Source organism: Cibotium barometz, chromosome 15, assembly GCF_041138505.1.
Source record: "Cibotium barometz isolate CiBa-2024 chromosome 15, ASM4113850v1, whole genome shotgun sequence".
Lineage (NCBI taxonomy): Eukaryota > Viridiplantae > Streptophyta > Polypodiopsida > Cyatheales > Cibotiaceae > Cibotium > Cibotium barometz.
The window spans coordinates 34,354,188-34,498,366 of NC_141060.1; the positions used below are offsets into that span (position 1 = coordinate 34,354,188).

General features: G+C 43.1%; 5 protein-coding genes and 8 pseudogenes across 9 annotated transcripts; all 13 read left to right on the forward strand.

The window, feature by feature from the left end:
* The first annotated feature begins 10,927 nt into the window (after nt 1–10,927).
* On the forward strand, nt 10,928–14,234 carry LOC147631211 (pentatricopeptide repeat-containing protein At3g09040, mitochondrial-like). The gene has a single exon (XM_086809552.1). The coding sequence runs from the start codon at nt 11,060–11,062 to the stop codon at nt 13,577–13,579; it is 2,520 nt and encodes an 839-aa protein (XP_086665678.1). The 5' UTR covers nt 10,928–11,059; the 3' UTR covers nt 13,580–14,234.
* Nucleotides 14,235–26,841: 12,607 nt separating this feature from the next.
* Nucleotides 26,842–29,959, forward strand: LOC147631212 (pentatricopeptide repeat-containing protein At3g09040, mitochondrial-like). Its single transcript, XM_086809554.1, has one exon. It carries the CDS (start codon nt 26,949–26,951, stop codon nt 29,466–29,468), a length of 2,520 nt encoding a protein of 839 aa, XP_086665680.1. The 5' UTR covers nt 26,842–26,948; the 3' UTR covers nt 29,469–29,959.
* Nucleotides 29,960–32,173: 2,214 nt separating this feature from the next.
* On the forward strand, nt 32,174–35,316 carry LOC147631213 (pentatricopeptide repeat-containing protein At3g09040, mitochondrial-like). Its single transcript, XM_086809555.1, has one exon. The coding sequence runs from the start codon at nt 32,306–32,308 to the stop codon at nt 34,823–34,825; it is 2,520 nt and encodes an 839-aa protein (XP_086665681.1). The 5' UTR covers nt 32,174–32,305; the 3' UTR covers nt 34,826–35,316.
* Nucleotides 35,317–46,601: 11,285 nt separating this feature from the next.
* Nucleotides 46,602–50,280, forward strand: LOC147631214 (pentatricopeptide repeat-containing protein At3g09040, mitochondrial-like; annotated as a pseudogene).
* A 1,695-nt stretch (nt 50,281–51,975) lies between these two features.
* Nucleotides 51,976–54,769, forward strand: LOC147631215 (pentatricopeptide repeat-containing protein At3g09040, mitochondrial-like; annotated as a pseudogene). Its single transcript, XR_015267549.1, has one exon. The product of XR_015267549.1 is annotated as a pentatricopeptide repeat-containing protein At3g09040, mitochondrial-like (transcript).
* Nucleotides 54,770–65,309: 10,540 nt separating this feature from the next.
* Nucleotides 65,310–68,623, forward strand: LOC147631216 (pentatricopeptide repeat-containing protein At3g09040, mitochondrial-like). The gene has a single exon (XM_086809556.1). It carries the CDS (start codon nt 65,459–65,461, stop codon nt 67,976–67,978), a length of 2,520 nt encoding a protein of 839 aa, XP_086665682.1. The 5' UTR covers nt 65,310–65,458; the 3' UTR covers nt 67,979–68,623.
* An 11,400-nt stretch (nt 68,624–80,023) lies between these two features.
* Nucleotides 80,024–81,900, forward strand: LOC147631217 (pentatricopeptide repeat-containing protein At1g11290, chloroplastic-like; annotated as a pseudogene).
* Nucleotides 81,901–85,110: 3,210 nt separating this feature from the next.
* LOC147631218 (pentatricopeptide repeat-containing protein At3g09040, mitochondrial-like) lies at nt 85,111–87,927 on the forward strand (annotated as a pseudogene). Its single transcript, XR_015267550.1, has one exon. The product of XR_015267550.1 is annotated as a pentatricopeptide repeat-containing protein At3g09040, mitochondrial-like (transcript).
* Nucleotides 87,928–91,448: 3,521 nt separating this feature from the next.
* Nucleotides 91,449–94,478, forward strand: LOC147631219 (pentatricopeptide repeat-containing protein At3g09040, mitochondrial-like; annotated as a pseudogene).
* A 3,257-nt stretch (nt 94,479–97,735) lies between these two features.
* Nucleotides 97,736–100,722, forward strand: LOC147631220 (pentatricopeptide repeat-containing protein At3g09040, mitochondrial-like; annotated as a pseudogene). The gene has a single exon (XR_015267551.1). The product of XR_015267551.1 is annotated as a pentatricopeptide repeat-containing protein At3g09040, mitochondrial-like (transcript).
* A 6,755-nt stretch (nt 100,723–107,477) lies between these two features.
* Nucleotides 107,478–108,599, forward strand: LOC147631221 (pentatricopeptide repeat-containing protein At2g33680 pseudogene; annotated as a pseudogene).
* Nucleotides 108,600–120,930: 12,331 nt separating this feature from the next.
* On the forward strand, nt 120,931–124,050 carry LOC147631222 (pentatricopeptide repeat-containing protein At3g09040, mitochondrial-like). Its single transcript, XM_086809557.1, has one exon. It carries the CDS (start codon nt 121,035–121,037, stop codon nt 123,540–123,542), a length of 2,508 nt encoding a protein of 835 aa, XP_086665683.1. The 5' UTR covers nt 120,931–121,034; the 3' UTR covers nt 123,543–124,050.
* A 14,206-nt stretch (nt 124,051–138,256) lies between these two features.
* Nucleotides 138,257–140,874, forward strand: LOC147631223 (pentatricopeptide repeat-containing protein At3g09040, mitochondrial-like; annotated as a pseudogene). Its single transcript, XR_015267480.1, has one exon. The product of XR_015267480.1 is annotated as a pentatricopeptide repeat-containing protein At3g09040, mitochondrial-like (transcript).
* The last annotated feature ends 3,305 nt before the right edge of the window (nt 140,875–144,179 follow it).

The window sequence follows — 144,179 nt, forward strand, 5'->3', positions numbered from 1 at the left end:
CATATACCCACAAATGATCTAATGTCATAAGCAGTCTGAGGTACTTCCCAGTTAACAATCTCGGCCACTTTAGCCGGATCAAGTCGAATGCCTTCGGCACTGATTATATATCCCAAGTAATGCACCTGGAACAGATAAAATTCTGACTTCTTTTCATTGACATAGAGCTCGTTGCTTTCCAGCAACCTAAGGACTTTCTCCACATCAATGTCATGCTGCTCAACTGTAGCTGAAAATATGAGTATGTCGTCCAAAAATATGAACACACACACTCCAATCAACTCCCGGAAAATACGCATCATCATGCGGTTAAATGTAGCTGGGGCGTTCGTCAAACCAAATGGCATGACTACAAATTCATAGTGGGCCCGTTCTGTACGGAAAGCTGTCTTGGGGATGTCCCCCTCAACAATCCGAACCTGGTGGTACCCACTCTTTAAATCCAATTTAGAGAACACCTTAGCTCCATTCAGCCTCTCGAGAATATAGTCAATTCGAGGCATCGGGAATCTGCTCTTGATAGTCAGCTTGTTGAGTGCACGATAATCGACACACAACCGAGAAGACCCATCTTTCTTCTTGACAAATAAGATCGGTGCTGCAAACGGCGACACGCTGGGGCGAATGAAGCCAGCTTGCAACAATTCTTGGAGTTGGCGGTCCAACTCCGATTCCATTGCCTTAGAAAGGCGATACGGAAACTTGCTCGGGGGTTCCGAGCCTGGGAGGAGATCAATCTTGTGATCCTCCGGTCTGGACGGGGGAAGCTGGGGAGGGAGACTGTCCCGAAGAAAAATCTTCTGGAACTTTTCATGGAGAACCGAGTACTTCTCGGAAGCACTGGCCACCGTCTGGGCTGTCTGGACGTAAATCATCGCACACTGTGCGCCTTTCCTGACTGCTCGCTTAGCCTGCAAGTGGCTTATGAGCGGAAAGTTTGGAATACCTGGCTCACACTTAATGGTCACAGGGGTGTTTGACACATTCCGATCGATCTGGAACGTGTGCTTGTCCCACTTGACATCAGGAAGGAACTTGTGAAACCACTGGATACCCAAAATTATGTCTGCTCCTACAAGAGAGGCAACCATAAAGTCACGCACAAACTCTATGCCCTGAATTACTAACTTAGCACCTAGAGCTTCATACTTGACGCTCGTTGTCATACCTGTGCTAAATCCCTCAACTTGTTTGTCCACCGGAGTGAGCTCGAAGCGGGCACGCCTAGCGGCCTCTTCCGTGATCACATCCTCCGTGCTGCCGCTGTCAAACAAGACAACGACTCTCTGGCCACCTATGTAGCCAAAGGACTTGAGCAATTCGTTGCGCTCATACTCCTGGTCATGGGCGCCCTTCTGCTTATCTTCGAGCTCCCGGCTAATAATTGCTCCAACTGAAGCACCGGGGGTTGAAGAACTAGGGGTAGCCGCTGGGGTCTGTGTGGGAGCTGTGCTCACCACGGAAGCTGTGGAGGCGGCGGCGGCCTTTGGAGGTTTCTTCGGACAATCCCGAGAAGTATGTCCTTTTGTGTGACAAAAGTAACATCTACCCTCCTTCCTGTACTGAGCAAGCTCCTCAGCACTCAACTTGCCACCTGTCTTGCCTGCCTCCGCTTTCTGGTCTGGAGTAAGCTTAGACGCATTGTTCGAGTTCTTGGAGCCAGAGGCTCCTGGGTTCTGTCCTGGGGAAGACCCCGTCTGGTTCTGGCTTTTGCCCCCCGAGGTGTTAGCCTTGGGAGAAGCCGGCTGGGAAGTCTTGGGCTTGCCACCATTGTGTTTCATTTCTGCACTCTGCGCAAGCGAGAGTGCGTCCTCAAAGGTGGCTGGCCTAAACATACGCACCTCCCATTGGATTTGCGTGTCCAGGCCATACAAAAACTGCCCTTTCTTGTCCGCATCAGATAAGCCTAATTGTAGACACAAGGTCGAAATTCTATTGGCAAACTGAAGGACTGGTTGCGCATTCTGACGCGCACCCCTGAACTCGTCTTCGAGTCGCTCAAGGTAGTGGGGCGGTAAAAACCGCTACTTAAGGTCACGGACGAACTCGTCCCACCCATAAGCTGCCATACCTGATCTGGTGTGGGCATGAGCCCACTGAGTCCACCAAGGAATGGCCTCACCTTCCAAATACCAACTGGCTAAGATCACTTTGTCAATATCTGTTTTCCTAACTGCGGCAAAGTAAGCTTCAAATTGATGTAACCATGAATACAGAGTAGTGGGATCGAGTTTACCATTATACTTACTGAAGTTCATTTTCTCGGGAAAATGATTCGAGGGCGCCGCCGGTGTCAATCTGGCGTCCAAAGCTCGGAGGTAACGCTCGTGTTCCACTCGTCGCATGGCTTCGTCTTCTCGTTGTCGAATCTCCAATGCCCGTATCTGCATCTCAAGCAGGGAGCTTGACTGCGGCTGTGACCCCTCGAGAGGGTCCCTGTGACGAGGATCTGGTATCTGAGGTACGGAAGGAGAGGGAGGAGGAGATGGAAAACGCGACGCTGGAGAGCGAGAACGCTCCTCCAGAGCCAAAATCCGCGCCTTCTGCTCATCCAACTTGGTTGTCTGGTCAGCGATTGCTCGCATCATCTGCTGGAACATGTCTTGTACACTCAAGCCGGGTGCCCTAGCTGGGCTGCCTGGTGCACTCTGGTCCCATGGTTCTGGTTCTCTCTCGTCGCCAAAGCTCGCCATAGCGGGAATATGCAGTTCCTTTCCGGAACGCAATCTGACCATCCACTATCTGTGTGGGAGACTTCCGGAGGCTTCCGGAGGCTAAAAACCAACCGTCCTTCGAGGGACAGGAGTCACTCCGAAAAGGGTAGTCCACCGGCGTCTAAAAACCAACCACACGAGCGAAAAAATTTTCTGGTTTTCTTTGCTGAATCTTCGTCCTTGAAGTAGGCTCTGATACCACTGTAATGTGCGGAAGCTTCGGAGAAGGATCGGTACTTCAAAACTCAGAAAACAGCACTCTTTTCGCGACGGAATTAACGCACAAACTGTAAGACAATGTGCAGAAAATAGAGAGAGAAGGGGAAGATGGAGAGGACACAGTATTGGGTCCCAATTACCCTCTGTAGGGCCCCCACCACGGATGGTGTATTTGCTTTATTAGAATGATGTAAAACTGAAACAAATACAAAGTACTTGACCTTTTCTTGGCTGGAAAACCTGCCCTTGACCTTCAGTCCTTCACCCCTTAGCTTTAGCAAACCCTTGGCTGTCCTGGCCCTTGAATGCTTGAGGCTCTTGGTGAATTGTGAGATGCTTCTAATGAAACTATGGGCTGGGCTTTTATACTTCCCCAAAACATGCAGTCGGCTGGTTTACTGAAGACCCACGACTGAGTCTTGCAATTAAATGTGTTCACACTTTAATAAAGTGTTTTTCACACCTGTTTGGAGCCTGTCCAGCCTGCGCATGACCCCTGGACAGCCTCCTGGCTGCTGGGCATTCAACGCATAGGTGTGGGACTGCCCCCCACACCTGGCCGCCTTCTGTCCAGGGCTTATACCCTCTGTCGGCTGCCTGTCCAGAGGGTCTGGAGCTGGCCGACTGCCCCTCCAGCCCTTGCCTTGGCTGGTGGGCATAGTCTTGGGCCCTCCTGGCCCCTTGGGAGTGGTTCTATGCCTCCCCCATGCCCATACTAATTATGCCAATGCAAACACCTACACTGGGGTAGCCCTATGGGCTGGCCCCATCTCTACATGCAAACTACATGCCTACAGAGGCCTGGCATCCAGTTGCAAACCAGATACACAGCACATCTGACATCATTCCAGAGGGAGACTCACAGCGCGGACTGGCACTGCCTCATGTGCAGGACAATGCACACCTGACCTTGGACTCATGTGCAGGACAATGCACACCTGACCTCGGACGACTGAGATGGATCCCTGGCTGACTCGTCCCGGACTGGGCTCACATGGGACCAGTTCACCATCCCAGGTCCTGCACCTTCTGTACAGAATGTCTACGTGACATCCAAGTGCGGGATGCACGTGACAATTGGCTGATTATCAGCACAGCAGCAGCAGCAGAAGGCTGATTTGGAGCCAAAGGAGGCTCAACGAATTCAACATTGATACCAAATAATGGCATGAAGATGTAAGCACTGTGGACAACGTGCTGAGGCACAATTTCCAACATCAATGCATAAGCTGTCAAGGTCCACTAAATGCTAATGCATCAACAAAGGAACCTTAGTCAATGGTCAAGCCGACAAGGTGATAATAAGCAATGGAAATGGGATGATATAATAAATTTTCAGCTTTGTAAGTGGGCTGAAAATGCTAAAAATAAAGGGAGATAGTAATCCCAAATGAAAGAATCTAGCAAGTGGGGGCAGAAAAGCATACATCCAGTCATTACAATAAGAGTATAAGGCAATCTCTCACTAACACCATGCATGGTGGTGTGGCAAAATAAAAGAGATGTGTAATCCCACTCAAATTGATGTATAGAAACCCTTGAATTATGCATAGTGACAAGGCAACCAAGCTAAAGACAATGTAACATTCTGACACCATTAGCATCCATGCAAACAAGCTACAAAGGGGGTCCATCACTTCCAGGTGCACAAAAGCTGGAGTCTTCACGGTTGCTGCTGAGGATTCTCCACCCTTCTCAGTGCTCCGTTTGGGACACTGCCTCCAATAGTGGCCTTTCTCACCACAATCATTACAGGTCCTCTCTACCTTGAGTTTCTCGCGGTCGGACTTCTTCTCAAAAGACTTTTGTGGTGAAGCCTTCCATTTTCCCTTATTGTTACGGCCTTTCGATCGTTGGCCAGTTAAGGCCTCCGAACCTCCGCCCTGCGGAGGGTTTGTGAATCTTTCCTCCTGGTCCAAGACCATGGGCACAAGCTCCTCCCATGTGATGGTGCTGAGCCTGCCCTACTGGTAATCAAACAAGAGTAGAAAGCTGAGTATTCAGAGGGAAAATGCGACAGCAACGTGATGGCCATATCCTCCGATGATATCTCTTTCCCCTAGCCTGAAGAACTTCCTTCCTGAAGAGCCTGCAGCTTGTTAATGTGCTCCCGCATCATCGATGACTTTGCAGGATTCATAACCCGCATCTGTACTTCCAAGGAAATCTTCTTCATGGGCGATACCCTATTATAGAGAGAAGCCAAATGTTGCCATATACCTTTAGCATGTAACTTGAACAAGAATCTAGAAAAGAGAGTAATACATCTCAGCAAGTAAACAACACTACACAAAAGGTATGTCTCCAAGACATAGCACAATGGAGAGGTCAAATGCATAAGTGACCAAGGACATCACCAATAGAAATACACGACATGTGCCCCCCTCAAATGCAACAGCCATAGAGAAAGCTCGGTTGACAATTACTATAAAGCATAATAATCAGAGTATGAATCATGACCATAATCAATGTCTAGTAGAGCACCATCATGCAATGGAGATGTAGTGACTAAGGCACAATCATCATGAGACCAATTAGCCTCTTCCATTGCATCAGATGGACCAACAATAGCTGACAATTCTGCATTTGAATCAAAGTACCACTTTTTACGTTGTGTTGGTAGGGTTTTTTTTCCCCATGTATAAGATTGTTCACAGTAGGACTTCCTGGAGGCCAAAGGTTAACAAAACTATGGCTGGGCATGCATCGCCCAAAGTTTCTATTTGGCCTATTGCTTGTATATTGCTTCATCTCGTAATGCATTAAAACACTCGGGAGCACATCCTAGCTCACTACCCCATGCTCTTGGAGATCGGGAACATCACTAATTATCCATCAGACCTTTGAGGGCGCCCGTCCAAGTTTGAGATTTGGACACCATTGCTTCATGGCTTGTTTATACATGAGTTTGGTGTGTCCATCCTCAACATTTGATGTAGATTACTCATGCTTTGGCATATAATTGGGTGTGGCAAACCTTGTTAACCCTAAAATGGGTTAACATTCGCCCTTCCCGTCGATCGCGTCCTTATAATCGGATTGAATACTTTGTCCAGGGGTAGATCTTGGTGCTGATAAGTAGATGTTGTGTATGTCTTTGATCCTCCGAAAAGGGATGAAGAAGGTAGTTAGGAAAGGAAAATGTTAATACCAGATGTGATCCTAATTAGGGTGGGGGCCATTGAATGTGATTGCTTCTCTCTCACTTTTTTGTTTATTTATTTATTTGGTTGCACAATCACATGCAAGGTTACAATATTTATTGAGGTTAGCAAGGATTCTATGGCTATTAGCAATGGAGGAAGAGAGGTAGAGGTCCGGAGGAGCATTGATAAGAAATCCCTATGAGTACATCTTTGTGGTTTAATGTGTCGCTTAGCAAAGTGTTAGAGGATTTTATAGTGACCGAACCTGCTTTTACTTCCCATGTGCTTTTTCATCCATTAAGAAAAATTAGGTCCTTTTGACCATTGGTCAAATTGATATACCATGAAGTACAAAAGGGTGAGTCCTTAAATGTTTGTTGGAGCTATTGCAGTCAAAATATTTGGAGAGGACTGAAAGGATTTAGTCGACTTGTGAGGTTGTGGAGCCATTTGTTGTAAAAAGGCCATTTGGACAATATCATTGGGCTACTATTGGTGAGGCTGAAATTTAAGAAATTCCAAGTGATGGGTCATACCATGGGTCAAGCATGCACCCACCATGGTCCCCCCATCCAAGTGATGGGCCATACCATGGGTCAAGCATGCACCCACCATGGTCCCCCCATCCAAAGATGTACCTAGAAGGTGTCGATGACGAGGTTTCCACTAGTGGGTGAGTAAAGTGTACCCAATAATAGCAGCTGCTTCATTTGATTTTGCAGTAGACAAGGATGATGATTGGCTAGTTGAAGACTATTATTCTTTATGAATGAACCATAGGCGTGATTCTGAGAATCATGGTGGTGAAACTTCATAAAAGTGCAGAAGAATGGTTTCTTGGATTGGAAATATAATGAGAAAACAATGTGGCCATATTGTTGCACATTTGAGTGAGTTTCAGCCTACCTAATTTTGTAGGTGTTAGAAATCATGGCCGTGATTGTTGAAGAATCATGGTGATAAAAAGCACGTGTTTATACTAGATGATGCATTTAGGTCAAGGGAAAACACATGTTAGAGATGGTTCTAATGGAAGTGGAGATAGCCAAGTGAGTGTGATTATGCAGAGATAAGAATCATAGGCATGAATTTTGGAAGAATCACCGGTGATAATAATTCATGTCTATTGAGAAGAGATGACTTTAGTAGTTTAGACATGATGAGAGAATGCCAAAACATGATGCACTTGGACATTTTGATGAAGATTTGTTGGCATGATCCGGGTGTGATTTTTAGAAAAATCACGGTCATGAGAATTAATGCAACACAACAAATGATTGCAGAATATGCATGTGGAGTGCAATATGAAAGCAAGTGCCATGATTTGCTTCCATTTGGACACATGTTGGCAACCGTGATTTTTGATGACATGGCACGTGATTTTTTATGACATGGCACGAATCACAATGTTGAAAATCACAGCGGCTTAGCCTTATGGTTTTTCATGTGATGATGATGTGCATAGCATGTGCAACATCCTTGTAAGTGCAAATGACTGAGAGGGTGATTCTTTGTTGGCATGATTATTAATCACGGTTCGTGATTTCAAATTATAGTGTGATTCCTGTGTGGCGTGACTACAAAATCATGATGATCAAAGTTGATGTTTTTGGTGATGTTGACGATGATTTGCACTCCTTGATACTTATGCTTTATTGTTGACAGCATGCTTTAACTATTTGTTGAGCTTTGAATGGTGTAACTTTTGTTGATGTGGCAATTGTGATTGTGATTTTAATGAGGTTGCACACGACAGATGATGTAATAAAGTTCCTACTTTATTGGAATGAAGGGATGTAATGCATGAAAATTATGAGTAATCACCATGTAAACATGATGCCTAAGTGTGTTTAGTCTCTCACCAAGAGAATGGAAATAGCCTTCCACAAGCCAAGAGAGAAGCCATGAGCTCCAAGAAACATAAATTTCCATTTCTAAAAATGATCATCAAAAGTTACAACCATGGTCCAAGTCCCCTCTTTTATACATGGACTTGTCCCATTATTAACCCTATTGAATAAAGTTCCTACTTTATTACAAACCATCCCTTCCCAAAGATTTTGTCCTCAAAATCAATAACATGTACAATCTCAAAGTATGAGACTCTAATGTAATCAATGGGAAGTTGTTAAGAGTTCTCAAGTACATCCAAAGCACATATACAATGAAAATCCGGATGTATACAAGTCCACAAAGCTTCAAGCCCAAAGTGTATGAGTGGGACTGTTATGACAGCCCTTCTAGTCGATGAAGACCCTTGAAAATCCTTCATTTAGACTCCATATATTGGGCTGAAAATGATATGTACACTCAGCCATATGTAGCCCACATCATAATCTTTCATTAGGATACGCCATGAAGCTTGTTGGAGTAAAAAAATAGGCCCAATAGTAGACCTTCCCAAAGCTGTCCAGAAATTACAGCATTAAAGCTTGACCATTCACATGCCAATATTGCTTCTCCATGCATTATTAATGGCAATGGTGAAAGGAATTGATTCCACATGAGCTTGGCCAATTCATAGATCACATTTTGGGGGATTTTCTTCATTATGTCTCATTTGGCATGCCATTGATGGAATGGCAAGCTTATGCAATGTTTTGGAGTCCCTCATGCTCATCTTGATGCCATATGGACACTATGGATGCTATACATAGCCATGCCAATGCTATGTTTTACACATGGGCATAAGAGAGCATAAGTTTTGGAAGCATGCATTTGTCAATATGATGTGAAAGGGATTGTTGGAATGCAATTGCAAATGTCTTGATTGTGGTTAACAAATGCTTATGCAAATGCCATGGTGAGGGCATTGTGAATTGTTGGTTTGTGTTGGAGCTTTTGGATGATGGATTGAGGCATGAGTCCATGCTTTATTGATGAGTTCTAAATTGTAAAAGGGCATGAGTCATGCTCAATACTTGTAAGCCAACAAACTTGTTCTATCATTTGATATTATCCACATCATTTTGTACCTACACTCACCATTGCTACCACTTCAAGTTTCTATAGAATCTAGCAATGTGTGAGGGTACCTTGGCATTGGTTGGAGAGGCCAAGGGGAGAATGGCTTGAACTCTTTGTGCCGTGATTGCTTGGTAAAGCGGTACAAAGGGGGATTAGGTACACCGGTGTGAAGAAATGGCCTCAACCTTCACCTTGGAGGAAAACTCGGTGAAGGGGTGAGAAGAGCTTGGCCGGGAGATCGGCAAGCTTCAACGCGCGTCCTCAACAATTCTCACCATCGACTTTGTGGATGCATTTGGGCAATGGGGCCCCTTTTCCGTCATATTGTGTGGATATTGCAAATGCTTTGATGGACAAAGAGTGCATATGATCTTTCATGACATTGTGGGATACAAAGAGTATTGCATTGTGATTTGAGAAGTTGCATTTTCATTTGAGATTTGGTTCCAATTACAAAGGAGACTCTGGCGGAATTTTTCCAACAAGGGAGCCAAACAAGCTTATTGATTGGAGATTTACCCCATGGATACACTTGAAGAGTTATTCACAACTACCAAGGGGAGAAACACCAATCATTTGTAGTCGGATTGAGCTTTGGGACCGAATTTTGGGAATTTCTGGGATTTTACAAAACCCTAATTCAGTCCTAGGGTTTTTGGGATTAGGTCCGAGTGATTACACGACTCTATTCTACTCCTTGAGAGTTTTCAAATGAGCCATAGAACCCCTTAATCGGATATCACAATCTCGGTCAAAAGAGTCATGTTGACTTTCTGGTCAAAGTCAAACAGAATATACTTTCACTTTGACTGAATCAAAATGCTTTTAGGGGTAGGTTCTATCTTCCGTTAGCTTTCTATAGAGCCGTCCAAATCCTAATTCCGACATATATTTTGCGTTTTAGAGCCAAATTACTACTTTCAGCTGTCCCGCACAAACCCTAAAACAGAGAGTACTTGCCCACACCTAATTCTTACTGTGTTCATTTGGGAGGATAGTAGACACCATTACCTACCCATAGAACCTTCTTTTGTCCAATTCCGACATCATTTGGGCATTCTACCAACATCTTGCATTTCTTCACTATGCCGAAGGGAAGACCGCGCAAGGGTGGGGATGTTGTGCAAAAAATGATCATCAAAAGTTACAACCATGGTCCAAGTCTCCTCTTTTATACATGGACTTGTCCCATTATTAACCCTATTGAATAAAGTTCCTACTTTATTACAGATGATTTCTTGATGGTACCATGTTTTAAGCCTTTTTGATCATATAGAGTATGTATGTACCTTAAATGACCATTTTCTAGTGGTGCAATTTTGTAGAAGAAAGAATCACGACATGAAAATTGCTTGATCGTTGCCATTAGAAATGTATTTGCTTGCATTTGAGAGTAAAATTGTGCCTCTTCCTTGAAGCTGATTTCTTTTGCTGGTAGCACTTGTTGACTTACTCATTGTAGCCATCCCAAATGCTTCAAAGGTCGTTGATCGTAATAACTTATGAGCCAAAGTCTCACTTTTATAGGCCATTGGGCTTTATAATTAGCCCCCATGCTTTTATAAGCTTTTAATCCAATGCCTCCACTTATAAGCCTCTTCCCACATTAGGAATATCTCCCCACTAGGTGCCCCATGTCCGACCTCCAACCTGACCCTGTGCTAGCGTGCACTTCTCCTGGACGTAACATATGCTCTCGCATGGAGTATTCCAAGTGTGCATGGTACCAATATGCCGCGGGTGAGGCAGGGGAGCTCACTCGCTGGGGCTGCCTAGCTCTGTCTTGGTCCATCTGTCCTGGAGAGTCTTTTATGAGCTTTGAGTGAGAGAGAGAGAGAGAGAGAGAGAGAGAGAGAGAGAGAGGGGGAGGTGAGGGGGGATTTCAATTATGATTGTTTTTCAAGAAAAGCTGATTTGTTGATGGCTCTGAGAGTTTTTTCTTTATGAAGAGAGGTTGAGAGATTGCTTCGACATGTGTACGAACTTTGCAAAGATGGATGTTCAAATGAAGCCATGCAAGTGGTTGATGTTATGGTCCAGCAAGGGATACATGTATCGAGGGACATTCTGTATCGCCTCTTGCAACAGTGTATTACAAAGAAAGATTTGGCAGCTGGAAAGAAGGTGCATTCCATCATGGTTAGTAAAGGCCTTGATACAGTTGCCGTTTTTTCCAACCACTTTCTACGCCTCTATGCTGCATGTGGGAGTTTCTCAGAAGCAAATCAAGTGTTTGAAGCTTCCAAGCCTAGTGTATTTACATATAATGCAATCATGTCAGCACATGCAAAGCTTGGGGATGGCAACAAGACACTTGAATTGTTTGACAAACTGCAGGGTGACAGGTTGAAGCCGGATAATTGCACATTCCTATGTGTTTTGAATGCTTGTGGCAAGCTAGGTGCAGTGAGGCAGGGCAGACAAACACACAATCAAATCATTCAAGAGGGTTTAGAGTTAGATGTGGCAATGGCTAACACCATAATTGATATGTACGCTAAGTGTGCAAGTTTAGATGAGGCATGCAAAGTGTTTGATGGATTGTCAGCTCAAAATGTGGTGTCATGGGCTGCAATGATTGCAGGATACGCGCATCATGGACATGGACTTATTGTGTTGGAGCTTTTTGAAAAGATGCATTCTCATGGTGTGAAGCCGAATAATGTCATTTTTTCATGTGCCTTGAAAGCAAGCAGTGGACAAAGAGCATTATGCAATGGCAGACAGATACATGAAGAGATTATTAGAGCAGGATTAGAATCAGATGTAGTTGTTGGAACTGCTTTGGTTGACATGTATGCAAAATGTGAGAACCTAGAAGATGCTCGGAGGGTGTTTGATGAGATGGCAAGTCTGAATGTTGTCACATGGAATGCGATGATTGTAGGATATGCGCAGCATGGAAATGATGTATCAGCTTTGGTTCTCTTTGAAAAAATGCGACAGAAGGGCATAAAACCAGACAAGATCACATACTCGGGGGTTCTAAAATCATGTGGCAGTACACAGAATTTACAGCAGGGAAGGTTAGTACATCATCTTATAATCAAAAGTGGCCTTAGGTCTGATACTGCCCTGGGGAATTCACTCATTAACATGTATGCAAAGTGTGGTAGCCTACAGGATGCACAAACAATTTTTGACAAATTGCCCAATCCAGATGTTATATCATGGGGTGCGGTCATTGATGGATGTGCGGAGTATGGACACGGTCTTTTGGCTCTTGAGGTTTTTGAGGGGATGCAGCACCGTGTAAAGCCAAATGAAATAATTTTTGTGTCTACCTTGAAAGCATGTATAAGTATTGGGTCCATGGAAGAAGGTCGAAAGATACATGATCAAGTTGTCAAAGGTGCATTTGAACTCGGCATTCTTGTTGGGAGCACCATTGTTGACATGTATGCCAAGTATGGAAGCCTTGAAGAGGCCAGCAATTGTTTTGACAGACTGTTGGATCCAGATGTAGTGTCATGGGGAGCCATGATTTCTGGCTATGTCCAGATGGGGCATGGGGATCTTGCACTAGAAATGTTTGCAGAAATGCTACATGATGGAATAGAGCCAAGTGAAGCTATATTTGTGACCATCGTGCAAGCATGCCTGCATATGGGCGCCTTAGAGCCGGGCAGTCTTATACACGAATACATTATTAAAAGTGGATTTCAAACAGATGGGGCTGTTGGGACCACTCTTGTTGACATGTACGCCAGATTTGGGAGCTTAGAGGAAGCGCGGGTTGTTTTTGATGCTCACTCAAATAGAGATGTGGTAACGTGGGGTGCAATGATTGCAGGATATGTCCAGCATGGGCATTGTTTTCCTGCCCTTGAACTTTTTGAGAGAATGCAATCTCAGACTACAATGCCAAATCGACCAATTTTTTTGTGCATTTTGAAAGCATGTAGCAGTATTGGTATCATAGCACATGCCAGGAAGGTACACAAACAGATAATTGAAATTGGACTTGAATTGGATGTCACTGTTGGGAATGCCCTTGTTGATATGTACACGAAATGTGGAAGCCAAGAGGAGGCTAGTAAAGTCTTGGATAAACTTGGGAATAGGGATGTGGTATCATGGAGTGCCGTGATTGCAGGTCATGCATGGCATGGTGATTGCAGGCTTTCCATGCAATGTTTCGAGGCTATGAAACGCGAAGGGCTGAGGCCTGACGATGCTGTCTTTACCAGTATTTTAGCTGCTTGCAGTCATGCAGGATCATTGGAGAGAGGTCTTTGCTGTCTCAGATCAATGACAGAAGACCATAATATTGTGCCTGGTATTCAGCACTATAACTCCGTAGTTGATCTTCTTGGCCGTGCTGGTTTGTTTAAGGAAGCTGAAGATTTACTTTACAGTATGCCTAGTTCTGCAAATACAACTGGGTGGACTTCTCTGCTTGCTGGCTGCAGAACATATGGTAACGCTGAGGTAGGACAGAAATGCTTTGATGTTATTGTTGAGTTGGCACCCAATGATGCTTCTAGTTTTATGCTGATGTCAAATATCTACGGAGACACGAACATGTGGTAGCATGCTGAGAAAGTTCAAGAGCTGAGAAATTATGAAGATGCAATTATGAATGTAATGCGCAGGAGGTCACTGGGAGGAGAACCTGAGTAATGAAAAGCTTAGACTATTAAGCAAGCTACTGAAAGTCGAGGGTTTTGTTCCACAGCTTGAGCTTGTGTCAGAGTCTACTTCAAATGACACAAGGTGGGTCTTGTGAAATCTTCATTTGGGAAAATTTTCACAATATTCATGAACGTATCTTGGACGGAGACAAGTTGGTTGCTCAGCATCTTGCCTTACGTCTTGTCATGCTAGACACTACCTCCATCCAGGCGGTGAGACCAAGGCAGTGACCAAGCCTGCTATCTGCCACTTGGCATTAAAGCATGCATTTCTCACGCTTCTTTGATTCCAGCCTAAAGCATGCTCACAATTAAGTGGAGACATGCCTTCAATATGACTCTGGAAGTTGAACTTCATTTACACTAATTAAGGACACAGATTTAGGCTAATCACATGCATAATTACATGAACTAAGAGTACACAACAAGCAAGGCAAGATAGACCTAATCTATTGTGTAGTATGAAATTGATTATATACAACGATGGACACATTCAAATTCAAATCTGTAGTCTGTATGGTGTGCAAGACTCCTACAACGCCGCCGGCCTCCAACTGGAGCACTGGAGGTCTTGGTGCTATGTCTGCTGCTTGGAGAATTGCATTGCAAACCCTAACTCATATCTGCCTGTAAATGACGTGACCTGGCCTATAAATAGGCATCTGATGTGGCCATGTAGAACTGGTCCACGACTCCATACAATGAACAATGTGCTGTCCGTACTGTCCCCGAACGAATTAATGCTCGCTATGTATTAATTAATGCCTGCGCATAGCAATGAGCCAAGAAAAGAAAGATTCAATTGAAAGTGTTGAGTCAAAGTGTGGATTCCGTATTCCAAACATGTTTCAAAGAACAAGAAGGGACTCAATTCGGATGCTATATCCAAAACGTACAAAGTTTTGGGAATGTTAAAAGGCATAGCGGGTATTAATTAATATTACCTTAATGATAAACATTAAAGGCTCCTCCCTTCATCAGGCACCTTAACGTATAGTGCAGCAAAGCGAGAGACGCAATAAGATGGGGGTTGCTTGCGCTATTGGAAAGACAGAGGCGATGATTGCCTCACAGGGAAGGTTGTTTGCCTCATGCGAGTAGACTTGAAGAGAGAAAGAGAGGGGTGATGGTTGCTTGGAAAGACAGAGGCAATGAAGGAAGGTCGTGTGCCTAATGCGAGCAAACTTGAAGAGAGAGAGAGAGAGAGAGAGGGGGGCGATGGTTGTCCCTCGTGCTTTTTATACAATAGACAAAGAGAGGTTGCCTCTCTCTGCAAGCATATCAGGGAGAGACACACACAGACATTGGGAGGGCATAGACCTTGAGCGAAGAAGAGAGACAGAGAGAAAGGGTGCACTACGTAGAGAGAGGACATAATGCCCGCGCATAGCGGGCATTAATTAATACAACACTAATAAAAATCTCAATATACAACACTAACGTTTATCATCTGAATATACTCATTACCTTGTTAATATGTTACCTGCTCCGTTTAAGCCTGTTGTTCGTTAACATTGATTCTTTTGTGTGAAATTGTAAAATGCTAAGTCTAACAAGCATTGCCTCCATAATACCGTCTCCTACTCCTTGCAACACGAGTTTAATCCACAACACGTATGTGCATGCATGTGTGCTCGTGTCCATGTACACAATGCTCATGCACATGTGCATGCCTCAAGGGCTTCACTAAAAAAATGATATAATATCGCCTTAGTGTATCTATGCACACATGACAGTGGCCAGGGGCCTGCGAGCGGGGCTGGGGTAGCTCCTTATAGAGATTGCACATTTCATTGTAATCATCCCCAATTACATGATCCATATAACGACATCAAAGTGCAAGGGATGGAACTTGAATGCGGGATCTTTGATTGGGAGCCCTTGATGTGTAAACTGTTAGCTAGCACGCGAGCGAGAGAGAGAGAGAGAGAGAGAGAGAGAGAGAGAGAGAGAGAGAGAGTCATATTGGAATCTATTGATGTGATTCACCATGAGGGAAACCTGAAACTTCACCATCTCTAGTGTAGCAAGAGTGCATCTTATCAGGAGCTTATTTCTACCATCACGGGAAGTGATACATGTCACCTCTGGGAAAAATGTGCTTGTAAATTTCTTGTTTATTGTTTTCTAGTACCATACTCCTTATCAACATATGCTCACTCATACCTATTGCACCCATGTTAGCCAACACCGTGCGCAGAGAGGGTTTTTTAGATTAAATGTCCCCAATGATAAAGCAAGAGACTTATTCTCGTAGGATGAAGATTTAAGCGTAATTCACAATGCTTTGGTAAGATGGGTAATTTTGTTTCTTGATGCATGTTCAATGGCCAACTCTTTGCATACATTGGTGAAGATGCCTTTTGCTTATTCTGAAAACTAGATACATCATAATTCTATGTACATGTGCATGGCTTGAAGTCATTACCTTAGGAACAAACATAAGTTACTGGTAAAAGGCTTGCTATCTTTTAGTTCATGGACTATGCATCCCATTGAATGGGAATTCAATCCATGCACGCCTAGGTTCCCATCTTATCAGCATCCAATTTATGCAGAGAGAGAGAGAGAGAGAGAAATGAAATGAAATGAAATGATATATTAACGTCTTCAAAAGGCCAAAATGACCTATGAGACCAAAAAGGTTACAACAATTGGTGGATCTGATACAATGTCTGTGTAAGGAAAGCTAAAAACAACTAAACAACTAACTGAAACTGAAACAACTATGAGGAAAAGTACGGTACCAGGAACGCCTAATGGATAACATCTAGGAGGAAAACTCCAGCAACAAAGGTAAGCATCATACACATCACTATCCAAAGATGTCTCTCATCGGTCGATGGCGGATATCCTCAATGTCCTCCATGGTGAGTACTCTGACTGGACGTCTCCCATGCCGTGCTAGTATGATCCTGATCCTCTGTTGTAGTCTCCGCCGGTGTCGAGATGGGCCTCTCATCTTGGGGCGCCTGGACCGCCCCAGCTCTATAGCCCGATCAATCAGTGTACCTCTGGTGCGGCTGTACTCTGGGGCTAGCTGCAATGCCTGCTGACCTGACTGCTCAATCTCTGGTCGAAAGAAGTCTGTAATCTGCCTCTGTAGGTGTCTCTCCCTCTCTGGAGACCCTCTCTATGTCTACGCAGCTCCAGCAAGTACAATCCGAGGCATCTCTGATCCTGGTATCTCATGACTCTAGAAAGTGGTCCAAAGCCCTCTCTGAACAGGCAGTGAAAACGGCCTCGTATCTCATAATATACTGGACAGTGACATATGTAATGTAACTCTGTCTCTGGCTCCATCTGGCATAGCTGACAAATCCTGGCCTCAGCTGGTACTCCTCTGAATCTGCCAGTCTCAATCTCTAGCTGGTGTGAGGATGTGCGCATCTGACCAATAGCACACCGTACCCCATGAGAAAGATGAGTATCCATGTAGCTGGGTCTAATCACAAACCCATCCTCCGTGAGCTGGAGAAGATGATCTCTATAGAAAGCCATCTTCGTACCAAGCTCGTGTGTCGGCTGTATCCATGTCCTCCTAGTGTCCAGCTGAGTCAAGTCTTGCCTGATAAGTCTGGTAATCTCTGCCCGTGTGAGAGAGAGGGAGGGTGCATCCAGGGAGTACTGAAATGGAGGTAGCCTGTCCATACTAAAGCCATGCAGTTGGAACCAAGCTGTCATCTGTGCATACCAACATGATCCGTCTCCCTGTGATGCCAGCTGTCGTGAAGACTCCAGGGCTAAGCGAGCATATCTGTCTCTAGGGAGAGCCCAAGTGCTATGTATAAAGGAGACTGATCGAGTGAGTGCCTCTACTACCAATGGGGGGGCAGCCATCTCTGCACGGATAATATCATGTGGTACGGAGGCCTTGGCCCTAATCATCCGGGAAATCATAGAAACCAAGGACCTCTCCATACGTCTCCATCCATCAGTGCTACCAGCTCGGCTGTGGTGATCCACTGAGGGTCCCCATATCTCCACTCCATACAGCATGGCTGAAGTGACCAAAGTGTCAAAGAGCCACAGCTTTGTTCGAGGTTCCTGAAACTGAACCTGCGAACACATCCTCTCTAGTCTCCCCAATGCTGCATAAGCTCTGGTCAATCTGGTTTCCGCTGCTCTCCTCAAGGAAAATAGTGGGCCACTAAAAACCACACCAAGGTAAGTATATGCATCTGTATACTCCACTGTCTCCTGACCATATGTAAAGGTGGGCATTGACCTCCTAACCCACTGTGCTGTGGTGTTAAACACCATCACCTTGGTTTTACCAAGGTTAACAGACAATCCACTGTCCTCTGCAAACATGTGCAATGCATCCAAATGACGCTGCATCCCCTCTGGAGAATCTGAGATCAGCACAATATCATCAGCATACAATAACAGCGGAATCCATGTCCCTGCTAGCTGTGCTCCTCTGTCACCCTCCCGCTCTACATAGTCCGAAACCTCATCCACATACATCCCAAATAAGGTGGGGGAAAGGGGGCAGCCCTGTTTCACCCCAATAGTGGAGTGAACCATCTCAGATATACCCTGGGTAGTACGTACCTGCCCCACAACTGTCCTGTATAAAGCCATGATTCCCCAAATCAGCTCTGTGGGCACTCCCATCTCCTGTAGTCTGCGCATCAGTCTGGCTCTCGGTACCGTGTCAAAAGCTTTGCGGAAATCCACAAAGCAACAATAAATCCTCCTGCCATATAATCTGCCCTCCTCAATAATAGCTCTGAGTGTCAAGATATGGTCAAGAGTGGAGAAACCTCTCCTGAACCCTGCCTGCCCTGATGCACGTATGCCCTCTCTCTCTGCCCATCTACTCAACTCCTGCTCAAGAATAGATGCATATAATCTAGCCAATGTGTGACCAATCATGATGGTACGATAATTCCCAGGAAGCATGGGATCCCCTGACTTGAAGATAGGCACAATCGTGGACATATTCCAAGTCTCAGGAAAACCCTCACACATGGCTCGGTTAAACATCATAGCAATAAGCTCTGCAAGCATATCTCTGGCATGAATAAAGTGCTCTGCTACCAAACCATCATGATCATATGCTCTCCCAGTCCTCATCCTGTCAATAGCTTTCCTTACCATCTCAGCAGTAAAGAAAGCACACGTCTCTGGGCATGGCTCCGATGGGTCTGGCAGGGGCGGCTGTCCTGGTGCTGTGTACAGGGATGCTGCATACTCACCCCAAATCTCTGTGGAGGTAATGGCTGGTGATGGTGAATGCTCATGGAATAGTCTCCATGCCTCGCCTGAGTCCTGACTCATAAACAACTGGTACAAATCCCTCTCTAACTGAGCAAGATAAGCCCTCTTCTTCCGTCGCACTAGGTGCCGGAAGGTAATCCGTGACTGTCTGTGAGTGGTAACACCCATGAGCACCTCTCTCTGTAATCTGATCCTCATCTCTCTGCACTCCTCATCATACCAACTGTTCTGGGGCATGTTCCCAGATCGTCTCCGTGTAGGCTGACTATGGGGATATGCCTCTGATGCTGCAGCATGAAGCGTCTCTATCAATATCTGAGTGAGCTCATCTAATGGCCGTCCCGGCTCCTCGGCACATAGGCGTCTGTATATCTCATCCGTGTATACGGTGTCAGTCTCCCTCGTAAAGGTATAACGAGTGTGTGTGGAGACCTGTCCCAATGGAGCGGTGCTGAACTGAAATGTGAGAGTGAAGGACAAGATAGCATGATCCACTGCTATTCCAACCGGCCTAGTGCCTACCATAAAATCCTGAAAAGAGGGAATGAGACTGGGCTGAGCCATAACATAGTCCACTGTACTAGCACCATGCCGATGTGGAAAGCTAGTGAAACCGCCCGATGTTGGGAATCTCTGTAGGCCATTCAGGATGGCCAATCCATGTGCAGTCCCCATGTCTATCAAATACCGCCCATACACTGTATGTTCCTCATCCTGTGAGAGTCTAGATAGGCCCATATCCCTAACATCAAGCTCCCTCAACATCTCCTCTGAGGTATCATAAAATACTGTCTGGCTATGGGCGGTCCTGGCATTGAAGTCTCCCAAGAGAATGATGTCACCATCCCTGGAGAACTCCCAAATGTCATCATCCAAAATAGAAAAGGGAGACTGCCCGCTAGGTGATGCATACACTGATGTACTAGGAGCAAAATAGCATATAGCAATGTAGAGATATCTGCCGGTCTCTGCCCTCAGTCTAACCCACATGTACCTAGCCTGCTCATCTCTGCGGACTATATGTATCAGTGGCTGTAGCTCCTCTCTAAACAATACTGCCACTCCTCCTGAGCCCCGTCCTCTATGCTCTGAACGAGTCTCCTGTCTACAAGCTGTCTCCCATCGGTATCCACTAACATGTGGCATGGACTGTCCAGGAGCCTGATGCGTCTCACAGTAGAAGATGATGTCCCTCCCAGTGAAACTATCCTCAAAAGCCCCTACATCAAGGCGTAGAGATCCATTACAATTCCAAGTAGCAACTTTGAGTGTAGTCCCATAGGTCTCGCGCCGTCATGAAGAGCGCCTCTCCATAATCACCACTCTACCATCTCTATAGAAGGCCACTTTCCCTTTCTCTCGGGCTGCCCTTATCTCGGGCATAACTTCTTTCATGTGGGCAAGTTGCGAGAGTGTGAGGTCATCTCCAAGAAATATTCCCGTTTGCTTGAGTGTAGGACGTCTCTTCAAGAAGTCCTTCTTGGCTTCCATGGAGGGGAAACGAATGATAAGTGCTCTCTCCTTAGAAGAAGATTCGCCACTACCTTCCCTCTTCTTTCCCACTCTCCATGCCTTTGTGTGCGTGGCTTCAATGCCCATCATAGAGAAGAGCTCCTTGGTTTCCCCTTCCGCATTATCACGGTCTTTTAGACCGGACACTCGTACATGTAAGGCCCGGGTCTTCCTCCTTTGCTCCTCTTCAAGGGTCATGTTGATGATGGTGGGAGTGGGGATGGGTGGCGATTCTTTACCTTTCCCTTTCTTGGCGACCTCGATCCATTTCTCGGCCTCGTCCATCTTCTTTTGTGTCTTTGTGATCACCTCCACCCATGAAGATGTCTTTTCTTTATGTTGCTCCTCCTCCTCTCGAATGATCCTCATTTGTTCCTTGATGGTATTCAGCTCTTCAATCAAGGAGGGCTGAAATTCTCCATCCTCAAGCTTGCTTTTTGAAGTGGCTTCCAACTCCTTTTTGAGGGCTGAGATTTCAGCCGCTTGACTTTTAGCATGCAGTTTGGCCTCCACTAGTTCCTCCTTTAAGGCTGAAATCTCAGCCTCTTGCTTGGAAGATCTCTCTTCGAGCTCCTGGATTTTGTCAAATCCCTTCTCGAGTTTGGAGAGGCGGTTTATGATTGCGGTAACGGAAGAGTCAACCATCTTCTTGTTTTCTTTGATAATTGTGCCGAGCTTGTCTTCTACCTTCACGAGCTCCTCTTTAAACCCGGTCTTGGCCATGACTTTTTGCAGAACTTCCCACAGCCAATGGACTGAAAATTAATCCATGACAGCAGCACGAAACATCAGCAAAACAACAGAGAGGGGGGGTCAAGTCATGCAGGGGAAAGGGAAAGAGAGGAGATTCAGCAGAGAGAGAGAGTTATGTTGCTGCCTTGGGGGCCTGACTAAGGGTGGGTGGGTGGGTGGGTGGGTCGGTGGGTGGGGAAAGGGCAATCATCATGAGACCAATTAGCCTCTTCCATTGCATCAGATGGACCAACAATAGCTGACAATTCTGCATTTGAATCAAAGTACCACTTTTTACGTTGTGTTGGTAGGGTTTTTTTTCCCCATGTATAAGATTGTTCACAGTAGGACTTCCTGGAGGCCAAAGGTTAACAAAACTATGGCTGGGCATGCATCGCCCAAAGTTTCTATTTGGCCTATTGCTTGTATATTGCTTCATCTCGTAATGCATTAAAACACTCGGGAGCACATCCTAGCTCACTACCCCATGCTCTTGGAGATCGGGAACATCACTAATTATCCATCAGACCTTTGAGGGCGCCCGTCCAAGTTTGAGATTTGGACACCATTGCTTCATGGCTTGTTTATACATGAGTTTGGTGTGTCCATCCTCAACATTTGATGTAGATTACTCATGCTTTGGCATATAATTGGGTGTGGCAAACCTTGTTAACCCTAAAATGGGTTAACATTCGCCCTTCCCGTCGATCGCGTCCTTATAATCGGATTGAATACTTTGTCCAGGGGTAGATCTTGGTGCTGATAAGTAGATGTTGTGTATGTCTTTGATCCTCCGAAAAGGGATGAAGAAGGTAGTTAGGAAAGGAAAATGTTAATACCAGATGTGATCCTAATTAGGGTGGGGGCCATTGAATGTGATTGCTTCTCTCTCACTTTTTTGTTTATTTATTTATTTGGTTGCACAATCACATGCAAGGTTACAATATTTATTGAGGTTAGCAAGGATTCTATGGCTATTAGCAATGGAGGAAGAGAGGTAGAGGTCCGGAGGAGCATTGATAAGAAATCCCTATGAGTACATCTTTGTGGTTTAATGTGTCGCTTAGCAAAGTGTTAGAGGATTTTATAGTGACCGAACCTGCTTTTACTTCCCATGTGCTTTTTCATCCATTAAGAAAAATTAGGTCCTTTTGACCATTGGTCAAATTGATATACCATGAAGTACAAAAGGGTGAGTCCTTAAATGTTTGTTGGAGCTATTGCAGTCAAAATATTTGGAGAGGACTGAAAGGATTTAGTCGACTTGTGAGGTTGTGGAGCCATTTGTTGTAAAAAGGCCATTTGGACAATATCATTGGGCTACTATTGGTGAGGCTGAAATTTAAGAAATTCCAAGTGATGGGTCATACCATGGGTCAAGCATGCACCCACCATGGTCCCCCCATCCAAGTGATGGGCCATACCATGGGTCAAGCATGCACCCACCATGGTCCCCCCATCCAAAGATGTACCTAGAAGGTGTCGATGACGAGGTTTCCACTAGTGGGTGAGTAAAGTGTACTCAATAATAGCAGCTGCTTCATTTGATTTTGCAGTAGACAAGGATGATGATTGGCTAGTTGAAGACTATTATTCTTTATGAATGAACCATAGGCGTGATTCGGAGAATCATGGTGGTGAAACTTCATAAAAGTGCAGAAGAATGGTTTCTTGGATTGGAAATATAATGAGAAAACAATGTGGCCATATTGTTGCACATTTGAGTGAGTTTCAGCCTACCTAATTTTGTAGGTGTTAGAAATCATGGCCGTGATTGTTGAAGAATCATGGTGATAAAAAGCACGTGTTTATACTAGATGATGCATTTAGGTCAAGGGAAAACACATGTTAGAGATGGTTCTAATGGAAGTGGAGATAGCCAAGTGAGTGTGATTATGCAGAGATAAGAATCATAGGCATGAATTTTGGAAGAATCACCGGTGATAATAATTCATGTCTATTGAGAAGAGATGACTTTAGTAGTTTAGACATGATGAGAGAATGCCAAAACATGATGCACTTGGACATTTTGATGAAGATTTGTTGGCATGATCCGGGTGTGATTTTTAGAAAAATCACGGTCATGAGAATTAATGCAACACAACAAATGATTGCAGAATATGCATGTGGAGTGCAATATGAAAGCAAGTGCCATGATTTGCTTCCATTTGGACACATGTTGGCAACCGTGATTTTTGATGACATGGCACGTGATTTTTTATGACATGGCACGAATCACAATGTTGAAAATCACAGCGGCTTAGCGTTATGGTTTTTCATGTGATGATGATGTGCATAGCATGTGCAACATCCTTGTAAGTGCAAATGACTGAGAGGGTGATTCTTTGTTGGCATGATTATTAATCACGGTTCGTGATTTCAAATTATAGTGTGATTCCTGTGTGGCGTGACTACAAAATCATGATGATCAAAGTTGATGTTTTTGGTGATGTTGACGATGATTTGCACTCCTTGATACTTATGCTTTATTGTTGACAGCATGCTTTAACTATTTGTTGAGCTTTGAATGGTGTAACTTTTGTTGATGTGGCAATTGTGATTGTGATTTTAATGAGGTTGCACACGACAGATGATGTAATAAAGTTCCTACTTTATTGGAATGAAGGGATGTAATGCATGAAAATTATGAGTAATCACCATGTAAACATGATGCCTAAGTGTGTTTAGTCTCTCACCAAGAGAATGGAAATAGCCTTCCACAAGCCAAGAGAGAAGCCATGAGCTCCAAGAAACATAAATTTCCATTTCTAAAAATGATCATCAAAAGTTACAACCATGGTCCAAGTCCCCTCTTTTATACATGGACTTGTCCCATTATTAACCCTATTGAATAAAGTTCCTACTTTATTACAAATCATCCCTTCCCAAAGATTTTGTCCTCAAAATCAATAACATGTACAATCTCAAAGTATGAGACTCTAATGTAATCAATGGGAAGTTGTTAAGAGTTCTCAAGTACATCCAAAGCACATATACAATGAAAATCCGGATGTATACAAGTCCACAAAGCTTCAAGCCCAAAGTGTATGAGTGGGACTGTTATGACAGCCCTTCTAGTCGATGAAGACCCTTGAAAATCCTTCATTTAGACTCCATATATTGGGCTGAAAATGATATGTACACTCAGCCATATGTAGCCCACATCATAATCTTTCATTAGGATACGCCATGAAGCTTGTTGGAGTAAAAAAATAGGCCCAATAGTAGACCTTCCCAAAGCTGTCCAGAAATTACAGCATTAAAGCTTGACCATTCACATGCCAATATTGCTTCTCCATGCATTATTAATGGCAATGGTGAAAGGAATTGATTCCACATGAGCTTGGCCAATTCATAGATCACATTTTGGGGGATTTTCTTCATTATGTCTCATTTGGCATGCCATTGATGGAATGGCAAGCTTATGCAATGTTTTGGAGTCCCTCATGCTCATCTTGATGCCATATGGACACTATGGATGCTATACATAGCCATGCCAATGCTATGTTTTACACATGGGCATAAGAGAGCATAAGTTTTGGAAGCATGCATTTGTCAATATGATGTGAAAGGGATTGTTGGAATGCAATTGCAAATGCCTTGATTGTGGTTAACAAATGCTTATGCAAATGCCATGGTGAGGGCATTGTGAATTGTTGGTTTGTGTTGGAGCTTTTGGATGATGGATTGAGGCATGAGTCCATGCTTTATTGATGAGTTCTAAATTGTAAAAGGGCATGAGTCATGCTCAATACTTGTAAGCCAACAAACTTGTTCTATCATTTGATATTATCCACATCATTTTGTACCTACACTCACCATTGCTACCACTTCAAGTTTCTATAGAATCTAGCAATGTGTGAGGGTACCTTGGCATTGGTTGGAGAGGCCAAGGGGAGAATGGCTTGAACTCTTTGTGCCGTGATTGCTTGGTAAAGCGGTACAAAGGGGGATTAGGTACACCGGTGTGAAGAAATGGCCTCAACCTTCACCTTGGAGGAAAACTCGGTGAAGGGGTGAGAAGAGCTTGGCCGGGAGATCGGCAAGCTTCAACGCGCGTCCTCAACAATTCTCACCATCGACTTTGTGGATGCATTTGGGCAATGGGGCCCCTTTTCCGTCATATTGTGTGGATATTGCAAATGCTTTGATGGACAAAGAGTGCATATGATCTTTCATGACATTGTGGGATACAAAGAGTATTGCATTGTGATTTGAGAAGTTGCATTTTCATTTGAGATTTGGTTCCAATTACAAAGGAGACTCTGGCGGAATTTTTCCAACAAGGGAGCCAAACAAGCTTATTGATTGGAGATTTACCCCATGGATACACTTGAAGAGTTATTCACAACTACCAAGGGGAGAAACACCAATCATTTGTAGTCGGATTGAGCTTTGGGACCGAATTTTGGGAATTTCTGGGATTTTACAAAACCCTAATTCAGTCCTAGGGTTTTTGGGATTAGGTCCGAGTGATTACACGACTCTATTCTACTCCTTGAGAGTTTTCAAATGAGCCATAGAACTCCTTAATCGGATATCACAATCTCGGTCAAAAGAGTCATGTTGACTTTCTGGTCAAAGTCAAACAGAATATACTTTCACTTTGACTGAATCAAAATGCTTTTAGGGGTAGGTTCTATCTTCCGTTAGCTTTCTATAGAGCCGTCTAAATCCTAATTCCGACATATATTTTGCGTTTTAGAGCCAAATTACTACTTTCAGCTGTCCCGCACAAACCCTAAAACAGAGAGTACTTGCCCACACCTAATTCTTACTGTGTTCATTTGGGAGGATAGTAGACACCATTACCTACCCATAGAACCTTCTTTTGTCCAATTCCGACATCATTTGGGCATTCTACCAACATCTTGCATTTCTTCACTATGCCGAAGGGAAGACCGCGCAAGGGTGGGGATGTTGTGCAAAAAATGATCATCAAAAGTTACAACCATGGTCCAAGTCCCCTCTTTTATACATGGACTTGTCCCATTATTAACCCTATTGAATAAAGTTCCTACTTTATTACAGATGATTTCTTGATGGTACCATGTTTTAAGCCTTTTTGATCATATAGAGTATGTATGTACCTTAAATGACCATTTTCTAGTGGTGCAATTTTGTAGAAGAAAGAATCACGACATGAAAATTGCTTGATCGTTGCCATTAGAAATGTATTTGCTTGCATTTGAGAGTAAAATTGTGCCTCTTCCTTGAAGCTGATTTCTTTTGCTGGTAGCACTTGTTGACTTACTCATTGTAGCCATCCCAAATGCTTCAAAGGTCGTTGATCGTAATAACTTATGAGCCAAAGTCTCACTTTTATAGGCCATTGGGCTTTATAATTAGCCCCCATGCTTTTATAAGCTTTTAATCCAATGCCTCCACTTATAAGCCTCTTCCCACATTAGGAATATCTCCCCACTAGGTGCCCCATGTCCGACCTCCAACCTGACCCTGTGCTAGCGTGCACTTCTCCTGGACGTAACATATGCTCTCGCATGGAGTATTCCAAGTGTGCATGGTACCAATATGTCGCGGGTGAGGCAGGGGAGCTCACTCGCTGGGGCTGCCTAGCTCTGTCTTGGTCCATCTGTCCTGGAGAGTCTTTTATGAGCTTTGAGTGAGAGAGAGAGAGAGAGAGAGAGAGGGGGGTGAGGGGGGATTTCAATTATGATTGTTTTTCAAGAAAAGCTGATTTGTTGATGGCTGTGAGAGTTTTTTCTTTATGAAGAGAGGTTGAGAGATTGCTTCGACATGTGTACGAACTTTGCAAAGATGGATGTTCAAATGAAGCCATGCAAGTGGTTGATGTTATGGTCCAGCAAGGGATACATGTATCGAGGGACATTCTGTATCGCCTCTTGCAACAGTGTATTACAAAGAAAGATTTGGCAGCTGGAAAGAAGGTGCATTCCATCATGGTTAGTAAAGGCCTTGATACAGTTGCCGTTTTTTCCAACCACTTTCTACGCCTCTATGCTGCATGTGGGAGTTTCTCAGAAGCAAATCAAGTGTTTGAAGCTTCCAAGCCTAGTGTATTTACATATAATGCAATCATGTCAGCACATGCAAAGCTTGGGGATGGCAACAAGACACTTGAATTGTTTGACAAACTGCAGGGTGACAGGTTGAAGCCGGATAATTGCACATTCCTATGTGTTTTGAATGCTTGTGGCAAGCTAGGTGCAGTGAGGCAGGGCAGACAAACACACAATCAAATCATTCAAGAGGGTTTAGAGTTAGATGTGGCAATGGCTAACACCATAATTGATATGTACGCTAAGTGTGCAAGTTTAGATGAGGCATGCAAAGTGTTTGATGGATTGTCAGCTCAAAATGTGGTGTCATGGGCTGCAATGATTGCAGGATACGCGCATCATGGACATGGACTTATTGTGTTGGAGCTTTTTGAAAAGATGCATTCTCATGGTGTGAAGCCGAATAATGTCATTTTTTCATGTGCCTTGAAAGCAAGCAGTGGACAAAGAGCATTATGCAATGGCAGACAGATACATGAAGAGATTATTAGAGCAGGATTAGAATCAGATGTAGTTGTTGGAACTGCTTTGGTTGACATGTATGCAAAATGTGAGAACCTAGAAGATGCTCGGAGGGTGTTTGATGAGATGGCAAGTCTGAATGTTGTCACATGGAATGCGATGATTGTAGGATATGCGCAGCATGGAAATGATGTATCAGCTTTGGTTCTCTTTGAAAAAATGCGACAGAAGGGCATAAAACCAGACAAGATCACATACTCGGGGGTTCTAAAATCATGTGGCAGTACACAGAATTTACAGCAGGGAAGGTTAGTACATCATCTTATAATCAAAAGTGGCCTTAGGTCTGATACTGCCCTGGGGAATTCACTCATTAACATGTATGCAAAGTGTGGTAGCCTACAGGATGCACAAACAATTTTTGACAAATTGCCCAATCCAGATGTTATATCATGGGGTGCGGTCATTGATGGATGTGCGGAGTATGGACACGGTCTTTTGGCTCTTGAGGTTTTTGAGGGGATGCAGCACCGTGTAAAGCCAAATGAAATAATTTTTGTGTCTACCTTGAAAGCATGTATAAGTATTGGGTCCATGGAAGAAGGTCGAAAGATACATGATCAAGTTGTCAAAGGTGCATTTGAACTCGGCATTCTTGTTGGGAGCACCATTGTTGACATGTATGCCAAGTATGGAAGCCTTGAAGAGGCCAGCAATTGTTTTGACAGACTGTTGGATCCAGATGTAGTGTCATGGGGAGCCATGATTTCTGGCTATGTCCAGATGGGGCATGGGGATCTTGCACTAGAAATGTTTGCAGAAATGCTACATGATGGAATAGAGCCAAGTGAAGCTATATTTGTGACCATCCTGCAAGCATGCCTGCATATGGGCGCCTTAGAGCCGGGCAGTCTTATACACGAATACATTATTAAAAGTGGATTTCAAACAGATGGGGCTGTTGGGACCACTCTTGTTGACATGTACGCCAGATTTGGGAGCTTAGAGGAAGCGCGGGTTGTTTTTGATGCTCACTCAAATAGAGATGTGGTAACGTGGGGTGCAATGATTGCAGGATATGTCCAGCATGGGCATTGTTTTCCTGCCCTTGAACTTTTTGAGAGAATGCAATCTCAGACTACAATGCCAAATCGACCAATTTTTTTGTGCATTTTGAAAGCATGTAGCAGTATTGGTATCATAGCACATGCCAGGAAGGTACACAAACAGATAATTGAAATTGGACTTGAATTGGATGTCACTGTTGGGAATGCCCTTGTTGATATGTACACGAAATGTGGAAGCCAAGAGGAGGCTAGTAAAGTCTTGGATAAACTTGGGAATAGGGATGTGGTATCATGGAGTGCCGTGATTGCAGGTCATGCATGGCATGGTGATTGCAGGCTTTCCATGCAATGTTTCGAGGCTATGAAACGCGAAGGGCTGAGGCCTGACGATGCTGTCTTTACCAGTATTTTAGCTGCTTGCAGTCATGCAGGATCATTGGAGAGAGGTCTTTGCTGTCTCAGATCAATGACAGAAGACCATAATATTGTGCCTGGTATTCAGCACTATAACTCCGTAGTTGATCTTCTTGGCCGTGCTGGTTTGTTTAAGGAAGCTGAAGATTTACTTTACAGTATGCCTAGTTCTGCAAATACAACTGGGTGGACTTCTCTGCTTGCTGGCTGCAGAACATATGGTAACGCTGAGGTAGGACAGAAATGCTTTGATGTTATTGTTGAGTTGGCACCCAATGATGCTTCTAGTTTTATGCTGATGTCAAATATCTACGGAGACACGAACATGTGGTAGCATGCTGAGAAAGTTCAAGAGCTGAGAAATTATGAAGATGCAATTATGAATCTAATGCGCAGGAGGTCACTGGGAGGAGAACCTGAGTAATGAAAAGCTTAGACTATTAAGCAAGCTACTGAAAGTCGAGGGTTTTGTTCCACAGCTTGAGCTTGTGTCAGAGTCTACTTCAAATGACACAAGGTGGGTCTTGTGAAATCTTCATTTGGGAAAATTTTCACAATATTCATGAACGTATCTTGGGCGGAGACAAGTTGGTTGCTCAGCATCTTGCCTTACGTCTTGTCATGCTAGACACTACCTCCATCCAGGCGGTGAGACCAAGGCAGTGACCAAGCCTGCTATCTGCCACTTGGCATTAAAGCATGCATTTCTCACGCTTCTTTGATTCCAGCCTAAAGCATGCTCACAATTAAGTGGAGACATGCCTTCAATATGACTCTGGAAGTTGAACTTCATTTACACTAATTAAGGACACAGATTTAGGCTAATCACATGCATAATTACATGAACTAAGAGTACACAACAAGCAAGGCAAGATAGACCTAATCTATTGTGTAGTATGAAATTGATTATATACAACGATGGACACATTCAAATTCAAATCTGTAGTCTGTATGGTGTGCAAGACTCCTACAACGCCGCCGGCCTCCAACTGGAGCACTGGAGGTCTTGGTGCTATGTCTGCTGCTTGGAGAATTGCATTGCAAACCCTAACTCATATCTGCCTGTAAATGACGTGACCTGGCCTATAAATAGGCATCTGATGTGGCCATGTAGAACTGGTCCACGACTCCATACAATGAACAATGTGCTGTCCGTACTGTCCCCGAACGAATTAATGCTCGCTATGTATTAATTAATGCCTGCGCATAGCAATGAGCCAAGAAAAGAAAGATTCAATTGAAAGTGTTGAGTCAAAGTGTGGATTCCGTATTCCAAACATGTTTCAAAGAACAAGAAGGGACTCAATTCGGATGCTATATCCAAAACGTACAAAGTTTTGGGAATGTTAAAAGGCATAGCGGGTATTAATTAATATTACCTTAATGATAAACATTAAAGGCTCCTCCCTTCATCAGGCACCTTAACGTATAGTGCAGCAAAGCGAGAGACGCAATAAGATGGGGGTTGCTTGCGCTATTGGAAAGACAGAGGCGATGATTGCCTCACAGGGAAGGTTGTTTGCCTCATGCGAGTAGACTTGAAGAGAGAAAGAGAGGGGTGATGGTTGCTTGGAAAGACAGAGGCAATGAAGGAAGGTCGTGTGCCTAATGCGAGCAAACTTGAAGAGAGAGAGAGAGAGAGAGAGGGGGGCGATGGTTGTCCCTCGTGCTTTTTATACAATAGACAAAGAGAGGTTGCCTCTCTCTGCAAGCATATCAGGGAGAGACACACACAGACATTGGGAGGGCATAGACCTTGAGCGAAGAAGAGAGACAGAGAGAAAGGGTGCACTACGTAGAGAGAGGACATAATGCCCGCGCATAGCGGGCATTAATTAATACAACACTAATAAAAATCTCAATATACAACACTAACGTTTATCATCTGAATATACTCATTACCTTGTTAAGATGTTACCTGCTCCGTTTAAGCCTGTTGTTCGTTAACATTGATTCTTTTGTGTGAAATTGTAAAATGCTAAGTCTAACAAGCATTGCCTCCATAATACCGTCTCCTACTCCTTGCAACACGAGTTTAATCCACAACACGTATGTGCATGCATGTGTGCTCGTGTCCATGTACACAATGCTCATGCACATGTGCATGCCTCAAGGGCTTCACTAAAAAAATGATATAATATCGCCTTAGTGTATCTATGCACACATGACAGTGGCCAGGGGCCTGCGAGCGGGGCTGGGGTAGCTCCTTATAGAGATTGCACATTTCATTGTAATCATCCCCAATTACATGATCCATATAACGACATCAAAGTGCAAGGGATGGAACTTGAATGCGGGATCTTTGATTGGGAGCCCTTGATGTGTAAACTGTTAGCTAGCACGCGAGCGAGAGAGAGAGAGAGAGAGAGAGAGAGAGAGAGAGAGAGAGTCATATTGGAATCTATTGATGTGATTCACCATGAGGGAAACCTGAAACTTCACCATCTCTAGTGTAGCAAGAGTGCATCTTATCAGGAGCTTATTTCTACCATCACGGGAAGTGATACATGTCACCTCTGGGAAAAATGTGCTTGTAAATTTCTTGTTTATTGTTTTCTAGTACCATACTCCTTATCAACATATGCTCACTCATACCTATTGCACCCATGTTAGCCAACACCGTGCGCAGAGAGGGTTTTTTAGATTAAATGTCCCCAATGATAAAGCAAGAGACTTATTCTCGTAGGATGAAGATTTAAGCGTAATTCACAATGCTTTGGTAAGATGGGTAATTTTGTTTCTTGATGCATGTTCAATGGCCAACTCTTTGCATACATTGGTGAAGATGCCTTTTGCTTATTCTGAAAACTAGATACATCATAATTCTATGTACATGTGCATGGCTTGAAGTCATTACCTTAGGAACAAACATAAGTTACTGGTAAAAGGCTTGCTATCTTTTAGTTCATGGACTATGCATCCCATTGAATGGGAATTCAATCCATGCACGCCTAGGCTCCCATCTTATCAGCATCCAATTTATGCAGAGAGAGAGAGAGAGAGAGAGAGAGAGAGAGAGAGGGGGAGGTGAGGGGGGATTTCAATTATGATTGTTTTTCAAGAAAAGCTGATTTGTTGATGGCTCTGAGAGTTTTTTCTTTATGAAGAGAGGTTGAGAGATTGCTTCGACATGTGTACGAACTTTGCAAAGATGGATGTTCAAATGAAGCCATGCAAGTGGTTGATGTTATGGTCCAGCAAGGGATACATGTATCGAGGGACATTCTGTATCGCCTCTTGCAACAGTGTATTACAAAGAAAGATTTGGCAGCTGGAAAGAAGGTGCATTCCATCATGGTTAGTAAAGGCCTTGATACAGTTGCCGTTTTTTCCAACCACTTTCTACGCCTCTATGCTGCATGTGGGAGTTTCTCAGAAGCAAATCAAGTGTTTGAAGCTTCCAAGCCTAGTGTATTTACATATAATGCAATCATGTCAGCACATGCAAAGCTTGGGGATGGCAACAAGACACTTGAATTGTTTGACAAACTGCAGGGTGACAGGTTGAAGCCGGATAATTGCACATTCCTATGTGTTTTGAATGCTTGTGGCAAGCTAGGTGCAGTGAGGCAGGGCAGACAAACACACAATCAAATCATTCAAGAGGGTTTAGAGTTAGATGTGGCAATGGCTAACACCATAATTGATATGTACGCTAAGTGTGCAAGTTTAGATGAGGCATGCAAAGTGTTTGATGGATTGTCAGCTCAAAATGTGGTGTCATGGGCTGCAATGATTGCAGGATACGCGCATCATGGACATGGACTTATTGTGTTGGAGCTTTTTGAAAAGATGCATTCTCATGGTGTGAAGCCGAATAATGTCATTTTTTCATGTGCCTTGAAAGCAAGCAGTGGACAAAGAGCATTATGCAATGGCAGACAGATACATGAAGAGATTATTAGAGCAGGATTAGAATCAGATGTAGTTGTTGGAACTGCTTTGGTTGACATGTATGCAAAATGTGAGAACCTAGAAGATGCTCGGAGGGTGTTTGATGAGATGGCAAGTCTGAATGTTGTCACATGGAATGCGATGATTGTAGGATATGCGCAGCATGGAAATGATGTATCAGCTTTGGTTCTCTTTGAAAAAATGCGACAGAAGGGCATAAAACCAGACAAGATCACATACTCGGGGGTTCTAAAATCATGTGGCAGTACACAGAATTTACAGCAGGGAAGGTTAGTACATCATCTTATAATCAAAAGTGGCCTTAGGTCTGATACTGCCCTGGGGAATTCACTCATTAACATGTATGCAAAGTGTGGTAGCCTACAGGATGCACAAACAATTTTTGACAAATTGCCCAATCCAGATGTTATATCATGGGGTGCGGTCATTGATGGATGTGCGGAGTATGGACACGGTCTTTTGGCTCTTGAGGTTTTTGAGGGGATGCAGCACCGTGTAAAGCCAAATGAAATAATTTTTGTGTCTACCTTGAAAGCATGTATAAGTATTGGGTCCATGGAAGAAGGTCGAAAGATACATGATCAAGTTGTCAAAGGTGCATTTGAACTCGGCATTCTTGTTGGGAGTACCATTGTTGACATGTATGCCAAGTATGGAAGCCTTGAAGAGGCCAGCAATTGTTTTGACAGACTGTTGGATCCAGATGTAGTGTCATGGGGAGCCATGATTTCTGGCTATGTCCAGATGGGGCATGGGGATCTTGCACTAGAAATGTTTGCAGAAATGCTACATGATGGAATAGAGCCAAGTGAAGCTATATTTGTGACCATCCTGCAAGCATGCCTGCATATGGGCGCCTTAGAGCCGGGCAGTCTTATACACGAATACATTATTAAAAGTGGATTTCAAACAGATGGGGCTGTTGGGACCACTCTTGTTGACATGTACGCCAGATTTGGGAGCTTAGAGGAAGCGCGGGTTGTTTTTGATGCTCACTCAAATAGAGATGTGGTAACGTGGGGTGCAATGATTGCAGGATATGTCCAGCATGGGCATTGTTTTCCTGCCCTTGAACTTTTTGAGAGAATGCAATCTCAGACTACAATGCCAAATCGACCAATTTTTTTGTGCATTTTGAAAGCATGTAGCAGTATTGGTATCATAGCACATGCCAGGAAGGTACACAAACAGATAATTGAAATTGGACTTGAATTGGATGTCACTGTTGGGAATGCCCTTGTTGATATGTACACGAAATGTGGAAGCCAAGAGGAGGCTAGTAAAGTCTTGGATAAACTTGGGAATAGGGATGTGGTATCATGGAGTGCCGTGATTGCAGGTCATGCATGGCATGGTGATTGCAGGCTTTCCATGCAATGTTTCGAGGCTATGAAACGCGAAGGGCTGAGGCCTGACGATGCTGTCTTTACCAGTATTTTAGCTGCTTGCAGTCATGCAGGATCATTGGAGAGAGGTCTTTGCTGTCTCAGATCAATGACAGAAGACCATAATATTGTGCCTGGTATTCAGCACTATAACTCCGTAGTTGATCTTCTTGGCCGTGCTGGTTTGTTTAAGGAAGCTGAAGATTTACTTTACAGTATGCCTAGTTCTGCAAATACAACTGGGTGGACTTCTCTGCTTGCTGGCTGCAGAACATATGGTAACGCTGAGGTAGGACAGAAATGCTTTGATGTTATTGTTGAGTTGGCACCCAATGATGCTTCTAGTTTTATGCTGATGTCAAATATCTACGGAGACACGAACATGTGGTAGCATGCTGAGAAAGTTCAAGAGCTGAGAAATTATGAAGATGCAATTATGAATCTAATGCGCAGGAGGTCACTGGGAGGAGAACCTGAGTAATGAAAAGCTTAGACTATTAAGCAAGCTACTGAAAGTCGAGGGTTTTGTTCCACAGCTTGAGCTTGTGTCAGAGTCTACTTCAAATGACACAAGGTGGGTCTTGTGAAATCTTCATTTGGGAAAATTTTCACAATATTCATGAACGTATCTTGGGCGGAGACAAGTTGGTTGCTCAGCATCTTGCCTTACGTCTTGTCATGCTAGACACTACCTCCATCCAGGCGGTGAGACCAAGGCAGTGACCAAGCCTGCTATCTGCCACTTGGCATTAAAGCATGCATTTCTCACGCTTCTTTGATTCCAGCCTAAAGCATGCTCACAATTAAGTGGAGACATGCCTTCAATATGACTCTGGAAGTTGAACTTCATTTACACTAATTAAGGACACAGATTTAGGCTAATCACATGCATAATTACATGAACTAAGAGTACACAACAAGCAAGGCAAGATAGACCTAATCTATTGTGTAGTATGAAATTGATTATATACAACGATGGACACATTCAAATTCAAATCTGTAGTCTGTATGGTGTGCAAGACTCCTACAACGCCGCCGGCCTCCAACTGGAGCACTGGAGGTCTTGGTGCTATGTCTGCTGCTTGGAGAATTGCATTGCAAACCCTAACTCATATCTGCCTGTAAATGACGTGACCTGGCCTATAAATAGGCATCTGATGTGGCCATGTAGAACTGGTCCACGACTCCATACAATGAACAATGTGCTGTCCGTACTGTCCCCGAACGAATTAATGCTCGCTATGTATTAATTAATGCCTGCGCATAGCAATGAGCCAAGAAAAGAAAGATTCAATTGAAAGTGTTGAGTCAAAGTGTGGATTCCGTATTCCAAACATGTTTCAAAGAACAAGAAGGGACTCAATTCGGATGCTATATCCAAAACGTACAAAGTTTTGGGAATGTTAAAAGGCATAGCGGGTATTAATTAATATTACCTTAATGATAAACATTAAAGGCTCCTCCCTTCATCAGGCACCTTAACGTATAGTGCAGCAAAGCGAGAGACGCAATAAGATGGGGGTTGCTTGCGCTATTGGAAAGACAGAGGCGATGATTGCCTCACAGGGAAGGTTGTTTGCCTCATGCGAGTAGACTTGAAGAGAGAAAGAGAGGGGTGATGGTTGCTTGGAAAGACAGAGGCAATGAAGGAAGGTCGTGTGCCTAATGCGAGCAAACTTGAAGAGAGAGAGAGAGAGAGAGAGGGGGGCGATGGTTGTCCCTCGTGCTTTTTATACAATAGACAAAGAGAGGTTGCCTCTCTCTGCAAGCATATCAGGGAGAGACACACACAGACATTGGGAGGGCATAGACCTTGAGCGAAGAAGAGAGACAGAGAGAAAGGGTGCACTACGTAGAGAGAGGACATAATGCCCGCGCATAGCGGGCATTAATTAATACAACACTAATAAAAATCTCAATATACAACACTAACGTTTATCATCTGAATATACTCATTACCTTGTTAATATGTTACCTGCTCCGTTTAAGCCTGTTGTTCGTTAACATTGATTCTTTTGTGTGAAATTGTAAAATGCTAAGTCTAACAAGCATTGCCTCCATAATACCGTCTCCTACTCCTTGCAACAAGAGTTTAATCCACAACACGTATGTGCATGCATGTGTGCTCGTGTCCATGTACACAATGCTCATGCACATGTGCATGCCTCAAGGGCTTCACTAAAAAAATGATATAATATCGCCTTAGTGTATCTATGCACACATGACAGTGGCCAGGGGCCTGCGAGCGGGGCTGGGGTAGCTCCTTATAGAGATTGCACATTTGTTTGTAATCATCCCCAATTACATGATCCATATAACGACATCAAAGTGCAAGGGATGGAACTTGAATGCGGGATCTTTGATTGGGAGCCCTTGATGTGTAAACTGTTAGCTAGCGCGCGAGAGAGAGAGAGAGAGAGAGAGAGAGAGAGAGAGTCATATTGGAATCTATTGATGTGATTCACCATGAGGGAAACCTCAAACTTCACCATCTCTAGTAGCAAGAGTGCATCTTATCAGGAGCTTATTTCTACCATCCCGGGAAGTGATACATGTCACCTCTGGGAAAAATGTGCTTGTAAATTTCTTGTTTATTATTTTCTAGTACCATACTCCTTATCAACATATGTTCACTCATACCTATTGCACCCATGTTAGCCAACACCGTGCGGAGAGAGGGTTTTTTAGATTAAATGTCCCCAATGATAAAGCAAGAGACTTATACTCGTAGGATGAAGATTTAAGCATAATTCACAATGCTTTGGTAAGATGGGTAATTTTGTTTCTTGATGCATGTTCAATGGCCAACTCTTTGCATGCATTGGTGAAGATGCCTTTTGCAATTCTGAAAACTAGATACATCATAATTCTATGTACATGTGCATGGCTTGAAGTCATTACCTAAGGAACAAACATAAGCTACGGGTAAAAGGCTTGCTATCTTTTAGTTCATGGACTATGCATCCCATTGAAGTTGGGAATTCAATCCATGCAGGCCTAGGCTCCCATCTTATCAACATCCATTTATGCAGTTGTAAGGCTAAATTGATGACCTTATTAGTATGTTGGAGCACTGCAAAAGCAGGAATTGTCATTTCAAATTGACAATAAGTAGTTCTACTTATAGTTGCCACAATCATCTTCGTCTCAGGTTTTGCACATAAGAATAGTTGAAATTCAATTTTCCTACGAAGGGTAGATTGTGCCTCTACACTCAGTTGTGTCATGGTACCCAAAATTTACAAATTTAATTTTATTAGGTAATGAACAAAACATAATCAAAAACACAGAACAATACTTTCAACATCACTATTAACAGCATTGTAGGTTGAGAATACTAAGAATAGAGGACGAATAGATTGAATAATACTAAGAACATGCTATTAAGGCTAAGAGAGAGCTTCACGGGAACCACTCACCTCTATGTGTCCAGGGGATATTTCCAATTGACCAACCTCGTAACCCTTGAGGTCTCCAAGCTGAACACTGCCATGAGTAGCTTATCATTCGTGTTCTCACGCGAGCATTGTCACACTTCCGCGTTGCACTATGGGAACTACTCCCTCCTCTCACCTCAAATCACTCACACACACTCACTGCATGCATTAGAGAGAAGATTAAAGAGGTTTAGTAAGAGGGAAAGCTCCATTGCATAATGGGAGAGTGTCCTTGCATAATGGGAGAGTGTCCTTCCATTATGAGAGAAATTTCCTTATATACATGGCCATAAGTGTTCACACACTTAAACTTGTTGGATGAGGGAGTAAATGCTCTACACACACACACACACACACACACACACAGACACACACACATGCACACATAGTCACACACAGTTGTATCGAGCTCAGAGAGTGAGAGAGATGATATGTGATAGCTGGAAGTACTCAATACAATGATAAGAAATGAGTGGAGTATAAGGTATTTATAGTCCTAGGGCTGACGTGCCCAACACACTAGCGTGTGTTCACACGAGGAAAAAACCCTTGCTCACACAGGGTAAAAAGTGCATGTGTATAAGATTGTTCACATGAGGACTTCCTGGAGGCCAAAGGCTAACAAACCCCCTTGAAGTGAATGGTGTGAACGTGTACAGGGTGTAGCAGACTCGGTAAAATCATCTGCCACATTGGCAGGTGTAGGCACGTAAGTCAAGGCTATCTCTCCTACATGGAGCCTTTTCTTGACATAATTATAATGCACCTCAATTGCTATGTCAGCACATGAAAAACCGGAGTCCACGCGACTGCTAATCCACTTTGACTCTCAGTGAAAATGGTGGTAGAAGACGGCTGTCTAATACCAAGATCTACCAATAGATAGCGGAGTCATACACACTCTATGTGAATGTTGCCCTATACTTAGCCTCATGACTAGAAGTGGCCATTGTCGGCTGCCTCTTGTTGAGCCATAAAATACATGAACTTCTAAGAAGGAAATAGTTACCACTGGTTGGCACTCTAGTGTCATAACATCCTTCCTAGTCTCACTGTCAATGTAGGCGGTCAAGCATAAAGAAGACACATTGCTATAAAACAATGCAAAGTCCAGAGTGCCTTGAATGTAATGAAAGACACGGTTCAGTACTTGCCATTGCCAAGTGCCAGCACAATGCATACATATGCTCAACTGTGACACTGCATACTGAATATCAAGACGGGTAGTGCATAGATATATAAGGCATCCGACAGCTTGTTGAATAAATTGGATACCCAAATAATAATGCAAAAGTCCCATGTCTGTAACATCAAATGCATGCTCTAATTCAACAAGCAAATATGAAATTCGCTCCTCATCAAGGCCAGTCATCTCACGAGCAAATCAACCCAATTATCATCCTCCAATGCATCAAAAGGAGAAAGTGACTCCTCATTTAATGTGGAAGCAACAAGGGTTGTATCAACAAAATGAGATGCCGAGAGACAGTGTGTGTCTGACCTGACATAAGTGTAGTCAACTTGCTATCAGTGCAGCGGGGAACTCTCTGTGAGTCACGAATGGCTACATCCTCTTCAATTAATGCATCCTGATTCAAAGTGTGGCTTATCTAGAGCAATATGGGAAAATTGGGCTACTGAATTGGCTGATTATCAGCACAGCAGCAGCAGCAGAAGGCTGATTTGGAGCCAAAGGAGGCTCAACGAATTCAACATTGATACCAAATAATGGCATGAAGATGTAAGCACTGTGGACAACGTGCTGAGGCACAATTTCCAACATCAATGCATAAGCTGTCAAGGTCCACTAAATGCTAATGCATCAACAAAGGAACCTTAGTCAATGGTCAAGCCGACAAGGTGATAATAAGCAATGGAAATGGGATGATATAATAAATTTTCAGCTTTGTAAGTGGGCTGAAAATGCTAAAAATAAAGGGAGATAGTAATCCCAAATGAAAGAATCTAGCAAGTGGGGGCAGAAAAGCATACATCCAGTCATTACAATAAGAGTATAAGGCAATCTCTCACTAACACCATGCATGGTGGTGTGGCAAAATAAAAGAGATGTGTAATCCCACTCAAATTGATGTATAGAAACCCTTGAATTATGCATAGTGACCAGGCAACCAAGCTAAAGACAATGTAACATTCTGACACCATTAGCATCCATGCAAAGAAGCTACAAAGGGGGTCCATCACTTCCAGGTGCACAAAAGCTGGAGTCTTCACGGTTGCTGCTGAGGATTCTCCACCCTTCTCGGTGCTCCGTTTGGGACACTGCCTCCAATAGTGGCCTTTCTCACCACAATCATTACAGGTCCTCTCTACCTTGAGTTTCTCGCGGTCGGACTTCTTCTCAAAAGACTTTTGTGGTGAAGCCTTCCATTTTCCCTTATTGTTACGGCCTTTCGATCGTTGGCCAGTTAAGGCCTCCGAACCTCCGCCCTGCGGAGGGTTTGTGAATCTTTCCTCCTGGTCCAAGACCATGGGCACAAGCTCCTCCCATGTGATGGTGCTGAGCCTGCCCTACTGGTAATCAAACAAGAGTAGAAAGCTGAGTATTCAGAGGGAAAATGCGACAGCAACGTGATGGCCATATCCTCCGATGATATCTCTTTCCCCTAGCCTGAAGAACTTCCTTCCTGAAGAGCCTGCAGCTTGTTAATGTGCTCCCGCATCATCGATGACTTTGCAGGATTCATAACCCGCATCTGTACTTCCAAGGAAATCTTCTTCATGGGCGATACCCTATTATAGAGAGAAGCCAAATGTTGCCATATACCTTTAGCATGTAACTTGAACAAGAATCTAGAAAAGAGAGTAATACATCTCAGCAAGTAAACAACACTACACAAAAGGTATGTCTCCAAGACATAGCACAATGGAGAGGTCAAATGCATAAGTGACCAAGGACATCACCAATAGAAATACACGACATGTGCCCCCCTCAAATGCAACAGCCATAGAGAAAGCTCGGTTGACAATTACTATAAAGCATAATAATCAGAGTATGAATCATGACCATAATCAATGTCTAGCAGAGCACCATCATGCAATGGAGATGTAGTGACTAAGGCACAATCATCATGAGACCAATTAGCCTCTTCCATTGCATCAGATGGACCAACAATAGCTGACAATTCTGCATTTGAATCAAAGTACCACTTTTTACGTTGTGTTGGTAGGGTTTTTTTTCCCCATGTATAAGATTGTTCACAGTAGGACTTCCTGGAGGCCAAAGGTTAACAAAACTATGGCTGGGCATGCATCGCCCAAAGTTTCTATTTGGCCTATTGCTTGTATATTGCTTCATCTCGTAATGCATTAAAACACTCGGGAGCACATCCTAGCTCACTACCCCATGCTCTTGGAGATCGGGAACATCACTAATTATCCATCAGACCTTTGAGGGCGCCCGTCCAAGTTTGAGATTTGGACACCATTGCTTCATGGCTTGTTTATACATGAGTTTGGTGTGTCCATCCTCAACATTTGATGTAGATTACTCATGCTTTGCATTAAAACACTCGGGAGCACATCCTAGCTCACTACCCCATGCTCTTGGAGATCGGGAACATCACTAATTATCCATCAGACCTTTGAGGGCGCCCGTCCAAGTTTGAGATTTGGACACCATTGCTTCATGGCTTGTTTATACATGAGTTTGGTGTGTCCATCCTCAACATTTGATGTAGATTACTCATGCTTTGGCATATAATTGGGTGTGGCAAACCTTGTTAACCCTAAAATGGGTTAACATTCGCCCTTCCCGTCGATCGCGTCCTTATAATCGGATTGAATACTTTGTCCAGGGGTAGATCTTGGTGCTGATAAGTAGATGTTGTGTATGTCTTTGATCCTCCGAAAAGGGATGAAGAAGGTAGTTAGGAAAGGAAAATGTTAATACCAGATGTGATCCTAATTAGGGTGGGGGCCATTGAATGTGATTGCTTCTCTCTCACTTTTTTGTTTATTTATTTATTTGGTTGCACAATCACATGCAAGGTTACAATATTTATTGAGGTTAGCAAGGATTCTATGGCTATTAGCAATGGAGGAAGAGAGGTAGAGGTCCGGAGGAGCATTGATAAGAAATCCCTATGAGTACATCTTTGTGGTTTAATGTGTCGCTTAGCAAAGTGTTAGAGGATTTTATAGTGACCGAACCTGCTTTTACTTCCCATGTGCTTTTTCATCCATTAAGAAAAATTAGGTCCTTTTGACCATTGGTCAAATTGATATACCATGAAGTACAAAAGGGTGAGTCCTTAAATGTTTGTTGGAGCTATTGCAGTCAAAATATTTGGAGAGGACTGAAAGGATTTAGTCGACTTGTGAGGTTGTGGAGCCATTTGTTGTAAAAAGGCCATTTGGACAATATCATTGGGCTACTATTGGTGAGGCTGAAATTTAAGAAATTCCAAGTGATGGGTCATACCATGGGTCAAGCATGCACCCACCATGGTCCCCCCATCCAAGTGATGGGCCATACCATGGGTCAAGCATGCACCCACCATGGTCCCCCCATCCAAAGATGTACCTAGAAGGTGTCGATGACGAGGTTTCCACTAGTGGGTGAGTAAAGTGTACTCAATAATAGCAGCTGCTTCATTTGATTTTGCAGTAGACAAGGATGATGATTGGCTAGTTGAAGACTATTATTCTTTATGAATGAACCAAAGGCGTGATTCTGAGAATCATGGTGGTGAAACTTCATAAAAGTGCAGAAGAATGGTTTCTTGGATTGGAAATATAATGAGAAAACAATGTGGCCATATTGTTGCACATTTGAGTGAGTTTCAGCCTACCTAATTTTGTAGGTGTTAGAAATCATGGCCGTGATTGTTGAAGAATCATGGTGATAAAAAGCACGTGTTTATACTAGATGATGCATTTAGGTCAAGGGAAAACACATGTTAGAGATGGTTCTAATGGAAGTGGAGATAGCCAAGTGAGTGTGATTATGCAGAGATAAGAATCATAGGCATGAATTTTGGAAGAATCACCGGTGATAATAATTCATGTCTATTGAGAAGAGATGACTTTAGTAGTTTAGACATGATGAGAGAATGCCAAAACATGATGCACTTGGACATTTTGATGAAGATTTGTTGGCATGATCCGGGTGTGATTTTTAGAAAAATCACGGTCATGAGAATTAATGCAACACAACAAATGATTGCAGAATATGCATGTGGAGTGCAATATGAAAGCAAGTGCCATGATTTGCTTCCATTTGGACACATGTTGGCAACCGTGATTTTTGATGACATGGCACGTGATTTTTTATGACATGGCACGAATCACAATGTTGAAAATCACAGCGGCTTAGCCTTATGGTTTTTCATGTGATGATGATGTGCATAGCATGTGCAACATCCTTGTAAGTGCAAATGACTGAGAGGGTGATTCTTTGTTGGCATGATTATTAATCACGGTTCGTGATTTCAAATTATAGTGTGATTCCTGTGTGGCGTGACTACAAAATCATGATGATCAAAGTTGATGTTTTTGGTGATGTTGACGATGATTTGCACTCCTTGATACTTATGCTTTATTGTTGACAGCATGCTTTAACTATTTGTTGAGCTTTGAATGGTGTAACTTTTGTTGATGTGGCAATTGTGATTGTGATTTTAATGAGGTTGCACACGACAGATGATGTAATAAAGTTCCTACTTTATTGGAATGAAGGGATGTAATGCATGAAAATTATGAGTAATCACCATGTAAACATGATGCCTAAGTGTGTTTAGTCTCTCACCAAGAGAATGGAAATAGCCTTCCACAAGCCAAGAGAGAAGCCATGAGCTCCAAGAAACATAAATTTCCATTTCTAAAAATGATCATCAAAAGTTACAACCATGGTCCAAGTCCCCTCTTTTATACATGGACTTGTCCCATTATTAACCCTATTGAATAAAGTTCCTACTTTATTACAAACCATCCCTTCCCAAAGATTTTGTCCTCAAAATCAATAACATGTACAATCTCAAAGTATGAGACTCTAATGTAATCAATGGGAAGTTGTTAAGAGTTCTCAAGTACATCCAAAGCACATATACAATGAAAATCCGGATGTATACAAGTCCACAAAGCTTCAAGCCCAAAGTGTATGAGTGGGACTGTTATGACAGCCCTTCTAGTCGATGAAGACCCTTGAAAATCCTTCATTTAGACTCCATATATTGGGCTGAAAATGATATGTACACTCAGCCATATGTAGCCCACATCATAATCTTTCATTAGGATACGCCATGAAGCTTGTTGGAGTAAAAAAATAGGCCCAATAGTAGACCTTCCCAAAGCTGTCCAGAAATTACAGCATTAAAGCTTGACCATTCACATGCCAATATTGCTTCTCCATGCATTATTAATGGCAATGGTGAAAGGAATTGATTCCACATGAGCTTGGCCAATTCATAGATCACATTTTGGGGGATTTTCTTCATTATGTCTCATTTGGCATGCCATTGATGGAATGGCAAGCTTATGCAATGTTTTGGAGTCCCTCATGCTCATCTTGATGCCATATGGACACTATGGATGCTATACATAGCCATGCCAATGCTATGTTTTACACATGGGCATAAGAGAGCATAAGTTTTGGAAGCATGCATTTGTCAATATGATGTGAAAGGGATTGTTGGAATGCAATTGCAAATGCCTTGATTGTGGTTAACAAATGCTTATGCAAATGCCATGGTGAGGGCATTGTGAATTGTTGGTTTGTGTTGGAGCTTTTGGATGATGGATTGAGGCATGAGTCCATGCTTTATTGATGAGTTCTAAATTGTAAAAGGGCATGAGTCATGCTCAATACTTGTAAGCCAACAAACTTGTTCTATCATTTGATATTATCCACATCATTTTGTACCTACACTCACCATTGCTACCACTTCAAGTTTCTATAGAATCTAGCAATGTGTGAGGGTACCTTGGCATTGGTTGGAGAGGCCAAGGGGAGAATGGCTTGAACTCTTTGTGCCGTGATTGCTTGGTAAAGCGGTACAAAGGGGGATTAGGTACACCGGTGTGAAGAAATGGCCTCAACCTTCACCTTGGAGGAAAACTCGGTGAAGGGGTGAGAAGAGCTTGGCCGGGAGATCGGCAAGCTTCAACGCGCGTCCTCAACAATTCTCACCATCGACTTTGTGGATGCATTTGGGCAATGGGGCCCCTTTTCCGTCATATTGTGTGGATATTGCAAATGCTTTGATGGACAAAGAGTGCATATGATCTTTCATGACATTGTGGGATACAAAGAGTATTGCATTGTGATTTGAGAAGTTGCATTTTCATTTGAGATTTGGTTCCAATTACAAAGGAGACTCTGGCGGAATTTTTCCAACAAGGGAGCCAAACAAGCTTATTGATTGGAGATTTACCCCATGGATACACTTGAAGAGTTATTCACAACTACCAAGGGGAGAAACACCAATCATTTGTAGTCGGATTGAGCTTTGGGACCGAATTTTGGGAATTTCTGGGATTTTACAAAACCCTAATTCAGTCCTAGGGTTTTTGGGATTAGGTCCGAGTGATTACACGACTCTATTCTACTCCTTGAGAGTTTTCAAATGAGCCATAGAACTCCTTAATCGGATATCACAATCTCGGTCAAAAGAGTCATGTTGACTTTCTGGTCAAAGTCAAACAGAATATACTTTCACTTTGACTGAATCAAAATGCTTTTAGGGGTAGGTTCTATCTTCCGTTAGCTTTCTATAGAGCCGTCTAAATCCTAATTCCGACATATATTTTGCGTTTTAGAGCCAAATTACTACTTTCAGCTGTCCCGCACAAACCCTAAAACAGAGAGTACTTGCCCACACCTAATTCTTACTGTGTTCATTTGGGAGGATAGTAGACACCATTACCTACCCATAGAACCTTCTTTTGTCCAATTCCGACATCATTTGGGCATTCTACCAACATCTTGCATTTCTTCACTATGCCGAAGGGAAGACCGCGCAAGGGTGGGGATGTTGTGCAAAAAATGATCATCAAAAGTTACAACCATGGTCCAAGTCCCCTCTTTTATACATGGACTTGTCCCATTATTAACCCTATTGAATAAAGTTCCTACTTTATTACAGATGATTTCTTGATGGTACCATGTTTTAAGCCTTTTTGATCATATAGAGTATGTATGTACCTTAAATGACCATTTTCTAGTGGTGCAATTTTGTAGAAGAAAGAATCACGACATGAAAATTGCTTGATCGTTGCCATTAGAAATGTATTTGCTTGCATTTGAGAGTAAAATTGTGCCTCTTCCTTGAAGCTGATTTCTTTTGCTGGTAGCACTTGTTGACTTACTCATTGTAGCCATCCCAAATGCTTCAAAGGTCGTTGATCGTAATAACTTATGAGCCAAAGTCTCACTTTTATAGGCCATTGGGCTTTATAATTAGCCCCCATGCTTTTATAAGCTTTTAATCCAATGCCTCCACTTATAAGCCTCTTCCCACATTAGGGATATCTCCCCACTAGGTGCCCCATGTCCGACCTCCAACCTGACCCTGTGCTAGCGTGCACTTCTCCTGGACGTAACATATGCTCTCGCATGGAGTATTCCAAGTGTGCATGGTACCAATATGCCGCGGGTGAGGCAGGGGAGCTCACTCGCTGGGGCTGCCTAGCTCTGTCTTGGTCCATCTGTCCTGGAGAGTCTTTTATGAGCTTTGAGTGAGAGAGAGAGAGAGAGAGAGAGAGAGAGAGAGAGAGAGGGGGGTGAGGGGGGATTTCAATTATGATTGTTTTTCAAGAAAAGCTGATTTGTTGATGGCTCTGAGAGTTTTTTCTTTATGAAGAGAGGTTGAGAGATTGCTTCGACATGTGTACGAACTTTGCAAAGATGGATGTTCAAATGAAGCCATGCAAGTGGTTGATGTTATGGTCCAGCAAGGGATACATGTATCGAGGGACATTCTGTATCGCCTCTTGCAACAGTGTATTACAAAGAAAGATTTGGCAGCTGGAAAGAAGGTGCATTCCATCATGGTTAGTAAAGGCCTTGATACAGTTGCCGTTTTTTCCAACCACTTTCTATGCCTCTATGCTGCATGTGGGAGTTTCTCAGAAGCAAATCAAGTGCTTGAAGCTTCCAAGCCTAGTGTATTTACATATAATGCAATCATGTCAGCACATGCAAAGCTTGGGGATGGCAACAAGACACTTGAATTGTTTGACAAACTGCAGGGTGACAGGTTGAAGCCGGATAATTGCACATTCCTATGTGTTTTGAATGCTTGTGGCAAGCTAGGTGCAGTGAGGCAGGGCAGACAAACACACAATCAAATCATTCAAGAGGGTTTAGAGTTAGATGTGGCAATGGCTAACACCATAATTGATATGTACGCTAAGTGTGCAAGTTTAGATGAGGCATGCAAAGTGTTTGATGGATTGTCAGCTCAAAATGTGGTGTCATGGGCTGCAATGATTGCAGGATACGCGCATCATGGACATGGACTTATTGTGTTGGAGCTTTTTGAAAAGATGCATTCTCATGGTGTGAAGCCGAATAATGTCATTTTTTCATGTGCCTTGAAAGCAAGCAGTGGACAAAGAGCATTATGCAATGGCAGACAGATACATGAAGAGATTATTAGAGCAGGATTAGAATCAGATGTAGTTGTTGGAACTGCTTTGGTTGACATGTATGCAAAATGTGAGAACCTAGAAGATGCTCGGAGGGTGTTTGATGAGATGGCAAGTCTGAATGTTGTCACATGGAATGCGATGATTGTAGGATATGCGCAGCATGGAAATGATGTATCAGCTTTGGTTCTCTTTGAAAAAATGCGACAGAAGGGCATAAAACCAGACAAGATCACATACTCGGGGGTTCTAAAATCATGTGGCAGTACACAGAATTTACAGCAGGGAAGGTTAGTACATCATCTTATAATCAAAAGTGGCCTTAGGTCTGATACTGCCCTGGGGAATTCACTCATTAACATGTATGCAAAGTGTGGTAGCCTACAGGATGCACAAACAATTTTTGACAATTGCCCAATCCAGATGTTATATCATGGGGTGCGGTCATTGATGGATGTGCGGAGTATGGACACGGTCTTTTGGCTCTTGAGGTTTTTGAGGGGATGCAGCACCGTGTAAAGCCAAATGAAATAATTTTTGTGTCTACCTTGAAAGCATGTATAAGTATTGGGTCCATGGAAGAAGGTCGAAAGATACATGATCAAGTTGTCAAAGGTGCATTTGAACTCGGCATTCTTGTTGGGAGCACCATTGTTGACATGTATGCCAAGTATGGAAGCCTTGAAGAGGCCAACAATTGTTTTGACAGACTGTTGGATCCAGATGTAGTGTCATGGGGAGCCATGATTTCTGGCTATGTCCAGATGGGGCATGGGGATCTTGCACTAGAAATGTTTGCAGAAATGCTACATGATGGAATAGAGCCAAGTGAAGCTATATTTGTGACCATCGTGCAAGCATGCCTGCATATGGGCGCCTTAGAGCCGGGCAGTCTTATACACAAATACATTATTAAAAGTGGATTTCAAACAGATGGGGCTGTTGGGACCACTCTTGTTGACATGTACGCCAGATTTGGGAGCTTAGAGGAAGCGCGGGTTGTTTTTGATGCTCACTCAAATAGAGATGTGGTAACGTGGGGTGCAATGATTGCAGGATATGTCCAGCATGGGCATTGTTTTCCTGCCCTTGAACTTTTTGAGAGAATGCAATCTCAGACTACAATGCCAAATCGACCAATTTTTTTGTGCATTTTGAAAGCATGTAGCAGTATTGGTATCATAGCACATGCCAGGAAGGTACACAAACAGATAATTGAAATTGGACTTGAATTGGATGTCACTGTTGGGAATGCCCTTGTTGATATGTACACGAAATGTGGAAGCCAAGAGGAGGCTAGTAAAGTCTTGGATAAACTTGGGAATAGGGATGTGGTATCATGGAGTGCCGTGATTGCAGGTCATGCATGGCATGGTGATTGCAGGCTTTCCATGCAATGTTTCGAGGCTATGAAACGCGAAGGCCTGAGGCCTGACGATGCTGTCTTTACCAGTATTTTAGCTGCTTGCAGTCATGCAGGATCATTGGAGAGAGGTCTTTGCTGTCTCAGATCAATGACAGAAGACCATAATATTGTGCCTGGTATTCAGCACTATAACTCCGTAGTTGATCTTCTTGGCCGTGCTGGTTTGTTTAAGGAAGCTGAAGATTTACTTTACAGTATGCCTAGTTCTGCAAATACAACTGGGTGGACTTCTCTGCTTGCTGGCTGCAGAACATATGGTAACGCTGAGGTAGGACAGAAATGCTTTGATGTTATTGTTGAGTTGGCACCCAATGATGCTTCTAGTTTTATGCTGATGTCAAATATCTACGGAGACACGAACATGTGGTAGCATGCTGAGAAAGTTCAAGAGCTGAGAAATTATGAAGATGCAATTATGAATGTAATGCGCAGGAGGTCACTGGGAGGAGAACCTGAGTAATGAAAAGCTTAGACTATTAAGCAAGCTACTGAAAGTCGAGGGTTTTGTTCCACAGCTTGAGCTTGTGTCAGAGTCTACTTCAAATGACACAAGGTGGGTCTTGTGAAATCTTCATTTGGGAAAATTTTCACAATATTCATGAACGTATCTTGGACGGAGACAAGTTGGTTGCTCAGCATCTTGCCTTACGTCTTGTCATGCTAGACACTACCTCCATCCAGGCGGTGAGACCAAGGCAGTGACCAAGCCTGCTATCTGCCACTTGGCATTAAAGCATGCATTTCTCACGCTTCTTTGATTCCAGCCTAAAGCATGCTCACAATTAAGTGGAGACATGCCTTCAATATGACTCTGGAAGTTGAACTTCATTTACACTAATTAAGGACACAGATTTAGGCTAATCACATGCATAATTACATGAACTAAGAGTACACAACAAGCAAGGCAAGATAGACCTAATCTATTGTGTAGTATGAAATTGATTATATACAACGATGGACACATTCAAATTCAAATCTGTAGTCTGTATGGTGTGCAAGACTCCTACAACGCCGCCGGCCTCCAACTGGAGCACTGGAGGTCTTGATGCTATGTCTGCTGCTTGGAGAATTGCATTGCAAACCCTAACTCATATCTGCCTGTACATGACGTGACCTGGCCTATAAATAGGCATCTGATGTGGCCATGTAGAACTGGTCCACGACTCCATACAATGAACAATGTGCTGTCCGTACTGTCCCCGAACGAATTAATGCTCGCTATGTATTAATTAATGCCTGCGCATAGCAATGAGCCAAGAAAAGAAAGATTCAATTGAAAGTGTTGAGTCAAAGTGTGGATTCCGTATTCCAAACATGTTTCAAAGAACAAGAAGGGACTCAATTCGGATGCTATATCCAAAACGTACAAAGTTTTGGAAATGTTAAAAGGCATAGCGGGTATTAATTAATATTACCTTAATGATAAACATTAGAGGCTCCTCCCTTCATCAGGCACCTTAACGTATAGTGCAGCAAAGCGAGAGACGCAATAAGATGGGGGTTGCTTGCGCTATTGGAAAGACAGAGGCGATGATTGCCTCACAGGGAAGGTTGTTTGCCTCATGCGAGTAGACTTGAAGAGAGAAAGAGAGGGGTGATGGTTGCTTGGAAAGACAGAGGCAATGAAGGAAGGTCGTGTGCCTAATGCGAGCAAACTTGAAGAGAGAGAGAGAGAGAGAGAGAGGGGGGCGATGGTTGTCCCTCGTGCTTTTTATACAATAGACAAAGAGAGGTTGCCTCTCTCTGCAAGCATATCAGGGAGAGACACACACAGACATTGGGAGGGCATAGACCTTGAGCGAAGAAGAGAGACAGAGAGAAAGGGTGCACTATGTAGAGAGAGGACATAATGCCCGCGCATAGCGGGCATTAATTAATACAACACTAATAAAAATCTCAATATACAACACTAACGTTTATCATCTGAATATACTCATTACCTTGTTAATATGTTACCTGCTCCGTTTAAGCCTGTTGTTCGTTAACATTGATTCTTTTGTGTGAAATTGTAAAATGCTAAGTCTAACAAGCATTGCCTCCATAATACCGTCTCCTACTCCTTGCAACAAGAGTTTAATCCACAACACGTATGTGCATGCATGTGTGCTCGTGTCCATGTACACAATGCTCATGCACATGTGCATGCCTCAAGGGCTTCACTAAAAAAATGATATAATATCGCCTTAGTGTATCTATGCACACATGACAGTGGCCAGGGGCCTGCGAGCGGGGCTGGGGTAGCTCCTTATAGAGATTGCACATTTCATTGTAATCATCCCCAATTACATGATCCATATAACGACATCAAAGTGCAAGGGATGGAACTTGAATGCGGGATCTTTGATTGGGAGCCCTTGATGTGTAAACTGTTAGCTAGCACGAGAGAGAGAGAGAGAGAGAGAGAGAGAGAGAGAGAGAGAGAGAGTCATATTGGAATCTATTATGTGATTCACCATGAGGGAAACCTGAAACTTCACCATCTCTAGTGTAGCAAGAGTGCATCTTATCAGGAGCTTATTTCTACCATCACGGGAAGTGATACATGTCACCTCTGGGAAAAATGTGCTTGTAAATTTCTTGTTTATTGTTTTCTAGTACCATACTCCTTATCAACATATGCTCACTCATACCTATTGCACCCATGTTAGCCAACACCGTGCGCAGAGAGGGTTTTTTAGATTAAATGTCCCCAATGATAAAGCAAGAGACTTATTCTCATAGGATGAAGATTTAAGCGTAATTCACAATGCTTTGGTAAGCTGGGTAATTTTGTTTCTTGATGCATGTTCAATGGCCAACTCTTTGCATACATTGGTGAAGATGCCTTTTGCTTATTCTGAAAACTAGATACATCATAATTCTATGTACATGTGCATGGCTTGAAGTCATTACCTTAGGAACAAACATAAGTTACTGGTAAAAGGCTTGCTATCTTTTAGTTCATGGACTATGCATCCCATTGAATGGGAATTCAATCCATGCACGCCTAGGCTCCCATCTTATCAGCATCCAATTTATGCAGAGAGAGAGAGAGAGAGAGAGAGAGAGAGAGAGAGAGAGAGAGAGAGAGAGGGGGGGTGAGGGGGGATTTCAATTATGATTGTTTTTCAAGAAAAGCTGATTTGTTGATGGCTCTGAGAGTTTTTTCTTTATGAAGAGAGGTTGAGAGATTGCTTCGACATGTGTACGAACTTTGCAAAGATGGATGTTCAAATGAAGCCATGCAAGTGGTTGATGTTATGGTCCAGCAAGGGATACATGTATCGAGGGACATTCTGTATCGCCTCTTGCAACAGTGTATTACAAAGAAAGATTTGGCAGCTGGAAAGAAGGTGCATTCCATCATGGTTAGTAAAGGCCTTGATACAGTTGCCGTTTTTTCCAACCACTTTCTACGCCTCTATGCTGCATGTGGGAGTTTCTCAGAAGCAAATCAAGTGTTTGAAGCTTCCAAGCCTAGTGTATTTACATATAATGCAATCATGTCAGCACATGCAAAGCTTGGGGATGGCAACAAGACACTTGAATTGTTTGACAAACTGCAGGGTGACAGGTTGAAGCCGGATAATTGCACATTCCTATGTGTTTTGAATGCTTGTGGCAAGCTAGGTGCAGTGAGGCAGGGCAGACAAACACACAATCAAATCATTCAAGAGGGTTTAGAGTTAGATGTGGCAATGGCTAACACCATAATTGATATGTACGCTAAGTGTGCAAGTTTAGATGAGGCATGCAAAGTGTTTGATGGATTGTCAGCTCAAAATGTGGTGTCATGGGCTGCAATGATTGCAGGATACGCGCATCATGGACATGGACTTATTGTGTTGGAGCTTTTTGAAAAGATGCATTCTCATGGTGTGAAGCCGAATAATGTCATTTTTTCATGTGCCTTGAAAGCAAGCAGTGGACAAAGAGCATTATGCAATGGCAGACAGATACATGAAGAGATTATTAGAGCAGGATTAGAATCAGATGTAGTTGTTGGAACTGCTTTGGTTGACATGTATGCAAAATGTGAGAACCTAGAAGATGCTCGGAGGGTGTTTGATGAGATGGCAAGTCTGAATGTTGTCACATGGAATGCGATGATTGTAGGATATGCGCAGCATGGAAATGATGTATCAGCTTTGGTTCTCTTTGAAAAAATGCGACAGAAGGGCATAAAACCAGACAAGATCACATACTCGGGGGTTCTAAAATCATGTGGCAGTACACAGAATTTACAGCAGGGAAGGTTAGTACATCATCTTATAATCAAAAGTGGCCTTAGGTCTGATACTGCCCTGGGGAATTCACTCATTAACATGTATGCAAAGTGTGGTAGCCTACAGGATGCACAAACAATTTTTGACAAATTGCCCAATCCAGATGTTATATCATGGGGTGCGGTCATTGATGGATGTGCGGAGTATGGACACGGTCTTTTGGCTCTTGAGGTTTTTGAGGGGATGCAGCACCGTGTAAAGCCAAATGAAATAATTTTTGTGTCTACCTTGAAAGCATGTATAAGTATTGGGTCCATGGAAGAAGGTTGAAAGATACATGATCAAGTTGTCAAAGGTGCATTTGAACTCGGCATTCTTGTTGGGAGCACCATTGTTGACATGTATGCCAAGTATGGAAGCCTTGAAGAGGCCTGCAATTGTTTTGACAGACTGTTGGATCCAGATGTAGTGTCATGGGGAGCCATGATTTCTGGCTATGTCCAGATGGGGCATGGGGATCTTGCACTAGAAATGTTTGCAGAAATGCTACATGATGGAATAGAGCCAAGTGAAGCTATATTTGTGACCATCCTGCAAGCATGCCTGCATATGGGCGCCTTAGAGCCGGGCAGTCTTATACACGAATACATTATTAAAAGTGGATTTCAAACAGATGGGGCTGTTGGGACCACTCTTGTTGACATGTACGCCAGATTTGGGAGCTTAGAGGAAGCGCGGGTTGTTTTTGATGCTCACTCAAATAGAGATGTGGTAACGTGGGGTGCAATGATTGCAGGATATGTCCAGCATGGGCATTGTTTTCCTGCCCTTGAACTTTTTGAGAGAATGCAATCTCAGACTACAATGCCAAATCGACCAATTTTTTTGTGCATTTTGAAAGCATGTAGCAGTATTGGTATCATAGCACATGCCAGGAAGGTACACAAACAGATAATTGAAATTGGACTTGAATTGGATGTCACTGTTGGGAATGCCCTTGTTGATATGTACACGAAATGTGGAAGCCAAGAGGAGGCTAGTAAAGTCTTGGATAAACTTGGGAATAGGGATGTGGTATCATGGAGTGCCGTGATTGCAGGTCATGCATGGCATGGTGATTGCAGGCTTTCCATGCAATGTTTCGAGGCTATGAAACGCGAAGGCCTGAGGCCTGACGATGCTGTCTTTACCAGTATTTTAGCTGCTTGCAGTCATGCAGGATCATTGGAGAGAGGTCTTTGCTGTCTCAGATCAATGACAGAAGACCATAATATTGTGCCTGGTATTCAGCACTATAACTCCGTAGTTGATCTTCTTGGCCGTGCTGGTTTGTTTAAGGAAGCTGAAGATTTACTTTACAGTATGCCTAGTTCTGCAAATACAACTGGGTGGACTTCTCTGCTTGCTGGCTGCAGAACATATGGTAACGCTGAGGTAGGACAGAAATGCTTTGATGTTATTGTTGAGTTGGCACCCAATGATGCTTCTAGTTTTATGCTGATGTCAAATATCTACGGAGACACGAACATGTGGTAGCATGCTGAGAAAGTTCAAGAGCTGAGAAATTATGAAGATGCAATTATGAATCTAATGCGCAGGAGGTCACTGGGAGGAGAACCTGAGTAATGAAAAGCTTAGACTATTAAGCAAGCCTTAATGATAAACATTAAAGGCTCCTCCCTTCATCAGGCACCTTAACGTATAGTGCAGCAAAGCGAGAGACGCAATAAGATGGGGGTTGCTTGCGCTATTGGAAAGACAGAGGCGATGATTGCCTCACAGGGAAGGTTGTTTGCCTCATGCGAGTAGACTTGAAGAGAGAAAGAGAGGGGTGATGGTTGCTTGGAAAGACAGAGGCAATGAAGGAAGGTCGTGTGCCTAATGCGAGCAAACTTGAAGAGAGAGAGAGAGAGAGAGAGGGGGGCGATGGTTGTCCCTCGTGCTTTTTATACAATAGACAAAGAGAGGTTGCCTCTCTCTGCAAGCATATCAGGGAGAGACACACACAGACATTGGGAGGGCATAGACCTTGAGCGAAGAAGAGAGACAGAGAGAAAGGGTGCACTACGTAGAGAGAGGACATAATGCCCGCGCATAGCGGGCATTAATTAATACAACACTAATAAAAATCTCAATATACAACACTAACGTTTATCATCTGAATATACTCATTACCTTGTTAATATGTTACCTGCTCCGTTTAAGCCTGTTGTTCGTTAACATTGATTCTTTTGTGTGAAATTGTAAAATGCTAAGTCTAACAAGCATTGCCTCCATAATACCGTCTCCTACTCCTTGCAACAAGAGTTTAATCCACAACACGTATGTGCATGCATGTGTGCTCGTGTCCATGTACACAATGCTCATGCACATGTGCATGCCTCAAGGGCTTCACTAAAAAAATGATATAATATCGCCTTAGTGTATCTATGCACACATGACAGTGGCCAGGGGCCTGCGAGCGGGGCTGGGGTAGCTCCTTATAGAGATTGCACATTTGTTTGTAATCATCCCCAATTACATGATCCATATAACGACATCAAAGTGCAAGGGATGGAACTTGAATGCGGGATCTTTGATTGGGAGCCCTTGATGTGTAAACTGTTAGCTAGCGCGCGCGAGAGAGAGAGAGAGAGAGAGAGAGAGAGAGAGAGAGAGAGAGTCATATTGGAATCTATTGATGTGATTCACCATGAGGGAAACCTCAAACTTCACCATCTCTAGTAGCAAGAGTGCATCTTATCAGGAGCTTATTTCTACCATCCCGGGAAGTGATACATGTCACCTCTGGGAAAAATGTGCTTGTAAATTTCTTGTTTATTATTTTCTAGTACCATACTCCTTATCAACATATGTTCACTCATACCTATTGCACCCATGTTAGCCAACACCGTGCGGAGAGAGGGTTTTTTAGATTAAATGTCCCCAATGATAAAGCAAGAGACTTATACTCGTAGGATGAAGATTTAAGCATAATTCACAATGCTTTGGTAAGATGGGTAATTTTGTTTCTTGATGCATGTTCAATGGCCAACTCTTTGCATGCATTGGTGAAGATGCCTTTTGCAATTCTGAAAACTAGATACATCATAATTCTATGTACATGTGCATGGCTTGAAGTCATTACCTAAGGAACAAACATAAGCTACGGGTAAAAGGCTTGCTATCTTTTAGTTCATGGACTATGCATCCCATTGAAGTTGGGAATTCAATCCATGCAGGCCTAGGCTCCCATCTTATCAACATCCATTTATGCAGTTGTAAGGCTAAATTGATGACCTTATTAGTATGTTGGAGCACTGCAAAAGCAGGAATTGTCATTTCAAATTGACAATAAGTAGTTCTACTTATAGTTGCCACAATCATCTTCGTCTCAGGTTTTGCACATAAGAATAGTTGAAATTCAATTTTCCTACGAAGGGTAGATTGTGCCTCTACACTCAGTTGTGTCATGGTACCCAAAATTTACAAATTTAATTTTATTAGGTAATGAACAAAACATAATCAAAAACACAGAACAATACTTTCAACATCACTATTAACAGCATTGTAGGTTGAGAATACTAAGAATAGAGGACGAATAGATTGAATAATACTAAGAACATGCTATTAAGGCTAAGAGAGAGCTTCACGGGAACCACTCACCTCTATGTGTCCAGGGGATATTTCCAATTGACCAACCTCGTAACCCTTGAGGTCTCCAAGCTGAACACTGCCATGAGTAGCTTATCATTCGTGTTCTCACGCGAGCATTGTCACACTTCCGCGTTGCACTATGGGAACTACTCCCTCCTCTCACCTCAAATCACTCACACACACTCACTGCATGCATTAGAGAGAAGATTAAAGAGGTTTAGTAAGAGGGAAAGCTCCATTGCATAATGGGAGAGTGTCCTTGCATAATGGGAGAGTGTCCTTCCATTATGAGAGAAATTTCCTTATATACATGGCCATAAGTGTTCACACACTTAAACTTGTTGGATGAGGGAGTAAATGCTCTACACACACACACACACACACACACACACAGACACACACACATGCACACATAGTCACACACAGTTGTATCGAGCTCAGAGAGTGAGAGAGATGATATGTGATAGCTGGAAGTACTCAATACAATGATAAGAAATGAGTGGAGTATAAGGTATTTATAGTCCTAGGGCTGACGTGCCCAACACACTAGCGTGTGTTCACACGAGGAAAAAACCCTTGCTCACACAGGGTAAAAAGTGCATGTGTATAAGATTGTTCACATGAGGACTTCCTGGAGGCCAAAGGCTAACAAACCCCCTTGAAGTGAATGGTGTGAACGTGTACAGGGTGTAGCAGACTCGGTAAAATCATCTGCCACATTGGCAGGTGTAGGCACGTAAGTCAAGGCTATCTCTCCTACATGGAGCCTTTTCTTGACATAATTATAATGCACCTCAATTGCTATGTCAGCACATGAAAAACCGGAGTCCACGCGACTGCTAATCCACTTTGACTCTCAGTGAAAATGGTGGTAGAAGACGGCTGTCTAATACCAAGATCTACCAATAGATAGCGGAGTCATACACACTCTATGTGAATGTTGCCCTATACTTAGCCTCATGACTAGAAGTGGCCATTGTCGGCTGCCTCTTGTTGAGCCATAAAATACATGAACTTCTAAGAAGGAAATAGTTACCACTGGTTGGCACTCTAGTGTCATAACATCCTTCCTAGTCTCACTGTCAATGTAGGCGGTCAAGCATAAAGAAGACACATTGCTATAAAACAATGCAAAGTCCAGAGTGCCTTGAATGTAATGAAAGACACGGTTCAGTACTTGCCATTGCCAAGTGCCAGCACAATGCATACATATGCTCAACTGTGACACTGCATACTGAATATCAAGACGGGTAGTGCATAGATATATAAGGCATCCGACAGCTTGTTGAATAAATTGGATACCCAAATAATAATGCAAAAGTCCCATGTCTGTAACATCAAATGCATGCTCTAATTCAACAAGCAAATATGAAATTCGCTCCTCATCAAGGCCAGTCATCTCACGAGCAAATCAACCCAATTATCATCCTCCAATGCATCAAAAGGAGAAAGTGACTCCTCATTTAATGTGGAAGCAACAAGGGTTGTATCAACAAAATGAGATGCCGAGAGACAGTGTGTGTCTGACCTGACATAAGTGTAGTCAACTTGCTATCAGTGCAGCGGGGAACTCTCTGTGAGTCACGAATGGCTACATCCTCTTCAATTAATGCATCCTGATTCAAAGTGTGGCTTATCTAGAGCAATATGGGAAAATTGGGCTACTGAATTGGCTGATTATCAGCACAGCAGCAGCAGCAGAAGGCTGATTTGGAGCCAAAGGAGGCTCAACGAATTCAACATTGATACCAAATAATGGCATGAAGATGTAAGCACTGTGGACAACGTGCTGAGGCACAATTTCCAACATCAATGCATAAGCTGTCAAGGTCCACTAAATGCTAATGCATCAACAAAGGAACCTTAGTCAATGGTCAAGCCGACAAGGTGATAATAAGCAATGGAAATGGGATGATATAATAAATTTTCAGCTTTGTAAGTGGGCTGAAAATGCTAAAAATAAAGGGAGATAGTAATCCCAAATGAAAGAATCTAGCAAGTGGGGGCAGAAAAGCATACATCCAGTCATTACAATAAGAGTATAAGGCAATCTCTCACTAACACCATGCATGGTGGTGTGGCAAAATAAAAGAGATGTGTAATCCCACTCAAATTGATGTATAGAAACCCTTGAATTATGCATAGTGACAAGGCAACCAAGCTAAAGACAATGTAACATTCTGACACCATTAGCATCCATGCAAAGAAGCTACAAAGGGGGTCCATCACTTCCAGGTGCACAAAAGCTGGAGTCTTCACGGTTGCTGCTGAGGATTCTCCACCCTTCTCGGTGCTCCGTTTGGGACACTGCCTCCAATAGTGGCCTTTCTCACCACAATCATTACAGGTCCTCTCTACCTTGAGTTTCTCGCGGTCGGACTTCTTCTCAAAAGACTTTTGTGGTGAAGCCTTCCATTTTCCCTTATTGTTACGGCCTTTCGATCGTTGGCCAGTTAAGGCCTCCGAACCTCCGCCCTGCGGAGGGTTTGTGAATCTTTCCTCCTGGTCCAAGACCATGGGCACAAGCTCCTCCCATGTGATGGTGCTGAGCCTGCCCTACTGGTAATCAAACAAGAGTAGAAAGCTGAGTATTCAGAGGGAAAATGCGACAGCAACGTGATGGCCATATCCTCCGATGATATCTCTTTCCCCTAGCCTGAAGAACTTCCTTCCTGAAGAGCCTGCAGCTTGTTAATGTGCTCCCGCATCATCGATGACTTTGCAGGATTCATAACCCGCATCTGTACTTCCAAGGAAATCTTCTTCATGGGCGATACCCTATTATAGAGAGAAGCCAAATGTTGCCATATACCTTTAGCATGTAACTTGAACAAGAATCTAGAAAAGAGAGTAATACATCTCAGCAAGTAAACAACACTACACAAAAGGTATGTCTCCAAGACACAGCACAATGGAGAGGTCAAATGCATAAGTGACCAAGGACATCACCAATAGAAATACACGACATGTGCCCCCCTCAAATGCAACAGCCATAGAGAAAGCTCGGTTGACAATTACTATAAAGCATAATAATCAGAGTATGAATCATGACCATAATCAATGTCTAGCAGAGCACCATCATGCAATGGAGATGTAGTGACTAAGGCACAATCATCATGAGACCAATTAGCCTCTTCCATTGCATCAGATGGACCAACAATAGCTGACAATTTTGCATTTGAATCAAAGTACCACTTTTTACGTTGTGTTGGTAGGGTTTTTTTTCCCCATGTATAAGATTGTTCACAGTAGGACTTCCTGGAGGCCAAAGGTTAACAAAACTATGGCTGGGCATGCATCGCCCAAAGTTTCTATTTGGCCTATTGCTTGTATATTGCTTCATCTCGTAATGCATTAAAACACTCGGGAGCACATCCTAGCTCACTACCCCATGCTCTTGGAGATCGGGAACATCACTAATTATCCATCAGACCTTTGAGGGCGCCCGTCCAAGTTTGAGATTTGGACACCATTGCTTCATGGCTTGTTTATACATGAGTTTGGTGTGTCCATCCTCAACATTTGATGTAGATTACTCATGCTTTGGCATATAATTGGGTGTGGCAAACCTTGTTAACCCTAAAATGGGTTAACATTCGCCCTTCCCGTCGATCGCGTCCTTATAATCGGATTGAATACTTTGTCCAGGGGTAGATCTTGGTGCTGATAAGTAGATGTTGTGTATGTCTTTGATCCTCCGAAAAGGGATGAAGAAGGTAGTTAGGAAAGGAAAATGTTAATACCAGATGTGATCCTAATTAGGGTGGGGGCCATTGAATGTGATTGCTTCTCTCTCACTTTTTTGTTTATTTATTTATTTGGTTGCACAATCACATGCAAGGTTACAATATTTATTGAGGTTAGCAAGGATTCTATGGCTATTAGCAATGGAGGAAGAGAGGTAGAGGTCCGGAGGAGCATTGATAAGAAATCCCTATGAGTACATCTTTGTGGTTTAATGTGTCGCTTAGCAAAGTGTTAGAGGATTTTATAGTGACCGAACCTGCTTTTACTTCCCATGTGCTTTTTCATCCATTAAGAAAAATTAGGTCCTTTTGACCATTGGTCAAATTGATATACCATGAAGTACAAAAGGGTGAGTCCTTAAATGTTTGTTGGAGCTATTGCAGTCAAAATATTTGGAGAGGACTGAAAGGATTTAGTCGACTTGTGAGGTTGTGGAGCCATTTGTTGTAAAAAGGCCATTTGGACAATATCATTGGGCTACTATTGGTGAGGCTGAAATTTAAGAAATTCCAAGTGATGGGTCATACCATGGGTCAAGCATGCACCCACCATGGTCCCCCCATCCAAGTGATGGGCCATACCATGGGTCAAGCATGCACCCACCATGGTCCCCCCATCCAAAGATGTACTTAGAAGGTGTCGATGACGAGGTTTCCACTAGTGGGTGAGTAAAGTGTACTCAATAATAGCAGCTACTTCATTTGATTTTGCAGTAGACAAGGATGATGATTGGCTAGTTGAAGACTATTATTCTTTATGAATGAACCATAGGCGTGATTCTGAGAATCATGGTGGTGAAACTTCATAAAAGTGCAGAAGAATGGTTTCTTGGATTGGAAATATAATGAGAAAACAATGTGGCCATATTGTTGCACATTTGAGTGAGTTTCAGCCTACCTAATTTTGTAGGTGTTAGAAATCATGGCCGTGATTGTTGAAGAATCATGGTGATAAAAAGCACGTGTTTATACTAGATGATGCATTTAGGTCAAGGGAAAACACATGTTAGAGATGGTTCTAATGGAAGTGGAGATAGCCAAGTGAGTGTGATTATGCAGAGATAAGAATCATAGGCATGAATTTTGGAAGAATCACCGGTGATAATAATTCATGTCTATTGAGAAGAGATGACTTTAGTAGTTTAGACATGATGAGAGAATGCCAAAACATGATGCACTTGGACATTTTGATGAAGATTTGTTGGCATGATCCGGGTGTGATTTTTAGAAAAATCACGGTCATGAGAATTAATGCAACACAACAAATGATTGCAGAATATGCATGTGGAGTGCAATATGAAAGCAAGTGCCATGATTTGCTTCCATTTGGACACATGTTGGCAACCGTGATTTTTGATGACATGGCACGTGATTTTTTATGACATGGCACGAATCACAATGTTGAAAATCACAGCGGCTTAGCGTTATGGTTTTTCATGTGATGATGATGTGCATAGCATGTGCAACATCCTTGTAAGTGCAAATGACTGAGAGGGTGATTCTTTGTTGGCATGATTATTAATCACGGTTCGTGATTTCAAATTATAGTGTGATTCCTGTGTGGCGTGACTACAAAATCATGATGATCAAAGTTGATGTTTTTGGTGATGTTGACGATGATTTGCACTCCTTGATACTTATGCTTTATTGTTGACAGCATGCTTTAACTATTTGTTGAGCTTTGAATGGTGTAACTTTTGTTGATGTGGCAATTGTGATTGTGATTTTAATGAGGTTGCACACGACAGATGATGTAATAAAGTTCCTACTTTATTGGAATGAAGGGATGTAATGCATGAAAATTATGAGTAATCACCATGTAAACATGATGCCTAAGTGTGTTTAGTCTCTCACCAAGAGAATGGAAATAGCCTTCCACAAGCCAAGAGAGAAGCCATGAGCTCCAAGAAACATAAATTTCCATTTCTAAAAATGATCATCAAAAGTTACAACCATGGTCCAAGTCCCCTCTTTTATACATGGACTTGTCCCATTATTAACCCCATTGAATAAAGTTCCTACTTTATTACAAACCATCCCTTCCCAAAGATTTTGTCCTCAAAATCAATAACATGTACAATCTCAAAGTATGAGACTCTAATGTAATCAATGGGAAGTTGTTAAGAGTTCTCAAGTACATCCAAAGCACATATACAATGAAAATCCGGATGTATACAAGTCCACAAAGCTTCAAGCCCAAAGTGTATGAGTGGGACTGTTATGACAGCCCTTCTAGTCGATGAAGACCCTTGAAAATCCTTCATTTAGACTCCATATATTGGGCTGAAAATGATATGTACACTCAGCCATATGTAGCCCACATCATAATCTTTCATTAGGATACGCCATGAAGCTTGTTGGAGTAAAAAAATAGGCCCAATAGTAGACCTTCCCAAAGCTGTCCAGAAATTACAGCATTAAAGCTTGACCATTCACATGCCAATATTGCTTCTCCATGCATTATTAATGGCAATGGTGAAAGGAATTGATTCCACATGAGCTTGGCCAATTCATAGATCACATTTTGGGGGATTTTCTTCATTATGTCTCATTTGGCATGCCATTGATGGAATGGCAAGCTTATGCAATGTTTTGGAGTCCCTCATGCTCATCTTGATGCCATATGGACACTATGGATGCTATACATAGCCATGCCAATGCTATGTTTTACACATGGGCATAAGAGAGCATAAGTTTTGGAAGCATGCATTTGTCAATATGATGTGAAAGGGATTGTTGGAATGCAATTGCAAATGCCTTGATTGTGGTTAACAAATGCTTATGCAAATGCCATGGTGAGGGCATTGTGAATTGTTGGTTTGTGTTGGAGCTTTTGGATGATGGATTGAGGCATGAGTCCATGCTTTATTGATGAGTTCTAAATTGTAAAAGGGCATGAGTCATGCTCAATACTTGTAAGCCAACAAACTTGTTCTATCATTTGATATTATCCACATCATTTTGTACCTACACTCACCATTGCTACCACTTCAAGTTTCTATAGAATCTAGCAATGTGTGAGGGTACCTTGGCATTGGTTGGAGAGGCCAAGGGGAGAATGGCTTGAACTCTTTGTGCCGTGATTGCTTGGTAAAGCGGTACAAAGGGGGATTAGGTACACCGGTGTGAAGAAATGGCCTCAACCTTCACCTTGGAGGAAAACTCGGTGAAGGGGTGAGAAGAGCTTGGCCGGGAGATCGGCAAGCTTCAACGCGCGTCCTCAACAATTCTCACCATCGACTTTGTGGATGCATTTGGGCAATGGGGCCCCTTTTCCGTCATATTGTGTGGATATTGCAAATGCTTTGATGGACAAAGAGTGCATATGATCTTTCATGACATTGTGGGATACAAAGAGTATTGCATTGTGATTTGAGAAGTTGCATTTTCATTTGAGATTTGGTTCCAATTACAAAGGAGACTCTGGCGGAATTTTTCCAACAAGGGAGCCAAACAAGCTTATTGATTGGAGATTTACCCCATGGATACACTTGAAGAGTTATTCACAACTACCAAGGGGAGAAACACCAATCATTTGTAGTCGGATTGAGCTTTGGGACCGAATTTTGGGAATTTCTGGGATTTTACAAAACCCTAATTCAGTCCTAGGGTTTTTGGGATTAGGTCCGAGTGATTACACGACTCTATTCTACTCCTTGAGAGTTTTCAAATGAGCCATAGAACCCCTTAATCGGATATCACAATCTCGGTCAAAAGAGTCATGTTGACTTTCTGGTCAAAGTCAAACAGAATATACTTTCACTTTGACTGAATCAAAATGCTTTTAGGGGTAGGTTCTATCTTCCGTTAGCTTTCTATAGAGCCGTCCAAATCCTAATTCCGACATATATTTTGCGTTTTAGAGCCAAATTACTACTTTCAGCTGTCCCGCACAAACCCTAAAACAGAGAGTACTTGCCCACACCTAATTCTTACTGTGTTCATTTGGGAGGATAGTAGACACCATTACCTACCCATAGAACCTTCTTTTGTCCAATTCCGACATCATTTGGGCATTCTACCAACATCTTGCATTTCTTCACTATGCCGAAGGGAAGACCGCGCAAGGGTGGGGATGTTGTGCAAAAAATGATCATCAAAAGTTACAACCATGGTCCAAGTCCCCTCTTTTATACATGGACTTGTCCCATTATTAACCCTATTGAATAAAGTTCCTACTTTATTACAGATGATTTCTTGATGGTACCATGTTTTAAGCCTTTTTGATCATATAGAGTATGTATGTACCTTAAATGACCATTTTCTAGTGGTGCAATTTTGTAGAAGAAAGAATCACGACATGAAAATTGCTTGATCGTTGCCATTAGAAATGTATTTGCTTGCATTTGAGAGTAAAATTGTGCCTCTTCCTTGAAGCTGATTTCTTTTGCTGGTAGCACTTGTTGACTTACTCATTGTAGCCATCCCAAATGCTTCAAAGGTCGTTGATCGTAATAACTTATGAGCCAAAGTCTCACTTTTATAGGCCATTGGGCTTTATAATTAGCCCCCATGCTTTTATAAGCTTTTAATCCAATGCCTCCACTTATAAGCCTCTTCCCACATTAGGAATATCTCCCCACTAGGTGCCCCATGTCCGACCTCCAACCTGACCCTGTGCTAGCGTGCACTTCTCCTGGACGTAACATATGCTCTCGCATGGAGTATTCCAAGTGTGCATGGTACCAATATGCCGCGGGTGAGGCAGGGGAGCTCACTCGCTGGGGCTGCCTAGCTCTGTCTTGGTCCATCTGTCCTGGAGAGTCTTTTATGAGCTTTGAGAGAGAGAGAGAGAGAGAGAGAGAGAGAGAGAGAGAGAGGGGGGTGAGGGGGGATTTCAATTATGATTGTTTTTCAAGAAAAGCTGATTTGTTGATGGCTCTGAGAGTTTTTTCTTTATGAAGAGAGGTTGAGAGATTGCTTCGACATGTGTACGAACTTTGCAAAGATGGATGTTCAAATGAAGCCATGCAAGTGGTTGATGTTATGGTCCAGCAAGGGATACATGTATCGAGGGACATTCTGTATCGCCTCTTGCAACAGTGTATTACAAAGAAAGATTTGGCAGCTGGAAAGAAGGTGCATTCCATCATGGTTAGTAAAGGCCTTGATACAGTTGCCGTTTTTTCCAACCACTTTCTACGCCTCTATGCTGCATGTGGGAGTTTCTCAGAAGCAAATCAAGTGTTTGAAGCTTCCAAGCCTAGTGTATTTACATATAATGCAATCATGTCAGCACATGCAAAGCTTGGGGATGGCAACAAGACACTTGAATTGTTTGACAAACTGCAGGGTGACAGGTTGAAGCCGGATAATTGCACATTCCTATGTGTTTTGAATGCTTGTGGCAAGCTAGGTGCAGTGAGGCAGGGCAGACAAACACACAATCAAATCATTCAAGAGGGTTTAGAGTTAGATGTGGCAATGGCTAACACCATAATTGATATGTACGCTAAGTGTGCAAGTTTAGATGAGGCATGCAAAGTGTTTGATGGATTGTCAGCTCAAAATGTGGTGTCATGGGCTGCAATGATTGCAGGATACGCGCATCATGGACATGGACTTATTGTGTTGGAGCTTTTTGAAAAGATGCATTCTCATGGTGTGAAGCCGAATAATGTCATTTTTTCATGTGCCTTGAAAGCAAGCAGTGGACAAAGAGCATTATGCAATGGCAGACAGATACATGAAGAGATTATTAGAGCAGGATTAGAATCAGATGTAGTTGTTGGAACTGCTTTGGTTGACATGTATGCAAAATGTGAGAACCTAGAAGATGCTCGGAGGGTGCTTGATGAGATGGCAAGTCTGAATGTTGTCACATGGAATGCGATGATTGTAGGATATGCGCAGCATGGAAATGATGTATCAGCTTTGGTTCTCTTTGAAAAAATGCGACAGAAGGGCATAAAACCAGACAAGATCACATACTCGGGGGTTCTAAAATCATGTGGCAGTACACAGAATTTACAGCAGGGAAGGTTAGTACATCATCTTATAATCAAAAGTGGCCTTAGGTCTGATACTGCCCTGGGGAATTCACTCATTAACATGTATGCAAAGTGTGGTAGCCTACAGGATGCACAAACAATTTTTGACAAATTGCCCAATCCAGATGTTATATCATGGGGTGCGGTCATTGATGGATGTGCGGAGTATGGACACGGTCTTTTGGCTCTTGAGGTTTTTGAGGGGATGCAGCACCGTGTAAAGCCAAATGAAATAATTTTTGTGTCTACCTTGAAAGCATGTATAAGTATTGGGTCCATGGAAGAAGGTCGAAAGATACATGATCAAGTTGTCAAAGGTGCATTTGAACTCGGCATTCTTGTTGGGAGCACCATTGTTGACATGTATGCCAAGTATGGAAGCCTTGAAGAGGCCATCAATTGTTTTGACAGACTGTTGGATCCAGATGTAGTGTCATGGGGAGCCATGATTTCTGGCTATGTCCAGATGGGGCATGGGGATCTTGCACTAGAAATGTTTGCAGAAATGCTACATGATGGAATAGAGCCAAGTGAAGCTATATTTGTGACCATCCTGCAAGCATGCCTGCATATGGGCGCCTTAGAGCCGGGCAGTCTTATACACGAATACATTATTAAAAGTGGATTTCAAACAGATGGGGCTGTTGGGACCACTCTTGTTGACATGTACGCCAGATTTGGGAGCTTAGAGGAAGCGCGGGTTGTTTTTGATGCTCACTCAAATAGAGATGTGGTAACGTGGGGTGCAATGATTGCAGGATATGTCCAGCATGGGCATTGTTTTCCTGCCCTTGAACTTTTTGAGAGAATGCAATCTCAGACTACAATGCCAAATCGACCAATTTTTTTGTGCATTTTGAAAGCATGTAGCAGTATTGGTATCATAGCACATGCCAGGAAGGTACACAAACAGATAATTGAAATTGGACTTGAATTGGATGTCACTGTTGGGAATGCCCTTGTTGATATGTACACGAAATGTGGAAGCCAAGAGGAGGCTAGTAAAGTCTTGGATAAACTTGGGAATAGGGATGTGGTATCATGGAGTGCCGTGATTGCAGGTCATGCATGGCATGGTGATTGCAGGCTTTCCATGCAATGTTTCGAGGCTATGAAACGCGAAGGCCTGAGGCCTGACGATGCTGTCTTTACCAGTATTTTAGCTGCTTGCAGTCATGCAGGATCATTGGAGAGAGGTCTTTGCTGTCTCAGATCAATGACAGAAGACCATAATATTGTGCCTGGTATTCAGCACTATAACTCCGTAGTTGATCTTCTTGGCCGTGCTGGTTTGTTTAAGGAAGCTGAAGATTTACTTTACAGTATGCCTAGTTCTTCAAATACAACTGGGTGGACTTCTCTGCTTGCTGGCTGCAGAACATATGGTAACGCTGAGGTAGGACAGAAATGCTTTGATGTTATTGTTGAGTTGGCACCCAATGATGCTTCTAGTTTTATGCTGATGTCAAATATCTACGGAGACACGAACATGTGGTAGCATGCTGAGAAAGTTCAAGAGCTGAGAAATTATGAAGATGCAATTATGAATCTAATGCGCAGGAGGTCACTGGGAGGAGAACCTGAGTAATGAAAAGCTTAGACTATTAAGCAAGCTACTGAAAGTCGAGGGTTTTGTTCCACAGCTTGAGCTTGTGTCAGAGTCTACTTCAAATGACACAAGGTGGGTCTTGTGAAATCTTCATTTGGGAAAAGTTTCACAATATTCATGAACGTATCTTGGGCGGAGACAAGTTGGTTGCTCAGCATCTTGCCTTACGTCTTGTCATGCTAGACACTACCTCCATCCAGGCGGTGAGACCAAGGCAGTGACCAAGCCTGCTATCTGCCACTTGGCATTAAAGCATGCATTTCTCACGCTTCTTTGATTCCAGCCTAAAGCATGCTCACAATTAAGTGGAGACATGCCTTCAATATGACTCTGGAAGTTGAACTTCATTTACACTAATTAAGGACACAGATTTAGGCTAATCACATGCATAATTACATGAACTAAGAGTACACAACAAGCAAGGCAAGATAGACCTAATCTATTGTGTAGTATGAAATTGATTATATACAACGATGGACACATTCAAATTCAAATCTGTAGTCTGTATGGTGTGCAAGACTCCTACAACGCCGCCGGCCTCCAACTGACAGGTTTGTTCCACGGGTTGACTACTTGATGCTCACTGACTGTGGGGAGCCCTCATGTTATAAGGAGGCTTTACAGAGGGCAGACAAGGCTCTTTGGGAGCGTGCTATGAAGTCAGAGAAGAATTCTCTGCACAAAAATGGAACATGGAAGTTGGTGCATTTGCCTACAGGCAAGAAGGTTTTGCCATGCAAGTGGGTTTACAGGCTCAAAGTTGCACGTGATGCAAAGCCAAGATACAAAGCCAGGTTAGTGGCTAAGGGCTTCAAGCAGGAATATGGTGTGGACTTTGATGAGATCTTCTCTCCAGTAGTCAAGATGACCACACTTAGAGCTGTATTAGCTTTGGTTGCTCATGATGATCTGGATTTGATTCAGATGGATGTGAAGACTGCTTTTCTTCACGGTGATCTCCATGAGGAGATATATATGCAACAGCCAGAGGGTTATGCACTGAATGGAAAGGAGAAGCTTGTATGCAAGTTGAAAAAGAGCACTGGAGGTCTTGGTGCTATGTCTGCTGCTTGGAGAATTGCATTGCAAACCCTAACTCATATCTGCCTGTAAATGACGTGACCTGGCCTATAAATAGGCATCTGATGTGGCCATGTAGAACTGGTCCACGACTCCATACAATGAACAATGTGCTGTCCGTACTGTCCCCGAACGAATTAATGCTCGCTATGTATTAATTAATGCCTGCGCATAGCAATGAGCCAAGAAAAGAAAGATTCAATTGAAAGTGTTGAGTCAAAGTGTGGATTCCGTATTCCAAACATGTTTCAAAGAACAAGAAGGGACTCAATTCGGATGCTATATCCAAAACGTACAAAGTTTTGGGAATGTTAAAAGGCATAGCGGGTATTAATTAATATTACCTTAATGATAAACATTAAAGGCTCCTCCCTTCATCAGGCACCTTAACGTATAGTGCAGCAAAGCGAGAGACGCAATAAGATGGGGGTTGCTTGCGCTATTGGAAAGACAGAGGCGATGATTGCCTCACAGGGAAGGTTGTTTGCCTCATGCGAGTAGACTTGAAGAGAGAAAGAGAGGGGTGATGGTTGCTTGGAAAGACAGAGGCAATGAAGGAAGGTCGTGTGCCTAATGCGAGCAAACTTGAAGAGAGAGAGAGAGAGAGAGAGGGGGGCGATGGTTGTCCCTCGTGCTTTTTATACAATAGACAAAGAGAGGTTGCCTCTCTCTGCAAGCATATCAGGGAGAGACACACACAGACATTGGGAGGGCATAGACCTTGAGCGAAGAAGAGAGACAGAGAGAAAGGGTGCACTACGTAGAGAGAGGACATAATGCCCGCGCATAGCGGGCATTAATTAATACAACACTAATAAAAATCTCAATATACAACACTAACGTTTATCATCTGAATATACTCATTACCTTGTTAATATGTTACCTGCTCCGTTTAAGCCTGTTGTTCGTTAACATTGATTCTTTTGTGTGAAATTGTAAAATGCTAAATCTAACAAGCATTGCCTCCATAATACCGTCTCCTACTCCTTGCAACAAGAGTTTAATCCACAACACGTATGTGCATGCATGTGTGCTCGTGTCCATGTACACAATGCTCATGCACATGTGCATGCCTCAAGGGCTTCACTAAAAAAATGATATAATATCGCCTTAGTGTATCTATGCACACATGACAGTGGCCAGGGGCCTGCGAGCGGGGCTGGGGTAGCTCCTTATAGAGATTGCACATTTGTTTGTAATCATCCCCAATTACATGATCCATATAACGACATCAAAGTGCAAGGGATGGAACTTGAATGCGGGATCTTTGATTGGGAGCCCTTGATGTGTAAACTGTTAGCTAGCGCGAGAGAGAGAGAGAGAGAGAGAGAGAGAGAGAGAGAGAGAGAGTCATATTGGAATCTATTGATGTGATTCACCATGAGGGAAACCTCAAACTTCACCATCTCTAGTAGCAAGAGTGCATCTTATCAGGAGCTTATTTCTACCATCCCGGGAAGTGATACATGTCACCTCTGGGAAAAATGTGCTTGTAAATTTCTTGTTTATTATTTTCTAGTACCATACTCCTTATCAACATATGTTCACTCATACCTATTGCACCCATGTTAGCCAACACCGTGCGGAGAGAGGGTTTTTTAGATTAAATGTCCCCAATGATAAAGCAAGAGACTTATACTCGTAGGATGAAGATTTAAGCATAATTCACAATGCTTTGGTAAGATGGGTAATTTTGTTTCTTGATGCATGTTCAATGGCCAACTCTTTGCATGCATTGGTGAAGATGCCTTTTGCTATTCTGAAAACTAGATACATCATAATTCTATGTACATGTGCATGGCTTGAAGTCATTACCTAAGGAACAAACATAAGCTACGGGTAAAAGGCTTGCTATCTTTTAGTTCATGGACTATGCATCCCATTGAAGTTGGGAATTCAATCCATGCAGGCCTAGGCTCCCATCTTATCAACATCCAATTTATGCAGTTGTAAGGCTAAATTGATGACCTTATTAGTATGTTGGAGCACTGCAAAAGCAGGAATTGTCATTTCAAATTGACAATAAGTAGTTCTACTTATAGTTGCCACAATCATCTTCGTCTCAGGTTTTGCACATAAGAATAGTTGAAATTCAATTTTCCTACGAAGGGTAGATTGTGCCTCTACACTCAGTTGTGTCATGGTACCCAAAATTTACAAATTTAATTTTATTAGGTAATGAACAAAACATAATCAAAAACACAGAACAATACTTTCAACATCACTATTAACAGCATTGTAGGTTGAGAATACTAAGAATAGAGGACGAATAGATTGAATAATACTAAGAACATGCTATTAAGGCTAAGAGAGAGCTTCACGGGAACCACTCACCTCTATGTGTCCAGGGGATATTTCCAATTGACCAACCTCGTAACCCTTGAGGTCTCCAAGCTGAACACTGCCATGAGTAGCTTATCATTCGTGTTCTCACGCACACACTTCCGCGTTGCACTATGGGAACTACTCCCTCCTCTCACCTCAAATCACTCACACACACTCACTGCATGCATTAGAGAGAAGATTAAAGAGGTTTAGTAAGAGGGAAAGCTCCATTGCATAATGGGAGAGTGTCCTTGCATAATGGGAGAGTGTCCTTCCATTATGAGAGAAATTTCCTTATATACATGGCCATAAGTGTTCACACACTTAAACTTGTTGGATGAGGGAGTAAATGCTCTACACACACACACACACACACACACACAGACACACACACATGCACACATAGTCACACACAGTTGTATCGAGCTCAGAGAGTGAGAGAGATGATATGTGATAGCTGGAAGTACTCAATACAATGATAAGAAATGAGTGGAGTATAAGGTATTTATAGTCCTAGGGCTGACGTGCCCAACACACTAGCGTGTGTTCACACGAGGAAAAAACCCTTGCTCACACAGGGTAAAAAGTGCATGTGTATAAGATTGTTCACATGAGGACTTCCTGGAGGCCAAAGGCTAACAAACCCCCTTGAAGTGAATGGTGTGAACGTGTACAGGGTGTAGCAGACTCGGTAAAATCATCTGCCACATTGGCAGGTGTAGGCACGTAAGTCAAGGCTATCTCTCCTACATGGAGCCTTTTCTTGACATAATTATAATGCACCCAATTGCTATGTCAGCACATGAAAAACCGGAGTCCACGCGACTGCTAATCCACTTTGACTCTCAGTGAAAATGGTGGTAGAAGACGGCTGTCTAATACCAAGATCTACCAATAGATAGCGGAGTCATACACACTCTATGTGAATGTTGCCCTATACTTAGCCTCATGACTAGAAGTGGCCATTGTCGGCTGCCTCTTGTTGAGCCATAAAATACATGAACTTCTAAGAAGGAAATAGTTACCACTGGTTGGCACTCTAGTGTCATAACATCCTTCCTAGTCTCACTGTCAATGTAGGCGGTCAAGCATAAAGAAGACACATTGCTATAAAACAATGCAAAGTCCAGAGTGCCTTGAATGTAATGAAAGACACGGTTCAGTACTTGCCATTGCCAAGTGCCAGCACAATGCATACATATGCTCAACTGTGACACTGCATACTAAATATCAAGACGGGTAGTGCATAGATATATAAGGCATCCGACAGCTTGTTGAATAAATTGGATACCCAAATAATAATGCAAAAGTCCCATGTCTGTAACATCAAATGCATGCTCTAATTCAACAAGCAAATATGAAATTCGCTCCTCATCAAGGCCAGTCATCTCACGAGCAAATCAACCCAATTATCATCCTCCAATGCATCAAAAGGAGAAAGTGACTCCTCATTTAATGTGGAAGCAACAAGGGTTGTATTAACAAAATGAGATGCCGAGAGACAGTGTGTGTCTGACCTGACATAAGTGTAGTCAACTTGCTATCAGTGCAGCGGGGAACTCTCTGTGAGTCACGAATGGCTACATCCTCTTCAATTAATGCATCCTGATTCAAAGTGTGGCTTATCTAGAGCAATATGGGAAAATTGGGCTACTGAATTGGCTGATTATCAGCACAGCAGCAGCAGCAGAAGGCTGATTTGGAGCCAAAGGAGGCTCAACGAATTCAACATTGATACCAAATAATGGCATGAAGATGTAAGCACTGTGGACAACGTGCTGAGGCACAATTTCCAACATCAATGCATAAGCTGTCAAGGTCCACTAAATGCTAATGCATCAACAAAGGAACCTTAGTCAATGGTCAAGCCGACAAGGTGATAATAAGCAATGGAAATGGGATGATATAATAAATTTTCAGCTTTGTAAGTGGGCTGAAAATGCTAAAAATAAAGGGAGATAGTAATCCCAAATGAAAGAATCTAGCAAGTGGGGGCAGAAAAGCATACATCCAGTCATTACAATAAGAGTATAAGGCAATCTCTCACTAACACCATGCATGGTGGTGTGGCAAAATAAAAGAGATGTGTAATCCCACTCAAATTGATGTATAGAAACCCTTGAATTATGCATAGTGACCAGGCAACCAAGCTAAAGACAATGTAACATTCTGACACCATTAGCATCCATGCAAACAAGCTACAAAGGGGGTCCATCACTTCCAGGTGCACAAAAGCTGGAGTCTTCACGGTTGCTGCTGAGGATTCTCCACCCTTCTCGGTGCTCCGTTTGGGACACTGCCTCCAATAGTGGCCTTTCTCACCACAATCATTACAGGTCCTCTCTACCTTGAGTTTCTCGCGGTCGGACTTCTTCTCAAAAGACTTTTGTGGTGAAGCCTTCCATTTTCCCTTATTGTTACGGCCTTTCGATCGTTGGCCAGTTAAGGCCTCCGAACCTCCGCCCTGCGGAGGTTTGTGAATCTTTCCTCCTGGTCCAAGACCATGGGCACAAGCTCCTCCCATGTGATGGTGCTGAGCCTGCCCTACTGGTAATCAAACAAGAGTAGAAAGCTGAGTATTCAGAGGGAAAATGCGACAGCAACGTGATGGCCATATCCTCCGATGATATCTCTTTCCCCTAGCCTGAAGAACTTCCTTCCTGAAGAGCCTGCAGCTTGTTAATGTGCTCCCGCATCATCGATGACTTTGCAGGATTCATAACCCGCATCTGTACTTCCAAGGAAATCTTCTTCATGGGCGATACCCTATTATAGAGAGAAGCCAAATGTTGCCATATACCTTTAGCATGTAACTTGAACAAGAATCTAGAAAAGAGAGTAATACATCTCAGCAAGTAAACAACACTACACAAAAGGTATGTCTCCAAGACATAGCACAATGGAGAGGTCAAATGCATAAGTGACCAAGGACATCACCAATAGAAATACACGACATGTGCCCCCCTCAAATGCAACAGCCATAGAGAAAGCTCGGTTGACAATTACTATAAAGCATAATAATCAGAGTATGAATCATGACCATAATCAATGTCTAGCAGAGCACCATCATGCAATGGAGATGTAGTGACTAAGGCACAATCATCATGAGACCAATTAGCCTCTTCCATTGCATCAGATGGACCAACAATAGCTGACAATTCTGCATTTGAATCAAAGTACCACTTTTTACGTTGTGTTGGTAGGGTTTTTTTTCCCCATGTATAAGATTGTTCACAGTAGGACTTCCTGGAGGCCAAAGGTTAACAAAACTATGGCTGGGCATGCATCGCCCAAAGTTTCTATTTGGCCTATTGCTTGTATATTGCTTCATCTCGTAATGCATTAAAACACTCGGGAGCACATCCTAGCTCACTACCCCATGCTCTTGGAGATCGGGAACATCTCTAATTATCCATCAGACCTTTGAGGGCGCCCGTCCAAGTTTGAGATTTGGACACCATTGCTTCATGGCTTGTTTATACATGAGTTTGGTGTGTCCATCCTCAACATTTGATGTAGATTACTCATGCTTTGGCATATAATTGGGTGTGGCAAACCTTGTTAACCCTAAAATGGGTTAACATTCGCCCTTCCCGTCGATCGCGTCCTTATAATCGGATTGAATACTTTGTCCAGGGGTAGATCTTGGTGCTGATAAGTAGATGTTGTGTATGTCTTTGATCCTCCGAAAAGGGATGAAGAAGGTAGTTAGGAAAGGAAAATGTTAATACCAGATGTGATCCTAATTAGGGTGGGGGCCATTGAATGTGATTGCTTCTCTCTCACTTTTTTGTTTATTTATTTATTTGGTTGCACAATCACATGCAAGGTTACAATATTTATTGAGGTTAGCAAGGATTCTATGGCTATTAGCAATGGAGGAAGAGAGGTAGAGGTCCGGAGGAGCATTGATAAGAAATCCCTATGAGTACATCTTTGTGGTTTAATGTGTCGCTTAGCAAAGTGTTAGAGGATTTTATAGTGACCGAACCTGCTTTTACTTCCCATGTGCTTTTTCATCCATTAAGAAAAATTAGGTCCTTTTGACCATTGGTCAAATTGATATACCATGAAGTACAAAAGGGTGAGTCCTTAAATGTTTGTTGGAGCTATTGCAGTCAAAATATTTGGAGAGGACTGAAAGGATTTAGTCGACTTGTGAGGTTGTGGAGCCATTTGTTGTAAAAAGGCCATTTGGACAATATCATTGGGCTACTATTGGTGAGGCTGAAATTTAAGAAATTCCAAGTGATGGGTCATACCATGGGTCAAGCATGCACCCACCATGGTCCCCCCATCCAAGTGATGGGCCATACCATGGGTCAAGCATGCACCCACCATGGTCCCCCCATCCAAAGATGTACCTAGAAGGTGTCGATGACGAGGTTTCCAATAGTGGGTGAGTAAAGTGTACTCAATAATAGCAGCTGCTTCATTTGATTTTGCAGTAGACAAGGATGATGATTGGCTAGTTGAAGACTATTATTCTTTATGAATGAACCATAGGCGTGATTCTGAGAATCATGGTGGTGAAACTTCATAAAAGTGCAGAAGAATGGTTTCTTGGATTGGAAATATAATGAGAAAACAATGTGGCCATATTGTTGCACATTTGAGTGAGTTTCAGCCTACCTAATTTTGTAGGTGTTAGAAATCATGGCCGTGATTGTTGAAGAATCATGGTGATAAAAAGCACGTGTTTATACTAGATGATGCATTTAGGTCAAGGGAAAACACATGTTAGAGATGGTTCTAATGGAAGTGGAGATAGCCAAGTGAGTGTGATTATGCAGAGATAAGAATCATAGGCATGAATTTTGGAAGAATCACCGGTGATAATAATTCATGTCTATTGAGAAGAGATGACTTTAGTAGTTTAGACATGATGATGCCAAAACATGATGCACTTGGACATTTTGATGAAGATTTGTTGGCATGATCCGGGTGTGATTTTTAGAAAAATCACGGTCATGAGAATTAATGCAACACAACAAATGATTGCAGAATATGCATGTGGAGTGCAATATGAAAGCAAGTGCCATGATTTGCTTCCATTTGGACACATGTTGGCAACCGTGATTTTTGATGACATGGCACGTGATTTTTTATGACATGGCACGAATCACAATGTTGAAAATCACAGCGGCTTAGCCTTATGGTTTTTCATGTGATGATGATGTGCATAGCATGTGCAACATCCTTGTAAGTGCAAATGACTGAGAGGGTGATTCTTTGTTGGCATGATTATTAATCACGGTTCGTGATTTCAAATTATAGTGTGATTCCTGTGTGGCGTGACTACAAAATCATGATGATCAAAGTTGATGTTTTTGGTGATGTTGACGATGATTTGCACTCCTTGATACTTATGCTTTATTGTTGACAGCATGCTTTAACTATTTGTTGAGCTTTGAATGGTGTAACTTTTGTTGATGTGGCAATTGTGATTGTGATTTTAATGAGGTTGCACACGACAGATGATGTAATAAAGTTCCTACTTTATTGGAATGAAGGGATGTAATGCATGAAAATTATGAGTAATCACCATGTAAACATGATGCCTAAGTGTGTTTAGTCTCTCACCAAGAGAATGGAAATAGCCTTCCACAAGCCAAGAGAGAAGCCATGAGCTCCAAGAAACATAAATTTCCATTTCTAAAAATGATCATCAAAAGTTACAACCATGGTCCAAGTCCCCTCTTTTATACATGGACTTGTCCCATTATTAACCCTATTGAATAAAGTTCCTACTTTATTACAAACCATCCCTTCCCAAAGATTTTGTCCTCAAAATCAATAACATGTACAATCTCAAAGTATGAGACTCTAATGTAATCAATGGGAAGTTGTTAAGAGTTCTCGAGTACATCCAAAGCACATATACAATGAAAATCCGGATGTATACAAGTCCACAAAGCTTCAAGCCCAAAGTGTATGAGTGGGACTGTTATGACAGCCCTTCTAGTCGATGAAGACCCTTGAAAATCCTTCATTTAGACTCCATATATTGGGCTGAAAATGATATGTACACTCAGCCATATGTAGCCCACATCATAATCTTTCATTAGGATACGCCATGAAGCTTGTTGGAGTAAAAAAATAGGCCCAATAGTAGACCTTCCCAAAGCTGTCCAGAAATTACAGCATTAAAGCTTGACCATTCACATGCCAATATTGCTTCTCCATGCATTATTAATGGCAATGGTGAAAGGAATTGATTCCACATGAGCTTGGCCAATTCATAGATCACATTTTGGGGGATTTTCTTCATTATGTCTCATTTGGCATGCCATTGATGGAATGGCAAGCTTATGCAATGTTTTGGAGTCCCTCATGCTCATCTTGATGCCATATGGACACTATGGATGCTATACATAGCCATGCCAATGCTATGTTTTACACATGGGCATAAGAGAGCATAAGTTTTGGAAGCATGCATTTGTCAATATGATGTGAAAGGGATTGTTGGAATGCAATTGCAAATGCCTTGATTGTGGTTAACAAATGCTTATGCAAATGCCATGGTGAGGGCATTGTGAATTGTTGGTTTGTGTTGGAGCTTTTGGATGATGGATTGAGGCATGAGTCCATGCTTTATTGATGAGTTCTAAATTGTAAAAGGGCATGAGTCATGCTCAATACTTGTAAGCCAACAAACTTGTTCTATCATTTGATATTATCCACATCATTTTGTACCTACACTCACCATTGCTACCACTTCAAGTTTCTATAGAATCTAGCAATGTGTGAGGGTACCTTGGCATTGGTTGGAGAGGCCAAGGGGAGAATGGCTTGAACTCTTTGTGCCGTGATTGCTTGGTAAAGCGGTACAAAGGGGGATTAGGTACACCGGTGTGAAGAAATGGCCTCAACCTTCACCTTGGAGGAAAACTCGGTGAAGGGGTGAGAAGAGCTTGGCCGGGAGATCGGCAAGCTTCAACGCGCGTCCTCAACAATTCTCACCATCGACTTTGTGGATGCATTTGGGCAATGGGGCCCCTTTTCCGTCATATTGTGTGGATATTGCAAATGCTTTGATGGACAAAGAGTGCATATGATCTTTCATGACATTGTGGGATACAAAGAGTATTGCATTGTGATTTGAGAAGTTGCATTTTCATTTGAGATTTGGTTCCAATTACAAAGGAGACTCTGGCGGAATTTTTCCAACAAGGGAGCCAAACAAGCTTATTGATTGGAGATTTACCCCATGGATACACTTGAAGAGTTATTCACAACTACCAAGGGGAGAAACACCAATCATTTGTAGTCGGATTGAGCTTTGGGACCGAATTTTGGGAATTTCTGGGATTTTACAAAACCCTAATTCAGTCCTAGGGTTTTTGGGATTAGGTCCGAGTGATTACACGACTCTATTCTACTCCTTGAGAGTTTTCAAATGAGCCATAGAACCCCTTAATCGGATATCACAATCTCGGTCAAAAGAGTCATGTTGACTTTCTGGTCAAAGTCAAACAGAATATACTTTCACTTTGACTGAATCAAAATGCTTTTAGGGGTAGGTTCTATCTTCCGTTAGCTTTCTATAGAGCCGTCCAAATCCTAATTCCGACATATATTTTGCGTTTTAGAGCCAAATTACTACTTTCAGCTGTCCCGCACAAACCCTAAAACAGAGAGTACTTGCCCACACCTAATTCTTACTGTGTTCATTTGGGAGGATAGTAGACACCATTACCTACCCATAGAACCTTCTTTTGTCCAATTCCGACATCATTTGGGCATTCTACCAACATCTTGCATTTCTTCACTATGCCGAAGGGAAGACCGCGCAAGGGTGGGGATGTTGTGCAAAAAATGATCATCAAAAGTTACAACCATGGTCCAAGTCCCCTCTTTTATACATGGACTTGTCCCATTATTAACCCTATTGAATAAAGTTCCTACTTTATTACAGATGATTTCTTGATGGTACCATGTTTTAAGCCTTTTTGATCATATAGAGTATGTATGTACCTTAAATGACCATTTTCTAGTGGTGCAATTTTGTAGAAGAAAGAATCACGACATGAAAATTGCTTGATCGTTGCCATTAGAAATGTATTTGCTTGCATTTGAGAGTAAAATTGTGCCTCTTCCTTGAAGCTGATTTCTTTTGCTGGTAGCACTTGTTGACTTACTCATTGTAGCCATCCCAAATGCTTCAAAGGTCGTTGATCGTAATAACTTATGAGCCAAAGTCTCACTTTTATAGGCCATTGGGCTTTATAATTAGCCCCCATGCTTTTATAAGCTTTTAATCCAATGCCTCCACTTATAAGCCTCTTCCCACATTAGGAATATCTCCCCACTAGGTGCCCCATGTCCGACCTCCAACCTGACCCTGTGCTAGCGTGCACTTCTCCTGGACGTAACATATGCTCTCGCATGGAGTATTCCAAGTGTGCATGGTACCAATATGCCGCGGGTGAGGCAGGGGAGCTCACTCGCTGGGGCTGCCTAGCTCTGTCTTGGTCCATCTGTCCTGGAGAGTCTTTTATGAGCTTTGAGTGAGAGAGAGAGAGAGAGAGAGAGAGAGAGAGAGAGAGGGGGTGAGGGGGGATTTCAATTATGATTGTTTTTCAAGAAAAGCTGATTTGTTGATGGCTCTGAGAGTTTTTTCTTTATGAAGAGAGGTTGAGAGATTGCTTCGACATGTGTACGAACTTTGCAAAGATGGATGTTCAAATGAAGCCATGCAAGTGGTTGATGTTATGGTCCAGCAAGGGATACATGTATCGAGGGACATTCTGTATCGCCTCTTGCAACAGTGTATTACAAAGAAAGATTTGGCAGCTGGAAAGAAGGTGCATTCCATCATGGTTAGTAAAGGCCTTGATACAGTTGCCGTTTTTTCCAACCACTTTCTACGCCTCTATGCTGCATGTGGGAGTTTCTCAGAAGCAAATCAAGTGCTTGAAGCTTCCAAGCCTAGTGTATTTACATATAATGCAATCATGTCAGCACATGCAAAGCTTGGGGATGGCAACAAGACACTTGAATTGTTTGACAAACTGCAGGGTGACAGGTTGAAGCCGGATAATTGCACATTCCTATGTGTTTTGAATGCTTGTGGCAAGCTAGGTGCAGTGAGGCAGGGCAGACAAACACACAATCAAATCATTCAAGAGGGTTTAGAGTTAGATGTGGCAATGGCTAACACCATAATTGATATGTACGCTAAGTGTGCAAGTTTAGATGAGGCATGCAAAGTGTTTGATGGATTGTCAGCTCAAAATGTGGTGTCATGGGCTGCAATGATTGCAGGATACGCGCATCATGGACATGGACTTATTGTGTTGGAGCTTTTTGAAAAGATGCATTCTCATGGTGTGAAGCCGAATAATGTCATTTTTTCATGTGCCTTGAAAGCAAGCAGTGGACAAAGAGCATTATGCAATGGCAGACAGATACATGAAGAGATTATTAGAGCAGGATTAGAATCAGATGTAGTTGTTGGAACTGCTTTGGTTGACATGTATGCAAAATGTGAGAACCTAGAAGATGCTCGGAGGGTGTTTGATGAGATGGCAAGTCTGAATGTTGTCACATGGAATGCGATGATTGTAGGATATGCGCAGCATGGAAATGATGTATCAGCTTTGGTTCTCTTTGAAAAAATGCGACAGAAGGGCATAAAACCAGACAAGATCACATACTCGGGGGTTCTAAAATCATGTGGCAGTACACAGAATTTACAGCAGGGAAGGTTAGTACATCATCTTATAATCAAAAGTGGCCTTAGGTCTGATACTGCCCTGGGGAATTCACTCATTAACATGTATGCAAAGTGTGGTAGCCTACAGGATGCACAAACAATTTTTGACAAATTGCCCAATCCAGATGTTATATCATGGGGTGCGGTCATTGATGGATGTGCGGAGTATGGACACGGTCTTTTGGCTCTTGAGGTTTTTGAGGGGATGCAGCACCGTGTAAAGCCAAATGAAATAATTTTTGTGTCTACCTTGAAAGCATGTATAAGTATTGGGTCCATGGAAGAAGGTTGAAAGATACATGATCAAGTTGTCAAAGGTGCATTTGAACTCGGCATTCTTGTTGGGAGCACCATTGTTGACATGTATGCCAAGTATGGAAGCCTTGAAGAGGCCATCAATTGTTTTGACAGACTGTTGGATCCAGATGTAGTGTCATGGGGAGCCATGATTTCTGGCTATGTCCAGATGGGGCATGGGGATCTTGCACTAGAAATGTTTGCAGAAATGCTACATGATGGAATAGAGCCAAGTGAAATGCTTGGGCGGAGACAAGTTGGTTGTTCAGCATCTTGCCTTGTGTCTTGTCATGCTAGACACTACCTCCATCCAGGCGGTGAGACCAAGGCAGTGACCAAGCCTGCTATCTGCCACTTGGCATTGAAGCATGCATTTCTCATGCTTCTTTGATTCAGCCTAAAGCATGCTCACAATTAAGTGGAGACATGCTTTCAATATGACTGTGGAAGTTGAACTTCATTAACACTAATTAAGGAAGCAGATTAAGGCTAATCACATGCATAATTACATGAACTAAGAGTACACAACAAGCAAGGCAAGATAAACCTAATCTATTGTGTAGTATTAAAATGTGATTATATACAACGATGGACACATTCAAATTCAGATCTGTAGTCTGTATGGTGTGCAAGACTCGCTACAACACCGCAGGCCTCCAACTCGAGCACTGGAGGTCTTGATGCTATGTCTGCTGCTTGGAGAATTGCATTGCAAACCCTAACTCATATCTGCCTGTAAATGACGTGACCTAGCCTATAAATAGGCATCTGATGTGGCCATATAGAACTGGTCCACGACTCCATACAATGAACAATGTGCTGTCCGTACTGTCCCTGACCATGGGCGCTTGGCACCCCTTCGATCGGGTGTCCAACAATGCTGCCCATTTCGTCTATACTCGCCCTCAGACACCTTGCTCTTTAGGCAGCTGCATGGGGCTGAAATTCAAGCTCCCTGTCGACGCTCTTGAGGCTCTTGATTTTTTCATTGTGTCGCCATTTCCATATCCTGTTTTGTATTATTATCATCTGAATATATATATATATATATATATATATATATATATATATATTATACCCAAGATGTTTTCTGTTTGGGATTACTTAATTAATAACAACGGCCGTTTGTGACCTTTGATTTATCAATGACAACGGGCTTTTGTGACCTTTGATATGAAATTGGAAACCTTTGTTCAGTATGAAATCCATTAAAATCCCTATTTTATCTACATGATTACAGCGTGTCTGCCAGGTTCATAGGGTATGTGTCCTCTCTCTATGTAGTGCACCCTTTCTCTCTCTCTCTCTCTCTCTCTCTCTCTCTCTCTCTCCTTCTCGCATCCTTTCTCTCTCTCTCTCTCTCTCTCTCTCCTTCGCTCAGGGTCTATGCCTTCCCAACTTCTGTGTCTCTCCTTGATATGCTTGCAGAGAGAGGCACCTCTCTTTGTCTATTGTATAAAAAGCACGAGGGACAACCAGCGTCTCCCTCTCCCTCTCTCTCTCTCTCTCTCTCTCTCTCTCTCTCTCTTCAAGTCTGCTCGCATTAGGCAGACGACCTTCGTTCATTGCCTCTATCTTTCCAAGCAACCATCACCCCTCTCTTTCTCTCTTCAAGTTTACGCGCATGAGACAGACAACCTTCCCTGTGAGGCAATCATTGCCTCTGACTTTCCAATAGCGCAAGCAACCCCCGTCTTATTGCGTCTCTCACTTTGCTGCACTATACGTTTGATGAAGGGAGGAGCCTTTAATGTTTATCATTAAGGTAATATTGATTAATGCCTGCTATGTATTAATTAATACCCCGCATAGCAATGAGCCAAGAAAAGAAAGATGCAATTGAAAGTGTTGAGTCAAAGTGTGGATTTCGTATTCCAAACATGTTTCAAAGAACAAGAAGGGACTCACTATAAACATTAAAGGCTCCTCCCTTCATCAAGCACCTTAACGTATAGTGCAGCAAAGCGAGAGACGCAATAAGATGGGGGTTGCTTGCGCTATTCGATGATTGCCTCACAGGGACGGTTGTTTGGGTTGCTTGGAAAGACAGAGGCAATGAAGGAAGGACGTCTGCCTAATGCGAGCAGACTTGAAGAAGGAGAGAGAGAGAGAGAGAGAGGGGGGCGATGGTTATCCCTCGTGCTTTTCATACAATAGACAAAGAGAGGCTACCTCTCTCTGCAAGCATATCAGGGAGAGACACACACAGACATTCATAGACCTTGAGCGAAGGAGAGAGACAGAGAGAAAAAGGGTGCACTACGTAGAGAGGACACATACCCTATGAAGTTGGCATAATGCCTGCGCATAGCCAGCATTAATTAATACAACACTAATAAAAGTCTCAATATACAACACTAACGTTTATCATCTGAATATACTCATTACCTTGTCAATATGTTACCTGCTCTGTTTAAGCCTGTTGTTCCTTAATATTGATTCTTTTGTGTGAAATTGTTACATGTTAAGTCTAACAAGCATTGTCTCCATAATACCGTCTCCTCCCAATTGACTACTCCTTGCAACAAGAGTTTAATCCACAACACGTATGTGCATGCATGTGTGCTCGTGTCCATGTACACAATGCTCATGCACATGTGCATGCCTCAAGGGCTTCACTAAAAAAATGCTATAATATCGCCTTAGTGTATCTATGCACACATGACAGTGGCCAGGGGCTTGCGAGCGGGGCTGGGGCGGGGGGTAGCTCCTTATAGAGATTGCACATTTCATTGTAATCATCCCCAATTACATGATCCATATGACGACATCAAAGTGCAAGGGATGGGACTTGAATGCGGGATCTTTGATTGGGAGCCCTTGATGTGTAAAACCGCTAGGTAGCACGCGAGAGAGAGAGAGAGAGAGAGAGAGAGAGAGAGAGAGAGAGAGAGTCATATTGGAATCTATTGATGTGATTCACCATGAGGGAAACCTCAAACTTCACCATCTCTAGTGTAGCAAGAGTGCATCTTATTAGGAGCTTATTTCTACCATCACGGGAAGTGATACATGTCACCTCTGGGAAAAATGTGCTTGTAAATTTCTTGTTTATTATTTTCTAGTACCATACTCCTTATCAACATATGCTCACTCATACCTATTGCACCCATGTTAGCCAACACCGTGCGGAGAGAGGGTTTTTTAGATTAAATGTCCCCAATGATAAAGCAAGAGACTTATTCTCGTAGGATGAAGATTTAAGCGTAATTCACAATGCTTTGGTAAGATGGGTAATTTTGTTTCTTGATGCATGTTCAATGGCCAACTCTTTGCATACATTGGTGAAGATGCCTTTTGCTTATTCTGAAAACTAGATACATCATAATTCTATGTACATGTGCATGGCTTGAAGTCATTACCTTAGGAACAAACATAAGTTACTGGTAAAAGGCTTGCTATCTTTTAGTTCATGGACTATGCATCCCATTGAATGGGAATTCAATCCATGCACGCCTAGGCTCCCATCTTATCAGCATCCAATTTATGCAGAGAGAGAGAGAGAGAGAGAGAGAGAGAGAGAGAGAGAGAGAGAGAGGGGGGGGTGAGGGGGGATTTCAATTATGATTGTTTTTCAAGAAAAGCTGATTTGTTGATGGCTGTGAGAGTCTTTTCTTTATGAAGAGAGGTTGAGAGATTGCTTCGACATGTGTACGAACTTTGCAAAGATGGATGTTCAAATGAAGCCATGCAAGTGGTTGATGTTATGGTCCAGCAAGGGATACATGTATCGAGGGACATTCTGTATCGCCTCTTGCAACAGTGTATTACAAAGAAAGATTTGGCAGCTGGAAAGAAGGTGCATTCCATCATGGTTAGTAAAGGCCTTGATACAGTTGCCGTTTTTTCCAACCACTTTCTACGCCTCTATGCTGCATGTGGGAGTTTCTCAGAAGCAAATCAAGTGTTTGAAGCTTCCAAGCCTAGTGTATTTACATATAATGCAATCATGTCAGCACATGCAAAGCTTGGGGATGGCAACAAGACACTTGAATTGTTTGACAAACTGCAGGGTGACAGGTTGAAGCCGGATAATTGCACATTCCTATGTGTTTTGAATGCTTGTGGCAAGCTAGGTGCAGTGAGGCAGGGCAGACAAACACACAATCAAATCATTCAAGAGGGTTTAGAGTTAGATGTGGCAATGGCTAACACCATAATTGATATGTACGCTAAGTGTGCAAGTTTAGATGAGGCATGCAAAGTGTTTGATGGATTGTCAGCTCAAAATGTGGTGTCATGGGCTGCAATGATTGCAGGATACGCGCATCATGGACATGGACTTTTTGTGTTGGAGCTTTTTGGAACGATGCATTCTCATGGTGTGAAGCCGAATAATGTCATTTTTTCATGTGCCTTGAAAGCAAGCAGTGGACAAAGAGCATTATGCAATGGCAGACAGATACATGAAGAGATTATTAGAGCAGGATTAGAATCAGATGTAGTTGTTGGAACTGCTTTGGTTGACATGTATGCAAAATGTGAGAACCTAGAAGATGCTCGGAGGGTGTTTGATGAGATGGCAAGTCTGAATGTTGTCACATGGAATGCTATGATTGTAGGATATGGGCAGCATGGAAATGATGTATCAGCTTTGGTTCTCTTTGAAAAAATGTGACAGAAGGGCATAAAACCAGACAAGATCACATACTCGGGGGTTCTAAAATCATGTGGCAGTACACAGAATTTACAGCAGGGAAGGTTAGTACATCATCTTATAATCAAAAGTGGCCTTAGGTCTGATACTGCCCTGGGGAATTCACTCATTAACATGTATGCAAAGTGTGGTAGCCTACAGGATGCACAAACAATTTTTGACAAATTGCCCAATCCAGATGTTATATCATGGGGTGCGGTCATTGATGGATGTGCGGAGTATGGACACGGTCTTTTGGCTCTTGAGGTTTTTGAGGGGATGCAGCACCGTGTAAAGCCAAATGAAATAATTTTTGTGTCTACCTTGAAAGCATGTATAAGTATTGGGTCCATGGAAGAAGGTCGAAAGATACATGATCAAGTTGTCAAAGGTGCATTTGAACTCGGCATTCTTGTTGGGAGCACCATTGTTGACATGTATGCCAAGTATGGAAGCCTTGAAGAGGCCAGCAATTGTTTTGACAGACTGTTGGATCCAGATGTAGTGACATGGGGAGCCATGATTTCTGGCTATGTCCAGATGGGGCATGGGGATCTTGCACTAGAAATGTTTGCAGAAATGCTACATGATGGAATAGAGCCAAGTGAAGCTATATTTGTGACCATCCTGCAAGCATGCCTGCATATGGGCGCCTTAGAGCCGGGCAGTCTTATACACGAATACATTATTAAAAGTGGATTTCAAACAGATGGGGCTGTTGGGACCACTCTTGTTGACATGTACGCCAGATTTGGGAGCTTAGAGGAAGCGCGGGTTGTTTTTGATGCTCACTCAAATAGAGATGTTGTAGGATTGTTTTCCTGCCCTTGAACTTTTTGAGAGAATGCAATCTCAGACTACAATGCCAAATCGACCAATTTTTTTGTGCATTTTGAAAGCATGTAGCAGTATTGGTATCATAGCACATGCCAGGAAGGTACACAAACAGATAATTGAAATTGGACTTGAATTGGATGTCACTGTTGGGAATGCCCTTGTTGATATGTACACGAAATGTGGAAGCCAAGAGGAGGCTAGTAAAGTCTTGGATAAACTTGGGAATAGGGATGTGGTATCATGGAGTGCCGTGATTGCAGGTCATGCATGGCATGGTGATTGCAGGCTTTCCATGCAATGTTTCGAGGCTATGAAACGCGAAGGCCTGAGGCCTGACGATGCTGTCTTTACCAGTATTTTAGCTGCTTGCAGTCATGCAGGATCATTGGAGAGAGGTCTTTGCTGTCTCAGATCAATGACAGAAGACCATAATATTGTGCCTAGTATTCAGCACTATAACTCCGTAGTTGATCTTCTTGGCCGTGCTGGTTTGTTTAAGGAAGCTGAAGATTTACTTTACAGTATGCCTAGTTCTGCAAATACAACTGGGTGGACTTCTCTGCTTGCTGGCTGCAGAACATATGGTAACGCTGAGGTAGGACAGAAATGCTTTGATGTTATTGTTGAGTTGGCACCCAATGATGCTTCTAGTTTTATGCTGATGTCAAATATCTACGGAGACACGAACATGTGGTAGCATGCTGAGAAAGTTCAAGAGCTGAGAAATTATGAAGATGCAATTATGAATCTAATGCGCAGGAGGTCACTGGGAGGAGAACCTGAGTAATGAAAAGCTTAGACTATTAAGCAAGCTACTGAAAGTCCAGGGTTTTGTTCCACAGCTTGAGCTTGTGTCAGAGTCTACTTCAAATGACACAAGGTGGATCTTGTGAAATCTTCATTTGGGAAAATTTTCACAATATTCATGAACGTATCTTGGGCGGAGACAAGTTGGTTGTTCAGCATCTTGCCTTGTGTCTTGTCATGCTAGACACTACCTCCATCCAGGCGGTGAGACCAAGGCAGTGACCACGCCTGCTATCTGCCACTTGGCATTGAAGCATGCATTTCTCATGCTTCTTTGATTCAGCCTAAAGCATGCTCACAATTAAGTGGAGACATGCCTTCAATATGACTGTGGAAGTTGAACTTCATTAACACTAATTAAGGAAGCAGATTAAGGCTAATCACATGCATAATTACATGAACTAAGAGTACACAACAAGCAAGGCAAGATAAACCTAATCTATTGTGTAGTATTAAAATGTGATTATATACAACGATGGACACATTCAAATTCAGATCTGTAGTCTGTATGGTGTGCAAGACTCGCTACAACACCGCAGGCCTCCAACTCGAGCACTGGAGGTCTTGATGCTATGTCTGCTGCTTGGAGAATTGCATTGCAAACCCTAACTCATATCTGCCTGTAAATGACGTGACCTGGCCTATAAATAGGCATCTGATGTGGCCATATAGAACTGGTCCACGACTCCATACAATGAACAATGTGCTGTCCGTACTGTCCCTGACCATGGGCGCTTGGCACCCCTTCGATCGGGTGTCCAAAAATGCTGCCCATTTCGTCTATACTCGCCCTCAGACACCTTGCTCTTTAGGCAGCTGCATGGGGCTGAAATTCAAGCTCCCTGTCGACGCTCTTGAGGCTCTTTAAATACACACGTTACTCCCACCTTTGGGGCTCTTGATTTTTTCATTGTGTCGCCATTTCCATATCCCGTTTTGTATTATTATCATCTGAATATATATATATATATATATATATATATATTATACCCAAGATGTTTTATGTTTGGGATTACTTAATTAATAACAACGGCCGTTTGTGACCTTTGATTTATCAATGACAACGGGCTTTTGTGACCTTTGATATGAAATTGGAAACCTTTGTTCAGTATGAAATCCATTAAAATCCCTATTTTATCTACATGATTACAGCGTGTCTGCCAGCTTCATAGGGTATGTGTCCTCTCTCTACGTAGTGCACCCTCTCTCTCTCTCTCTCTCTCTCTCTCCTTCACTCAAGGTCTATGCGCTCCCAACGTCTGTGTCTCTCGCACCCTTTCTCTCTCTCTCTCTCTCTCTCTCCTTCTCGCACCTTTTCTCTCTCTCTCTCTCTCTCTCCTTCGCTCAGGGTCTATGCCTTCCCAACTTCTGTGTCTCTCCTTGATATGCTTGCAAGAGGCACCTCTCTTTGTCTATTGTATAAAAAGCACGAGGGACAACCAGCGTCTCCCTCTCTCTCTCTCTCTCTCTCTCTCTCTCTCTCTTCAAGTCTGCTCGCATTAGGCAGACGACCTTCGTTCATTGCCTCTATCTTTCCAAGCAACCATCACCCCTCTCTTTCTCTCTTCAAGTTTACGCGCATGAGACAGACAACCTTCCCTGTGAGGCAATCATTGCCTCTGACTTTCCAATAGCGCAAGCAACCCCCGTCTTATTGCGTCTCTCACTTTGCTGCACTATACGTTTGATGAAGGGAGGAGCCTTTAATGTTTATCATTAAGGTAATATTGATTAATGCCTGCTATGTATTAATTAATACCCCGCATAGCAATGAGCCAAGAAAAGAAAGATGCAATTGAAAGTGTTGAGTCAAAGTGTGGATTTCGTATTCCAAACATGTTTCAAAGAACAAGAAGGGACTCACTATAAACATTAAAGGCTCCTCCCTTCATCAAGCACCTTAACGTATAGTGCAGCAAAGCGAGAGACGCAATAAGATGGGGGTTGCTTGCGCTATTGGAAAGACAGAGGCGATGATTGCCTCACAGGGAAGGTTGTTTGGGTTGCTTGGAAAGACAGAGGCAATGAAGGAAGGACGTCTGCCTAATGCGAGTAGACTTGAAGAGAGAGAGAGAGAGAGAGAGAGAGAGGGGGGGGGCGATGGTTATCCCTCGTGCTTTTCATACAATAGACAAAGAGAGGCTACCTCTCTCTGCAAGCATATCAGGGAGAGACACACACAGACATTCATAGACCTTGAGCGAAGGAGAGAGACAGAGAGAAAAAGGGTGCACTAAGTAGAGAGGACACATACCCTATGAAGTTGGCATAATGCCTGCGCATAGCCAGCATTAATTAATACAACACTAATAAAAGTCTCAATATACAACACTAACGTTTATCATCTGAATATACTCATTACCTTGTTAATATGTTACCTGCTCTGTTTAAGCCTGTTTAAGCCTGTTGTTCCTTAATATTGATTCTTTTGTGTGAAATTGTTACATGTTAAGTCTAACAAGCATTGTCTCCATAATACCATCTCCTCCCAATTGACTACTCCTTGCAACAAGAGTTTAATCCACAACACGTATGTGCATGCATGTGTGCTCGTGTCCATGTACACAATGCTCATGCACATGTGCATGCCTCAAGGGCTTCACTAAAAAAATGCTATAATATCGCCTTAGTGTATCTATGCACACATGACAGTGGCCAGGGGCTTGCGAGCGGGGCTGGGGCGGGGGGTAGCTCCTTATGGAGATTGCACATTTCATTGTAATCATCCCCAATTACATGATCCATATGACGACATCAAAGTGCAAGGGATGGGACTTGAATGCGGGATCTTTGATTGGGAGCCCTTGATGTGTAAAACCGCTAGGTAGCACGCGAGAGAGAGAGAGAGAGAGAGAGAGAGAGAGAGAGAGAGAGTCATATTGGAATCTATTGATGTGATTCACCATGAGGGAAACCTCAAACTTCACCATCTCTAGTGTAGCAAGAGTGCATCTTATCAGGAGCTTATTTCTACCATCACGGGAAGTGATACATGTCACCTCTGGGAAAAATGTGCTTGTAAATTTCTTGTTTATTATTTTCTAGTACCATACTCCTTATCAACATATGCTCACTCATACCTATTGCACCCATGTTAGCCAACACCGTGCGGAGAGAGGGTTTTTTAGATTAAATGTCCCCAATGATAAAGCAAGAGACTTATTCTCGTAGGATGAAGATTTAAGCGTAATTCACAATGCTTTGGTAAGATGGGTAATTTTGTTTCTTGATGCATGTTCAATGGCCAACTCTTTGCATACATTGGTGAAGATGCCTTTTGCTTATTCTGAAAACTAGATACATCATAATTCTATGTACATGTGCATGGCTTGAAGTCATTACCTTAGGAACAAACATAAGTTACTGGTAAAAGGCTTGCTATCTTTTAGTTCATGGACTATGCATCCCATTGAATGGGAATTCAATCCATGCACGCCTAGGCTCCCATCTTATCAGCATCCAATTTATGCAGAGAGAGAGAGAGAGAGAGAGAGAGAGAGAGAGAGAGAGAGAGAGAGAGAGAGGGGGTGAGGGGGGATTTCAATTATGATTGTTTTTCAAGAAAAGCTGATTTGTTGATGGCTGTGAGAGTCTTTTCTTTATGAAGAGAGGTTGAGAGATTGCTTCGACATGTGTACGAACTTTGCAAAGAGGGATGTTCAAATGAAGCCATGCAAGTGGTTGATGTTATGGTCCAGCAAGGGATACATGTATCGAGGGACATTCTGTATCGCCTCTTGCAACAGTGTATTACAAAGAAAGATTTGGCAGCTGGAAAGAAGGTGCATTCCATCATGGTTAGTAAAGGCCTTGATACAGTTGCCGTTTTTTCCAACCACTTTCTACGCCTCTATGCTGCATGTGGGAGTTTCTCAGAAGCAAATCAAGTGTTTGAAGCTTCCAAACCTAGTGTATTTACATATAATGCAATCATGTCAGCACATGCAAAGCTTGGGGATGGCAACAAGACACTTGAATTGTTTGACAAACTGCAGGGTGACAGGTTGAAGCCGGATAATTGCACATTCCTATGTGTTTTGAATGCTTGTGGCAAGCTAGGTGCAGTGAGGCAGGGCAGACAAACACACAATCAAATCATTCAAGAGGGTTTAGAGTTAGATGTGGCAATGGCTAACACCATAATTGATATGTACGCTAAGTGTGCAAGTTTAGATGAGGCATGCAAAGTGTTTGATGGATTGTCAGCTCAAAATGTGGTGTCATGGGCTGCAATGATTGCAAGATACGCGCATCATGGACATGGACTTTTTGTGTTGGAGCTTTTTGAAAAGATGCATTCTCATGGTGTGAAGCCGAATAATGTCATTTTTTCATGTGCCTTGAAAGCAAGCAGTGGACAAAGAGCATTATGCAATGGCAGACAGATACATGAAGAGATTATTAGAGCAGGATTAGAATCAGATGTAGTTGTTGGAACTGCTTTGGTTGACATGTATGCAAAATGTGAGAACCTAGAAGATGCTGGGAGGGTGTTTGATGAGATGGCAAGTCTGAATGTTGTCACATGGAATGCGATGATTGTAGGATATGCGCAGCATGGAAATGATGTATCAGCTTTGGTTCTCTTTGAAAAAATGCGACAGAAGGGCATAAAGCCAGACAAGATCACATACTCGGGGGTTCTAAAATCATGTGGCAGTACACAGAATTTACAGCAGGGAAGGTTAGTACATCATCTTATAATCAAAAGTGGCCTTAGGTCTGATACTGCCCTGGGGAATTCACTCATTAACATGTATGCACTACAGGATGCACAAACAATTTTTGACAAATTGCCCAATCCAGATGTTATATCATGGGGTGCGGTCATTGATGGATGTGCGGAGTATGGACACGGTCTTTTGGCTCTTGAGGTTTTTGAGGGGATGCAGCACCGTGTAAAGCCAAATGAAATAATTTTTGTGTCTACCTTGAAAGCATGTATAAGTATTGGGTCCATGGAAGAAGGTCGAAAGATACATGATCAAGTTGTCAAAGGTGCATTTGAACTCGGCATTCTTGTTGGGAGCACCATTGTTGACATGTATGCCAAGTATGGAAGCCTTGAAGAGGCCAGCAATTGTTTTGATAGACTGTTGGATCGAGATGTAGTGTCATGGGGAGCCATGATTTCTGGCTATGTCCAGATGGGGCATGGGGATCTTGCACTAGAAATGTTTGCAGAAATGCTACATGATGGAATAGAGCCAAGTGAAGCTATATTTGTGACCATCCTGCAAGCATGCCTGCATATGGGCGCCTTAGAGCCGGGCAGTCTTATACACGAATACATTATTAAAAGTGGATTTCAAACAGATGCGGCTGTTGGGACCACTCTTGTTGACATGTACGCCAGATTTGGGAGCTTAGAGGAAGCGCGGGTTGTTTTTGATGCTCACTCAAATAGAGATGTGGTAACGTGGGGTGCAATGATTGCAGGATATGTCCAGCATGGGCATTGTTTTCCTGCCCTTGAACTTTTTGAGAGAATGCAATCTCAGACTACAATGCCAAATCGACCAATTTTTTTGTGCATTTTGAAAGCATGTAGCAGTATTGGTATCATAGCACATGCCAGGAAGGTACACAAACAGATAATTGAAATTGGACTTGAATTGGATGTCACTGTTGGGAATGCCCTTGTTGATATGTACACGAAATGTGGAAGCCAAGAGGAGGCTAGTAAAGTCTTGGATAAACTTGGGAATAGGGATGTGGTATCATGGAGTGCCGTGATTGCAGGTCATGCATGGCATGGTGATTGCAGGCTTTCCATGCAATGTTTCGAGGCTATGAAACGCGAAGGGCTGAGGCCTGACGATGCTGTCTTTACCAGTATTTTAGCTGCTTGCAGTCATGCAGGATCATTGGAGAGAGGTCTTTGCTGTCTCAGATCAATGACAGAAGACCATAATATTGTGCCTGGTATTCAGCACTATAACTCCGTAGTTGATCTTCTTGGCCGTGCTGGTTTGTTTAAGGAAGCTGAAGATTTACTTTACAGTATGCCTAGTTCTGCAAATACAACTGGGTGGACTTCTCTGCTTGCTGGCTGCAGAACATATGGTAACGCTGAGGTAGGACAGAAATGCTTTGATGTTATTGTTGAGAGTTGGCACCCAATGATGCTTCTAGTTTTATGCTGATGTCAAATATCTACGGAGACACGAACATGTGGTAGCATGCTAAGAAAGTTCAAGAGCTGAGAAATTATGAAGATGCAATTATGAATCTAATGCGCAGGAGGTCACTGGGAGGAGAACCTGAGTAATGAAAAGCTGAGACTATTAAGCAAGCTACTGAAAGTCCAGGGTTTTGTTCCACAGCTTGAGCTTGTGTCAGAGTCTACTTCAAATGACACAAGGTGGATCTTGTGAAATCTTCATTTGGGAAAATTTTCACAATATTCATGAACGTATCTTGGGCGGAGACAAGTTGGTTGTTCAGCATCTTGCCTTGTGTCTTGTCATGCTAGACACTACCTCCATCCAGGCGGTGAGACCAAGGCAGTGACCAAGCCTGCTATCTGCCACTTGGCATTGAAGCATGCATTTCTCATGCTTCTTTGATTCAGCCTAAAGCATGCTCACAATTAAGTGGAGACATGCCTTCAATATGACTGTGGAAGTTGAACTTCATTAACACTAATTAAGGAAGCAGATTAAGGCTAATCACATGCATAATTACATGAACTAAGAGTACACAACAAGCAAGGCAAGATAAACCTAATCTATTGTGTAGTATTAAAATGTGATTATATACAACGATGGACACATTCAAATTCAGATCTGTAGTCTGTATGGTGTGCAAGACTCGCTACAACACCGCAGGCCTCCAACTCGAGCACTGGAGGTCTTGATGCTATGTCTGCTGCTTGGAGAATTGCATTGCAAACCCTAACTCATATCTGCCTGTAAATGACGTGACCTGGCCTATAAATAGGCATCTGATGTGGCCATATAGAACTGGTCCACGACTCCATACAATGAACAATGTGCTGTCCGTACTGTCCCTGACCATGGGCGCTTGGCACCCCTTCGATCGGGTGCCCAAAAATGCTGCCCATTTCGTCTATACTCGCCGTCAGACACCTTGCTCTTTAGGCAGCTGCATGGGGCTGAAATTCAAGCTCCCTGTCGACGCTCTTGAGGCTCTTTAAATACACACGTTACTCCCACCTTTGGGGCTTTTGATTTTTTCATTGTGTCGCCATTTCCATATCCTGTTTTGTATTATTATCATCTGAATATATATATATATATATATATTATACCCAAGATGTTTTCTGTTTGGGATTACTTAATTAATAACAACAGCCGTTTGTGACCTTTGATTTATCAATGACAACGGGCTTTTGTGACCTTTGATATGAAATTGGAAACCTTTGCTCAGTATGAAATCCATTAAAATCCCTATTTTATCTACATGATTACAGCGTGTCTGCCAGCTTCATAGGGTATGTGTCCTCTCTCTACGTAGTGCACCCTTTCTCTCTCTCTCTCTCTCTCTCCTTCACTCAAGGTCTATGCCCTCCCAACGTCTGTGTCTCTCGCACCCCTTCTCTCTCTCTCTCTCTCTCCTTCTCGCACCCTTTCTCTCTCTCTCTCTCTCTCTCTCCTTCGCTCAGGGTCTATGCCTTCCCAACTTCTGTGTCTCTCCTTGATATGCTTGCAGAGAGAGGCACCTCTCTTTGTCTATTGTATAAAAAGCACGAGGGACAACCAGCGTCTCCCTCTCTCTCTCTCTCTCTCTCTCTCTCTCTTCAAGTCTGCTCGCATTAGGCAGACGACCTTCGTTCATTGCCTCTATCTTTCCAAGCAACCATCACCCCTCTCTTTCTCTCTTCAAGTTTACGCGCATGAGACAGACAACCTTCCCTGTGAGGCAATCATTGCCTCTGACTTTCCAATAGCGCAAGCAACCCCCGTCTTATTGCGTCTCTCACTTTGCTGCACTATACGTTTGATGAAGGGAGGAGCCTTTAATGTTTATCATTAAGGTAATATTGATTAATGCCTGCTATGTATTAATTAATACCCCGCATAGCAATGAGCCAAGAAAAGAAAGATGCAATTGAAAGTGTTGAGTCAAAGTGTGGATTTCGTATTCCAAACATGTTTCAAAGAACAAGAAGGGACTCACTATAAACATTAAAGGCTCCTCCCTTCATCAAGCACCTTAACGTATAGTGCAGCAAAGCGAGAGACGCAATAAGATGGGGGTTGCTTGCGCTATTGGAAAGACAGAGTCGATGATTGCCTCACAGGGAAGGTTGTTTGGGTTGCTTGGAAAGACAGAGGCAATGAAGGAAGGACGTCTGCCTAATGCGAGCAGACTTGAAGAGAGAGAGAGAGAGAGAGAGGGGGGCGATGGTTATCCCTCGTGCTTTTCATACAATAGACAAAGAGAGGCTACCTCTCTCTGCAAGCATATCAGGGAGAGACACGCACAGACATTCATAGACCTTGAGCGAAGGAGAGAGACAGAGAGAAAAAGGGTGCACTACGTAGAGAGGACACATACCCTATGAAGTTGGCATAATGCCTGCGCATAGCCATCATTAATTAATACAACACTAATAAAAGTCTCAATATACAACACTATTGTTTATCATCTGAATATACTCATTACCTTGTTAATATGTTACCTGCTCTGTTTAAGCCTGTTGTTCCTTAATATTGATTCTTTTGTGTGAAATTGTTACATGTTAAGTCTAACAAGCATTGTCTCCATAATACCATCTCCTCCCAATTGACTACTCCTTGCAACAAGAGTTTAATCCACAACACGTATGTGCATGCATGTGTGCTCGTGTCCATGTACACAATGCTCATGCACATGTGCATGCCTCAAGGGCTTCACTAAAAAAATGCTATAATATCGCCTTAGTGTATCTATGCACACATGACAGTGGCCAGGGGCTTGCGAGCGGGGCTGGGGCGGGGGGTAGCTCCTTATAGAGATTGCACATTTCATTGTAATCATCCCCAATTACATGATCCATATGACGACATCAAAGTGCAAGGGATGGGACTTGAATGCGGGATCTTTGATTGGGAGCCCTTGATGTGTAAAACCCCTAGCTAGCACGCGCGAGAGAGAGAGAGAGAGAGAGAGAGAGAGAGAGAGAGAGAGAGAGAGAGAGAGTCATATTGGAATCTATTAATGTGATTCACCATGAGGGAAACCTCAAACTTCACCATCTCTAGTGTAGCAAGAGTGCATCTTATCAGGAGCTTATTTCTACCATCACGGGAATTGATACATGTCACCTCTGGGAAAAATGTGCTTGTAAATTTCTTGTTTATTATTTTCTAGTACCATACTCCTTATCAACATATGCTCACTCATACCTATTGCACCCATGTTAGCCAACACCGTGCGGAGAGAGGGTTTTTTAGATTAAATGTCCCCAATGATAAAGCAAGAGACTTATTCTCGTAGGATGAAGATTTAAGCGTAATTCACAATGCTTTGGTAAGATGGGTAATTTTGTTTCTTGATGCATGTTCAATGGCCAACTCTTTGCATACATTGGTGAAGATGCCTTTTGCTTATTCTGAAAACTAGATACATCATAATTCTATGTACATGTGCATGGCTTGAAGTCATTACCTTAGGAACAAACATAAGTTACTGGTAAAAGGCTTGCTATCTTTTAGTTCATGGACTATGCATCCCATTGAATGGGAATTCAATCCATGCACGCCTAGGCTCCCATCTTATCAGCATCCAATTTATGGAGAGAGAGAGAGAGAGAGAGAGAGAGAGAGAGAGAGAGAGAGAGAGAGAGAGAGAGGGGGTGAGGGGGGATTTCAATTATGATTGTTTTTCAAGAAAAGCTGATTTGTTGATGGCTGCGAGAGTTTTTTCTTTATGAAGAGAGGTTGAGAGATTGCTTCGACATGTGTACGAACTTTGCAAAGATGGATGTTCAAATGAAGCCATGCAAGTGGTTGATGTTATGGTGCAGCAAGGGATACATGTATCGAGGGACATTCTGTATCGCCTCTTGCAACAGTGTATTACAAAGAAAGATTTGGCAGCTGGAAAGAAGGTGCATTCCATCATGGTTAGTAAAGGCCTTGATACAGTTGCCGTTTTTTCCAACCACTTTCTACGCCTCTATGCTGCATGTGGGAGTTTCTCAGAAGCAAATCAAGTGTTTGAAGCTTCCAAGCCTAGTGTATTTACATATAATGCAATCATGTCAGCACATGCAAAGCTTGGGGATGGCAACAAGACACTTGAATTGTTTGACAAACTGCAGGGTGACAGGTTGAAGCCGGATAATTGCACATTCCTATGTGTTTTGAATGCTTGTGGCAAGCTAGGTGCAGTGAGGCAGGGCAGACAAACACACAATCAAATCATTCAAGAGGGTTTAGAGTTAGATGTGGCAATGGCTAACACCATAATTGATATGTACGCTAAGTGTGCAAGTTTAGATGAGGCATGCAAAGTGTTTGATGGATTGTCAGCTCAAAATGTGGTGTCATGGGCTGCAATGATTGCAGGATACGCGCATCATGGACATGGACTTATTGTGTTGGAGCTTTTTGAAAAGATGCATTCTCATGGTGTGAAGCCGAATAATGTCATTTTTTAATGTGCCTTGAAAGCAAGCAGTGGACAAAGAGCATTATGCAATGGCAGACAGATACATGAAGAGATTATTAGAGCAGGATTAGAATCAGATGTAGTTGTTGGAACTGCTTTGGTTGACATGTATGCAAAATGTGAGAACCTAGAAGATGCTCGGAGGGTGTTTGATGAGATGGCAAGTCTGAATGTTGTCACATGGAATGCGATGATTGTAGGATATGCGCAGCATGGAAATGATGTATCAGCTTTGGTTCTCTTTGAAAAAATGCGACAGAAGGGCATAAAACCAGACAAGATCACATACTCGGGGGTTCTAAAATCATGTGGCAGTACACAGAATTTACAGCAGGGAAGGTTAGTACATCATCTTATAATCAAAAGTGGCCTTAGGTCTGATACTGCCCTGGGGAATTCACTCATTAACATGTATGCAAAGTGTGGTAGCCTACAGGATGCACAAACAATTTTTGACAAATTGCCCAATCCAGATGTTATATCATGGGGTGCGGTCATTGATGGATGTGCGGAGTATGGACACGGTCTTTTGGCTCTTGAGGTTTTTGAGGGGATGCAGCACCGTGTAAAGCCAAATGAAATAATTTTTGTGTCTACCTTGAAAGCATGTATAAGTATTGGGTCCATGGAAGAAGGTCGAAAGATACATGATCAAGTTGTCAAAGGTGCATTTGAACTCGGCATTCTTGTTGGGAGCACCATTGTTGACATGTATGCCAAGTATGGAAGCCTTGAAGAGGCCAGCAATTGTTTTGATAGACTGTTGGATTCAGATGTAGTGTCATGGGGAGCCATGATTTCTGGCTATGTCCAGATGGGGCATGGGGATCTTGCACTAGAAATGTTTGCAGAAATGCTACATGATGGAATAGAGCCAAGTGAAGCTATATTTGTGACCATCCTGCAAGCATGCCTGCATATGGGCGCCTTAGAGCCGGGCAGTCTTATACACGAATACATTATTAAAAGTGGATTTCAAACAGATGGGGCTGTTGGGACCACTCTTGTTGACATGTACGCCAGATTTGGGAGCTTAGAGGAAGCGCGGGTTGTTTTTGATGCTCACTCAAATAGAGATGTTGTAGGATTGTTTTCCTGCCCTTGAACTTTTTGAGAGAATGCAATCTCAGACTACAATGCCAAATCGACCAATTTTTTTGTGCATTTTGAAAGCATGTAGCAGTATTGGTATCATAGCACATGCCAGGAAGGTACACAAACAGATAATTGAAATTGGACTTGAATTGGATGTCACTGTTGGGAATGCCCTTGTTGATATGTACACGAAATGTGGAAGCCAAGAGGAGGCTAGTAAAGTCTTGGATAAACTTGGGAATAGGGATGTGGTATCATGGAGTGCCGCGATTGCAGGTCATGCATGGCATGGTGATTGCAGGCTTTCCATGCAATGTTTCGAGGCTATGAAACGCGAAGGGCTGAGGCCTGACGATGCTGTCTTTACCAGTATTTTAGCTGCTTGCAGTCATGCAGGATCATTGGAGAGAGGTCTTTGCTGTCTCAGATCAATGACAGAAGACCATAATATTGTGCCTAGTATTCAGCACTATAACTCCGTTGATCTTCTTGGCCGTGCTGGTTTGTTTAAGGAAGCTGAAGATTTACTTTACAGTATGCCTAGTTCTGCAAATACAACTGGGTGGACTTCTCTGCTTGCTGGCTGCAGAACATATGGTAACGCTGAGGTAGGACAGAAATGCTTTGATGTTATTGTTGAGTTGGCACCCAATGATGCTTCTAGTTTTATGCTGATGTCAAATATCTACGGAGACACGAACATGTGGTAGCATGCTGAGAAAGTTCAAGAGCTGAGAAATTATGAAGATGCAATTATGAATCTAATGCGCAGGAGGTCACTGGGAGGAGAACCTGAGTAATGAAAAGCTTAGACTATTAAGCAAGCTACTGAAAGTCCAGGGTTTTGTTCCACAGCTTGAGCTTGTGTCAGAGTCTACTTCAAATGACACAAGGTGGATCTTGTGAAATCTTCATTTGGGAAAATTTTCACAATATTCATGAACGTATCTTGGGCGGAGACAAGTTGGTTGTTCAGCATCTTGCCTTGTGTCTTGTCATGCTAGACACTACCTCCATCCAGGCGGTGAGACCAAGGCAGTGACCAAGCCTGCTATCTGCCACTTGGCATTGAAGCATGCATTTCTCATGCTTCTTTGATTCAGCCTAAAGCATGCTCACAATTAAGTGGAGACATGCCTTCAATATGACTGTGGAAGTTGAACTTCATTAACACTAATTAAGGAAGCAGATTAAGGCTAATCACATGCATAATTACATGAACTAAGAGTACACAACAAGCAAGGCAAGATAAACCTAATCTATTGTGTAGTATTAAAATGTGATTATATACAACGATGGACACATTCAAATTCAGATCTGTAGTCTGTATGGTGTGCAAGACTCGCTACAACACCGCAGGCCTCCAACTCGAGCACTGGAGGTCTTGATGCTATGTCTGCTGCTTGGAGAATTGCATTGCAAACCCTAACTCATATCTGCCTGTAAATGACGTGACCTAGCCTATAAATAGGCATCTGATGTGGCCATATAGAACTGGTCCACGACTCCATACAATGAACAATGTGCTGTCCGTACTGTCCCTGACCATGGGCGCTTGGCACCCCTTCGATCGGGTGTCCAAAAATGCTGCCCATTTCGTCTATACTCGCCCTCAGACACCTTGCTCTTTAGGCAGCTGCATGGGGCTGAAATTCAAGCTCCCTGTCGACGCTCTTGAGGCTCTTGATTTTTTCATTGTGTCGCCATTTCCATATCCTGTTTTGTATTATTATCATCTGAATATATATATATATATATATATATATATATATTATACCCAAGATGTTTTGTGTTTGGGATTACTTAATTAATAACAACGGCCGTTTGTGACCTTTGATTTATCAATGACAACGGGCTTTTGTGACCTTTGATATGAAATTGGAAACCTTTGTTCAGTATGAAATCCATTAAAATCCCTATTTTATCTACATGATTACAGAGTGTCTGCCAGGTTCATAGGGTATGTGTCCTCTCTCTATGTAGTGCACCCTTTCTCTCTCTCTCTCTCTCTCTCTCTCTCTCTCTCTCTCTCCTTCTCGCACCCTTTCTCTCTCTCTCTCTCTCTCTCCTTCGCTCAGGGTCTATGCCTTCCCAACTTCTGTGTCTCTCCTTGATATGCTTGCAGAGAGAGGCACCTCTCTTTGTCTATTGTATAAAAAGCACGAGGGACAACCAGCGTCTCCCTCTCTCTCTCTCTCTCTCTCTCTCTCTCTTCAAGTCTGCTCGCATTAGGCAGACGACCTTCGTTCATTGCCTCTATCTTTCCAAGCAACCATCACCCCTCTCTTTCTCTCTTCAAGTTTACGCGCATGAGACAGACAACCTTCCCTGTGAGGCAATCATTGCCTCTGACTTTCCAATAGCGCAAGCAACCCCCGTCTTATTGCGTCTCTCACTTTGCTGCACTATACGTTTGATGAAGGGAGGAGCCTTTAATGTTTATCATTAAGGTAATATTGATTAATGCCTGCTATGTATTAATTAATACCCCGCATAGCAATGAGCCAAGAAAAGAAAGATGCAATTGAAAGTGTTGAGTCAAAGTGTGGATTTCGTATTCCAAACATGTTTCAAAGAACAAGAAGGGACTCACTATAAACATTAAAGGCTCCTCCCTTCATCAAGCACCTTAACGTATAGTGCAGCAAAGCGAGAGACGCAATAAGATGGGGGTTGCTTGCGCTATTGGAAAGACAGAGGCGATGATTGCCTCACAGGGAAGGTTGTTTGGGTTGCTTGGAAAGACAGAGGCAATGAAGGAAGGACGTCAGCCTAATGCGAGCAGACTTGAAGAGAGAAATGAAATGAAATGAAATGAAATGTTATATTAACGTCTTCAAAAGGCCATAATGACCTATGAGACCAAAAGTTACATCATGGTGGATCTGATACAATGTCTGGATAAAAAATCCCAGAAAATGAAAAATAAAGATGATACTACTGGCACCTAGAAAATGAAACGGGAAATGGAAGGTAAACAGAAACCCTTATAGGGTGTGAATATAGTGAGGGGGGGGGGGTATGCTATGGAGGTGAGTGGAATATAGTGAGGGGATACAATATCATGTGGGACGGAGGGGTACACTATGGAGGTGCCTCCATCTCATAATATGTGCCGCATCGGACACTGGCGGATCTCTTCGATATCCTCTGTGGTCAGCACCCTGACTGGGTGTCTCGCATGCCTCACAAGAATAATCCGAATCCGCGTCTGCAACCTCCGTCTATGCTGGGATGCCCTCCTCCGTAGTCGTGGGCGTCTGGACCACCCAAGCTCAATCGCACGATCAATCAGTGTACCTCTGGTGTGGGCGGTATCCATGTCCTGCTGCTGCTGTGGTCCATCTGGCGCAGTGATGGCTGGACTAAAGAAGTCTGTAATGTGCCTCTGAGTCTGGCTCTCTGTGCGCCTAAGCAGGCTATCTCTATGTCTCCGCAGCTCAAGCAAGAACAATCCCAAACACCTCTGGTCCTGGTACCCCATGACTCTGGAAAGTGGTCCAAAACCCTCTCTGAATAAACAGTGGAAACGACCACGTATCTCATAGTATGCAGTACAATGGCATATATAATGCAGCTCTGTCTCTGGCTCCCCATGGCATACTCGGCATATCCTGGCCTCAGCTGGTATACCTCTATATCGGCCAATCTCAATCTCAAGCTGGTGTGAGGATGTGCGAATCTGACCAATAGCACATCGTACTGCATGAGACAAGTGTACATCCAGGTAACTGGGTCTGATCACAAAACCATCTGCTGTGAGTTGAAGAAAATGCTCTCTGTAGAAAGCCATCTTCGTGCCCAGCTCCTCAGTCGGCTGTATCCATGTCCTCCTAATGTCCAGCTGAACTAAATCCTGACGGATGAGTCTGGTAATCTCTGTCCGTGTGAGAGTGAGAGAGGGTGCCTCCAGAGAATACTGGAAGGGAGGCAATCTGTCCATGCTAAAACCATGTGCCTGGAACCAAGATGTCATCTGTCCATACTAACAAGCCGTGTCTCGCTGTAAAGCTAACTGTCGGGAGGACTCCAGGGCGAGGCGTGCATATCTATCTCGGGGGAGATCCCACAAGCCATGTATGTAGGAGACTGATCTCGTAAGAGCCTCAATCACCAGAGGGGCAGCCGCCAGCTCTGCTCGAATAATCTCATGAGGTACCACAGCCTTGGCTCTAATAATCCTAGCAATCATAGATACCAAATGCCTCTCCATACCTCTCCACCCGCCTGCGCTGTGATGGCCCACTGAAGGTCCCCATATCTGCACTCCATAAAGCATAGCTGATGTCACTAGAGTGTCAAAAAGCCAAAGTTTCGTTCGAGGTTCCTGAAACTGAACCTGCGAACACATCCTCTCCAAACCACCCAGGGCTGCATGTGCTCTAGTCAATCTAGTCTCTGCTGCTCTCCTCATCGAAAACACTGGCCCACTGAATACTACCCCAAGATATGTATATGCATCTGTATACTCCACAATCTCCTGCCCATATGTAAATGTGGGAGCTGATCGCCTAACCCACTGTGGCGTGGTGTTAAACACCATAACCTTGGTTTTGCCAAGGTTGACAGACAATCCACTATCATGTGCAAACTCATGTAAAGCATCCAGATGACGCTGCATACCCTCAGGGGAGTCAGAGATCAACACAATATCATCAGCATATAACAATAGTGGGATCCATGTACCTGCTAGCTGGGCTCCTCTGTCCCCCAATCTCTCAATGTAGTCAGAAGCCTCATCCACATACATACCAAACAATGAAGGAGATAACGGGCAACCTTGCTTCACTCCTATAGTGGAGTGAACCAAAGTAGAGACCCCCTCTGGGGTGCGTACCTGTCCTGCAACTGATCTATATAAAGCCATAATCCCCCATATGAGCTCTGTGGATACCCCCATCTCCTGTAATCGCCTCATCAATCTGGCTCTGGGCACTGTATCAAATGCTTTGCGGAAGTCCACAAAGCTACAATAAATCCGTCGCCCATGCGACCTGCCCTCCTCAATAATGGCCCGCAGAGTCAATATGTGGTCAAGAGTAGAGAAACCTCTCCTGAACCCTGCCTGTCCCTCTGCTCGAATGCCCTCTCTCTCTGCCCATCTACTCAACTGCTGCTCAAGAATGGATGCATACAATCGTGCTAGTGTGTGACCAATCATAATAGTGCGATAATTCCCTGGCTCCATAGGGTCCCCTGACTTGAAGATAGGCACGATGGTGGACCTACTCCAAGTCTCGGGTAAGCCTTCGCACATAGCACGATTGAACATCATTGCTAGAAGCTCTACCAGCATGTCTCTCGCATGAATAAAGTGCTCAGCGACCAATCCATCATGATCATATGCTCTCCCAGTCTTCATCCTATCAATGGCCTTCCTTACCATCTCTGCGGTAAAGAAAGTGCATGTCTGTGGGCATGGTGCTAGCGGGTCAGGAAAAGGTGTCTGTCCAGGAACTGTATATAGAGATGCTGCATAACTACCCCAGACCTCTGTAGAAGTGATGGCCAAAGCAGGGGAGGACTCATAAAACATACGCCAAGCCTCCCTCGAATCCTGGCTCAAGAACAGCTGGTATAATTCCTGCTCTAGCTGAGCAAGGAAGGCCCGCTTCTTCCTTCGCACAAGGCGTCGGAAGGCAATACGTGACTGTCGGTGAGTAGTGACTCCCAAAGCAACCTCCCGCTGCCGGGCTCTAGTCTCTCTGCACTCCTTATCATACCAGCTGTTCTGGGGCATACATCCAGAACACTGTCTCTGTCCAGGCTGAGTATGTGGATATGCCTCTCTCGCTGCATCCTGTAAAGTCTCTGTCAGTATATGGGTCAACTCCTCCAAAGGTCTCCCTGGCTCCTCTGTGTACAGACGTCTATAAATCCCATCTGTGTAGACAGCATCAGTCTCTGAGGTAAAAGTATATCGAGTGTGATCTGCCACTCGTGTCCTCTGAGCTGTGGTAAAGTGAAAAGAGATAGTCAATGTCAACAATGCATGATCCACTACTACCCCAATGGCCGAGATCCAACTGTGAAGTTCTCAATGCATGAAACAAAGCTCGGCATAGCCATAACATAATCCACTGTGCTAGCACCATGTCTATGTGGAAAGCAAGTAAATCCAGCTGCTGACGGAAACCTCTGCAAGCCATTAAGTATGGCCAACCCATGTGCAATCCCCATATCTATCAAATATCTCCCATACTCTGTGCACTCCACATCCTGTGAGCGTCTGTCTAATCCCATATCCAGAGTGTCCAGCTCTCTCAGCATCTCCTCCGAGGTATCATAAAAGGCTGTCTGGCGGTTGCCCGTCCGGGCATTAAAGTCCCCTAACAGGATGATGTCTCCATCCCTAGAGAACTCCCATATGTCATCATCTAGCACAGAGAAAGGAGACTGCCCTCTAGGTGCTGCATATGTCGATGTACTAGGAGCAAAATAGCATATGGCAATATACAAGAATCTGCCTGTGTCGGCCCTCAGTCTCACCCACATATATCTGGCCTGATCATCTCTCCGAACGATGTGTAGAAGCGGTTGCAGCTCCTCCCTGAAAAGAACTGCCACCCCCCCTGATCCTCTAGTACTGTGTACTGATCTCGTCCCTACTCTGCAAGCTGTCTCCCATCTGTATCCTGTCACCTGTGGCATCATCTGACTAGGGGCCTGGTGAGTCTCCGAGTAGAAGACTATATCTCTATCTCTAAAGCTGTCCTCAAAGGCACCTACATCAAGTCTGAGGGATCCATTGCAATTCTAGGCTGCCAGCTTTAATTTGGTCCCATAGGTCTCGCACCGTCATGTAGAGCGTCGCTCCACGATGACCACCCTCCCTTCTCTATAAAATGCTATCTTTCCCTTTTCTCTTGCCGCCCTAATCTCTGGCATGACTTCCTTCATATGTGCAAGCTGTGAAAGAGTAAGATCATCACCAAGAAAAATGCCTGTATTCTTTAAAGTGGGTCGTCTCTTCAAGAACTCCTTCTTCGCCTCAATAGAGGGGAAGCGAAGTATGAGAGCTCTTTCCTTTGATGTTTCCCCGTTGCCTCCGCTTTTTTTGCCCACTCTCCAGGCTTTTGCGTGTGCCGGACTGTCAATCCCCATCAACACCATAAGCTCTTTCACCTCCTCTTCAACTTTATCCCCGTCTTTAAGACCGGTAATCCTCACATGCAAAGCACGTGTACGTCTTCGTTGTTCCTCTTCCAAAGTCATGTTAATGATTGTAGGTGTAGGGGTTGTTATCTCCTTACCTTTACCCTTCTTGGCGACCTCTATCCACTTCTCCGCTTCATCCATCTTCTTTTGAGTTTTGGTCATGACTTCCACCCATGAGGAAGTCTTTGCTTTGTGTTGCTTCTCTTCTTCCTTAATTGCCCGTACTTGTTCCTTGATAACCTTGAGCTCTTCTATCATGGATGGCTGAATTTCACCTTCTTCAAGTCCACCATTTGCCTTGGCCTCTGCAAGCTCCCTCTGAAGAGCTGAAATTACGCCTTTGAGCGTGTTGACTTCCCCGTGAAGGTCTTTGACTTCTGCTATGAGGTCCTCCTTCTCCTCTTTCCACCGCTTACCCTCATTGAATACCATTTGGAGAAAGTTGGCTTTCTCCTTCCACCATCCCTTCATCTCTGCCTTCCATTCCTTCATCTCCTTTTCCACATTTGTTATCCTCTTGTTTGTGACCATAAAGGTCGCCTTCATCGGGTTGCGCAAGGGGGAAGCCATGGAAGAAGCGAGAGAGAGAGAGAGTTATGTTGCTGCCTTGGGGGCCTGAGCAGGGGTGGGTGGGAAAAGGTCTTTTGACAAATTGCCCAATCCAGATGTTATCATGGGGTGCGGTCATTGATGGATGTGCGGAGTATGGACACGGTCTTTTGGCTCTTGAGGTTTTTGAGGGGATGCAGCACCGTGTAAAGCCAAATGAAATAATTTTTGTGTCTACCTTGAAAGCATGTATAAGTATTGGGTCCATGGAAGAAGGTCGAAAGATACATGATCAAGTTGTCAAAGGTGCATTTGAACTCAGCATTCTTGTTGGGAGCACCATTGTTGACATGTATGCCAAGTATGGAAGCCTTGAAGAGGCCAGCAATTGTTTTGACAGACTGTTGGATCCAGATGTAGTGTCATGGGGAGCCATGATTTCTGGCTATGTCCAGATGGGGCATGGGGATCTTGCACTAGAAATGTTTGCAGAAATGCTACATGATGGAATAGAGCCAAGTGAAGCTATATTTGTGACCATCCTGCAAGCATGCCTGCATATGGGCGCCTTAGAGCCGGGCAGTCTTATACACGAATACATTATTAAAAGTGGATTTCAAACAGATGGGGCTGTTGGGACCACTCTTGTTGACATGTACGCCAGATTTGGGAGCTTAGAGGAAGCGCGGGTTGTTTTTGATGCTCACTCAAATAGAGATGTGGTAACGTGGGGTGCAATGATTGCAGGATATGTCCAGCATGGGCATTGTTTTCCTGCCCTTGAACTTTTTGAGAGAATGCAATCTCAGACTACAATGCCAAATCGACCAATTTTTTTGTGCATTTTGAAAGCATGTAGCAGTATTGGTATCATAGCACATGCCAGGAAGGTACACAAACAGATAATTGAAATTGGACTTGAATTGGATGTCACTGTTGGGAATGCCCTTGTTGATATGTACACGAAATGTGGAAGCCAAGAGGAGGCTAGTAAAGTCTTGGATAAACTTGGGAATAGGGATGTGGTATCATGGAGTGCCGTGATTGCAGGTCATGCATGGCATGGTGATTGCAGGCTTTCCATGCAATGTTTCGAGGCTATGAAACGCGAAGGCCTGAGGCCTGACGATGCTGTCTTTACCAGTATTTTAGCTGCTTGCAGTCATGCAGGATCATTGGAGAGAGGTCTTTGCTGTCTCAGATCAATGACAGAAGACCATAATATTGTGCCTGGTATTCAGCACTATAACTCCGTAGTTGATCTTCTTGGCCGTGCTGGTTTGTTTAAGGAAGCTGAAGATTTACTTTACAGTATGCCTAGTTCTGCAAATACAACTGGGTGGACTTCTCTGCTTGCTGGCTGCAAACATATGGTAACGCTGAGGTAGGACAGAAATGCTTTGATGTTATTGTTGAGTTGGCACCCAATGATGCTTCTAGTTTTATGCTGATGTCAAATATCTACGGAGACACGAACATGTGGTAGCATGCTGAGAAAGTTCAAGAGCTGAGAAATTATGAAGATGCAATTATGAATCTAATGCACAGGAGGTCACTGGGAGGAGAACCTGAGTAATGAAAAGCTTAGACTATTAAGCAAGCTACTGAAAGTCGAGGGTTTTGTTCCACAGCTTGAGCTTGTGTCAGAGTCTACTTCAAATGACACAAGGTGGATCTTGTGAAATCTTCATTTGGGAAAATTTTCACAATATTCATGAACGTATCTTGGGCGGAGACAAGTTGGTTGCTCAGCATCTTGCCTTACGTCTTGTCATGCTAGACACTACCTCCATCCAGGCGGTGAGACCAAGGCAGTGACCAAGCCTGCTATCTGCCACTTGGCATTGAAGCATGCATTTCTCACGCTTCTTTGATTCCAGCCTAAAGCATGCTCACAATTAAGTGGAGACATGCCTTCAATATGACTCTGGAAGTTGAACTTCATTAACACTAATTAAGGACACAGATTTAGGCTAATCACATGCATAATTACATGAAATAAGAGTACACAACAAGCAAGGCAAGATAGACCTAATCTATTGTGTAGTATGAAATTGATTATAAACAACGATGGACACATTCAAATTCAAATCTGTAGTCTGTATGGTGTGCAAGACTCCTACAATGCTGCCGGCCTCCAACTCGAGCACCGGAGGTCTTGATGCTATGTCTGCTGCTTGGAGAATTGCATTGCAAACCCTAACTCATATCTGCCTGTAAATGACGTGACCTGGCCTATAAATAGGCATCTGATGTGGCCATGTAGAACTGGTCCACGACTCCATACAATGAACAATGTGCTGTCCGTACTGTCCCCGAACGAATTAATGCTCGCTATGTATTAATTAATGCCTGCGCATAGCAATGAGCCAAGAAAAGAAAGATTCAATTGAAAGTGTTGAGTCAAAGTGTGGATTCCGTATTCCAAACATGTTTCAAAGAACAAGAAGGGACTCAATGAGGGAAACCTCAAACTTCACCAGCAAGAGTGCATCTTATCAGGAGCTTATTTCTACCATCCCGGGAAGTGATACATGTCACCTCTGGGAAAAATGTGCTTGTAAATTTCTTGTTTATTATTTTCTAGTACCATACTCCTTATCAACATATGTTCACTCATACCTATTGCACCCATGTTAGCCAACACCATGCGGAGAGAGGGTTATTTAGATTAAATGTCCCCAATGATAAAGCAAGAGACTTATTCTCGTAGGATGAAGATTTAAGCATAATTCACAATGCTTTGGTAAGATGGGTACTTTTGTTTCTTGATGCTCAATGGCCAACTCTTTGCATGCATTGGTGAAGATGCCTTTTGCTATTCTGAAAACTAGATACATCATAATTCTATGTACATGTGCATGGCTTGAAGTCATTACCTAAGGAACAAACATAAGCTACGGGTAAAAGGCTTGCTATCTTTAGTTCATGGACTATGCATCCCATTGAAGTTGGGAATTCAATCCATGCAGGCCTAGGCTCCCATCTTATCAACATCCAATTTATGCAGTTGTAAGGCTAAATTGATGACCTTATTAGTATGTTGGTGTAGGAAAAATGGGGGAGAGACAAAGATGAAACTGAAACTGAAATGAGAGCATAACTAGAAGGAAACACAAACCATAGACATACCTTGAGATGAGTGTAGACAAGACACAAGATTGATTGATTATTGATGTGACACCTACAATTTATAGGTGAGAAGTACAAGATTGAGTAGACTCACTTATGGGATAAAAGTAGAGGTGCCACATGGCACTAGACTCAAGACTAGAAGAAGTACACCTAGTGTGCACTTATCTCCAACACCCTCCTTAAGTGGACACTAGGAGGAAGACAAAAAGACAAGACTATGACATGACAAAAGATAAGACCAAGACAGAGAGACTAGACAAGGATTGAGAGACAAGCTAGAAGACAAGATGGACAAGACTAGAAGACAGACATAAAGACCTATAGACTGATAGATTGAGAGACAAGACATGAGAGACAAAAGATCCTGAGACACCCCTCCTCAAGTGATATCCTCATATGGGTAGGGACAAGAGTGGATCATAGACAGAGAGAGAGAGAGACAATCAGCCAATAGAGTGGTCCCACAGAGAGAGAGACTTTCAGATAGACATGAGAGAGACTGACAAATAGAAGATAAATGGGGACATAGACAGAAATGCCAATAGAATGTGGGTAGCTAATCCACAAAAGAGAGGCATATAGACTGATAGACAGAGTGTCAAAGACATGACTGTAAGATCACACTGATAGACACATAGACATAGAGACTGACTGATTGTAGATAGACAGAGAGATGGACCTTGATAGATGATCCCTCCTCAAGGGCAATCCTCCTGCTAGAGTGGGTAATGCAGGGGTGCCTCTTGGATAGGGACAAGATAAGTCCATGTAGACAAATAAACATGACATTACCCCATGATCTACATCATTGGTGATCAATGGTGGTAGATAGCATGAAAGCATAGACAAATGAGAGAGATGGGAAGGTCTTACCATATTTGGCAGTGTCTAATCCCGTACAAGATAGAGATATAAATGAAATTCAGAACCCCCTTTTTTTCCTTTTTTTTTAAAAATTTATTTATTTTTATAAGAAATAGAGAGTAGACTGAAAATACTTCTTAGATGGAGAGCGCCTTGAGCTGCTGCTGTAGAGGTTGCTGGAGTAGAAGATGGAGACATGAAAGTTGGAGTGGAGGCCGGAGGAGAAGGTGATGAGGCACAAACTGACTGAACAGCAGCACCCGGCCTGGTATAGACAGCAGCTCCACGAACACACAGCAACGAGAGAATGACGTGGCAGATAGGAGCGACCAGAGGCTGAGGAGACAAGCGGGCAGTTCCAGCAGATGCAGATGTCGGAGCAGATGCAGCGCAGGCCTTGCTGGAGATGAAGAGGCAGAGGCGTAGAAGCTCAAGTAGAGAGACGGCAGTTGTTGGCGCAGATGTAGGAGCAGAAACAATAGGCGGAGCAGAGCCAAACAGGGCAGCGATGAGGGTAGGGGCAGCACGGGCTGCACCTAGAGAGATGCCATCGAGAGAAAGAGTCGCCCAGCTGAAGCTTGAAAACCACGAGCTAAAGAAACGTTGAGAATGACGTGAAGAGAGCCGAAGTAGAAGCAGAGAGAGGCGAGTTGAAGCGGGTGGAGGATAAGCGCAGGAGAGAGGTGAGAGGGATCTGCACCGGTTGAGCCCATACATGGGTGGCGGAGGGAGGAGATACAGCCCGATTGGTGTGAAAGCGGCGGCCCTCACAGCAGCCATCAGCAAGAGAACCGAACCAAGCGCCTGAGGGCAGGCGTAGATGCAAAGGAAGCTTGAGGGCGAACAAACCTGCTCTGATACCATGTAGGAAAAATGGGGGAGAGACAAAGCTGAAACTGAAACTGAAATGAGAGCATAACTAGAAGGAAACACAAACCATAGACATACCTTGAGATGAGTGTAGACAAGACACAAGATTGATTGATTATTGATGTGACACCTACAATTTATAGGTGAGAAGTACAAGATTGAGTAGACTCACTTATGTGATAAAAGTAGAGGTGCCACATGGCACTAGACTCAAGACTAGAAGAAGTACACCTAGTGTGCACTTATCTCCAACAGTTGGAGCATTGCAAAAGCAGGAATTGTCATTTCAAATTGACAATAAGTAGTTCTACTTATAGTTGCCACAATCATCTTCGTCTCAGGTTTTGCACATAAGAATAGTTGAAATTCAATTTTCCTACGAAGGGTAGATTGTGCCTCTACACTCAGTTGTGTCATGGTACCCAAAATTTACAAATTTAATTTTATTAGGTAATGAACAAAACAAAAACAAAAACACAGAACAATACTTTCAACATCACTATTAACAGCATTGCAGGTTGAGAATACTAAGAATAGAGGACAAATAGATTGAATAATACTAAGAACATGCTATTAAGGCTAAGAGAGAGCTTCACGGGAACCACTCACCTCTATGTGTCCAGGGGATATTTCCAATTGATCGACCTCGTAACCCTTGAGGTCTCCAAGCTGAACACTGCCATGAGTAGCTTATCATTCGTGTTCTCACGCGAGCATTGTCACACTTCCGCGTTGCACTATGGGAACTACTCCCTCCTCTCACCTCAAATCACTCACACACACTCACTGCATGCATTAGAGAGAAGATTAAAGAGGTTTAGTAAGAGGGAAAGCTCCATTGCATAATGGGAGAGTGTCCTTGCATAATGGGAGAGTGTCCTTCCATTATGAGAGAAATTTCCTTATATACATGGCCATAAGTGTTCACACACTTAAACTTGTTGGATGAGGGAGTAAATGCTCTACACACACACACACACACACACACACACATAGACACACATGCACACATAGTCACATACAGTTGTATCGAGCTCAGAGAGTGAGAGAGATGATATGTGATAGCTGGAAGTACTCAATACAATGATAAGAAATGAGTGGAGTATAAGGTATTTATAGTCCTAGGGCTGACGTGCCCAACACACTAGCGTGTGTTCACACGAGGAAAAAACCCTTGCTCACACAGGGTAAAAAGTGCATGTGTATAAGATTGTTCACATGAGGACTTCCTGAAGGCCAAAGGCTAACAAACCCCCTTGAAGTGAATGGTGTGAACGTGTACAGGGTGTAGCAGACTCGGTAAAATCATCTGCCACATTGGCAGGTGTAGGCACGTAAGTCAAGGCTATCTCTCCTACATGGAGCCTTTTCTTGACATAATTATAATGCACCTCAATTGCTATGTCAGCACATGAAAAACCGGAGTCCACGCGACTGCTAATCCACTTTGACTCTCAGTGAAAATGGTGGTAGAAGACGGCTGTCTAATACCAAGATCTACCAATAGATAGCGGAGTCATACACACTCTATGTGAATGTTGCCCTATACTTAGCCTCATGACTAGAAGTGGCCATTGTCGGCTGCCTCTCGTTGAGCCATAAAATACATGAACTTCTAAGAAGGAAATAGTTACCACTGGTTGGCACCCTAGTGTCATAACATCCTTCCTAGTCTCACTGTCAATGTAGGCGGTCAAGCATAAAGAAGACACATTGCTATAAAACAATGCAAAGTCCAGAGTGCCTTGAATGTAATGAAAGACACGGTTCACTACTTGCCATTGCCAAGTGCCAGCACAATGCATACATATGCTCAAGTGTGACACTGCATACTGAATATCAAGACGGGTAGTGCATAGATATATAAGGCATTCGACAGCGTGTTGAATAAATTGGATACCCAAATAATAATGCAAAAGTCCCATGTCTGTAACATCAAATGCATGCTCTAATTCAACAAGCAAATATGAAATTCGCTCCTCATCAAGGCCAGTCATCTCACGAGCAAATCAACCCAATTATCATCCTCCAATGCATCAAAAGGAGAAAGTGACTCCTCATTTAATGTGGAAGCAACAAGGGTTGTATCAACAAAATGAGATGCATGCCGAGAGACAGTGTGTGTCTGACCTGACATAAGTGTAGTCAACTTGCTATCAGTGCAGCGGGGAACTCTCTGTGAGTCACGAATGGCTACATCCTCTTCAATTAATGCATCACCCATGGCATCCTGATTCAAAGTGTGGCTTATCTAGAGCAATATGGGAAAATTGGGCTACTGAATTGGCTGATTATCAGCACAGCAGCAGCAGCAGAAGGCTGATTTGGAGCCAAAGGAGGCTCAAGAATTCAACATTGATACCAAATAATGGCATGAAGATGTAAGCACTGTGGACAACGTGCTGAGGCACAATTTCCAACATCAATGCATAAGCTGTCAAGGTCCACTAAATGCTAATGCATCAACAAAGGAACCTTAGTCAATGGTCAAGCCGACAAGGTGATAATAAGCAATGGAAATGGGATGATATAATAAATTTTCAGCTTTGTAAGTGGGCTGAAAATGCTAAAAATAAAGGGAGATAGTAATCCCAAATGAAAGAATCTAGCAAGTGGGGGCAGAAAAGCATACATCCAGTCATTACAATAAAAGTATAAGGCAATCTCTCACTAACACCATGCATGGTGGTGTGGCAAAATAAAAGAGAGGTGTAATCCCACTCAAATTGATGTATAGAAACCCTTGAATTATGCATAGTGACAAGGCAACCAAGCTAAAGACAATGTAACATTCTGACACCATTAGCATCCATGTAAACAAGCTACAAAGGGGGTCCATCACTTCCAGGTGCACAAAAGCTGGAGTCTTCATGGTTGCTGCTGAGGATTCTCCACCCTTCTCGGTGCTCCGTTTGGGACACTGCCTCCAATAGTGGCCTTTCTCACCACAATCATTACAGGTCCTCTCTACCTTGAGTTTCTCGCGGTCGGACTTCTTCTCAAAAGACTTTTGTGGTGAATCCTTCCATTTTCCCTTATTGTTACGGCCTTTCGATCGTTGGCCAGTTAAGGCCTCCGAACCTCCGCTCTGCGGAGGGTTTGTGAATCTTTCCTCCTGGTCCAAGACCATGGGCACAAGCTCCTCCCATGTGATGGTGCAGAGCCTGCCCTACTGGTAATCAAACAAGAGTAGAAAGCTGAGTATTGAGAGGGAAAATGCGACAGCAACGTGATGGCCATATCCTCCGATGATATCTCCTTCCCCTAGCCTGAAGAACTTCCTTCCTGAAGAGCCTGCAGCTTGTTAATGTGCTCCCGCATCATCGATGACTTTGCAGGATTCATAACCCGCATCTGTACTTCCAAGGAAATCTTCTTCATGGGCGATACCCTATTATAGAGAGAAGCCAAATGTTGCCATATACCTTTAGCATGTAACTTGAACAAGAATCTAGGAAAGAGAGTAATACATCTCAGCAAGTAAACAACACTACACAAAAGGTATGTCTCCAAGACATAGCACAATGGAGAGGTCAAATGCATAAGTGACCAAGGACATCACCAATAGAAATACACGACATGTGCCCCCCTCAAATGCAACAGCCATAGAGAAAGCTCGGTTGACAATTACTATAAAGCATAATCATCAGAGTATGAATCATGACCATAATCAATGTCTAGCAGAGCACCATCATGCAATGGAGATGTAGTGACTAAGGCACAACCATCATGAGACCAATTAGCCTCTTCCATTGCATCAGATGGACCAACAATAGCTGACAATTCTGCATTTGAATCAAAGTGTCACTTTTTACGTTGTGTTGGTAGGGTTTTTTTTCCCCATGTATAAGATTGTTCACAGTAGGACTTCCTAGAGGCCAAAGGTTAACAAAACTATGGCTGGGCATGCATCGCCCAAAGTTTCTATTTGGCCTATTGCTTGTATATTGCTTCATCTCGTAATGCATTAAAACACTCGGGAGCACATCCTAGCTCACTAACCCATGCTCTTGGAGATCGGGAACATCACTAATTATCCATCAGACCTTTGAGGGCGCCCGTCCAAGTTTGAGATTTGGACACCATTGCTTCATGGCTTGTTTATACATGAGTTTGGTGTGTCCATCCTCAACATTTGATGTAGATTACTCATGCTTTGGCATATAATTGGGTGTGGCAAACCTTGTTAACCCTAAAATGGGTTAACATTCGCCCTTCCCGTCGATCGCGTCCTTATAATCGGATTGAATACTTTGTCCAGGGGTAAAACTTGGTGCTGATAAGTAGATGTTGTGTATGTCTTTGATCCTCCGAAAAGGGATGAAGAAGGTAGTTAGGAAAGGAAAATGTTAATACCAGATGTGATCCTAATTAGGGTGGGGGGAATGTGATTGCTTCTCTCTCACTTTTTTGTTTATTTATTTATTTGGTTGCACAATCACATGCAAGGTTACAATATTTATTGAGGTTAGCAAGGATTCTATGGCTATTAGCAATAGAGGAAGAGAGGTAGAGGTCCGGAGGAGCATTGATAAGAAATCCCTATGAGTACATCTTTGTGGTTTAATGTGTCGCTTAGCAAAGTGTTAGAGGATTTTATAGTGACCGAACCTGCTTTTACTTCCCATGTGCTTTTTCATCCATTAAGAAAAATTAGGTCCTTTTGACCATTGGTCAAATTGATATACCATGAAGTACAAAAGGGTGAGTCCTTAAATGTTTGTTGGAGCTATTGCAGTCAAAATATTTGGAGAGGACTGAAAGGATTTAGTCGACTTGTGAGGTTGTGGAGCCATTTGTTGTAAAAAGGCCATTTGGACAATATCATTGGGCTACTATTGGTGAGGCTGAAATTTAAGAAATTCCAAGTGATGGGTCATACCATGGGTCAAGCATGCACCCACCATGGTCCCCCCATCCAAGTGATGGGCCATACCATGGGTCAAGCATGCACCCACCATGGTCCCCCCATCCAAAGATGTACCTAGAAGGTGTCGATGACGAGGTTTCCACTAGTGGGTGAGTAAAGTGTACTCAATAATAGCAGCTGCTTCATTTGATTTTGCAGTAGACAAGGATGATGATTGGCTAGTTGAAGACTATTATTCTTTATGAATGAACCATAGGCGTGATTCTGAGAATCATGGTGGTGAAACTTCATAAAAGTGCAGAAGAATGGTTTCTTGGATTGGAAATATAATGAGAAAGCAATGTGGCCATATTGTTGCACATTTGAGTGAGTTTCAGCCTACCTAATTTTGTAGGTGTTAGAAATCATGGCCGTGATTGTTGAAGAATCATGGTGATAAAAAGCACGTGTTTATACTAGATGATGCATTTAGGTCAAGGGAAAACACATGTTAGAGATGGTTCTAATGGAAGTGGAGATAGCCAAGTGAGTGTGATTATGCAGAGATAAGAATCATAGGCATGAATTTTGGAAGAATCACCGGTGATAATAATTCATGTCTATTGAGAAGAGATGACTTTAGTAGTTTAGACATGATGAGAGAATGCCAAAACATGATGCACTTGGACATTTTGATGAAGATTTGTTGGCATGATCCGGGTGTGATTTTTAGAAAAATCACGATCATGAGAATTAATGCAACACAACAAATGATTGCAGAATATGCATGTGGAGTGCAATATGAAAGCAAGTGCCATGATTTGCTTCCATTTGGACACATGTTGGCAACCGTGATTTTTGATGACATGGCACGTGATTTTTTATGACATGGCACGAATCACAATGTTGAAAATCACAGCGGCTTAGCCTTATGGTTTTTCATGTGATGATGATGTGCATAGCATGTGCAACATCCTTGTAAGTGCAAATGACTGAGAGGGTGATTCTTTGTTGGCATGATTATTAATCACGGTTCGTGATTTCAAATTATAGTGTGATTCCTGTGTGGCGTGACTACAAAATCATGATGATCAAAGTTGATGTTTTTGGTGATGTTGACGATGATTTGCACTCCTTGATACTTATGCTTTATTGTTGACAGCATTCTTTGTTCGAGGTTCCTGAAATTGAACCTGCGAACACATCCTCTCTAGTCTCCCCAATGCTGCATAAGCTCTGGTCAATCTGGTCTCCGCTGCTCTCCTCAAGGAAAATAGTGGGCCACTAAAAACCACACCAAGGTAAGTATATGCATCTGTATACTCCACTGTCTCCTGACCATATGTAAAGGTGGGCATTGACCTCCTAACCCACTGTGCTGTGGTGTTAAACACCATCACCTTGGTTTTACCAAGGTTAACAGACAATCCACTGTCCTCTGCAAACATGTGCAATGCATCCAAATGACGCTGCATCCCCTCTGGAGAATCTGAGATCAGCACAATATCATCAGCATACAATAACAGCGGAATCCATGTCCCTGCTAGCTGTGCTCCTCTGTCACCCGCCCGCTCTACATAGTCCGAAACCTCATCCACATACATCCCAAATAAGGTGGGGGAAAGGGGGCAGCCCTGTTTCACCCCAATAGTGGAGTGAACCATCTCAAATACACCCTGGGTAGTACGTACCTGCCCCACAACTGTCCTGTATAAAGCCATGATTCCCCAAATCAGCTCTGTGGGCACTCCCATCTCCTGTAGTCTGCGCATCAGTCTGGCTCTCGGTACCGTGTCAAAAGCTTTGCGGAAATCCACAAAGCAACAGTAAATCCTCCTGCCATATAATCTACCTTCCTCAATAATAGCTCTGAGTGTCAAGATATGGTCAAGAGTGGAGAAACCTCTCCTGAACCCTGCCTGCCCTGATGCACGTATGCCCTCTCTCTCTGCCCATCTACTCAACTCCTGCTCAAGAATAGATGCATATAATCTAGCCAATGTGTGACCAATCATGATGGTACGATAATTCCCAGGAAGCATAGGATCCCCTGACTTGAAGATAGGCACAATCGTGGACATATTCCAAGTCTCAGGAAAACCCTCACACATGGCTCGGTTAAACATCATAGCAATAAGCTCTGCAAGCATATCTCTGGCATGAATAAAGTGCTCTGCTACCAAACCATCATGATCATATGCTCTCCCAGTCCTCATCCTGTCAATAGCTTTCCTTACCATCTCAGCAGTAAAGAAAGCACACGTCTCTGGGCATGGCTCCGATGGGTCTGGCAGGGGCGGCTGTCCTGGTGCTGTGTACAGGGATGCTGCATACTCGCCCCAAATCTCTGTGGAGGTAATGGCTGGTGATGGTGAATGCTCATGGAATAGTCTCCATGCCTCGCCTGAGTCCTGACTCATAAACAACTGGTACAAATCCCTCTCTAACTGAGCAAGATAAGCCCTCTTCTTCCGTCGCACTAGGTGCCGGAAGGTAATCCGTGACTGTCTGTGAGTGGTAACACCCATGAGCACCTCTCTCTGTAATCTGATCCTCATCTCTCTGCACTCCTCATCATACCAACTGTTCTGGGGCATGTTCCCAGATCGTCTCTGTGTAGGCTGACTATGGGGATATGCCTCTGATGCTGCAGCATGAAGCGTCTCTATCAATATCTGAGTGAGCTCATCTAATGGCCGTCCCGGCTCCTCGGCACATAGGCGTCTGTATATCTCATCCGTGTATACGGTGTCAGTCTCTCTCGTAAAGGTATAACGAGTGTGTGTGGAGACCTGTCCCAATGGAGCGGTGCTGAACTGAAATGTGAGAGTGAAGGACAAGATAGCATGATCCACTGCTATTCCAACCGGCCTAGTGCCTACCATAAAATCTTGAAAAGAGGAAATGAGACTGGGCTGAGCCATAACATAGTCCACTGTACTAGCACCATGCCGATGTGGAAAGCTAGTGAAACCGCCCGATGTCGGGAATCTCTGTAGGCCATTCAGGATGGCCAATCCATGTGCAGTCCCCATGTCTATCAAATACCGCCCATACACTGTATGTTCCTCATCCTGTGAGAGTCTAGATAGGCCCATATCCCTAACATCAAGCTCCCTCAACATCTCCTCTGAGGTATCATAAAATATTGTCTGGCTATGGGCGGTCCTGGCATTGAAGTCCCCCAAGAGAATGATGTCACCATCCCTGGAGAACTCCCAAATGTCATCATCCAAAATAGAAAAGGGAGACTGCCCGCTAGGTGATGCATACACTGATGTACTAGGAGCAAAATAGCATATAGCAATGTAGAGATATCTGCCGGTCTCTGCCCTCAGTCTAACCCACATGTACCTGGCCTGCTCATCTCTGCGGACTATATGTATCAGTGGCTGTAGCTCCTCTCTAAACAATACTGCCACTCCTCCTGAGCCCCGTCCTCTATGCTCTGAACGAGTCTCCTGTCTACAAGCTGTCTCCCATCGGTATCCACTAACATGTGGCATGGACTGTCCAGGAGCCTGATGCGTCTCACAGTAGAAGATGATGTCCCTCCCAGTGAAACTATCCTCAAAAGCCCCTACATCAAGGCGTAGAGATCCATTACAATTCCAGGTAGCAACTTTGAGTGTAGTCCCATAGGTCTCGCGCCGTCATGAAGAGCGCCTCTCCATAATCACCACTCTACCATCTCTATAGAAGGCCACTTTCCCTTTCTCTCGGGCTGCCCTTATCTCGGGCATAACTTCTTCCATGTGGGCAAGTTGCGAGAGTGTGAGGTCATCTCCAAGAAATATTCCCGTTTGCTTGAGTGTAGGACGTCTCTTCAAGAAGTCCTTCTTCGCTTCCATGGAGGGGAAACGAATGATAAGTGCTCTCTCCTTAGAAGAAGATTCGCCACTACCTTCCCTCTTCTTTCCCACTCTCCATGCCTTTGTATGCGAGAGAGAGAGAGAGGGGGGTGAGGGGGGATTTCAATTATGATTGTTTTTCAAGAAAAGCTGATTTGTTGATGGCTGTGAGAGTTTTTTCTTTATGAAGAGAGGTTGAGAGATTGCTTCGACATGTGTACGAACTTTGCAAAGATGGATGTTCAAATGAAGCCATGCAAGTGGTTGATGTTATGGTCCAGCAAGGGATACATGTATCGAGGGACATTCTGTATCGCCTCTTGCAACAGTGTATTACAAAGAAAGATTTGGCAGCTGGAAAGAAGGTGCATTCCATCATGGTTAGTAAAGGCCTTGATACAGTTGCCGTTTTTTCCAACCACTTTCTACGCCTCTATGCTGCATGTGGGAGTTTCTCAGAAGCAAATCAAGTGTTTGAAGCTTCCAAGCCTAGTGTATTTACATATAATGCAATCATGTCAGCACATGCAAAGCTTGGGGATGGCAACAAGACACTTGAATTGTTTGACAAACTGCAGGGTGACAGGTTGAAGCCGGATAATTGCACATTCCTATGTGTTTTGAATGCTTGTGGCAAGCTAGGTGCAGTGAGGCAGGGCAGACAAACACACAATCAAATCATTCAAGAGGGTTTAGAGTTAGATGTGGCAATGGCTAACACCATAATTGATATGTACGCTAAGTGTGCAAGTTTAGATGAGGCATGCAAAGTGTTTGATGGATTGTCAGCTCAAAATGTGGTGTCATGGGCTGCAATGATTGCAGGATACGCGCATCATGGACATGGACTTATTGTGTTGGAGCTTTTTGAAAAGATGCATTCTCATGGTGTGAAGCCGAATAATGTCATTTTTTCATGTGCCTTGAAAGCAAGCAGTGGACAAAGAGCATTATGCAATGGCAGACAGATACATGAAGAGATTATTAGAGCAGGATTAGAATCAGATGTAGTTGTTGGAACTGCTTTGGTTGACATGTATGCAAAATGTGAGAACCTAGAAGATGCTCGGAGGGTGTTTGATGAGATGGCAAGTCTGAATGTTGTCACATGGAATGCGATGATTGTAGGATATGCGCAGCATGGAAATGATGTATCAGCTTTGGTTCTCTTTGAAAAAATGCGACAGAAGGGCATAAAACCAGACAAGATCACATACTCGGGGGTTCTAAAATCATGTGGCAGTACACAGAATTTACAGCAGGGAAGGTTAGTACATCATCTTATAATCAAAAGTGGCCTTAGGTCTGATACTGCCCTGGGGAATTCACTCATTAACATGTATGCACTACAGGATGCACAAACAATTTTTGACAAATTGCCCAATCCAGATGTTATATCATGGGGTGCGGTCATTGATGGATGTGCGGAGTATGGACACGGTCTTTTGGCTCTTGAGGTTTTTGAGGGGATGCAGCACCGTGTAAAGCCGAATGAAATAATTTTTGTGTCTACCTTGAAAGCATGTATAAGTATTGGGTCCATGGAAGAAGGTCGAAAGATACATGATCAAGTTGTCAAAGGTGCATTTGAACTCGGCATTCTTGTTGGGAGCACCATTGTTGACATGTATGCCAAGTATGGAAGCCTTGAAGAGGCCAGCAATAGTTTTGACAGACTGTTGGATCCAGATGTAGTGTCATGGGGAGCCATGATTTCTGGCTATGTCCAGATGGGGCATGGGGATCTTGCACTAGAAATGTTTGCAGAAATGCTACATGATGGAATAGAGCCAAGTGAAGCTATATTTGTGACCATCCTGCAAGCATGCCTGCATATGGGCGCCTTAGAGCCGGGCAGTCTTATACACGAATACATTATTAAAAGTGGATTTCAAACAGATGCGGCTGTTGGGACCACTCTTGTTGACATGTACGCCAGATTTGGGAGCTTAGAGGAAGCGCGGGTTGTTTTTGATGCTCACTCAAATAGAGATGTGGTAACGTGGGGTGCAATGATTGCAGGATATGTCCAGCATGGGCATTGTTTTCTTGCCCTTGAACTTTTTGAGAGAATGCAATCTCAGACTACAATGCCAAATCGACCAATTTTTTTGTGCATTTTGAAAGCATGTAGCAGTATTGGTATCATAGCACATGCCAGGAAGGTACACAAACAGATAATTGAAATTGGACTTGAATTGGATGTCACTGTTGGGAATGCCCTTGTTGATATGTACACGAAATGTGGAAGCCAAGAGGAGGCTAGTAAAGTCTTGGATAAACTTGGGAATAGGGATGTGGTATCATGGAGTGCCGTGATTGCAGGTCATGCATGGCATGGTGATTGCAGGCTTTCCATGCAATGTTTCGAGGCTATGAAACGCGAAGGGCTGAGGCCTGACGATGCTGTCTTTACCAGTATTTTAGCTGCTTGCAGTCATGCAGGATCATTGGAGAGAGGTCTTTGCTGTCTCAGATCAATGACAGAAGACCATAATATTGTGCCTGGTATTCAGCACTATAACTCCGTAGTTGATCTTCTTGGCCGTGCTGGTTTGTTTAAGGAAGCTGAAGATTTACTTTACAGTATGCCTAGTTCTGCAAATACAACTGGGTGGACTTCTCTGCTTGCTGGCTGCAGAACATATGGTAACGCTGAGGTAGGACAGAAATGCTTTGATGTTATTGTTGAGTTGGCACCCAATGATGCTTCTAGTTTTATGCTGATGTCAAATATCTACGGAGACACGAACATGTGGTAGCATGCTGAGAAAGTTCAAGAGTTGAGAAATTATGAAGATGCAATTATGAATCTAATGCACAGGAGGTCACTGGGAGGAGAACCTGAGTAATGAAAAGCTTAGACTATTAAGCAAGCTACTGAAAGTCCAGGGTTTTGTTCCACAGCTTGAGCTTGTGTCAGAGTCTACTTCAAATGACACAAGGTGGATCTTGTGAAATCTTCATTTGGGAAAATTTTCACAATATTCATGAACGTATCTTGGGCGGAGACAAGTTGGTTGTTCAGCATCTTGCCTTGTGTCTTGTCATGCTAGACACTACCTCCATCCAGGCGGTGAGACCAAGGCAGTGACCAAGCCTGCTATCTGCCGCTTGGCATTGAAGCATGCATTTCTCATGCTTCTTTGATTCAGCCTAAAGCATGCTCACAATTAAGTGGAGACATGCCTTCAATATGACTGTGGAAGTTGAACTTCATTAACACTAATTAAGGACACAAATTTAGGCTAATCACATGCATAATTACATGAACTAAGAGTACACAACAAGCAAGGCAAGATAAACCTAATCTATTGTGTAGTATTAAAATGTGATTATATACAACGATGGACACATTCAAATTCAGATCTGTAGTCTGTATGGTGTGCAAGACTCGCTACAACACCGCAGGCCTCCAACTCGAGCACTGGAGGTCTTGATGCTATGTCTGCTGCTTGGAGAATTGCATTGCAAATCCTAACTCATATCTGCCTGTAAATGACCTGACCTGGCCTATAAATAGGCATCTGATGTGGCCATATAGAACTGGTCCACGACTCCATACAATGAACAATGTGCTGTCCGTACTGTCCCTGACCATGGGTGCTTGGCACCCCTTCGATCGTGTGCCCAAAAATGCTGCGCATTTTGTCTATACTCGCCCTCGGACACCTTGCTCTTTAGGCAGCTGCATGGGGCTGAAATTCAAGCTCCCTGTCGACGCTCTTGAGGCTCTTTAAATACACACGTTACTCCCACCTTTGGGGCTCTTGATTTTTTCATTGTGTCGCCATTTCCATATCCTGTTTTGTATTATTATCATCTGAATATATATATATATATATATATATTATACCCAAGATGTTTTCTGTTTGGGATTACTTAATTAATAACAACGGCTGTTTGTGACCTTTGATTTATCAATGACAACGGGCTTTTGTGACCTTTGATATGAAATTGGAAACCTTTGTTCAGTATGAAATCCATTAAAATCCCTATTTTATCTACATGATTACAGCGTGTCTGCCAGCTTCATAGGGTATGTGCCCTCTCTCTACGTAGTGCACCCTTTCTCTCTCTCTCTCTCTCTCTCTCTCTCCTTCACTCAAGGTCTATGCCCTCCCAACGTCTGTGTCTCTCGCACCCTTTCTCTCTCTCTCTCTCTCTCTCTCCTTCTCGCACCCTTTCTCTCTCTCTCTCTCTCTTCTTCGCTCAGGGTCTATGCCTTCCCAACTTCTGTGTCTCTCCCTGATATGCTTGCAGAGAGAGGCACCTCTCTTTGTCTATTGTATAAAAAGCACGAGGGACAACCAGCGTCTCCCTCTCTCTCTCTCTCTCTCTCTCTCTCTCTCTTCAAGTCTGCTCGCATTAGGCAGACGACCTTCGTTCATTGCCTCTATCTTTCCAAGCAACCATCACCCCTCTCTTTCTCTCTTCAAGTTTACGCGCATGAGACAGACAACCTTCCCTGTGAGGCAATCATTGCCTCTGACTTTCCAATAGCGTAAGCAACCCCCGTCTTATTGCGTCTCTCACTTTGCTGCACTATACGTTTGATGAAGGGAGGAGCCTTTAATGTTTATCATTAAGGTAATATTGATTAATGCCTGCTATGTATTAATTAATACCCCGCATAGCAATGAGCCAAGAAAAGAAAGATGCAATTGAAAGTGTTGAGTCAAAGTGTGGATTTCGTATTCCAAACATGTTTCAAAGAACAAGAAGGGACTCACTATAAACATTAAAGGCTCCTCCCTTCATCAAGCACCTTAACGAATAGTGCAGCAAAGCGAGAGACGCAATAAGATGGGGGTTGCTTGCGCTATTGGAAAGACAGAGGCGATGATTGCCTCACAGGGAAGGTTGTTTGGGTTGCTTGGAAAGACAGAGGCAATGAAGGAAGGACGTCTGCCTAATGCGAGCAGACTTGAAGAGAGAGAGAGAGAGAGGGGGGGGCGATGGTTATCCCTCGTGCTTTTCATACAATAGACAAAGAGAGGCTACCTCTCTCTGCAAGCATATCAGGGAGAGACACACACAGACATTCATAGACCTTGAGCGAAGGAGAGAGACAGAGAGAAAAAGGGTGCACTACGTAGAGAGGACACATACCCTATGAAGTTGGCATAATGCCTGCGCATAGCCAGCATTAATTAATACAACACTAATAAAAGTCTCAATATACAACACTAACGTTTATCATCTGAATATACTCATTACCTTGTTAATATGTTACCTGCTCTGTTTAAGCCTGTTGTTCCTTAATATTGATTCTTTTGTGTGAAATTGTTACATGTTAAGTCTAACAAGCATTGTCTCCATAATACCGTCTCCTCCCAATTGACTACTCCTTGCAACAAGAGTTTAATCCACAACACGTATGTGCATGCATGTGTGCTCGTGTCCATGTACACAATGCTCATGCACATGTGCATGCCTCAAGGGCTTCACTAAAAAAATGCTATAATATCGCCTTAGTGTATCTATGCACACATGACAGTGGCCAGGGGCTTGCGAGCGGGGCTGGGGCAGGGGGTAGCTCCTTATAGAGATTGCACATTTCATTGTAATCATCCCCAATTACATGATCCATATGACGCCATCAAAGTGCAAGGGATGGGACTTGAATGCGGGATCTTTGATTGGGAGCCCTTGATGTGTAAAACCGCTAGCTAGCACGCGAGAGAGAGAGAGAGAGAGAGAGAGAGAGAGAGAGAGAGAGAGAAATGAAATGAAATGAAATGTTATATTAACGTCTTCAAAAGGCCATAATGACCTATGAGACCAAAAGTTACATCATGGTGGATCTGATACAATGTCTGGATAAAAAACCGCAGAAAATGAAAAATAAAGATGATACTACTGGCACCTAGAAAATGAAACTGGAACTGGAAGGTACACTATGAGAGAGAGAGAGAGAGAGAGAGAGAGAGAGAGAGAGAGAGTCATATTGGAATCTATTGATGTGATTCACCATGAGGGAAACCTCAAACTTCACCATCTCTAGTGTAGCAAGAGTGCATCTTATCAGGAGCTTATTTCTACCATCACGGGAAGTGATACATGTCACCTCTGGGAAAAATGTGCTTGTAAATTTCTTGTTTATTATTTTCTAGTACCATACTCCTTATCAACATATGCTCACTCATACCTATTGCACCCATGTTAGCCAACACCGTGCGGAGAGAGGGTTTTTTAGATTAAATGTCCCCAATGATAAAGCAAGAGACTTATTCTCGTAGGATGAAGATTTAAGCGTAATTCACAATGCTTTGGTAAGATGGGTAATTTTGTTTCTTGATGCATGTTCAATGGCCAACTCTTTGCATACATTGGTGAAGATGCCTTTTGCTTATTTTGAAAACTAGATACATCATAATTCTATGTACATGTGCATGGCTTGAAGTCATTACCTTAGGAACAAACATAAGTTACTGGTAAAAGGCTTGCTATCTTTTAGTTCATGGACTATGCATCCCATTGAATGGGAATTCAATCCATGCATGCCTAGGCTCCCATCTTATCAGCATCCAATTTATGCAGAGAGAGAGAGAGAGAGAGAGAGAGAGAGAGAGAGAGAGAGGGGGGGGGTGAGGGGGGATTTCAATTATGACATGGCACGTGATTTTTTATGACATGGCACGAATCACAATGTTGAAAATCACAGCGGCTTAGCCTTATGGTTTTTCATGTGATGATGATGTGCATAGCATGTGCAACATCCTTGTAAGTGCAAATGACTGAGAGGGTGATTCTTTGTTGGCATGATTATTAATCACGGTTCGTGATTTCAAATTATAGTGTGATTCCTGTGTGGCGTGACTACAAAATCATGATGATCAAAGTTGATGTTTTTGGTGATGTTGACGATGATTTGCACTCCTTGATACTTATGCTTTATTGTTGACAGCATCCTTTAACTATTTGTTGAGCTTTGAATGGTGTAACTTTTGTTGATGTGGCAATTGTGATTGTGATTTTAATGAGGTTGCACACGACAGATGATTTCTTGATGGTACCATGTTTTAAGCCTTTTTGATCATATAGAGTATGTATGTACCTTAAATGACCATTTTCTAGTGGTGCAATTTTGTAGAAGAAAGAATCACGACATGAAAATTGCTTGATCGTTGCCATTAGAAATGTATTTGCTTGCATTTGAGAGTAAAATTGTGCCTCTTCCTTGAAGCTGATTTCTTTTGCTGGTAGCACTTGTTGACTTACTCATTGTAGCCATCCCAAATGCTTCAAAGGTCGTTGATCGTAATAACTTATGAGCCAAAGTCTCACTTTTATAGGCCATTGGGCTTTATAATTAGCCCCCATGCTTTTATAAGCTTTTAATCCAATGCCTCCACTTATAAGCCTCTTCCCACATTAGGGATATCTCCCCACTAGGTGCCCAATGTCCGACCTCCAACCTGACCCTGTGCTAGCGTGCACTTCTCCTGGACGTAACATATGCTCTCGCATGGAGTATTCCAAGTGTGCATGGTACCAATATGCCGCGGGTTTGGGGGGAGCTCACTCGCTGGGGCTGCCTAGCTCTGTCTTGGTCCATCTATCCTGGAGGGTCTTTTATGAGCTTTGAGTGAGCGAGAGAGAGAGAGAGAGAGAGAGAGAGAGAGAGAGAGAGAGAGAGAGAGAGAGAGAGAGAGAGAGAGGGGGGGGGGGGTGAGGGGGGATTTCAATTATGATTGTTTTTCAAGAAAAGCTGATTTGTTGATGGCCCTGAGAGTTTTTTCTTTATGAAGAGAGGTTGAGAGATTGCTTCGACATGTGTACGAACTTTGCAAAGATGGATGTTCAAATGAAGCCATGCAAGTGGTTGATGTTATGGTCCAGCAAGGGATACATGTATCGAGGGACATTCTGTATCGCCTCTTGCAACAGTGTATTACAAAGAAAGATTTGGCAGCTGGAAAGAAGGTGCATTCCATCATGGTTAGTAAAGGCCTTGATACAGTTGCCGTTTTTTCCAACCACTTTCTACGCCTCTATGCTGCATGTGGGAGTTTCTCAGAAGCAAATCAAGTGTTTGAAGCTTCCAAGCCTAGTGTATTTACATATAATGCAATCATGTGAGCACATGCAAAGTTTTGGAAATGTTAAAAGGCATAGCGGGTATTAATTAATATTACCTTAATGATAAACATTAAAGGCTCCTCCCTTCATCAGGCACCTTAACGTATAGTGCAGCAAAGCGAGAGACGCAATAAGATGGGGGTTGCTTGCGCTATTGGAAAGACAGAGGCGATGATTGCCTCACAGGGAAGATGCGAGTAGACTTGAAGAGAGAAAGAGAGGGGTGATGGTTGCTTGGAAAGACAGAGGCAATGAGGGAAGGTCGTCTGCCTAATGCGAGCAAAGTTGAAGAGAGAGAGAGAAATGAAATGAAATGAAATGTTATATTAACGTCTTCAAAAGCCCATAATGACCTATGAGACCAAAAGTTACATCATGGTGGATCTGATACAATGTCTGGATAAAAAACCCCAGAAAATGAAAAATAAAGATGATACTACTGGCACCTAGAAAATGAAACTGGAACTGGAATATAGTGAGGGAAGGGTACGCTATGGAGGTGAGTGGAATATAGTGAGGGGATACAATATCATGTGGGACGGAGGGGTACACTATGGAGGTGCCTCCATCTCATAATATGTGCCGCATCGGACACTGGCGGATCTCCTCAGTATCCTCTGTGGTCAACACCCTGACTGGGTGTCCGGCATGCCTCGCAAGAATAATCCGAATCTGCCGCTGCAACCTCCGTCTATGCTGGGATGCCCTCCTCCGTAGTCGTGGGCGTCTGAACCACCCAAGCTCAGTCGCACGATCAATCAGTGGTGTGGGCGGTATCCATGTCCTGCCTGCTGCTGTGGTTTATCTGGCGCAGTGGCGGGACTAAAGAAATCTGTAATGTGCCTCTGAGTCTGGCTCTCTGTGCGCCTAAGCAGGCTATCTCTATGTCTCCGCAACTCCAGCAAGAACAATCCCAAACACCTCTGGTCCTGGTACCCCATGACTCTGGAAAGTGGTCCAAAACCCTCTCTGAATAAACAGTGGAAACGACCACGTATCTCATAGTATGCAGTACAATGGCATATATAATGCAGCTCTGTCTTTGGCTCCCCATGGCATACTCGGCATATCCTGGCCTCAGCTGGTATACCTCTATATCGGCCAATCTCAATCTCAAGCTGGTGTGAGGATGTGCGAATCTGACCAATAGCGCATCGTACTGCATGAGACAAGTGTACATCCATGTAACTGGGTCTGATCACAAAACCATCTGCTGTGAGCTGAAGAAAATGCTCTCTGTAGAAAGCCATCTTCGTGCCCAGCTCCTCAGTCGGCTGTATCCATGTCCTCCTAATGTCCAGCTGAACTAAATCCTGACGGATGAGTCTGGTAATCTCTGTCCGTGTGAGAGTGAGAGAGGGTGCCTCCAGAGAATACTGGAAGCGAGGCAATCTGTCCATGCTAAAACCATGTGCCTGGAACCAAGATGTCATCTGTCCATACCAACAAGCCGTGTCTCCCTGTAAAGCTAACTGTCGGGAGGACTCCAGGGCGAGGCGTGCATATCTGTCTCGGGCAGAGAGAGAGAGAGGGGGGCGATGGTTGTCCCTCGTGCTTTTTATACAATAGACAAAGAGAGGTTGCCTCTCTCTGCAAGCATATCAGGGAGAGACACACATAGACATTGAGAGGGCATAGACCTTGAGCGAAGAAGAGAGACAGAGAGAAAGGGTGCACTACGTAGAGAGAGGACATAATGCCCGCGCATAGCGGGCATTAATTAATACAACACTAATAAAAATCTCAATATACAACACTAACGTTTATCATCTGAATATACTCATTACCTTGTTAATATGTTACCTGCTTCGTTTAAGCCTGTTGTTCGTTAACATTGATTCTTTTGTGTGAAATTGTAAAATGCTAAGTCTAACAAGCATTGCCTCCATAATACCGTCTCCTACTCCTTGCAACAAGAGTTTAATCCACAACACGTATGTGCATGCATGTGTGCTCGTGTCCATGTACACAATGCTCATGCACATGTGCATGCCTCAAGGGCTTCACTAAAAAAATGATATAATATCGCTTTAGTGTATCTATGCACACATGACAGTGGCCAGGGGCCTGCGAGCGGGGCTGGGGTAGCTCCTTATAGAGATTGCACATTTCATTGTAATCATCCCCAATTACATGATCCATATAACGACATCAAAGTGCAAGGGATGGAACTTGAATGCGGGATCTTTGATTGGGAGCCCTTGATGTGTAAACTGTTAGCTAGCACGCGAGCGAGAGGGAGAGAGAGAGAGAGAGAGAGAGAGAGAGAGAGAGAGAGAGAGAGAGAGTCATATTGGAATCTATTGATGTGATTCACCATGAGGGAAACCTCAAACTTCACCATCTCTAGTAGCAAGAGTGCATCTTATCAGGAGCTTATTTCTACCATCCCGAGAAGTGATACATGTCACCTCTGGGAAAAATGTGCTTGTAAATTTCTTGTTTATTATTTTCTAGTACCATACTCCTTATCAACATATGTTCACTCATACCTATTGCACCCATGTTAGCCAACACCATGCGGAGAGAGGGTTATTTAGATTAAATGTCCCCAATGATAAAGCAAGAGACTTATTCTCGTAGGATGAAGATTTAAGCATAATTCACAATGCTTTGGTAAGATGGGTAATTTTGTTTCTTGATGCATGTTCAATGGCCAACTCTTTGCATGCATTGGTGAAGATGCCTTTTGCTATTCTGAAAACTAGATACATCATAATTCTATGTACATGTGCATGGCTTGAAGTCATTACCTAAGGAACAAACATAAGCTACGGGTAAAAGGCTTGCTATCTTTTAGTTCATGGACTATGCATCCCATTGAAGTTGGGAATTCAATCCATGCAGGCCTAGGCTCCCATCTTATCAACATCCAATTTATGCAGTTGTAAGGCTAAATTGATGACCTTATTAGTATGTTGGAGCATTGCAAAAGCAGGAATTGTCATTTCAAATTGACAATAAGTAGTTCTACTTATAGTTGCCACAATCATCTTCGTCTCAGGTTTTGCACATAAGAATAGTTGAAATTCAATTTTCCTACGAAGGGTAGATTGTGCCTCTACACTCAGTTGTGTCATGGTACCCAAAATTTACAAATTTAATTTTATTAGGTAATGAACAAAACAAAAACAAAAACACAGAACAATACTTTCAACATCACTATTAACAGCATTGCAGGTTGAGAATACTAAGAATAGAGGACGAATAGATTGAATAATACTAAGAACATGCTATTAAGGCTAAGAGAGAGCTTCACGGGAACCACTCACCTCTATGTGTCCAGGGGATATTTCCAATTGACCGACCTCGTAACCCTTGAGGTCTCCAAGCTGAACACTGCCATGAGTAGCTTATCATTCGTGTTCTCACGCGAGCATTGTCACACTTCCGCGTTGCACTATGGGAACTACTCCCTCCTCTCACCTCAAATCACTCACACACACTCACTGCATGCATTAGAGAGAAGATTAAAGAGGTTTAGTAAGAGGGAAAGCTCCATTGCATAATGGGAGAGTGTCCTTGCATAATGGGAGAGTGTCCTTCCATTATGAGAGAAATTTCCTTATATACATGGCCATAAGTGTTCACACACTTAAACTTGTTGGATGAGGGAGTAAATGCTCTACACACACACACACACACACATATAGACACACATGCACACACAGTCACACACAGTTGTATCGAGCTCAGAGAGTGAGAGAGATGATATGTGATAGCTGGAAGTACTCAATACAATGATAAGAAATGAGTGGAGTATAAGGTATTTATAGTCCTAGGGCTGACGTGCCCAACACAGTAGCCTGTGTTCACACGAGGAAAAAACCCTTGCTCACACAGGGTAAAAAGTGCATGTGTATAAGATTGTTCACATGAGGACTTCCTGGAGGCCAAAGGCTAACAAACCCCCTTGAAGTGAATGGTGTGAACGTGTACAGGGTGTAGCAGACTCGGTAAAATCATCTGCCACATTGGCAGGTGTAGGCACGTAAGTCAAGGCTATCTCTCCTACATGGAGCCTTTTCTTGACATAATTATAATGCACCTCAATTGCTATGTCAGCACATGAAAAACCGGAGTCCACGCGACTGCTAATCCACTTTGACTCTCAGTGAAAATGGTGGTAGAAGACGGCTGTCTAATACCAAGATCTACCAATAGATAGCGGAGTCATACACACTCTATGTGAATGTTGCCCTATACTTAGCCTCATGACTAGAAGTGGCCATTGTCGGCTGCCTCTTGTTGAGCCATAAAATACATGAACTTCTAAGAAGGAAATAGTTACCACTGGTTGGCACTCTAGTGTCATAACATCCTTCCTAGTCTCACTGTCAATGTAGGCGGTCAAGCATAAAGAAGACACATTGCTATAAAACAATGCAAAGTCCAGAGTGCCTTGAATGTAATGAAAGACACGGTTCAGTACTTGCCATTGCCAAGTGCCAGCACAATGCATACATATGCTCAACTGTGACACTGCATACTGAATATCAAGACGGGTAGTGCATAGATATATAAGGCATCCGACAGCTTGTTGAATAAATTGGATACCCAAATAATAATGCAAAAGTCCCATGTCTGTAACATCAAATGCATGCTCTAATTCAACAAGGAAATATGAAATTCGCTCCTCATCAAGGCCAGTCATCTCACGAGCAAATCAACCCAATTATCATCCTCCAATGCATCAAAAGGAGAAAGTGACTCCTCATTTAATGTGGAAGCAACAAGGGTTGTATCAACAAAATGAGATGCCGAGAGACAGTGTGTGTCTGACCTGACATAAGTGTAGTCAACTTGCTATCAGTGCAGCGGGGAACTCTCTGTGAGTCACGAATGGCTACATCCTCTTCAATTAATGCATCCTGATTCAAAGTGTGGCTTATCTAGAGCAATATGGGAAAATTGGGCTACTGAATTGGCTGATTATCAGCACAGCAGCAGCAGCAGAAGGCTGATTTGGAGCCAAAGGAGGCTCAACGAATTCAACATTGATACCAAATAATGGCATGAAGATGTAAGCACTGTGGACAACGTGCTGAGGCACAATTTCCAACATCAATGCATAAGCTGTCAAGGTCCACTAAATGCTAATGCATCAACAAAGGAACCTTAGTCAATGGTCAAGCCGACAAGGTGATAATAAGCAATGGAAATGGGATGATATAATAAATTTTCAGCTTTGTAAGTGGGCTAAAAATGCTAAAAATAAAGGGAGATAGTAATCCCAAATGAAAGAATCTAGCAAGTGGGGGCAGAAAAGCATACATCCAGTCATTACAATAAGAGTATAAGGCAATCTCTCACTAACACCATGCATGGTGGTGTGGCAAAATAAAAGAGATGTGTAATCCCACTCAAATTGATGTATAGAAACCCTTGAATTATGCATAGTGACAAGGCAACCAAGATAAAGACAATGTAACATTCTGACACCATTAGCATCCATGTAAACAAGCTACAAAGGGGGTCCATCACTTCCAGGTGCACAAAAGTTGGAGTCTTCACGGTTGCTGCTGAGGATTCTCCACCCTTCTCGGTGCTCCGTTTGGGACACTGCCTCCAGTAGTGGCCTTTCTCACCACAATCATTACAGGTCCTCTCTACCTTGAGTTTCTCGCGGTCGGACTTCTTCTCAAAAGACTTTTGTGGTGAAGCCTTCCATTTTCCCTTATTGTTACGGCCTTTCGATCGTTGGCCAGTTAAGGCCTCCGAACCTCCGCCCTGCGGAGGGTTTGTGAATCTTTCCTCCTGGTCCAAGACCATGGGCACAAGCTCCTCCCATGTGATGGTGCAGAGCCTGCCCTACTGGTAATCAAACAAGAGTAGAAAGCTGAGTATTGAGAGGGAAAATGCGATAGCAACGTGATGGCCATATCCTCCGATGATATCTCCTTCCCCTAGCCTGAAGAACTTCCTTCCTGAAGAGCCTGCAGCTTGTTAATGTGCTCCCGCATCATCGATGACTTTGCAGGATTCATAACCCGCATCTGTACTTCCAAGGAAATCTTCTTCATGGGCGATACCCTATTATAGAGAGAAGCCAAATGTTGCCATATACCTTTAGCATGTAACTTGAACAAGAATCTAGGAAAGAGAGTAATACATCTCAGCAAGTAAACAACACTACACAAAAGGTATGTCTCCAAGACATAGCACAATGGAGAGGTCAAAATGCATAAGTGACCAAGGACATCACCAATAGAAATACACGACATGTGCCCCCCTCAAATGCAACAGCCATAGAGAAAGCTCGGTTGACAATTACTATAAAGCATAATCATCAGAGTATGAATCATGACCATAATCAATGTCTAGCAGAGCACCATCATGCAATGGAGATGTAGTGACTAAGGCACAATCATCATGAGACCAATTAGCCTCTTCCATTGCATCAGATGGACCAACAATAGCTGACAATTCTGCATTTGAATCAAAGTACCACTTTTTACGTTGTGTTGGTAGGGTTTTTTTTCCCCATGTATAAGATTGTTCACAGTAGGACTTCCTAGAGGCCAAAGGTTAACAAAACTATGGCTGGGCATGCATCGCCCAAAGTTTCTATTTGGCCTATTGCTTGTATATTGCTTCATCTCGTAATGCATTAAAACACTCGGGAGCACATCCTAGCTCACTACCCCATGCTCTTGGAGATCGGGAACATCACTAATTATCCATCAGACCTTTGAGGGCGCCCGTCCAAGTTTGAGATTTGGACACCATTGCTTCATGGCTTGTTTATACATGAGTTTGGTGTGTCCATCCTCAACATTTGATGTAGATTACTCATGCTTTGGCATATAATTGGGTGTGGCAAACCTTGTTAACCCTAAAATGGGTTAACATTCGCCCTTCCCGTCGATCGCGTCCTTATAATCGGATTGAATACTTTGTCCAGGGGTAGATCTTGGTGCTGATAAGTAGATGTTGTGTATGTCTTTGATCCTCCGAAAAGGGATGAAGAAGGTAGTTAGGAAAGGAAAATGTTAATACCAGATGTGATCCTAATTAGGGTGGGGGCCATTGAATGTGATTGCTTCTCTCTCACTTTTTTGTTTATTTATTTATTTGGTTGCACAATCACATGCAAGGTTACAATATTTATTGAGGTTAGCAAGGATTCTATGGCTATTAGCAATGGAGGAAGAGAGGTAGAGGTCCGGAGGAGCATTGATAAGAAATCCCTATGAGTACATCTTTGTGGTTTAATGTGTCGCTTAGCAAAGTGTTAGAGGATTTTATAGTGACCGAACCTGCTTTTACTTCCCATGTGCTTTTTCATCCATTAAGAAAAATTAGGTCCTTTTGACCATTGGTCAAATTGATATACCATGAAGTACAAAAGGGTGAGTCCTTAAATGTTTGTTGGAGCTATTGCAGTCAAAATATTTGGAGAGGACTGAAAGGATTTAGTCGACTTGTGAGGTTGTGGAGCCATTTGTTGTAAAAAGGCCATTTGGACAATATCATTGGGCTACTATTGGTGAGGCTGAAATTTAAGAAATTCCAAGTGATGGGTCATACCATGGGTCAAGCATGCACCCACCATGGTCCCCCCATCCAAGTGATGGGCCATACCATGGGTCAAGCATGCACCCACCATGGTCCCCCCATCCAAAGATGTACCTAGAAGGTGTCGATGACGAGGTTTCCACTAGTGGGTGAGTAAAGTGTACTCAATAATAGCAGCTGCTTCATTTGATTTTGCAGTAGACAAGGATGATGATTGGCTAGTTGAAGACTATTATTCTTTATGAATGAACCATAGGCGTGATTCTGAGAATCATGGTGGTGAAACTTCATAAAAGTGCAGAAGAATGGTTTCTTGGATTGGAAATATAATGAGAAAACAATGTGGCCATATTGTTGCACATTTGAGTGAGTTTCAGCCTACCTAATTTTGTAGGTGTTAGAAATCATGGCCGTGATTGTTGAAGAATCATGGTGATAAAAAGCACGTGTTTATACTAGATGATGCATTTAGGTCAAGGGAAAACACATGTTAGAGATGGTTCTAATGGAAGTGGAGATAGCCAAGTGAGTGTGATTATGCAGAGATAAGAATCATAGGCATGAATTTTGGAAGAATCACCGGTGATAATAATTCATGTCTATTGAGAAGAGATGACTTTAGTAGTTTAGACATGATGAGAGAATGCCAAAACATGATGCACTTGGACATTTTGATGAAGATTTGTTGGCATGATCCGGGTGTGATTTTTAGAAAAATCACGGTCATGAGAATTAATGCAACACAACAAATGATTGCAGAATATGCATGTGGAGTGCAATATGAAAGCAAGTGCCATGATTTGCTTCCATTTGGACACATGTTGGCAACCGTGATTTTTGATGACATGGCACGTGATTTTTTATGACATGGCACGAATCACAATGTTGAAAATCACAGCGGCTTAGCCTTATGGTTTTTCATGTGATGATGATGTGCATAGCATGTGCAACATCCTTGTAAGTGCAAATGACTGAGAGGGTGATTCTTTGTTGGCATGATTATTAATCACGGTTCGTGATTTCAAATTATAGTGTGATTCCTGTGTGGCGTGACTACAAAATCATGATGATCAAAGTTGATGTTTTTGGTGATGTTGACGATGATTTGCACTCCTTGATACTTATGCTTTATTGTTGACAGCATCCTTTAACTATTTGTTGAGCTTTGAATGGTGTAACTTTTGTTGATGTGGCAATTGTGATTGTGATTTTAATGAGGTTGCACACGACAGATGATTTCTTGATGGTACCATGTTTTAAGCCTTTTTGATCATAAAGAGTATGTATGTACCTTAAATGACCATTTTCTAGTGGTGCAATTTTGTAGAAGAAAGAATCACGACATGAAAATTGCTTGATCGTTGCCATTAGAAATGTATTTGCTTGCATTTGAGAGTAAAATTGTGCCTCTTCCTTGAAGCTGATTTCTTTTGCTGGTAGCACTTGTTGACTTACTCATTGTAGCCATCCCAAATGCTTCAAAGGTCGTTGATCGTAATAACTTATGAGCCAAAGTCTCACTTTTATAGGCCATTGGGCTTTATAATTAGCCCCCATGCTTTTATAAGCTTTTAATCCAATGCCTCCACTTATAAGCCTCTTCCCACATTAGGGATATCTCCCCACTAGGTGCCCCATGTCCGACCTCCACCAACCTGACCCTGTGCTAGCGTGTGCACTTCTCCTGGACGTAACATATGCTCTCGCATGGAGTATTCCAAGTGTGCATGGTACCAATATGCCGCGGGTTTGGGGGGAGCTCACTCGCTGGGGCTGCCTAGCTCTGTCTTGGTCCATCTATCCTGGAGGGTCTTTTATGAGCTTTGAGTGAGCGAGAGAGAGAGAGAGAGAGAGAGAGAGAGAGAGGGGGGGGTGAGGGGGGATTTCAATTATGATTGTTTTTCAAGAAAAGCTGATTTGTTGATGGCTCTGAGAGTTTTTTCTTTATGAAGAGAGGTTGAGAGATTGCTTCGACATGTGTACGAACTTTGCAAAGATGGATGTTCAAATGAAGCCATGCAAGTGGTTGATGTTATGGTCCAGCAAGGGATACATGTATCGAGGGACATTCTGTATCGCCTCTTGCAACAGTGTATTACAAAGAAAGATTTGGCAGCTGGAAAGAAGGTGCATTCCATCATGGTTAGTAAAGGCCTTGATACAGTTGCCGTTTTTTCCAACCACTTTCTACGCCTCTATGCTGCATGTGGGAGTTTCTCAGAAGCAAATCAAGTGTTTGAAGCTTCCAAGCCTAGTGTATTTACATATAATGCAATCATGTCAGCACATGCAAAGCTTGGGGATGGCAACAAGACACTTGAATTGTTTGACAAACTGCAGGGTGACAGGTTGAAGCCGGATAATTGCACATTCCTATGTGTTTTGAATGCTTGTGGCAAGCTAGGTGCAGTGAGGCAGGGCAGACAAACACACAATCAAATCATTCAAGAGGGTTTAGAGTTAGATGTGGCAATGGCTAACACCATAATTGATATGTACGCTAAGTGTGCAAGTTTAGATGAGGCATGCAAAGTGTTTGATGGATTGTCAGCTCAAAATGTGGTGTCATGGGCTGCAATGATTACAGGATACGCGCATCATGGACATGGACTTATTGTGTTGGAGCTTTTTGAAAAGATGCATTCTCATGGTGTGAAGCCGAATAATGTCATTTTTTCATGTGCCTTGAAAGCAAGCAGTGGACAAAGAGCATTATGCAATGGCAGACAGATACATGAAGAGATTATTAGAGCAGGATTAGAATCAGATGTAGTTGTTGGAACTGCTTTGGTTGACATGTATGCAAAATGTGAGAACCTAGAAGATGCTCGGAGGGTGTTTGATGAGATGGCAAGTCTGAATGTTGTCACATGGAATGCGATGATTGTAGGATATGCGCAGCATGGAAATGATGTATCAGCTTTGGTTCTCTTTGAAAAAATGCGACAGAAGGGCATAAAACCAGACAAGATCACATACTCGGGGGTTCTAAAATCATGTGGCAGTACATAGAATTTACAGCAGGGAAGGTTAGTACATCATCTTATAATCAAAAGTGGCCTTAGGTCTGATACTGCCCTGGGGAATTCACTCATTAACATGTATGCAAAGTGTGGTAGCCTACAGGATGCACAAACAATTTTTGACAAATTGCCCAATCCAGATGTTATATCATGGGGTGCGGTCATTGATGGATGTGCGGAGTATGGACACGGTCTTTTGGCTCTTGAGGTTTTTGAGGGGATGCAGCACCGTGTAAAGCCAAATGAAATAATTTTTGTGTCTACCTTGAAAGCATGTATAAGTATTGGGTCCATGGAAGAAGGTCGAAAGATACATGATCAAGTTGTCAAAGGTGCATTTGAACTCGGCATTCTTGTTGGGAGCACCATTGTTGACATGTATGCCAAGTATGGAAGCCTTGAAGAGGCCAGCAATTGTTTTGACAGACTGTTGGTGGATCCAGATGTAGTGTCATGGGGAGCCATGATTTCTGGCTATGTCCAGATGGGGCATGGGGATCTTGCACTAGAAATGTTTGCAGAAATGCTACATGATGGAATAGAGCCAAGTGAAGCTATATTTGTGACCATCCTGCAAGCATGCCTGCATATGGGCGCCTTAGAGCCGGGCAGTCTTATACACGAATACATTATTAAAAGTGGATTTCAAACAGATGGGGCTGTTGGGACCACTCTTGTTGACATGTACGCCAGATTTGGGAGCTTAGAGGAAGCGCGGGTTGTTTTTGATGCTCACTCAAATAGAGATGTGGTAACGTGGGGTGCAATGATTGCAGGATATGTCCAGCATGGGCATTGTTTTCCTGCCCTAACTTTCTGAGAGAATGCAATCTCAGACTACAATGCCAAATCGACCAATTTTTTTGTGCATTTTGAAAGCATGTAGCAGTATTGGTATCATAGCACATGCCAGGAAGGTACACAAACAGATAATTGAAATTGGACTTGGATGTCACTGTTGGGAATGCCCTTGTTGATATGTACACGAAATGTGGAAGCCAAGAGGAGGCTAGTAAAGTCTTGGATAAACTTGGGAATAGGGATGTGGTATCATGGAGTGCCGTGATTGCAGGTCATGCATGGCATGGTGATTGCAGGCTTTCCATGCAATGTTTCGAGGCTATGAAACGCGAAGGGCTGAGGCCTGACGATGCTGTCTTTACCAGTATTTTAGCTGCTTGCACTGACAGAAGACCATAATATTGTGCCTGGTATTCAGCACTATAACTCTGTAGTTGATCTTCTTGGCCGTGCTGGTTTGTTTAAGGAAGCTGAAGATTTACTTTACAGTATGCCTAGTTCTGCAAATACAACTGGGTGGACTTCTCTGCTTGCTGGCTGCAGAACATATGGTAACGCTGAGGTAGGACAGAAATGCTTTGATGTTATTGTTGAGTTGGCACCCACCAATGATGCTTCTAGTTTTATGCTGATGTCAAATGTCTACGGAGACATGAACATGTGGTAGCATGCTGAGAAAGTTCAAGAGCTAAGAAATTATGAAGATGCAATTATGAATCTAATGCGCAGGAGGTCACTGGGAGGAGAACCTGAGTAATGAAAAGCTTAGACTATTAAGCAAGCTACTGAAAGTCGAGGGTTTTGTTCCACAGCTTGAGCTTGTGTCAGAGTCTACTTCAAATGACACAAGGTGGATCTTGTGAAATCTTCATTTGGGAAAATTTTCACAATATTCATGAACGTATCTTGGGCGGAGACAAGTTGGTTGCTCAGCATCTTGCCTTACATCTTGTCATGCTAGACACTACCTCCATCCAGGCGGTGAGACCAAGGCAGTGACCAAGCCTGCTATCTGCCACTTGGCATTAAAGCATGCATTTCTCACGCTTCTTTGATTCCAGCCTAAAGCATGCTCACAATTAAGTGGAGACATGCCTTCAATATGACTCTGGAAGTTGAACTTCATTAACACTAATTAAGGACACAGATTTAGGCTAATCACATGCATAATTACATGAACTAAGAGTACACAACAAGCAAGGCAAGATAGACCTAATCTATTGTGTAGTATGAAATTGATTATATACAACGATGGACACATTCAAATTCAAATCTGTAGTCTGTATGGTGTGCAAGACTCCTACAACGCCGTCGGCCTCCAACTCGAGCACTGGAGGTCTTGATGCTATGTCTGCTGCTTGGAGAATTGCATTGCAAACCCTAACTCATATCTGCCTGTAAATGACGTGACCTGGCCTATAAATAGGCATCTGATGTGGCCATGTAGAACTGGTCCACGACTCCATACAATGAACAATGTGCTGTCCGTACTGTCCCCGAACGAATTAATGCTCGCTATGTATTAATTAATGCCTGCGCATAGCAATGAGCCAAGAAAAGAAAGATTCAATTGAAAGTGTTGAGTCAAAGTGTGGATTCCGTATTCCAAACATGCTTCAAAGAACAAGAAGGGACTCAATTCGGATGCTATATCCAAAACGTACAAAGTTTTGGAAATGTTAAAAGGCATAGCGGGTATTAATTAATATTACCTTAATGATAAACATTAAAGGCTCCTCCCTTCATCAGGCACCTTAACGTATAGTGCAGCAAAGCAAGAGACGCAATAAGATGGGGGTTGCTTGCGCTATTGGAAAGACAGAGGCGATGATTGCCTCACAGGGAAGATGCGAGTAGACTTGAAGAGAGAAAGAGAGGGGTGATGGTTGCTTGGAAAGACAGAGGCAATGAAGGAAGGTCGTCTGCCTAATGCAAGCAAACTTGAAGAGAGAGAGAGAGAGAGAGAGAGAGAGGGGGGGGCGATGGTTGTCCCTCGTGCTTTTTATACAATAGACAAAGAGAGGTTGCCTCTCTCTGCAAGCATATCAGGGAGAGACACACACAGACATTGGGAGGGCATAGACCTTGAGCGAAGAAGAGAGACAGAGAGAAAGGGTGCACTACGTAGAGAGAGGACATAATGCCCGCGCATAGCGGGCATTAATTAATACAACACTAATAAAAATCTCAATATACAACACTAACGTTTATCATCTGAATATACTCATTACCTTGTTAATATGTTACCTGCTTCGTTTAAGCCTGTTGTTCGTTAACATTGATTCTTTTGTGTGAAATTGTAAAATGCTAAGTCTAACAAGCATTGCCTCCATAATACCGTCTCCTACTCCTTGCAACAAGAGTTTAATCCACAACACGTATGTGCATGCATGTGTGCTCGTGTCCATGTACACAATGCTCATGCACATGTGCATGCCTCAAGGGCTTCACTAAAAAAATGATATAATATCGCCTTAGTGTATCTATGCACACATGACAGTGGCCAGGGGCCTGCGAGCGGGGCTGGGGTAGCTCCTTATAGAGATTGCACATTTCATTGTAATCATCCCCAATTACATGATCCATATAACGACATCAAAGTGCAAGGGATGGAACTTGAATGCGGGATCTTTGATTGGGAGCCCTTGATGTGTAAACTGTTAGCTAGCACGCGAGCGAGAGAGAGAGAGAGAGAGAGAGAGAGTCATATTGGAATCTATTGATGTGATTCACCATGAGGGAAACCTCAAACTTCACCATCTCTAGTAGCAAGAGTGCATCTTATCAGGAGTTTATTTTTACCATCCCGGGAAGTGATACATGTCACCTCTGGGAAAAATGTGCTTGTAAATTTCTTGTTTATTATTCTCTAGTACCATACTCCTTATCAACATATGTTCACTCATACCTATTGCACCCATGTTAGCCAACACCATGCGGAGAGAGGGTTATTTAGATTAAATGTCCCCAATGATAAAGCAAGAGACTTATTCTCGTAGGATGAAGATTTAAGCATAATTCACAATGCTTTGGTAAGATGGGTAATTTTGTTTCTTGATGCATGTTCAATGGCCAACTCTTTGCATGCATTGGTGAAGATGCCTTTTGCTATTCTGAAAACTAGATACATCATAATTCTATGTACATGTGCATGGCTTGAAGTCATTACCTAAGGAACAAACATAAGCTACGGGTAAAAGGCTTGCTATCTTTTAGTTCATGGACTATGCATCCCATTGAAGTTGGGAATTCAATCCATGCAGGCCTAGGCTCCCATCTTATCAACATCCAATTTATGCAGTTGTAAGGCTAAATTGATGACCTTATTAGTATGTTGGAGCATTGCAAAAGCAGGAATTGTCATTTCAAATTGACAATAAGTAGTTCTACTTATAGTTGCCACAATCATCTTCGTCTCAGGTTTTGCACATAAGAATAGTTGAAATTCAATTTTCCTACGAAGGGTAGATTGTGCCTCTACACTCAGTTGTGTCATGGTACCCAAAATTTACAAATTTAATTTTATTAGGTAATGAACAAAACAAAAACAAAAACACAGAACAATACTTTCAACATCACTATTAACAGCATTGCAGGTTGAGAATACTAAGAATAGAGGACGAATAGATTGAATAATACTAAGAACATGCTATTAAGGCTAAGAGAGAGCTTCACGGGAACCACTCACCTCTATGTGTCCAGGGGATATTTCCAATTGACCGACCTCGTAACCCTTGAGGTCTCCAAGCTGAACACTGCCATGAGTAGCTTATCATTCGTGTTCTCACGCGAGCATTGTCACACTTCCGCGTTGCACTATGGGAACTACTCCCTCCTCTCACCTCAAATCACTCACACACACTCACTGCATGCATTAGAGAGAAGATTAAAGAGGTTTAGTAAGAGGGAAAGCTCCATTGCATAATGGGAGAGTGTCCTTGCATAATGGGAGAGTGTCCTTCCATTATGAGA

Coding starts and splice junctions, on each gene's coding strand:
- LOC147631211 (XM_086809552.1), top strand. CDS start 11,060: ATGCAAGTGGTTGATGTTATGGTCCAGCAAGGGATACATGTATCGAGG.
- LOC147631212 (XM_086809554.1), top strand. CDS start 26,949: ATGCAAGTGGTTGATGTTATGGTCCAGCAAGGGATACATGTATCGAGG.
- LOC147631213 (XM_086809555.1), top strand. CDS start 32,306: ATGCAAGTGGTTGATGTTATGGTCCAGCAAGGGATACATGTATCGAGG.
- LOC147631216 (XM_086809556.1), top strand. CDS start 65,459: ATGCAAGTGGTTGATGTTATGGTCCAGCAAGGGATACATGTATCGAGG.
- LOC147631222 (XM_086809557.1), top strand. CDS start 121,035: ATGCAAGTGGTTGATGTTATGGTCCAGCAAGGGATACATGTATCGAGG.